Genomic DNA, 120,987 nt, shown 5'->3' on the forward strand with positions numbered 1-120,987 from the left:
AGGCCAGCGATTGACTGCACACGGCACACACTCCAGGGCACCTGGCTCCTCGATGCCTTGGATTCTTTTCTCTACAACACACTGAGGAATTCACCGGCCATCCGTGACTCCAGTTTTCAGTCAAGCAATTGAGAAGATAATTAGCACTGCTCCCAGCTGCTCAAGCTAGCGCACAAAGCCAGAATCTCTCATGCATGCACCTGTACTAGATATTTTTAGCTTCAGCTTCCTATCATGAAAGCCCAACATAGCAGGGACTCTATATGACATTTTTTGTTATTTTCTGACACATAAAAGGGAGAAGGCACCCTTTCTGGAGGTAGACTTCTTCCATTTGTACACCATTATTATATGCCTGCCACCCTCAAGACTACCCTCATGATCTACAATGGCTGCTGAAATTCCAGCCATCACTTCTGCCTTTCAGGCAGCAAGAAGAAGGTAGCAGAAAAGGACAAAACTTTTCCCAGTTTTCTATCCCGAGACTGAGCTCCTCTTTATTTTTATTTTTATTTTTTTGAGACAGTGTCTCACTCTGTCACCCAGGCTGGAGCGCAATGGCGTGATCATAGTTCACTGCCGCCTTGACCTCCTGGGCTCAAGAGATCCTCCCACCTCAGCCCCCTGAGTAGCTGGGACCACAGGTATGTGCCACCATGCCCAGCTAATTTTTGAGTTTTTCTAGAGATGGGGTCTAGCTATTTTGCCCAGGCTGATCTCAAATGCCTCAGCTCAAGCAATCCTCCCTCATGGGCCTCCCAAAGTGCTGGGATTACAGGCGTGAGCCACGGCACCCTGCCTGCCAGTGAGATTTTTAAAAACCATTTTATTGGTATATTACACACACACATGTGGGAAGTGTAGAGCTTGGTTAATTGTTGTGTTACATGTAAACACTGCTGGCACCACCCCTCGGATAGAGATACCAAACCTTTCCCTCACCCCAGAAGGCTCTCTAGGTCAGAACCTCCACCATGGAACCACTAAATCTGATTTCTGTCGACACGGAGTAGTTGTTCCTGCTCTTGAACTTCATGTAAATGGAATCGTACCTGAGTGCCCACTCCCTAGTGTCGTGTCAGGCTTTTTGGCTTCCATACAATGCCTATGAGATTCACGCACGTTGTTCTTTGTAGCTGAAGTGAACCCCGTTACGTGACTGTACCACAGGTTATCAACCCAGTCTACAGGGGATGGGCATTTGGGTTGTTTTCAGAAGGTGGTTTTTGTTGTTGTTGTTGTTGTTATTTTGAGTAAAGCTCCTATGAACTTTTTTTTTTTTGAGACAGAATTTTGCTCTTGTTGCCCAGGCTGGAGGGCGGTAGCACAATCTTGCCTCACAGCAACCTCCGCCTCCTGGGTCCAAGAGATTCTCCTGCCTCAGCCTCCCAAGTAGCTGGGATTACAGGTGTGCACCACCACGCCCAGCTAATTTTTGTATTTTTAGTAGACGGGGTTTTACCATGTTGGCCAGGCTGGTCTCAAACTCCTGACCTCAGGTGATCCACCTGCCTCAGCCTCCCACAGTGCTGGGATTACAGGCGCGAGCCACTGTGCCCGGCCTTGTACTAATTTTTTTTTTTTTTTTTTTTTTTTTTTTGAGATGGAGTCTTGCTCTGTCGCCCAGCCTGGAGTGCAGTGGCGTGATCTCGGCTCACTGCAAGCTCCCAGGTTCACGCCATTCTGCCTCAGCCTCCTGAGTAGCTGGGACTACAGGCACTCGCAACCACGCCCAGCTAATTTTTTTTAATTATTATTTTTAGTAGAGACGGGGTTTCACCATATTAACCAGGGTGCTCTCGATTCCTGACCTCGTGATCCGCCCACCTCGGCCTCCTGAAGTGCTGGGATTACAGGTGTGAGCCACTGCGCCCGGCCAGCCTCATACTAATTTTTATACCAGCCAGTGTTCTTAGTTTCAACCAACAGAAACCACCTCTGGTTAACTTAAACAGAAAAAAGATTTATGGAAAAAATTATGAAGCTCACAGAATTGATAGGAAGGCTAGGAGTTGAGCGGGAATTAAGTAAGGTGGCTGTGCGGTTAACTTTTGCTTAGTAACAAACTGCTCCAAAACTCGGTGGCTAAAAACCATGAGAACAATAACCATTCATCCGCCTTGACCCTGTGGGTTGTCATTTCAGCTGGGCTCACCTGGGAGGGCTCACCTTTGCTCCCCATGGTGTTGGCTGGGCTCACTTATGTCAGAGGCCTCACCTGGGATGGCTGGAAGAGCTGGGAAGATGGGGCCCCCTCTCTCCATAGGGTCTCATTCTGGTGGACGCTAACCCAGGCCTGGTCCCATGGTAGCAGTGTTCCATGATGTGGAATGCAGAACCTTTTTTTGTTTTGTTTTGTTTCTGGTTGGGAGTGGGGCTCACGCCTGTAATTCCAGCACTTTGGGAGGCCAAGGTGCCCAGATCACTTGAGGCCAGGAGTTTGAGACCAGCCTGGCCAACATGGTGAAACCCTGTCAAAAATTAGCCTCACGTGATGGCACGTGCCAGTAATCCCAGCTACTGGGGAGGCTGAGGCAGGAGAATCACTTGAACCTGGGAGGCGGAGGTTCCAATGAGCTGAGATTGTGCCACTGCACTCCAGCCTAGGCAACAGAGCGAGACTCTGTCTCAAAAAAAAAAAAAACAAAAAACCTTTTTTTTTTTTTTAGAGTCTCGCTCTGTTGCCCAGGCTGAAGTGCAAGTGGCATGATCATGGCTGTGGCCCGAACATGACTCACTGCAGCCTCGACCTCCTGGGCTCAAGCAATCCTCCCCCCTCCGTCCCCTAGCCTCCTGAGTAGCTGGGACTACAGGCACACGCCACCACACCTGGCTAATTTTTAAATTTTCTGTGGAGACCCAGTCTCGCTATGTTGCCCAGGCTGGTCTTAAACTCCTGAGCTCAAGCAATATGCCCGCCTTGGCCTACTGGGATTACAAGCGTGACCCGCCACGCCCAGCCTAACATGCGAGGCTTCTTGAGGTCCAGGCTTAGACACACACATCACAAGGCCAGCATCGATCCAAAGGTGGAAAATAAACTCCACCTCCTGATGAGGGTCGCTTTGAAGAATTTATGACCATTTGTAATTGGCCATAACCAGGAAGCTGAGGACCTCTGAACCCGGAGTAATCTGGCTGGAATTGACACAGACTTGCTCACCGCCCTCAGGGGACACTGGGTTCAGGCTGTGGCTGATGTCACCACCCACAGCAAGCATTTGAACCACTCCTGCCTTACTGAGAGCCCTGTTCCAGGCTCAAAGCCCCGCGAGGCCACTTGAGAGCAGCGACCTGGGCCTTGCAGGTCACATGGAGGCAGGCTTCACAAAGGCAGAAGGAGATTCCACGCACTGAGGGACAGCTCAGTTCATTCCGGGCATCCGGAGAGTGGACTATTGTAGAGCTACTCAGAAGGATTGTGTGGCCCCCATATGTACTGACATAAAAGATCTTCATGATACAATATCAAGTGTTTTTTTGTCATTGTTGTTTTTTGTTTTAAGATGGAGTCTCGCTCTGTCGCCCAGGCTGGAGTGCAGTGGCGCGATCTTGACTCACTGCAACCTCCGCCTCCTGGGTTCAAGCAATTCTCCCACCTCAGCCTCTCAAGTAGCTGAGATTACAGGCACCCGCCACCATGCCCGGCTAATTTTTGTATTTTTAGTAGAGAATGGTTTCACCATGTTGGCTAGTAGTCTGGTCTCAAACTCCTGACCTCAAGCCATACGCCCGCCTCAGCCTCCCAAAGTGCTGGATTACAGGCATGAGCCACTGTGCCTGGCCCAAGTTTTTCAAAAGAGCAACGTGCAGAACAATCCTGTATAGAACGTTCACTGGTTGTCTGTCGAGTCCCCATTCCCCACTCTTCCTCCTTCCCCAAATGACCTATATGTTCCTTCAGGGAACCATCCCACTGGGCAGCAGCCTGGGGCGATCTGAGGGAGGGACTAGGGGAAATTCCATCCTCTCTGCTGCGGGAACTGGTTTGGGATGGATTTGGCTAGGAGGGAGAAGAGCATGTGACCTGCGTTAGCACCTTTGTTGGGGAGGGGATTCATGGATGACTCTTTTTTTTTTTTTTTTTTTTTTTGAGGCTGAGTTTCACTCTTGTTGCCCAGGCTGGAGTGAAATGGCATCATGATCTCGGCTCACTGCAACGTCTGTCTCCCGGGTTCAAGCGATTCTCCTGCCTCAGCCTCCCAAGTAGCTGGGATTATAGGCATGCACCACCATGCCTGGCTAATTTTTGCATTTTTAGTAGAGATGGGGTTTCTCCATGTTGATCAGGCTGGTCTCGAACTCCCGACCTCAGGTGGTCCACCCGCCTCGGCCTCCCAAAGTGCTGGGATTACAGGTGTGAGCCACTGCGCCTGGCTGCAGTGAACTATTTCTTAACAGCAGCCTCCTGGCTGTTGAGGCATTCAAACCCCAGGTTCTAGCCACACCCTTGCACAAATACACTCACGAACTCCCTGAAAGGGCTGGGCTTCCTCGTGCCCCACTCGTGTGGCCCATGGAGGTGGCTGGGCCTGAGTGAGAGCTGGACAGAAATGGTTTGATGTGGCAGCAGCTGGTCTTCTGGAAGAATGTCACTGGGGCGAAGCCAGGAGCTCGAAGCCAAGCCTGTGGCAGTTGCAAAACGCAGAGGAAGAATGCAGGCCTGTCTTCCACACCTCCCTCCTGCTTACGCTAGCGCTCCAAGTGTTACATGTGTGTTCTGTCTGCACATATGCACATACCATATGTGTGCATTCACCCATGTGCGCTCAAAAGCCCAGTTCAGGAGATTCTCACAGAGGCTCCTCCAGGCCAAGCTCAGGGGCACCAGGGAGAGGACTGGGGGCTCTGTCTGCAAGAGGCTCAGTCAGGGCTGTGAGAGAATAAGAAATATATATTCTTATTCAAAAATATTCTTATTCAAAAAATATATTGTTTTTTGTGGGTTTTTTTTTTTTTTTGAGACAGAGTCTTACTGTGTCACCCAGGCTGGAGTGCAGTGGCACAATTTTGGGTCACTGGAACCTCCGCCTCCCAGGTTCAAGTGATTCCCCTGCCTCAGCCTCCCGAGTAGCACTCACCACCACACCCAGCTAATTTTTGTATTTTTAGTACAGATGGGGTTTCACCATGTTGGCCAGGCTGGTCTCGAACTCCTGATCTCAGGTGATCCATCCACCTCAGCCTCCCAAAGTGCTGGGATTACAGGCATGAGCCACTGTGCCTGGCAAGAAATATATATTCTATTTGGTCTTCGTTCCCGGTTCCTGGGTTCCCAGCACAGAGCTCCTAAAACCCTTGAAATTTTCTGAGAGAGGTGAGAGAAGCACCTTTTGTTACTTATAAGGAACCCCTTTCCACCATCCTACTTATGCTAATGAGGTGACTCGGTGGTCCCTAGAAATGGAGGCTGCTGCCCCAGGAACCAACCATGCGATTAGTGGGTTGAAATTTTCAGCCCCACCGCCTGACTTCCAGGAAGGCAGAAGGGCCAGGGATTGAGTCAATTACCAATGGTCGATGATTTCATCGATCGTGCTCACATAGTGGAACTTCCATAAAAGCTTGAAGAGAAAGGGTTCAGAGAACTTCAGGGTGATGAACGAACCCATGAGCCAGGAGGCTGGCATAATGCGTACTCCAGGGGGACAGAAGCGCCTGCCCTGGATTCTGGACCTTGGTCTCTATGTGTCTCCTTCTGGCATCCTTTATCATCAACCTGAGGCCCTAAGGAAAGTTCTGTGAGCCCTTCCATAGCAAATCACCAAACCTGAGGAGGAGGCTGTGGGAGCCACCAATAGCGAATCATCGGCCGGGAGTGGTGGCTCACGCCTGTAATCCCAGCACTGTGGGAGGCCAAGGCCGGCGGATCACTTGAGGTCAGGAGTTTGAGACCAGCCTGGCCAACATGGTGAAACCCTGTCTCTACAAAAATACAAAAATTAGCTGGACAACATGACTGTAGTCCCAGCTACTCAGGAGGCTGAGGCAGGAGAATTGCTTGAACCCAGGAGGCGGAGGTTCCAGTGAGCCGAGATCACGCCACTGCACTCCAGCCTGGGTGACAGAGTGAGACTCCATCTCAAAAAAAAAAAAAAAAAAAAAAAAGCAAATCACCAAACCTGAGGAGGGGGTCATGGGAGCCCCCAATAGCAAATCACCAAACCCAAGAAGAGGGTCACGGAAGCCTCCAATTTGTAGCCAAGTTGGACCGAAATGTGGGCAACCTGAGGACCCTCTGCTTATGTTTGGGGTCTGATGTGGGGGGCAGTCTTGAGCTCCTAACCTGTGAGGTCTGTGCTAACTCCGGATAGTTTCAGGATTGAACGAACTCACGCCTGTAATCCTAACACTGTGGGAAACCAAGGCAGGAGAATATCTTGAGCCCAGGAGCTCGAGACCAGCCTGGGCAACATAGTGAGACCCCCATCTGTACAAAAATTAAAAAATAGCTGGGTGTGGTGGCAGGAGGTGGGAGGATGGCTTGAGCCTGGGAGGTGGGAGGATTGCATAGCTGTAGTGAGCTAGGATCGGACCACTGCGCTCCAGCCTGGGCGAAGAGTGAGACACTGTCTCAGGGGGAAAAAAAAAAAAAAAAAAAAACTGGAGAACTACTCGGTATGGGGGAGGAAAGCCCACACATTGGGTGTCAGAAGTAGAGACAGTTTTCATTTAGAGTCTAATGGGAGGAGAGGAGATAAACAGACCACAGCAGAGATGGAGAGAAAGATACAACTGCCAGGAGGGAGGGAAGGTGAGTTGGAGCCTGGCTGGAGGGGTGCACCAGGGTATTGGCCCAAAGACAAAAGGAGGGCGGTGTTCGTAGATGGTCTGGGGAGAATCCAACATTCCAAGCAGTGGGAGTGGGGTCTCAGGAGGGCCAGGTCAGCCCATCCCAAGGGCTGGACTCTGGGCCATCACTGCACTGCCCAGGGCCAGGTGGGGTGAGTGGGGGCCTGAGTCATGCTGCCCGGCCCTGCTTCCTTATCAGAACTAGCTTAAGTCGGGGCAGCCGGGAGCCAGCCTGCAAATCTCTGCTTCACCCAAGCTTGCCAGTGTCTCTGACCCCCTCAATCCCCCTGAAGCAGGACCCAGTCTCCAGCCTTTCCGGCCCACCTCAGATCCTGGGGGCTACATGATGTCCAGACCTGACTCCTGGGAAGGGACAGGAATGTGAGGCTTGGTATTATTTTCCTGGGTTTGCCTAAAGGACAGACATTTCCCGGGTGTCTTAAAACAACAGAAATTTTCTTTTCACAGCTCTGGAGACCAGAAGTCTGAGGTCAAGGGGTCTGCAGGGCTGGTTCCTTCTGGGGGCTCTATGGGAGAATCTGTCCCTGCCGTATCTCCCAGCTTGGGAAACTCCCAGACGGGCTTTCGCCATGTCGGCCAGGCTGGTCTCGAACTCCTGACCTCAAGTGATCTGCCTGCCTCAGCCTCCCAAAGTACTAGGATTACAGGCATCTGCCACCACGCCTGGCTAATTTTTATTTTTATTTTTATTTTATTTTATTTTGTTATTTATTTATTTATTTATTTATTTATTGAGACGGAGTTTTGCTCTTGTTGCCCAGGCTGGAGTGCAATGGCGCGATCTTGGCTCACCGCAACCTCCGCCTCCCAGGTTCAAGCGATTCTCCTGCCTCAGCCTCCCGAGTAGCTGAGATTACAGGCATGCACCACCAGGCCTGGCTAATTTTGTATTTTTAGTAGAGATGGGGTTTCTCCATGTTGAGGCTGGTCTCAGACTCCTGACCTCAGGTGATCCGCCCGCCTCAGCCTCCCAAAGTGCTGGGATTACAGGCGTGAGCCACTGCGCCTGGCCAATTTTTATATGTTTAGTAGAGACAGGGTTTCGCCATGTCAGCCAGGCTGGTCTCGAACTCCTGACCTCAGGTGATCCCCCTGCCTTGGCCTCCCAAAGTACTAGGATTACAGGCGTGGGCCACCACACCTGGCCAAGAGCATTGATTGTATCTGCGAAGACCCTATATCCAAAAAAAGTCACAGCCACAGGTACTGGTGGTCAGGACACAGATGTATCTTTCTGGGGGACAGAATTCAGCCCACAGGAGGCTGCTCAGGGTTCTGGGAGTGCAAGCTGTTTTGCCATCACGTGCATTCTCTAATTCAAATCCTGCTGGCATCCAGGTGGATGCTGGGCATGGGATGGAGTCCTGGCTCCCAGGGGGACCTTCCCACACCCCCATCCTCCCACTGCAAGCCTCCTGGATGTCAGAGCCCATGGGGGCCTCCTGGGCTTCTTCTCTCACATGAACATGCTGAGAGCTCTCAAGCCCCCCTGCCGCATGTGGAGCGGATGTTCAGAATCTGAACGTCTCGAGCTGTTTCCCGGGAGACGGCTCACTTTGAGATCCAGGCTCTTCGACATAACTTTGGCAAACCTCCACGTTTGGTGAGTCCCTTGGCCACAGTCACCTCCTTGCAGGGAGGACCAGCGCCAACCTCCGTGGGAGGCATCAGGAAGTGGCCGCAAATTTGACCTTAGAAACAGACAGCAAATTCAGTCAATTTGAGGATGCTGGTGGTGAGATTGGTGAGAGAGGATTTGAGTGAGTCATTGATCACAGCATCTTAAAAAGATCCAAGAGGCCGAATCAAAGAAACTGTGGAAAAGACAGATTTTAGCTTAATATAAGGAGGTGTTTTCTAACAGAGTGGGACAGAGATGAGACGGCTGGCGTTGGATGGGGCCCATCCTGGAGGGCCCCCTGGCACTTTAATAAGGAGGTAGCGGCTCCTAAGACTGGGGTTTGGGACTCGAGGTCCAGTCCTTAGTTCCAGAGCTGAGTCCCTTCCCCCCTCCCCCCAGGCTCCTCTCTCTAAAACGGGGAGCCCTGATGACTTCTAAGCTCCTCTCCATCTCTCAACTCCCCCACCCTTAACCCAAAGCAGCTGGTCCCCCTAAGGTGGGATTTTGACTTGGGGACAGGCCAAGAGACAGTGTTTTGCTGCCTCGCTCACTTCCAGCATCCAGGCAACATCCCTCAGGCATCATCTGTTTAAGGAGCCCACCTGGGCTGCAGGTTCCAGGCCAGGCTTCTCAAGGAGCCAGTGCTTTCTAAATGCAGACCTGCTCTTGGGATTTTAGCAAATCAACACCCAGTTTTTTCCATCAGGTGAGTCATTCCACCACCCCAGGGCAGAGTCAGAGGTGGGGGAAGTGAAGATGAAGTCCTTGGCGCTTTAGCCTCAGGCCCCCAAACCTTCTCCCGGGCCCCACCTCCAGGCCTCCTTGTAAAATCCAGTTTCTGCCATTCCTGCGAAGTCAGTTTAGCAAGAAGCCCCCATCCTCCACCGTCCCTCAGGCGATGTCTGGTCACCCCGGCCTGCCTTCAGCAAGAATCCTGTTAGGTGGGTTTAGCTGGAATCCCCCTGACCCCCTGCTTCCTCTTAGTAATTCCCCCCGCTCTGACCCCCACCCTGCTCCCTGGCTAGAAATTCACTTGGCCGTGCTGCATCTGAGTTGACCCTGACCTCTGCCCATGGCAGGTCCCCCCTGCATGGTCCCTGCGCCTATCGAGACGGCCCTGAGTCAAGTCAGCCTCACTGACCTCACACAAGTGTCACTGAATCATTTTCTTTAACATGACCGACAGAAAACCCTCCATCCTGGGCAAACTGGGAGGGTTGGCTACCCCACGTAAGGGACCGACAGCAGCCCCTGGTGGTCCCTTCGCAAAGAAAGATGCTTCCCCATCCCTATCACCCAGCCCCAGAAATCCTGGTTCTGGGCGTCGGAAGTTCTTTTCAGCCGGGCACTGTGGGAGGCCATAGATCGCTTGAGCCCAGGAGTTCAAGACCCGCCTGGGCAATGTGGTGAAACCGCACCTCTACAAAAAATACGAAGATTAGCCAGGCATGATGTTGTGCACCTGTAGTCCCAGCTACTCAGGAGGCTGAGGCAGGAGGATCGCCTGAGCCCAGGGAGGTTGAGGCTGCAGTGAGCTGAGAAGGCACCACTGCACCCCAGCCTGGGGACAGAGCAAGACCTTGTCTCCAAAAAAAAAAAAAAATCATTCTTGTAATGCACACATGACTTCTTTTTCTGGAACATTCTTTTGTTTTGTTTTTGAGATGGAGTCTTGCTCTGTTGCCCAGGCTGGAGTGCAATGGCTCGATCTCGCTCGATCTCGGCTCACTGCAACCTCTGCCTCCCAGGTTCAAGTGATTCTCCTGCCTCAGCCTCTTGAGTAGCTGGGATTACAGGTGCCCACCACCATGCCTGGCTAATTTTTGTATTTTTAGTAGAGACGGGGTTTCACCACATTGGCCAGGACGGAACATTCTTTTTCTTCTTTACCAGGTTAATTCCTATGTGTGTTTCTGGGGATCTCTCAACCTTTGAGTACCCTCAGTCACTGGGATCTTGCTAAACAGAGGCCTGCACTTCTGCAGTTCTAATAGGCTCCCGGCAATGCCCACGCTGCTGGTCCTCTGGCACACTCTGGGGACCAGGGGCTTAGCCTTCACGACCTCTGAGAATGCCTCTCGGGCATCGAGTCTCAGCCCCACCCTGTGACCGAAGCACACTCTGTGTCCCTCACGGCCCTTCCACAGGGTGTGGCAGATCCCTGCCGGTGTCTCCGTCACTGCCGGGCTGAATTCGTCTTTCCCACCATCAGCTTCTGGGAAAGCCCAGCACCAGGTGGAAACATGGGTAGCCCTCAAGTCTTTGCTGAATGAATGAATGAACCTCTGCCTTCACACAAAAGGTCAGTATAGACCTATGTCCACCTTCACTACATCTACACCCCAGGAGGAAACCCCCAAAATTCAGAACATGAATCCTAGTTGAGTCACAAGTGGAGGAAATGACGAAGGTGACAGATGCAGGAGCAGCTCTGCTCACCCTCAGAGCAGATGGAACCTGTACTTCTCAAAGTCGGGTTCCAATCAGCAGCATCCCGGTGCCTAGGAAACCCATCAGCAACGCGGATTCTCGGGAACACCCCGGTCCGACTGAACTGGAGACCAGGGAATCGGGGTGAGTTTGCGCCTGTGTCTTCAGAGCCCTCCTGGAATTCTGGCGCCACATGAGTGTAAAATCCACTGGGTCTGGGCCAGTGATTCACCTCTGGGGCTGTGTATTGGAATCTCCTGGGAGCTTGGAACGCTGGGGACGCCTTTACCCCACCGTACCCTTCTGATGGGGTGTGCTCTATTTGGGCTGTCTCCCTGCCCCCGTCCCCTTTTCAACAGAATGGAGGACAAAGTGGGGAGCTGGACATGGAAGTTGGGGAGCCAGCTGGGTGTCTGAGGTCAGGACAGCTCAGCTCCAGGGAGGCTGTCAGAGGTGGAAAGGGTGGGTGGATGGCTTCTCTGGGAGAGGCTGCTCTCTCGCCCCCAGCAGAAGCTGCATGCAGGGAGGGCTGGGCAGGGGAACTCTACCAGCCAGCAGAGCCTTATTCTTCTGCGTGTTTGTAATTTGCTGAGCAGCTGGTCCCCATTAGACAGCCTCAAACCCTTTTTAAGGAGCCTCGTGGAAGCGGCTTTTTGCTTCAGTCACAGCAGACCCCGTGCGGGGATGGGTAGCACAGGAGTAGCGTTGCCGTGGCAACGCAAAGACTTGGGGGCTGGCTAGCGATGGTAACCAGGGCTGCTTTTGACCTTCACCGTCTCCTGGGGCTGCTGGCTTTCTCCTCTCCCGCATTCACTGGGGCCGTTTCCAAGCCTGCAAGGAGACTAGAGCTTAGGGGAGGCCTCAGCGACCCCGTCCCTCCCACCCACTCATCCTAGAGGGCAGCTGCCCTAAGACAGTTTTCTCCAGGAGGCTCAAAGGAGTCCTGTGTCCATTTTAAAGCCCCCAACCCAAAGCTGAGGCCCTGCTTGCCCTGGTCGTACCCCGCAGCCCAAGACCACGCCTGCCTCTCACTCTGCAACTACAGCCCGACGAGCAACGTGACCTCTGGGTTCCAGATGGATCCGTTGCAAAAGGTGGTGAGATGCTGCTCCGAGTCACAAGTCCAGGCTGGCCGCCTGCCTCTTGGCTGTGTGATCTTAGGCAGGAGGCCTCCCCTCTCTGAAGCTCAGCTCTGGTCTCTGTAAGATGGGCTGCTGACCTCTTCAAGGGTGTTGTAAATACTGAATGAAAGGCATCTGGAGTCTTTGACTATTTCTGCGATCAAGATGGTGGGGATGTTTACGTGTCTTTCCTTTTTGTTTTTTGTTGTTGTTGTTGAGGTAGAGGCTCACTCTGTTGCCCAGGCTGGAGTGCAGTGGCATGACCTTGACTCACTGCAGCCTCCGCCTCCCGGGTTGAAGTGATTCTCCTGCTTCTGCCTCCTGAGTAGCTGGGATTACAGGCATGCACCACCACACCCGGCTAATGTTTTGTATTTTTAGTAGAGACAGGGTTTCACCGTGTTGGCCAGGCTGGTCTCGAACTCCTGACCTCAGGTGATCCTCCCGCCTCGGCCTCCCAAAGTGCTGGGATTACAGGCATGAGCCAGCACATCTGGCTGGCATCTTTTCTTGTCATTACCCGATGTTCATGGAGGGCCAGCTCCACGCTAAGGCCTGTGGGAATCTTTCCTCTTTTGGAGCCCTAGGTTAGGAATTTCGGTGCTGTCCCAGGCCTGGTGACAAGCTCTCTCTCACCCCCATCTGATTACGGGCAGTGCTCCATGTTTGGGGTTCAGGCTTTGCCACAATCTGAAGGCTTTGCCTTGGCTGGGGCTCAGGAAGAGGAGAGCAGAGGAGCTGGACCCCGCTGGCACCGAGCCCACCGAGGCCTGGGTGGCTGATCTGCCCTCCTCCATGGTCTCAGCCTGGGGAACCACTTGGAGGGCTCACCACTGACCACATGATGGGCCAAGCCAGCTCCTCCCGCCCTGCTGGACTGGCAGCTCCCTTTGGGCTCAGGGGCGGGGAGTCCACGGGACACGTCCATAGCCTGCCTGGTGTCTTATGAGTTCAGAGAATTTCTTCAAATGCTTAAAACATTCAGCTCCCTTAAAAAGGGTTTTCTGCATTTCAGCACAGTTTGGTACTTCTGGGGCTGTGGGTTCCCCAAACCCTGGGGTTCCTGTGTTTATTCGCCCGATCAGAGAGGAGGCCTGGCCAGGAAGACCTTGGTAGGAGGGGTCCCCAAAAAGTGGGTCTCAGGAACTTGCCCTGAGCTTCCCCACGGTGGGGGTGAATGCCCTCCCAGCCATGGAAGAAAAGGAGGCCAGTTAGGTGGGCCACCCTGGACAGTCAGGGGGACCTGGGCCCCAGGGGCTGGCCACTGAGGGAGTCATCCAGACTGCTGTCCGTGGCTGTCCAAATTCCGCCCCCCTCGCCTACAGAAGGCGGTTTCCCTACAGACACCAGGGCCTGGAGGGGACTCCCAGGAAGCATCCAGAGAGAAGAGGGTCCCCCAGGCCCAGGAGAAGGGGAACCAGCCTGGGCCCTTTAAGAATCTGTGTTGCCAGCAGAGAGCGAAGGCAAGGCAGGCCCTTGGGCAAACATCTGAGGGCCTGCAGTAACAACTCCCAGCTGTGTGGGGTGCTGGGGGCGGGGTCCTGAGCCGGTCCTAGCTCAGCTGAGGTCAGCTGGGTGGGGACCGACCGAGCACAAATGTAGGGGCGGGCAGCGGCTGAAAGGGGCGAGCCACTTGGGTCTGGAAGCTTCTACTTCCTTTAGAGCCTTTTCCAAAATCCTCCTGGGAGATCTCTGGCCAATCCTCACAGTCAGGCAGTGAGGACGAAGGGAGAGAGAGGCTTCCTCTCTAGGAAGGGAGGAGAGGGAGGGGGTTGGTGGAGTTTCCTTTGCTATTCCCCAGTTGCTCAGGGCTTGTTCATCTCTCCGTGGAGCACAGGTGGTGTCTGGTGTGTCCTTCTGTCATGCACAGCCCTGCACTGTCACTCCGCAATGCCAGCCTCCGGCTCCATGAGCTTGACCCCGACCCCCACCTTCTCCTGCCTAGAAGTTTTGCTGCAGGCTCCTGGCTGGTCTTCCTGTCTCCCAGCCCTCTCCAGGACAGCCCTGTGGAGCCACCATAGCTATTGTTCTAAAGCATCTCATTGAGACATTTCCCTCTGCTTAAACCCAGCTGACGATTCCCTGTTAGGGATAGACGGTATATTGGGATGGTTTGGGCTATAAGTAACAAATCTGATTGAGAAATGCTTACCCTTTGGAGGTGGTGTTTTCACTTATATTAACTAGAAAGTATACCAACCGGGTGGACTTCATGGCCGATGGAGCCCAGCAGTTCAACCATGTCCAGATTCAGGTCTTCCTCTCTCTTATGCCTTCTGTAGCAGCAACTCATTCACATACTAGTTTCCACATACTAGTGGCAAAGTGGTTGCAGTGGCTCCAGGCTCTATACCACAACATTTAAAAGGCAGGAGTGGCATGAGCCTGTAGTCCCAACTACTCAAGAGGTGGAGACAGGAGGATTGTGTGAGCCCAGGAGTCTGAGGTTGCGGTGAGCTATGATCACACCACTGCACTCCAGCCAGGGTGATAGAGTGGGACCCTAAAAAGGTAAAAGGCAGGAGTGAGCCTCTTTTCCAGAACTTCCATTTTGGCCATCTATTTGTATATAACAAGTTACCCCAAAACTTAGAGGCTAAGAAGGATCTTTTATTTTGCTCATAATCTGCAATTTGGACAGGGCTCAGCAAGGGTGGCTCATCTCTTCCACGTGGCATCAGCTGGGGCAGCTCACCTGGGAATTGGTGGATCCATTTCAAGATGGCTCACCTACGTGGCTGAAAAATGGTGCTGGCTGTTGTCTAGGAACTCAACAAGGGCTGTGAAATGGGGGCCTTGGCTGCTTTCATAGAGGGCTGCATAGGCTTCCTCACAGCATGGTGGCTGGGTTAGAGAACAAGTCAGATGTACATGGCATTTTATAACCCAGCCTTGGAAGCCACACAGCACCACTTGTGATAGACTGGTGGTCAAGGCAGTCACAAAAGCCTGCCTGGATTCAAGGGGTAGGGCTGCATATCCCACCGCTCTTGGGAAGAGTGTCAAGGTCGCATTGAGTGTGAGTAGCGTGGAAGCTGCTATGTCCATCTCGAAAAATGCCTTCTGCCACAGTCTCCCAGATGTCTTCTCCATTCTCACCAAGCCTCTTTGGGCCGTTTATCCAGCACTAGGCCAATAACCAAGACCAGCAGATAGGACATGTGTCACTGATGGAGCTGGGGTAGATTCAGCTCTCCCCAGAGTGTCTAGGGAAGGTGTGGATTCCAAACAAAACCAGCAGGGTCCCCCAGAGAAAGGAGAGGAACAGCTCTCCTTTCCTCTCCTGTAGAGGACCCTGATGCAATCACGGGCCCTCTACAGCCAACATTCATACAGCGCTCACTACACCATGGGGGCCGTGCTAAGTGCTTAATATTCGTTCACCCAATTCTCACCACAACTCAGTGAGACTGGAGTGATCTTTCTTCCCACTTTATAGAAACTGAGGTTTGTAACTTGCCCAAGGTCACAGGCCAGAAAACAATGGAGTCTAAGTTAAAGGTCAGATCTATATGATTCTGAGCCTATGCTATTAACCACTTCATAGCAAAGTTCAAGACTTCCGGTCTGTGGCTGAAGAAAGCAACTTGAATGTGGAAGTGTGTCGTACTGGCAGCCATTTTGTGACCATGAGGTGATCCACTCTGAGCAAGAAGCAGACACTCAGAAGAGGGGAGAGCTTTGTTCCATGTCCACAGCTCCCTCCCTGGGGACTCTTCAGTTAAGTGAGCAAGCAAATCTACTTCACTGTCTAAGACTGTGAGTTTGGTACATAGTTGCTTATAATTGAGAGTATCTTTTTTTTTTTTTTAGATGGAGTCTCACCCTGTCACCAGGCTGGAGTGCAGTGGTGTGATCTCGGCTCATTGCAACCTCCGCCTCCCAGGTTCAAGTGATTCTCATGCCTCAGCTTCCCAAGTAGCTGGGACTACAGGCACCTGCCATCACGCCCATGTATTTTTGTATTTTTAGTAGAGATGGGGTTTCACCATGTTGGCCAGGATGGTCTCCATCTCTTCACCTCATGATCTGCCCGCCTCAGCCTCCCAAAGTGCTGGGATTACAGGCGTGAGCCACTGTGCCCATCCAATTGAGAGGGTCTTAACCAAGGCCATTGCATCCCTACCTAGTGGACACAGCATGTATTCATATGCAACCAAAACAGGTGCCATCTGTATTCCATGTGATAGACGTTGAGTTTGTGTATGTGTGATGGGGGGTTGTTTGGTTTTTGAGACAGGGTCTCTCTCACCAAGGCAGGAGTATAGTGATGGGATCTTAGCTCACTGTAGCCTTGACTTTCCAGGCTCAAGCAATCCTCCTAACTCAGCCTCCAGAGTACCTGGGACTACAGGTGCATGCCACCATGCCTGGCTAATTTTTTTAATTTTTGTAGAGAAAGAATCTCATTATATTGCCCGGGCAGGTCTCAAACTCCTGGGCTGAAGCGATCCTCCCACCTCAGCCTCTCAAAGTGCTAGGATTAAGGCATGAGATGTATTTTCTCCATCTAATAAGTATTTCTTTTATAACCATTAAGAGTCATGACCCACTGTTTGAAAAACACTGTTCTTTTGTCTTGAGACAGAATTTCTGTTACCCAGGCTGGAGTGAAGTGTCATAATCTTAGCTCACTGCAGCCTCAACCTTTCAGGCTCAAGTGATCCTCCCACCTGTCTCTATAAAAAAGTTTTTTTAAAAAAAAATCATACTTGGAGAGAAAATAAATGAAGACAAGTATAGCTATTCAGCTAGAATTTTTAGGTGCTTATGTTATAAAACATGTTTCTCTGCTTCTGAATATGGCAAGGTTCATTAAGTTGTTTTATTTATTTATTTATTTATTTATTTATTTATTTATTTATTGAGATGGAGTCTTACTCTGTCGCCCAGGCTGGAGTGCAGTGGCGCGACCTCAGCTTACTGCAAGCTCCGCCTCCCAGGTTCATGCCATTCTTCTGCCTCAGGCTCCCGAGTAGCTGGGACTACAGGCGCCCGCCACCACGCCTGGCTAATTTTTTGTATTTTTAGTAGAGATGGGGTTTCACCATGTTAGCCAGGATGGTCTCGATCTCCTGACCTTGTGATCCGCCCGCCTCAGCCTCCAAAAGTGCTGGGATTACAGGCGTGAGCCACTGCGCCCAGCCATTTTTTGTTTTTGTTTGTTTGTTTTTTAAGAGACAGGGTCCTGCTCTGTTGCCCAGGCTGGAGTGTGGTGGCATGATCATAGCTCACTACAGCCTTGTGATCCTCCCACCCCAACTTCCCGAGTAGCTGGGACTACAAGTACCACCATGCCTGGCTATTTATTTTATTTTTTTGTAGAGATAGGGTCTTGTTGTGTTGCCCAAGCTGGTCTCAAACTCCTGGCCTCGAGTGATCCTCTGGCCTCAGCCTCTCAAAGTGCTAGGATTACAGGCATGTGCTACCGTGCCCAGCCATTCACTTGTTTTCTTTTTTCTCTTTTTTTTTTTTTTTTTTTGAGACAGAGTCTACTCTGTCACCCAGGCTGGAGTATGGAGGCACAATCACAGCTCACTGCAGCCTCAACCTCCCAGGCTCAGGTGATCCTCCCACCTCGGCCTCCTGAGTAGCTGTGACTACAGGTGCACACCACCACATCCAGATAATGTTTGTATCCAGATAATGTTTGTATTTTCTGTAGAGATGGGGTTTTGTTATGTTTCCCAGGCTGGTCTTGAACTCCTAGCCTCAGGTGATCTGCCCGCCTCCGCCTCCCAAAGTGTTGGGATTACAGGCATGAGTCACTATGCCCAGTCACTTGTTTTCAAAACCCAGATGCCACCCCCACGTTGTGACTGAGTCCTCTAAGATGTGGACTTGTGAAAGGTGGGAAGAGGGGCCAGGGCCACCCTGCCCCGCCAGCCTGGTGCTTAGAGCCTCTTCAGGCCTCCCGCAGCCCAGAGGAGGCAATTTGGTTGGCACCAGGGAGCCACTTCTTTCCCAGGCCATTGGCAGAAATGGGCAATAGAAAGACTCTCTAGGACCTGTGTGGGACATGGGGGCAGGGCAGGAAGGAGCGGCGCCTCAGTGCTTTTATGTTATCAGCACATTTCACGGCCATGAACTCAGCCTTGTTACAGTAAAACACTGCAGCCCAAGACACAGCCATTCTTGTTTTCTTTGCTCAAGGTTAACTTTTACAAGCCTGATTTCCTCCTACATACCCAGCCCCATCCCGCAGCTTTGGCACATAAAGCTTTGCTGAGTATGGTCAAGAAAGCCTCCAAGAGTAACAGTGTCCTGAGAGCATCTCTAGAAAAGGTGCGGTCTCTGGGAAAGGTGTGCCCAGCAGCGCAGCCTCCTGCCTCCCCTCCTCCCCACTCCGCCCTCGGCCGCAGGCCCTACCCTCCTCAGTGTATGAGTGCTCAGGGCCTGTCCCCTGAGCACTTCCTTCAGAACCAGCTGGTTGGAGCCGAGTCCAAAGCCGGTCCCAGAAGGGTGGCAGGCCATCTTTACCTGTCCACGAGAAATGGGCAAACTAAGGAAAAGGTCATCACAGCCTTTTTGCAGAAAACAAAATTTCTTCAGTGGGTGGAAATGCCTCGTGATCTGACACTGTCTCTCTGTCTGGTTTGCAAATAAAACTCCAACTCAACAGACTTAAGTGAGACAGATTTTTTTTTTTTTTTTGAGATGGAGTCTTGCTCTGTCACCCAGGCTGGAGTGCAGTGGCGCGATCTCAGCTCACTGCATCATCTGCCTCCCAGGTTCAAGCAATTCTCCTGCCTCAGCCTCCCGAGAAGCTGAGATTACAGGCGCCTGCCACCACACCCAACTAATTTTTGTGTTCTTAGTAGAGATGGGGTTTTGCCATGTTGCCCAGGCTGCAAGCCGCTCCTTCTCCTTCTACTTCTCTGCGCTCTGTGGCAAGGAGGGCTCAACCATGCAAGACAAACTTGAACACAAGGAAGGGCCGCCACCCATAGGGGAGGTGACAGGGTCCGCATGCCCCACGCCCAGGGCAGAAGAGGAAGGAGGAAGGCAGACCCTGGGCTGGGAGCTCCCTCCACTGCTTCACTCCTTTTTTTTTGTTTTTGTTTTTGAGCCAGAGTCTTACTCTGTTGCCCAGGCTGCCAGGCTGGAGTGCAGTGGTGCAATCTTGGCTCACTGCAACCTCTGCCTCCCCGGTTCAAGCAATTCTCATAAGGGCATGCACCACCATGCCCAGCTAATATTTTGTACTTTAGTAGAGATGGGTTTCACCATGTTGGCCAGTCTGGTCTGGAACTCCTGAGCTCAGGTGACCCACCTGCCTAGGCTTCCCAAAGTGCTGGGATTACAGGCGTGAGCCACCGTGCCTGGCCAAGACAGATGTTTTTAAAATCTCACCCAACAAGAAACCCAGAGTTAAGTGTGTTCATCTGAGACTCAGTGTGATGGCACGGCCGTTGGAGAGATGACTGCCATTCTCTTGCCCACTGCCTGCTGCTAGAATCCACGTCATCAGACGTCTTCCTGTTATCCCAACTACGGCTGCAGGGAAAACCTTCCCATCTTGTCTGTCCTTTAGTTATATTTGGGGTTGGTTCTTCAGGAGATAGGAATGAGATTGTTGGATCAAATCTAGAAATTGCTCAAGATATTGATGACTTAGACACCTAGTAACTTTTTCCCTAAGACAGTCACCCTGATATAGATAAATACAGACAAACTGTTGGCAAGAAATTAAGTTTGGCCAGGCAGGGTGGTTCATACCTGTAACCTCAGCATTTTGGGAGACTGAGGCAGATGGATTGCTTGAGGTCAGGAGTTTGAGACCAGCCTGGCCAACATGGTGAAACTCTACTAAAAATACAAATAATTGGCTGGGCATGGTGGTTCACACCTATAATCTCAGCACTTTGGGAGGCCGAGGCAGGCGGATCACCTGAGGTCGAGAGTTCAAGACCAGCCTGACAAACATGAAGAAACCCTGTCTCTGCTAAAAAAAAAAAAAAAAAAAAAAAAAAAAAAAAAAAAAAAAAAAAAAAAAATACAAAGTTAGCCAGGCGTGGTGGCACATGCCTGTAATCCTAGCTACTTGGGAGGCTGAGGCAGGTGAATCACTTGAACCCAGGAGGCGGAGGTTGCAGTGAGCTGAGATCACGCTATTGCACTCCAGAGCCTGGGCAATAAAAGCGAAACTCCGTCTCAAAAAAAAAAAAAACAAAAGTTAGCCAGGCATGGTGGCGCATGCCTGTAATTCCAGCTACTTGGGAGGCTGAGGCACAAGAATCGCTTGAACCCGGGAGGTGGAAGTGGCAGTGAGCCAAGATCACACCGCTGCACTCCAGCCTGGGTGACAGAGCGAGACTCCATCTCAAAAAAAAAGAAAAGAAAGTTTAACCAAACTAAGCAGAGACTGTGTTTTCTAGATAAATAGAATTGTTTTTGCCAAAAAATGACCAGACGGGGTTTTGGCAAATTGGGATGTGTGTTTGGGGTGATCTGGCCTAACAGAAGCCTGGTAGAGCGAATGCCCAGCACTCAAAGTCAGGAAAGCAGCTGCTTTAAAGCAGGGGTGGTGACTGGGAGGGACTCGAGGGAGGCGGTGGCGGGGGGGCCGGTGACGTTCCATTTCTCATTCTGCACAGTCGTCACTGGGGCATGACCACGGTGCAGAGATGCACCAAGCTCTAACCTCAACATTTGTGCGCTTGAAGAAAAACATGGCTCTGGATATCTGTGGAGGCCAGGGGGTGCCTGATGCTCACCCCGAGGGGTGGGTGAGAGATTGTCAGTCTTCCCTCAGGCAGCTGAAGCCAGGACAAGGATGGATGCAAAGCCTGTGGGGCCACCTGTCGAGAGGGAGGGGCCATAAAATTATCACATCTGTCAAGATGCCCCCGCAAAAGGAAATCAGCAGAAGGTTTAGGTCTGAGCTCCAAAGTCGCAAGGCCACCACTTTGATTTGAGCGTGAGCCGTTTGTCTCTCGTGAAGTTCCACACACAGGAAGGCAAGGGGCATGGGGTGCCCAGCCTGGTGGGCAGCCCTCCAGAGCAGTGCTGGGAGGCCCAGTGTCTGCCCACACAGATGAGAATGGCTTTGTTGTATGCCCTCTTCTGGGACTTGGGCTGGCCCTGGAATGCTCCCTGAAGTTCACCTGCCCTTTAGAGGTTGTTGCACCTTGCATGGGACTTGCCACCATCACGCCAACCTTCAGTGGGTGCCTTAGTGCGGCAGAGTCCCCCATGATGTCAGGACTGCCCCTTCCTCAGGCCCCACGCCTCCCCATCAAACACTCCACGATCACGGAGAGCAAAGTGATCACAGTATCTCATGATGTCCTTGAGGATGGAGAAGCTGAGGGAGACCTGGGCCATGGGGCTTGCGAACCAGCCGGCCCCAGCCCTTGCTGTGTGGGGCGGCCCTCGGCAGCTCCCAGCCTGGCTGTTTCTCCCAAGCAGAACCAGGTCTCAGGGAAACGTCAGATTTCAGCAGCACAGGGAGGACAATGCAGACCTGGCTTCGTGTCTTCCAGGCCGCCTGCTTTTTTTTTTTTTTTTTTTGAGATAGGGTCTGGCTCTGTTGCCCAGGCTGGAGTGCAGTGGCACGATCTCAGCTCACTGCAGCCTTGACCTCCCACCTCAGCCTCCCAGGTAGCTGGGAATACAGGCAAGCACCACACCCAGCTAATTTTTAAAAGTGATTGTAGAGATAGAGGTCTTGTTATGTTGCCCAGGCTGGTCTTGAACTCCTGGGCCGAAGCAATCCTCCCTCAGTCTCCCAAACCTCAGCCTCCCAAAGTGCTAGGATTACAGGCATCTAATGAAGGCATTTAATGAAGGCATTGTTTTCAAAATACGCAGCAAAACGCCCCTATTTCCTCCTTCCTGGATTTTCCTCGCATCAAGCCCATAGCAGCTGCCTCAAGAGTCCCCCCACTCCTGCTGCCAGTGTCCCCGAAACATCACCCCATCCCAACTAATGTGTTTGACTCCTGTCATTTCTCCCCACCCTCTGGTCTTCAGGTGGCTTCGTTTTTGTTCGCTCTTTTGCCAGCAAAGCTCTGCCTTCTCCAGCTCATGTGTGAGAAGCTCTTCTCACTTCCTCTGGTCCCTCCCTCACCCACAACTCCCACTCAGATGCCCAGCACCAGACCAGCAGACCTCACAGCTCTGAGGGCTGGGGTGGGCACCAAGTGGCAGAAAATACTCCCATGCTGGGGAGTGTCTGTCCAAGAGGAGAGGATGGCGATGGGGGAGCTGGTGGCGCCACCGTTGCCCCTGCTCTGTTCTGCCTTGTTTCTTACTGTCTAGATCACAGCGGATGCGTGTGGTTCGTGTGGGTCCTGGCTCAGAGAGCGGGTGAATGAGAGATTGTTGGTGGAAAGCATGCAGGGCTGTCAAGGAAAGGAGAGGCCGGCTGCAGAGGGTGGCGTGTGAGCAGGTGGCATGGAGACACTCTCATGCTCCATGGGCACGGGGCCTCTAGAGTTCATCTTCCTGGGAGCCAGTGAGCTGAGGCTTTTCACGGTTTCTCCTGTTCACAGCATCCTGACAAGTCCATGGAGCGGTCCCTGTCTGTCCTGGCACTCTGAGCTGGACAGAGGTAGAAGTACGAGGCCCAGCCCCCGGCTCCTCTTCTGAGGGGCTCTGGCGTCCTCCGGGCCTGCCTTACCCTCCCCGCCCACTTTCCAGGACATGCCCTGCTCCATCAGCCTCTTCTTGCCAGCGTCATGCCCTCGAACCACGCTTGGCTCCCCTCAGCCTCAGGCAGGCCCTCCCTGCCACCTAGAAGGTTTCTTTTCTCTGACTTTCTAAACTCAACCCAGCTTTCAAGTCTCAGATTCACATTTCTTTCATCCTTCCTTTAAAAACATAGTTATGCCGGGCATGGTGGCTCACGCCTGTAATCCCAGCACTTTGGGAGGCCGAGGCAGGCAGATCACCTGAGGTCAGGAGCTCAAGACCAGCCTGGCTAACATGATGAAACCCCGTCTCTACTAAAAATACAAGAAATTAGTCAGGCGTGGTGGTGCGCACCTGTAATCCCAGCTACTTGGGAGGCTAAGGCAGGAGAATCACTTGAACCCAGGAGACGGACGTTGCAGTGAGCTGAGATGGCACCATTGCACCCAAGCTTGGGCAACAAGAGGAAAACTCTGCCTCAAATTAAAAAAAAAAAAACAACATAGTATGTGAAGATAGAATTCACTTACTGTACAATTCACCCATTTGAAACAGACAGTTTCATGGTTTTCTTTTTCTTTTTTTTTTTTTTGAGACAGAGTCTCACTCTGTCACCCAGGCTGGAGTGCAGTGGCACAATCTCAACTCACTGCAACCTCTGCTGAGTTTCAAGTGGTTCTCCTGCCTCAGCCTCCCGAGTAGTTGGGATTACAGGCACACGTCACCACACCCGGCTAATTTTTGTATTTTTAGTAAAGATGGGGTTTCACCATGTTGACCAGGCTGGTCTCGAACCCCTGACCTCAGGTGATCTGCCTGCCTCGGCCTCCCAAAGTGCTAGGTTTACAGGTGTGAGCCACTGCACCCAGCCCCTGGATTTTACTATCCTCAGAGATGTGGGTCCATCAGCACAGTCAATTTCAGAACATTTTCATCACTTCAAAGAGAAACCCTGGACCCTGCGAGTATCAAGCCCCTATTTCCCCATCCGCACCTGCACCACTGCCCCAGCTCAGAGTCAACACTAGTCTACTTTCTGTCTCTATGGACTTGCATATAAATGGAATCACACAATATGTGGCCTTTTATGTCTGGCTACTTTTACTTAGCATAATGTTTTCTAGGTTCAGCTATGTGGTTGCATATGGATCAGCACTTTGTTCCTTCTCATGGCCATTGCATGGAGGGACCGCCTTGTGTTTAGTTTTCAGTCGATGGACACTTGGGTTGTTTCCACCTTATGACTGTGATGAGTCCACTATTCGCTTTCCAGCCTTTTCCAAGCACTCACTGGGTCTATGCATCATGCTGTCTCCCTTCCCTGAACACTACTACTACTACTCTTTTTTTTTTTTTTTTGAGATGGAGTCTTACTCTGTCACCCAGGCTGGAGTGCAGTGGCTCAGTCTCAGCTGACTGCAACCTCCACCTTCCAGGTTCAAGCAGTTATCCTGTCTCAGCCTCCCAAGTAGCTGGGATTACAGGTGCCCACCACCACGCCCGGCTAATTTTTGTATTTTTAGTAGAGACGGGGTTTTATCACGTTGGCCAGGCTGGTCTTGAACTCCTGACCTCAAGTGATCCACCCACCTCGGCCTCCCAAATTGCTGGGATTACAGGTGTGAGCCACCACCATGCCTGGCCTGCTATTACAAATTACTACCTATTAAACACCTACTACGTGCCAGGCTCCAAATTGCTTATGGCAGCAGATCAAATTCTCAACCACTGATGAGTGTGGCAGGTGACATTATTCCCACTTTACGTGGAAGGAAGCTCGGCTCCAGAAAAGGAAAGAGACTGGCCAAGGTCATGGTGGAAATGGGACTTAAACCCAAGTCTGTGCTACAGCAAAGTCCTCCTGTAGCATTGATCTCATGTTTGACATTGAACCCTTTTGAAACTGAGTTTTCCATATTTTGGGGTCTCCCCAAAATTATAAGCTTCTTCAGGAGAAGGGGCTGGATCTTTAGCCTTAGGCCCAAGACACCATGGAGCATTTTCCCACTCATATTTATGGAGTTCCTGTCAGCTTGCACCCTGGGGGATCTCTGCTTGTTGTCGCCTCAGCATCCCTTCCACCTGCCTCCTTCTGGCTACAGGGTGGGCACGTGGCTCAGGCCTGGCCAATCCAAGTCCTCAATCCTGCTGGCCACAGGGATTGACTCAAGGATGAGCACAGGATCCAAGCCTGGCCAATCAGAGCCATCCTCAGGTATTTTCCATGGCAACGGCTGAGGACACCTGCTTACTCTTTGGGGCTGGGAGCTACAAGGGCCACCAAGCCTGGAACTGCCATTGCCAACCGCATTCTGCCTCCTGGGGAGGTTGAGAGCTACATCCGAATGCTGTGCAGACATTCCAAGAGGTACCGCAGGAAAACCCTTAATGACGTGGGAAGATGTCCATGGTAAGTTCCTGGGTTAAAAAAAAAAAAGGCTACAAATCAGCACATGAGATCTCACTAGCTATATATGTGTTCATCTATATGAAAAAATATATAGAATCATATGCAAAGAAAAAGAATGGACAATGTGGGCCAGAATCCTAAGAGGAATGCTCTCTGTATGAGTATCGGCTGTATTTTTTCTTTTGGCTTATCTGAACTTTCTAAACTCATTGTGCATTCTGTATTTTTCAGAAGTGGTTGTTATTATCCTGTTTATTTTTAGCTGGAGCTTCTGCAATCCCCCTTGAGAAGTCATTTCTAGCACCTGCCTCTGGTGAGTGTTTAGTCTCAGCCTGTCACCTCCTTTGCCTTTTTAGTGCACGCAGTTTCCCAACCACCCCATTTTTTTCTCATTTTATTATTATTATTATTTTTTGAGACGGAGTCTTGCCCTGTCGCCTAGGCTGGAGTGCAGTGGTGCAATCTCAGCACGCTGAAACCTCCGCCTCCCGGGTTCAAGCAATTCTCCTGCCTCTGCCTCCAGAGTAGCTGGGACTACAGGCACACATCACCACGCCTGGCTAATTCTTGTATTTTTAGTAGAGACGAGGTTTCGTCATGTTGGCCAGGCTGGTCTCAAACCCCTGACCTCAGGTGATCCGACCGCCTCAGCCTCCCAAAGTGCTGGGATTACAGGCGTGAGCCACCATGCCTGGCCCCAACAACCCCATTTCTGCTGGGGTCCCAGGCCAGCCCCACTCTCGGCTGCTCTGCCCACCCAGCCCCTTCTCAGCCGCCAAGACTTTCAGGCCCTGGTGTGGCTGGAGCACCCTGAGCCAAGCCTCCCTCCCCACCCTGCACAACTCATCCTGCTGGGTGTTGAGTTTCATTCTCAGCTCACAGGAAACCTGCAAAAAAATATTTTCTTTGGCAGCCAATACGAGGGTGGCAGCCCCAGACATCTCTCCCGGGCGATGGCCAAGCCTGGAGTGGCCGCTGCCCTCCACAGCTGCCCAGGAGACACAGTGGACAAGGCCGGTATTCTGAACTCATCTGCCTCAAATAGGGTTCTTCCCCCTCCCCCATCAAGGCCAGAGAGATCACTGCCTGAGGGATGGGGCCCCACAGGAGCCTTCTGGCCGACACAACCTCTCCCGAGCTGATGGGCACCTGGCCGTCACAGCGAGCGGTGTGGCAGACCCTCCAGAGGCCCAGCCCCTGACTGCCTTCTTCTGTTGCTGAAAGGTTCTGAGGGTAGAAGGCCCTCACAGGAGGGCAGTCAAGGGCCCAACTGTACCTGCCCTGCCATGAGTCTTTTTGTAGGGGCACTGCCCTCCCTCCAAGAGGTGTCCATCCCTCTCCCATCTAGACCAGCCCTGTCCTTCAGACTCCCAGGCCCTGACCACCCGGTTGGTGTCAGTGGCCACAACTGGCCCCTGCTGGCTCAGTCAGGTCCTTACTTCCAAGAGGGGGACGCTGGGAGAAGAATGAATGAGATGGGAGCATCTGAACTAAAATGGTGCAGAGTGGGTGACAGCCGTCACACTGGGCCATGGAGATGCAGAGAGCCGATGGGGGCCAGGTGCCATGGCTCATGCCTGTAATCCCAGTATCATGGGAGGCTAAGGTAGGCAGATTGCCTGAGGTCAGGAGTTCAAGACCAGCCTGGCCAACACGGTGAAACCCCATCTCTACTAAAAATACAAAAATTAGCCAGGCATGATGAAGCACACCTGTAATCCCAGCTACTTGGGAGGCTGAGGCACGAGAATCACTTGAACCCGGGAGGCAGACATTGCAGTGAGCACAGATCATGCCACTGCACTCCAGCCTGGGTGACAGAGCAAAAGTCTGTCTCAAAAAAAAAAAAAAAAAAAAAGAGAGAGTGAGCCAGTGGGGAGAGTAGAGGCAGAGAGGGCAGCAGTGGAGGTGAGGTGCCAAGAGCACGAGGAGCAAGAAGGGGAGGGTGGCCCCCAGGACACTGCAGTCCCCTGCCCGCCAGCTGTGTTTTCTGCCCGTAGGTCACAGGGCATTCCTTGTATCATTTGAATGAAGCCCCTTCGACTGAGCTGTCTCATCTGGGGGTCTATTCCTTACAATCTAAAGATATCAACTGGGTGTGGTGGCTCTGTGCCTGTAATCCCAGCACTTTGGGAAGCTGAGGTGGGCGGATCACTTAAGGTTAGGAGTTCAAGACCAGCCTGGGTAACATGGGGGACCCCTCTCTCTACAAAATGTACAAAAATTAGCTGGGTGTGGCAGCGCACACCTGTGGTCCCAGCTACTTGGGAGGCTGAGACGGGAGGATCTCTTGAGCCCTGGAGGTTGAGGCTGCAGTGAGCCAAGATCGCACCACTGCACTCCAGTCTGGGTGACAGAGTGAGACCCTGTCTCAAAAACAAAACAAAACTGCCAAAGATCTGGACTGGGTCACACTAAGGCGACCTGTCCGCAGGTGGGAGGAGCGACCTTCACCTGCCTCCGGGGGAAAGGAATGGCTCTCTTCTGGTTCCTCTCCGCTCCCGCATTGGCTGAAAGGCCCCCCTTGCTACTGGTTCCCAAGGCTCTTGATCTCTTAAGGAAAATGCTTCCCTGGACATCTCCCCTAACCCTGGTGCCCATGGGATGGGTCCCAGCAGAGAGACCTTTCAGATCAGGACCAAAAGTCACTGGTCCGGGTCGGTCAGTGGACACTAACAAAGGGAGCTCAGGGGTGCCTGCTGGTGGAAAAAGGGGACAGCGTTCAGGGTCTGACAGCTTTTGGCAGGGGGGTTTGAATCCTGGCTCCAGCAACCTCCCAGCTGTACGATCCTGCTTTTGTTTCTTGGCTCCTTCATAGCCAACATCACAACAACTCGCCATGTGCTAGACGCTGTTCCGTGAGCTCCTTCAGACAGGTACTAGCAGGATCCCATTTTCCAAATAAGGAAGGAGAGGTGGAGCCGATGAAGCACGCATGCTCAGGTCACCCAGCTGGCGGCTGGAGGCGAACTCCGGCTTATCTGATTCTCAAGCCCAGTTGAGCTGCTGCATTAAACTCTCCTTCTGCACTGCACGGTGGGAGGAGAATCAGATCAGATCATGGCTTGGAAGTGTCATGTCATAGGCATTCCAACATGGTAAGTAATAATCATATTTCAAATGTCCCTTCACCCACGCAGAAACCTCCAGGCTCCTGAGAAATCACAAGCCTTGGCCTGGCGCGGTGGCTCAACGCCTGTAATCCCAGCACTTTGGAAGGCCAAGGTGAGTGGATCACTTGAGGTCAGGAGTTCAAGACCAACCTGGCCAACATGGTCTCTACTAAAAATACAAAAATTAGCCGGGCGTGGTAGCGTGTGCCTGTAATCCCAGGTACTCGGGAGGCTGAGGCCAGAGAATTGCTTGAACCTGGGAGGCGGAGGTTGCAGTGAGCCGAGGTCGTGCCATTGCGCTCCAGCCTGGGCAACAAGAGCAGAACTCCGTCTCAAAAAAAATGACAAGCCTTTACCTATAGCCGATGCCTCGGGCAGAGCCTCTCAGCATCCTCAAGAATTAGGAAGGAGAAATAAAGCATATTGCTTGGCCACCTGCCAAATTAAAATGTTCAGGCCTGAAGGCATCCCCAGGGCATATCTGCAAGGATGGGTGAAAAGTTGTGTGTTTTCACAGAGGGTGAGGATTCCAAGGCAAGGATGCTGGGAAGCTGGTTTTGCCCTTAAGAGAAATATCTTGTGCTAAGATAAGCCGCTGCCAAATAAAGTTGACATGCTTCTCTATCCAGAAGAAGAGAAGGTAATCCTTCATTTAAAAAGAAATAAGAAATAAAATTGTAAAAACAACAAAAAAAGTTCTTCCAATATTTGCCTGTGAACTACAATTTCTGGGATCGGCTTCAAAATAATCCACTTGGGTGGATGTTGATGAAACAAACCCGGATGAGTTGATCAGTTTCCAACGTGGGTGTTGGTCCATGGTCAGTCTGGTACTGGCCTCTGTCCTTGCAATTCTGAAATTTTTCATAATATTTTTGTTTGTTTGTTTTTGAGACAGAGTCTCACCCTGTCGCTCAGGCTGGAGTGCAGTGGTGCGATCTTAGCTCACTGCAACCTCTGCCTCCCGGGTTCGAGTGATTCTTCAGCCTCAGCCTCCCAAGTAGCTGGGATTACAGGCCTCCACCACCAGGCCCAGCTAATTTTTTGTATTTTTAGTAGAGATGGGGTTTCACCATGTTGGTCAGGCTGGCCTCGAACTCCTGGCCTCAGGCAATCTGCCCACCTCAGCCTCCCAAAGTGCTGGGATTACAGGCGTGAGCCATGGTGCCTGGCCATAAGTTTTTTTTTTTTTTTTTTTTTTTTAAAGTAGCAAGTAGGAATATGGCCAGAGCATCCTGTCGCAGACTCTAAGGGGCAGAGTCGGTGAGCAGCGACAAGTAAGGGACCCTGGAGCCCCTCCCCACCACCCCACCGCCGACCACTCTCCCTCCCCACCCCTCTCCCTGTTGACGTCCATGTCGTCCAAGAACCCTCGGCTATGAGTAATAAACGCGCCTCTCGGCGGGAACATGTGTTTCCAATCATCGGAGTAGCAGTGAGTCACCACCAACAGCTGCCGCTGTCTCCATCTCCCTGCACTCACCTTCAGCCCCCTGTGCTGACAGCCCAGGCTCTGCCCCCACCCGGCTCTGGCTCAGCCAGCCTGGCCCCCTGAAGTCCTGGGTGTCCTCCGGCCTGTGGGCCTCCCAGCGCCGCTAGCTCCCTGGTCTGAAGCAGTGCCTGCCTCCTCCACCTGGATCACTCTGACTCAACCTCCAGGTCCCACTCGAGACATCCCAGACAGCCCCCCCAGACCACCCCAACCCTGCTGGCACCCGTCCATTGTCCTGGGTCGCACCACAGTCACCGCACCCAGCACACTCTTTGCAATGGTCTCTGTCTCTTTCATATTAAAGGATGGTTTGCGCTGCAGGAAGGAGGGGTCACTCCCCATCCATTTCCCTGACGTCTGCACAGCCCATGGCTGGTGCCCAGTAAATACCAGTTGAATGAATAAATGAACTATAGCCTTAAGAGGTTACAGTCAGTAGGGGAGACAGACATGAGAATGAGAAATCTATGAGATAAAATACAGGGAGTCCGGATGAAGTCAGGGTGATGAGCTACAGAAATGCGGTGTCCACCTCTGCCGGTTGCTAGGACGACTGCATCTCCGCCCCGCCCCAGCTGGGCCCCTCCCCGGGGCTGTAGCGCATCACCTCACTCTCGGCTGGCTGTTGTCTGGTGAGCAGGGGTTGGAGGCCAGGCCGGTCTTAATGAGGAAGGATGGCTGAATGCGGGGCAGGCAGTGTCTGATGGGGCCGGGAGTGACTGTGGGCTCTCTCATCAACGAGGCCGCATCTAGGGCGTTCTGCTACCTCCTCCAAGGGGTCAGAACCACAGTCCCACAGGACAGGGAGCACCGACAGCGACCCAGAGCACCCTCTACCCCAGCAGGGAGCCCAGCCCAGTGCAGGTGCGGTGGGACACCACCTGCCCAGACGTCGGAGCCTTCCTCATGGGCATCCACAGCAACACGGCTCTGTGGCCGGGTGGCACCTTCGAGGGGAGGCAAGCAGGGGCCAGTGAATGCAGGGGACGCTGAGGGGTGACGAGCCATCAGCCTTGTTCCTGGGCCGGAGAGCACCAGGACAGAACCAGGGTAGCCAGTCACGCAAGAGGCAAGGCAGAGTGTGATGGGTGACAGGGCTGTCACAGGTGTCCACAGAGCCCAGGGGCCCTCTGGGGGCTGAGAGGAAGGGTGGCCATGCCAAAAAGTGAGTTAACGAGTCAGACTCAAATATCCAGAAACCAGCTGGGAATGGCGAGAAGGATCTGAATCGCTTTCCAAGAAGCTTGGCTCCTTCTCACCTTTCTCCTGCCTCACTGCCTCTGATCTCGGTGGTAGTGACCACAGCCACCCCCAAGCCTGCTCTTCCTGCTGTCCGGCACTCCAGCTCAAGGTTGAATGAGGACCTTCAGGAACTCTGCCCCTCACCCCAACCCATCCTCCCCAGGAGGAAGTCCAGGGACTCAGACCTGTCCCCGGCTTCAGGAAGCTGGTTCCAGAGGACGCGAGGCTGAGTTTGAAACTGGAGGTAATGAGAGTCTGGCTTGGGCCTGATGCTGCTGCTGGCCACAGGGTCCATATCACAGAGAAATTGAAGCATCCCCAGAGGAGAGAGAGGAAGGACCAGAGGGGAGGGCAAGGAGGAAAAGCAGGCGGGACAGGAACAGAGAGAGAAAAACAGGCTTGGGGAGAGGGGAGGAGAGAGGGGACATTCTTGGGCACAGACCTAATCATAGCCTTGAAATGAAATTTACTGCTGCACTCAGCATGGGACAGCCGCCAGCTCCGCCAAGCCAGTCTCCCTTCTGTTTGTACGAGGTGATGACATCATGGCCATGGGGCGTCACTCACACGGAGGAGGAGGAGGAAGGCCAGCTGGCGGGAAACCTGAGCCTCCCCTGGCCAGGCTTCCAGGCAAGGCGAACCCGAAACCATGCAAGTCAGCCTCCACAAATCCCTGCTGAGCTGGGCAGCCGGTTCCTCCACTGTCCACCCCTCCCTCATGGCCAGCTCCGGTCCCCAGCACGCCAGCTGAGGCTGCTTCCTGGGGAGAGCCAGTGATGGAGAAGCCCTGGGGACCGTCTCTGCTCGCTGGCCCTGGTCCCCAACCCGCCCATGAAAGGAAGCACATGACGGCATGCCCAGGGCCAAAAGGAAATAGCCCGGGCATGAGGAAACACCAGCCCCAGGCCCAGAGCATCCAATCCCAGCATCTCGCATGTTCCTCCTTGTGCTTATAGGAACCAGTCTACAGGAGGATCCAGGAGAGCCATCGTCGCAGGTGTGGGGGCAGACAGGTGGGGAGCAGGTGGGGAGAGGCAGCAGAGCTCAGCGGCATAAACTCTTGGGGGTCCACAGCTGCAGAAGCCTCTTGGAAGGAGGGCCCAGGGGCCCTGCTCAAACTGTCCTTGCAGGATAGGAGATGCTTCCAAGTCAAAGAGGAGGCAAAACCTGGCCACAAAGAGGAGAGACACTGCCATTTCAGCCCACGTGAAGCAAGGTCTGCCAAGGCTGCCCGGCTCAGGGGTGAAACCACTGTTGCATCCGGGCGGCCTCCCTGCAGGAAGGGTTCATATGCTTTCAGCCTGAGTCATCTGGTCTAAGCTGTTTACCCGTGGCAGTCTGTAGAGCCAATGATGTCGTGGGCTTCTTGCTTACCACCAGGACAACCTCTCTGCCTCTCCTCCTTTCTTTCTGGAGTCACTAGAGACTTGACCAGGGCAACAGGGCTGACTTTGGGGCTGCTGCCTGGGGCTGTGAAGGTTGTGCCGGGCACAAGGGGTGTGCAGAGGCTGGAATCCAAGCAGGTTTGCTAAAGGGAGGTGCCCTGGCTCATGGCTGCTTTTGCCCTGAGGGGTGCCTGTCTGCGGAGGGGCGGCAGGTTGGGGTGACAGGAGATGGAAGTGACGGAGAGAGGCCAAAGTCCCACCTTCTCAAAGATGGCCTGTGGGATGGCATGAAATAGATCAACAGACTCTGCAAAACAAAACCCAAAGGGAAGGCCTGGCGTGGTGGTGCATGCTTGTAGTCCCAGCTACTCGGGAGGCTGAAGCCGGAGAATTGCCTGAACCTGGGAGGCAGAGGTTGCAGTGAGCCGAGATCGCGCCACTGCACTCCAGCCTGGGCAACAGAGCGAGACTCCGTCTCAAAAAAAAAACAAAAACAAGCAAACAAAAAAACCAAAGGGAGGCGCGAACCAAGAGTGGCTGGAAGGTGGAGCAGGATCTTTAAAAAGTAAATCCTGATGGTTGTGGCCAAGAAGGCTTTAACAGTGTTATACAGAAAGGGTGGGAAACATATGTGCTCCTTCCCCCAGGCCTGCCCATTTCAGGGCCAGACCCTCATCGGAATATTACGTTACCTGCTCCACACGGAACAGGACAGAAGACACCCACCTACCTGAGTTCCCATTACCCAGGCGCACCCACTAACCTTTCTGTGAACACTTTTGTATGCTTCTTTTTTTTTTATTTTTTATTTTTTTGAGACAGGGTCTCACTCTGTCGCCCAGGCTGGAGTGCACTGGCATGATCTCGGCTCACTGCAACCTCCACCTCCTGGGTTCGAGTGATCCTCCTGCCTCAGCCTGCCAAGTAGCTGGAACTGCAGGCGTGTGCCAGCATGCCTGGCTAATTTTTGTATTTTTTGTAGAGATGGGGCTTCGCCATGTTGTCCTGGCTGGTCTCAAACTCCTGGGCTCAAGCGATCCTCCTGCCGTGGCCTCCAGAAGTGCTAGGATTACAGGCGTGAACCACCGTGCCTGGCCTGTATACTTCTTTCTAGATCCACTCACATATTTGACTTCACATATATGAAGTATTATACACGCTGTTTATTATGGAATTTTTTTTTAAGAGTCAGTCTCTTGTTCTGTTGCCCAGGCTGGAGTGCAGTGACCCAATCAGAGCTCACTAAAGCCTTGAACTCTTGGGTTCAAGTGATCCTCCTGCCTCAGCCTCCCGAAAAGCTGAGACTACAGGCACATGCCACCATGCACAGCTAATTTCTTTCTTTCTTTTTCTTTTCCTTTTCTTTTTTGGCAGAGTCTCGCTCTGTCACCCAGGCTGGAGTGCACAGGCACAATCTCGGCTCACTGCAAACTCAGCCTCCGGGGTTCAAGTAATTCTTGTGCCTCAGCCTCCCGGGTAGCTGGGACTACAGGCATGCTACCATGCCCAGCTAATTTTTTGTATTTTTAGTGAGACAGGATTTCGCTATGTTGGCCAGGCTGCTCTGGAACTCCTGGCCTCAAGTGATCCAGCTTCCTTGGCCTCCCAAAGTGCTGGGATTACAGGCATGAGCCACTGCACCTGGCCTTGACCACCTAATTTCTTTAATTCTTTGTCGAGATGGGGTCTCACTGTGTTGCCCAGGCTGGTCTCAAACTCCTGGTGTCAGGTGATCCTCCTGCCTCAGCCTCCCAAAGTTCTGAGATTACAGGCGCAAGACACTGTGTCCATACCATGGACACTTAATAAAAAATCTTTTTCGGCCAGGTGCGGTGGCTCATGCCTGTAAGCCCAGCATTTAGGGAGGCCGAGGCGGGCAGATCACTTGAGGTAGGAGTTCGAGATCAGCCCAACCACCATGGTAAAACCCCGTCACCACTAAAAACACAAAAATTAGCCGGGCGTGGTGGTGGACACCTCTAATCCCAGCTACTTGGAAGGTGAGGCAGGAGAATTGCTTGAACCCGGGAGGTGGAGGTTGCAGTGAGCTAAGATTGTTCCACTGTACTCCAGCTTAGGTGACAGAGCGAGACTCTGTCTCAAAAAAGAAAAAAATAATTCTATTCTGTGCCTGGCCTCTCTCCCCTGACAATCGGTGTCGGCAGCATGGTGCATGCCTTGGTCTCCAGGCTGTGGGGACCTTTACTCTCCCATCTGCATTCTTGCTCTCTATGAAATAGAACCTTTTTGTTCCTATGTCTCTGCACCTTGCTTTGCTCAGGACCAAAGACTTTTATTGGTTTGTTAGTGGTTTCCAACCAGGACTGTTTTGCAATGTCTTGAGACATTTTTGATGGTTGCAATTGGAGAGGGTGCTGGCATCCAGTGGGTCCAGGCCAGGGATGGTGCTGAACACCCTACAGTGCCCAGGACAGCCCCCCACAAAGAGGGATCTGGCCCAAATATCAACTGTGCCAAGGCGGAGAAGCCCGGCCCCTAAAGAAGATGACTAATGAAATCCATGTTGAAATGCCCTTCAGCATGTCCGCCATAGAACACGATGAGCAGCTCATGCTGCCTGTGTATCTTGTCTCAAGCACAGTGGGTCCCAGTCACTCTATTTTTTTTTTTTTTTTTTGAGATGGAGTCTTGCTCTGTTGACCAGGCTGGAGTGCAGTGGCAGGATCTTGGCTCACTGCAACCTCCGCCTCCCTGGTTCAAGTGAATTCCGGCTAATTTTTATATTTTTAGTAAAGATGGGGTGTCACCATGTTGACCAGGCTGGTCTCAAACTCCTGACCTCAAGTGATCTGCCCACCTCGGCCTCCCAAAGTGTTAGGATTACAGGCGTGAGCCACCACGCCCAGCCATCGCTCTTGACTCACCTTCTTGTCATCTTCAGGATGTCCTGTGGTGAACAGCCCCACCAGTGGATGTTGGGGACGGACACATGGGCTGGGTGCCCATTGTGACCAAGAGTCTGAGGCCCGGCTGGATGGGGAGGCACAGATGGGCTGCCTGCTCCTGACAGCCATGTGTCACCTGACTGAAGTGTCACCTCCCAGACAGCCAGACTCAGACACGGTCCCCACCTTCCCCTACAGCTGCCGGCTCCCTGCCCCTGAGACTGCCCTGGACACTCCCCTGAGGGCCGGAGTTCCAGCCATCAGCAGGGGGTCAATTTCCCGGGTGTGTGGGGCCAACGTCCATGCTGTCTCTGGATGAGAACATCTGGCTCTCTAGGAACCTGCCAGAAAGAATGTGGGGGCTTCGGGTCCGTTCAAGCTGTCTCCACAGAGAGAACGTGACCTGCTCAGGGGAAGATGGCTCTCATCCAGCCTGGGAGGGCGAGGCCACCGAGAAGAGCAGCATCCTCCTGCCAGCCCGGCGCAGCAGGGAGGGCGTCCTGCCTGGTGGCCTGAGACGGGAGCGACAGGGAGGAGGCCTTGGCACTTCCTCCGGCCCCGGACAGGATTCATCAGGTCCAGCCTGGGAGGTGTTTGCCTGGTGTGTTCAGGCGTGGGTGCACACACGCCTGACAGCTCTGCTGTGCTGTCTGCCAGGAAGGTCTCTTTGAGGGGGTGGGAGAGCAAGGCGATGTTCCTCGTGGGAAGCGGTGGCCCCTGGAGCGTGGTCTGAGGGCCCTGAAATCACCCCCATACTTCACAGGGCTCCCTCGTGCTCCTGTCTGTCCTGAGAGGCTGAGAGCCTCTGCTCTTAAGCTGATCCAAGCCAAGCTCCCCCAGGCTGCAGCTGGGCTGGGTGTCCCTTATGGTCCCTATGGTAGTCCACCCACCAATATCAAGATGAGAAGTGAAGGGGGCTGGTTAGGAGTGAAGCCATGGGTTGGGCGCGGTGGCTCACGCCTGTAATCGCAGCACTGTGGGAGGCCGAGGCGGGTGGATCACCTGAGCTCAGGAGTTCCAGACCAGCCTGGGCAACATGGTGAAACCCTGTCTCTACTTAAAATACAAAAATTAGCTGGGTGTGATGGTGGGCACCTGTAATCCCAGCTACTCAGGAGGCTGAGACACGAGAATTGCTTGAGCTTAGGAGGCAGAGGTTGCAGTGAGCCGAGATGGTGCCACTGCACTCCAGCGGGAGACAGAGTAAAACTCTGTCTCAAAAAAAAAGCAGTGAAGCAGTGGAGGCAGCTCCCAGCCCGGGGTCTGCCTTCCTCCTTCCTCTCTTGCCCTGGGCGTGGGGCATGCGGACCCTGTCACTTCCCTTATGGGTGGCAGCCCCTCCCCATGTTCAAGTTTGCTTGCAAGGTCAAGCCCTCTTGGCCACAGAGCACAGAGAAGGACAAGGAGAAGGAGCAGCTTGCAGAAGCTGTGTCTCTACAAAAAATACAAAAAATAGCCAGGTGTGGTGGTGCATACCTGTGATCCCAGCTACGAAGGAGGCTGAGGTGGGAGGATCACTTGAGCCCGGGAGGCAGAGGTTGCAGTGAGCTGAGATCAAGCCACTGCACTCCAGGCTGGGTGACAGAGTGAGACCCTGGCTCTCAAACAAAGAAAAAAAAAAAGAAAAAAGAAAGAAAAAGTGGGTTTGTGCTGCCATGAGCCAGATTCCAGTCTACTCCCTGTCTTCAGTAGGTTCCTGGTCTGAGGCCTCAGTTTCCTTGGTTTTGAAGTGTGAGGACCCTAACTGGAAGAGAAGGTGGAGGGTGGTCAATGAGACAGAAGCTGGCTCAGGAGCCAAGACCCTGAGGGCCCCAAGCAGCAGGGAGACGGCTGGGTCAGCAAGCTGGGGGCTGTGGGCTTCGAGGGAGGCCTGGCTGCTGGGACTGTCCTCTCCCTTCCCTGCTGTGCCCTTGGGAGAGTCATTTGGCCCCTCAGACCTCAGTCCCCTCTTCATCTGACTTTGCAGCCGCAGGTCAGCCATTCACGGCACTGCACCAGAAAGGGGTTTTGTGACTCTGGAGTCTCTGCATCCCCAGCACCTGCCCTTTCACTGGGCTCCCTGCCCCCACCCGGGCCACCCACCAGAGTCCCATCCTTCCAGAGGATGCGTCCGATCCTGCCCCTCTGCTCAGAACCCTCCAAAGGCTCCCACCTCACTCAGAACAAAATGCACATCCTCCCGGTAGCCTGGTCGCCCTCCGCCGTGTCCCCTCCCAGCCCCTGCTCCTGGCCTCCTGCCTCAGCCCTCCTTCCTCTCACTCCTCTGCCACACCATGGGCTCCATCAGGTCCAGCATCGTCCAACCTTGGGGCCTTGCGTGTTTCCACCTGCTGTTCCAGGGATGTTCCTCTGTTCTGTAGACGCTGAATGTCTCACTCTTAGGACGGTGTCCAGGCTACAGTAGATACTCAAATGAGTATTTGTTGATGGATGGAGGAAGGAGGGAGAGAGAGAGAACCAAGAGAAAAGGGAGGAAAAGAAAGCTGGAACCTTCTGGTTTAGAGACCTGTTTGGAGGAGATAATGGTAGAGGGAACAGAAAAGTAGGGTACTCTCTGGTGGGGGAATTGAGCGGAGAGAAGATTTTTGTTTTTTTTTTTTTTGAGACAGGGTCTCACTCTGTCACCAAGGCTGGAGTGCAGTGGTGTGATCTTGGCTCCCTGCAGACTCAACTTCCCTAGGCTCAAGCGATCCTCCCACCGCAGCTTCCCTGTAGCTGGGACTACAAGTGTGCACCATCACGCCCAGCTAATTTTTTTTTTCTAGAGATGGGGTCTCAGTATGTTCCTCAGGCTGGTCTCAAACTCCTGGCCTCAGGTGATCCTCCCACCTTAGTTTCCCAAAGTGTTGGGATTACAAGCGTGAGCCACTGCACCTGGCAAGATTTCTGCTTCACTTTTCCTGGGAGCAATTCCAGCCTGTTTGTGTGCTGGTGGGGATGACTTCGGGGAGGGCAGTCCAGGATACAGGTGCGAGGCCTTGGGTTGGAAGTTCCAGTCTCACGCCCCCCAACCCTGGAGCCCAGGCCCCCCTTTCCTCCCAGGTATATCCCACATTGGCCCCACCCCCTTGGCTGTCAGCACCACAACTGCTCTAAGGTATTTATCACCCTAACATGTACCTGATCACTTATATGTAGAGCTTGTCTAAAAGACCGAGAGCCCCTATGCTACCTGTTTCTATCATGAACTGACAAATTGAAACACAAGTTCAACAGCATTTTGTTCCCCCGTAACCAAAAAGAAGGAAAGAAAACAATGAAATGGCTGAAGGCAGCCAGCACACAACAATTTTCTGAATTAACTGTACTTTTAAACGTTAGCTTCAAACATCATTTTGTGAACGACCCAACTCTGTTTCACGCTAACAAAAACCAAAAAAGTGACTTTGGATTTGTCAGGGTGCTAAAAATAACGGCATTGCTTATTTAACTTTTCTCAGAGCTGTCTGTTACAAAACATACACAAACAGAAAGAAGCTGTTTTTCCATACTTTCACTATTTTCCAAAGTTTCATACCTCAAGTCAGCACCGCACAATTTAGTGGGCAATTCTTCTTCTTCTTTTTTTTTTTTTTTAAAAAAAAAACAGAGTCTTGCTCTGTCGCCCAGGCTGGAGTGCAGTGGCGCAATCTCGGCTCACTGCAACCTCCGCCTCTCGGGTTCAAGCGATTCTCCTGCCTCAGCCTCCTGAGTAGCTGGGACTACAGGCGCGCGCCACCACGCCCGGCTAATTTTTTGTATTTTCAGTAGAGACGGGGTTTCACTGTCTCTACTAAATGCTAGCCAGGCTGGTCTCAAACTCCTGGCCTCAAGTGATCCTCCCGTCTCGGCCTCCCAAATTGCTGGGATTACAGGCGCAAGCCACCGTGCCCGCCCTGATTCTTCCTGTGTCATTTTCCTGGGCTTCCCTCTCCCTAGCTGGACTGCAAACACTCTGGAATGCTGACCTGAGGGCTGGAGTGCTGACCTGAGTGCAGCAGTGTCCATGGAGCCCCGCGGGGCACAGACCAAATGTACAGGGTGGGTGCCCACAGCCGGGCGCAGGCAGGTTCACAGCCAGGAAGCCCGCCTCACCACCCTACACATGTTCATCCCTTCATATGCCTGGGTCTTTCCTGGAACACAAAACTGTTTTGGGAAAAGTCCTTCGGCTCCCACATTTGTGGACTAAGAGAGGAAACTGTGAGCGGAGCCCAGCCAATGTCTCTGCTGCGATCCTACTGGCTCCTGGGCGCCTGGGCCCACCCCCGTCTCTTGTTGGCTGGTCAAAAATATGGCCAGTTTATATAAAATCCTGTTTTGCTCACAGTAACCACACCCCCCACCCCCCAACTAAACTGGCCAGGCGCACTTAAAATTCTAAGGCCTCCATTTGAAAAAGGGATCCTGTCAGTTTCTCAATAGGCCACCCGCCCACAGAAACGGGGAGGTGGCGACAGGGAACGGCCCCTGCTCCAAAGGACACCCCTTGGCTCGCCCCGAGGCTGGGTTCGAAGGGACCCCGGGGTGGCGGGGGACGGAGCAGCGTAGCCCTCCAGAGTCGAGCTGAAGGGGAAAGGGTAGCGGGTGGGTCGCCTGGTGCCCTGGAGGGACGGGGCGCGAGTCCCACGCGCTGAGTCACAGGGACCCCGGGCGCAGAAGGCCACGCAGCGGGGACCGGAGTCGGGGGGCTGGGGGCGTCCGGGGACCCCCGCGCGGGTGCGGGCCGCGGGCGCCAGGTGGTGCGGAAAGCCCCCGACGTGCCAGGCCGGGCACAACAAAAGCGCGGGCTGGGGGGAGGCGCGGGCGGAGGGGGAGGAGGGGGCTGCTGGGAGCGCCCAGAGCCTGCATTGGCCGCCAGCCACCGGGAGGAGGAGCAGAAAATCCTCCGAGCGCAATAAAACTGCGGCCCGGCCCAAGCCCGCAGCAAACACATCCGTAGAAGGCAGCGCGGCCGCTGGGAGCTGCAGCACCGCTCGCCCGCCGCCCCCCACCCCGCCGCCCCGCCCGGCGAATTGCGCCCCGCGCCCCTCCCCTCGCGCCCCCGAGACAAAGAGGAAAGTTTGCGCGGCCGAGCGGGGCAGGTGAGGAGGGTGAGCCGCGCGGGAGGGGCCCGCCTCGGCCCCGGCTCAGCCCCCGCCCGCGCCCCCAGCCCGCCGCCGCGAGCAGCGCCCGGACCCCCCAGCGGCGGCCCCCGCCCGCCCAGCCCCCCGGCCCGCCATGGGCGCCGCGGCCCGCACCCTGCGGCTGGCGCTCGGCCTCCTGCTGCTGGCGACGCTGCTTCGCCCGGCCGACGCCTGCAGCTGCTCCCCGGTGCACCCGCAACAGGCGTTTTGCAATGCAGATGTAGGTAAGGAGCGGCGACCCCAGCCCCCGCGCGGGGCCCCACCTCCCCCGCGACCCCGAGGGTTCGCAGACGCCCCGCCCTCCCGCCGCTGGCCGAGGGACCCCAGCGCCCGCCTCTTGGTCCCTCGGCGCCTTTTCGAATCCTGCAAGTGGACGCCCAGAGCCGACTTTCTTTCCCCCCTCCCTCCTCTCCCTTTCTTTCCCTCTCTTTGCCGAGATGCGTCTCAACCTCAAAATTCCACCGAAATTCCGCCGCAGCTCCAGCCCCAGGAAAGGGAGCCAGTTTGGGTTTTGGCAGGCGGCGCGCCCTGGGATGCCAGCGCTGGGGGCGGGGAGCGTGGGGGACACGGCGTGGGGGCGGGGGGCTGGAGGACTGGGGACCCCAGGAAGAAACTTTCGCAGATAAGGTGGGAGTTGGGCTTCTCTGGGCTTGGGGCTGGGTGGGGAAGGGCTTCTCTGCTGGGGCTTCTCCCACCAGCCCCATTTGGGGGCTCCCCGATCAAGCCAGGGTGGGATGGAAGCCCGCCCTACCCGAGGCAGGTTCCACAGGCCCAGAGGGGCAGGTGAAAAAGCCGGTGGCGTCTCCTGGCGTGGCTCCTTGCTTGTGCCCTGCCCAGGAGGCCCTGCAAACTGGCTGGGCAGGGACCGGGACCCCCGAATGTTCCGCTTTTTCGTGACGTCCACAAAAGCTGGAGACTTTGGTGACCGGACCCGGCACGTGGGACTGTGTTGCTGCTCAGATTCCCCAGCAAATACCCATGACCTCCGGACTCCTAGCCCCCAAAAGACAGGCGCCATGGAGGGAGGGAGGAGGGGCCCAGTTATTTGTTCTGATCCATAGAGGGGGAGGACCAGCAGAAATGGGAGGAACCCGCTGGCCCGAAGTTTCCACCCTGGTCCTGCACCTCAAGCCTCTGCAGCCCTGGTGCTGGTCAGCATGGTTTTCCTGGGGCAAGTCTGGCTACACAGCAGGTGGTCTCGGAGCCCCCTGCCCTCCTTCCTTCTTATGTCTGAGTCTCAGTCGAGTGACCTGTCCAGGGCAGATGGAGCAAGGCGGGGTGCCCCCTCACCTGCCCAAAGTGGAGGTGGGAGTTTCTGTTTCTCCTGCTGTCAGCCACGCCCTTCCCATACCCCGCCCACGGCTTCTTGCCCCACCCCGGTTAGCCCTAGGAGCTGCGTGCCCAGCTGGGGAAGTTTTCAGTTGCACCAATCTATTGAGATCACAGGTCTCAGGTGGCTCAGGCCACCTGGGTGGAAGGCTTGGTGTGTGCCTGTGTCACAGTTTCCACAAAACCCAGTTTGGGGGAAATGAGGTCTTTTCTCCAGTTTAGCCTTGGTGCTCAGCAAGATTTGTGGGTGAAGGAGAGGTTCCTTTGATGAGGGAGCCATAATGGGCCTTTCTCTGGGGGTCCATGAGGAGTGCAGGCCTGTCCAGGCTCCTTGGCTGACCAGCACGTGCTGGGGCAGGATGTAGCCAAGGCCCAGAAGGAGGCTGTGTATAAAAGGACCTGGGAGTTGGATTTGTAGGAGTGGGGCCTTGGGACCCCTTCCCCTCCCGCCCCCGCCACCCCGCCCCACACACACACTCCTCAGCTGTGTGGGAGAATGTCCAGGCAGCCACTCTGTCCTTGCTTGGCATAAGTTAAGGCGGCCACTGAGCTTGGAGCTGTTTCTGCGTGGGGTGTGGATCCAGGATGGCAGAGGGTGGAGGGCTGCAGTGCGTGCCTCCCGCCTCCTTCATGCTCGGCGCAGCACTCTCCTCTTCTGGGTTGCCTGGCATTTGTGTCTAAATCTTTGCATCAAAATCATCCTGTAGCTAAAACTTTTCACCCCATCCCGGCTCAGAGGCCCAGTCAGATGCCAGAGTTGCACTGCAGAGCTCAGGGCATTTGCTTCCTGTGGCCGCTGTGACAAACGACCACAAATGGGGGGGCTTAAAAGAACAGGAATCGATTCTCTGTAGCTCAGGAGGCCAGAAGTCTGAAAAGGTGTCCGCAGAGCCAGTTCCTTCTGGGGGCTGTGAGGGAGAATCTCTTCCAGGCCTCTCTCCTTGATGTTCCTTGGTTCCATTTCCAAGGAACACATCACTTCCATTTCCGCCTGTCTTCACGTGGCCTTCTCTCGTGTGTCTCTGTGTCCAAATTTCCCTGTTCTTTTTTTTCTTTTTTTTTTGGAGAGCAGGCTTGAGTGCAAATGGCGCAATCTCGGCTCACTGCAGCCTCCGCCTCCTGGGTTCGAGCAATTCTCCTGCCTCAGCCTCCCAAGTAGCTGGGGTTACAAGCACCTGCCACCACACCCGGGTAATTGTTTGTATTTTTAGTAGAGACAGGAATTCGCCATGTTGGCCAGGCTGGTCTCGAACTCCTGGCCTCAGGTGATCCGCCTGCCTCAGCCTCCCAAAGTGCTGGGATTACAGGCGTGAGCCACCGCGCCCAGCCATATTGCCCCGTTCTTCTAAGGACAGCAGCCATTGGATTTAGGGCCCACCCTAATCCAGTATGACTTCATCTTGATAGATCAACAAATACCCTATTTCCAAATAAGGTCATATTCATAGGATCTGACTAGATGTGCATTTGAGGGGGGACATAATTCAGCCCATACACCAGGCTGCCTTCTCTTATTCCCAGTCACCCTTTCCGTGCTCAACCAACTTGGGATAAACAACCCAGGACATCCCAGGGTAGGGTCCCGGAACAAATCCCACAGGGATGACAGCGGCCTGTCTATTCTCCAGTGTTCGATTCTCCTCGAAGCGATGCAGGTTTGTGACTTTCTCAGCAATGGTTCCCCATTCTGGCTCAGAGCAGAATTGCCTGGAAGATTCTTAAAGATTGCTCAGGTCTAGGTCCCTTTGCAGATACAGAGGGTCTTGCTCAGACTTCGGCTTTTGCAGTTTTAAAAGGCCCACAGGTGATTTAACCAGGGCTGTGACCCAGGGGTCTCAGAAAGGGGGTACAGTGGAGGTTAATAAAGGCTGGCTTGTTATGTGGCAAGCTGGCTCCTTTTACTCTTGGCTGCATGCAGCCTTGTTAAATGGCTTGGTGTCTACAAGAGGCAATTGGCTTAAGAAACAGTCAGATTTCTGTCTGCCCGGCTGAGGATTTCTGGGAGGTATCTCCCTAGCAGCTCTTGCAGCTGGTAGGACCGGAACTGTGGTCGGCAAAGATAATTCATGATGAGGTGGTGATGTTTAGGATAAGGGATGGTAAGAGGTGACCTGATTTCTTCCTGGAAGGCCCCAGGTCCTTGTCCTTTCTAGCAAGGCCAGCACAAACGGGAAGCATTTTGTGTCTCAGTTACAGCACTGTTCAAACGCGCTGCTGGCCCGGCTCCCTCTCACCCAGTGAAATCCTTCACATCTACTGCCAACCTGCACAGCTACAGGGATCTGGCTGGAAATTAGCTTTGGGCTCACCATTCAGGCAGTCCCATGCCTGGAGCCACTTAGCCAGCTGAGCTACTTGGCAGACTCGGGCTGCTTGGGCCCGTTTCTGGACTCAAGGGTAAAGCCAGGAGCTCTCTGGATGCAGAGAATAAAACCTCTCCTCTGGCTCGGGTGGCAGTACCTAACGCCACACATTATCCTAGAAGACCTCTGCGATGACATCTTCCTCACATGTTCCCATCTCCAGAAACTGTCCTCTGCAAACCCCCCGAGGAGCTCCAGCTCCAGCTAGACAGGGGTCCACAACCAAGAGGGGAACACCTGCTATTTCCTGGGGTGAACAGCCAAGGGTGACCTGGTTCCTGGGGGACACAGTGACAGGGACCAGACAGATAGTAGGGGCCACCCCAGAAAACACACAGCACGCAGTCAAAAATGGCTCTGTCTTCAGGACACGTGCTCAGGAAAAGCAACACAGCATCAGATTCATGTGAGCTGGGTCAGGCCTTCCATGTGAGGGGGCGGCGTGGCGCTTTTTAAAGAAACTGTTGGCGACTCGTTGTGCGAAGTATGTGATCGATCTGTATTGTCAGTTTTGTTCATCTTGATTTTTCATATTGGGCTTGTCTGTGTTTCAACAAGCAATTATGGAGTGGCTGCCTCTGCCCCGGGGGATGTAAGGGAGAAGCAAGACATTGTCCCTGTGGTGGGGGACGCAGGGGGTGGTACATCTTGGCACCAGGCAGTGTGGAAGGGGGTTCCTGCTGCCCGGCGTGGTGAGCAGGCCTCCCCTCCTCAACTGCCCGGGTGTGGTATAAAGTCAGTCCACTCAGTGTGGTTTCGGTAAATAATTAACAACAGATAAACTTTCGAAATAACCAAAATTCAGGAGTAATCATGTGACAATGTGAAATGCATTTGCAAGATGTGAGGATAGAAGGCCCCATGGTAGGTTGAGGAGGGAGCTGTGGGGAGAACTGAGGCTCTTCGGCTTGGTTTTGAACAGCGTCCTTGGAGGGACAGGATCTGTCAGGGGAGTCACTGACCCCTGAATTACTGGCAGCTCCCAAGGCAGGGGGACTGGAAGAGCAGGGAGAGCTGTGCACAGCCTGGAGGTATGGCAGGTGCTGGAAGGAGCTCTCTGGACAACACACGTTTCTCCCTATCTGGGATCTGAGGACAGTGCCAGCCTCGGAGCCTCTCGGGCCTCCGCTATTTGCACCCTTCTGGGAGTGCAGAGCCACTTACGCAGTCCCGGCCTGTCGTTTGTGAGCTGCAGGTGGGCTTGGGTACTGCCTCCCTCCTCCCTGCTGTCGCAGCCAGGTTGCTAGGTAGATGCCACTGGTGTGGGCTGAGAGGTTCAGACTCTGTGGCGACATCTGAGCACATGGAGAACAGGGCATAGATGACTCCTGGGAGACTGAGAGGCGCAGGCAGCCGTCTCCAGTCCTGATGCAGAACCACTGACTCGATGCAGTGGGGGTCGCGTGTAGGGGTGAACCTCTTGGGTTCCGAAACAACAAAGAGGTCTGCCTGAGGCTTCCCAGGCAGCTGCGAGGATGGATGCACCAGCAGGGAGGAGGAGATGAGAAGGAAGCAAAGACAGGCAGACGTGGCAGTGGCAGGGGCAGGAGGGGTGCATGCCCTGGACGCTCCCTCTGTCCCCCGGTGCACGCACAGGCTCACAAACCAGGGACGGAGGGCAAGTGGCTGCATGGCTAGGATGGTCTTTTTTTCTTTTTCTTTTTTTTCGAGATGGAGTCTCACTCTGTCTCCAGGCTGGAGTGCAGTGGCGCTATCTTGGCTCACTGCAAGCTCCGCCTCCCGGGTTCATGCCATTCTCCTGCCTCAGCCTCCCGAGTAGCTGGGACTACAGATGCCCGCCACCATGCCTGGCTAATTTTTTTGAATTTTTATTAGAGACGGGGTTTCACCGTGTTAGCCGGGATGGTCTCGATCTCCTGACCTCGTGATCCGCCCGCCTCGGCCTCCCAAAGTGTTGAGATTCCAGGCTTGAGCCACCGCACCCAGCAGATGGTCTTTTTCAAGAGGGGAGGGCAGAGTGAAGGAATCAAGGTTAGGGAGGGTGAAGAAGCCGCATCTGGAGGACGGCGCTGGGGACCGTAACCCCCGGTCATTTAGCGGCAGCAGGGTGGGGTGTGCACAGGTGTTCTAAGCCAAGGGACCAACTGCCCCAGGAAAGGTGAGAGTTCTGGGTACAGAGTAGGCCAAAGAGGAGCCTGGGGACTCAGGGGGACCCACAAGGAGATTGGGGCCAAATGTCACGGCTCTGGCTTGTCATGTGACATCTGCATTCCATCCCGGGACCCACACAGCCACCAAGGATGTTCTGGCTGTGGAATGACAGCGGGCGTTGCCCAGGGAGCCTGGTAGAAGGCAGCTGCCTGACTCCGCGTGCTGGAGCGGGCCTGGGGGTGGCACTGGAGTTTCAGGACTCTCCAGGTGCTGCTGCCGCCCACCAAAGTTGGCATAGACCAGTCGTCTCCAGAGGGGTGCCCAGTACAGCCTTGGTGCTAAGAATGTTATGAATAGTTGGCATCTGGATTCAGAGTTGTACTCCAAATATAATTTTTTTTTTTTTTTGAGATGGAGTCTTGCTGTGTCACCCAGGCTGGAGTGCAGTGGTGCAATCACAGATCACTGCAGCTTCAACTTCCTGGCCCAAGCGATTCTCCCACCTCAGTCTCCCAAGCAGCCACCACGCCCAGCTAATTTTTTGAATTTTTTGTAGAGATGGGGTTTCACCGTGTTGCCCAGGCTGGTCTCGAACTCCTGAGCTCAAGTGATCTGCCCACCTTGGCCTCCCAAAGTGCTGGGATTACAGGTGTGAGCCACGGTGCCTGGCCTATATATACTTTTTTAATGAATATCTGATATTGTGAGTGCTTGGCCAAGGTTTTGTTTTTGTTGCCCGTGGGTCTGAACAGAAAGTGTGGAGACTCTGACCACCTCAGTGTCGGGGGGTGGAGTAAGCAGGCAGATGAGCTGCCCTGAGATTGCTGGGAGGAGGGAAGGCGGGCAGACCCAGACTTCCCAGTGGAGAGATGGTCAGGAGCATGGATGTCTCAGAGTGGCAGGCAGGATGAAGCTGGTGTCTCCAGGACCTCCCAGGGCCCACCTGCCTGGACCCCTGCAGCCTGTGCCCTGACGCCCTGGTGCCCTCTTGCATTTGCTGGGACGTGGCTGTGCAGCGGCAGAGGGAAGGGCACAGAGACCCCGCCCCGATGATTCCCACCTTACAACTGAGGGCTGAGCTACTCCCCAGTCAGCCAGGTCAGGTTGGAGCCCAGGGAAAGCTTCTGGAGCCCCAGCAAGTCAGGTTGAGAGTGTGTTTACGCTAAGAAGCAAATTGAGGAACAGTCTTTATAAAAGAGGGGTCTTAACTCAGAGTGTGTGAACACCCAGCCAGAGATAGGCCTGGCGGGTTTGGGGGTGGTCACAAGCCCGGAAACTGTAAGTGAAGTTGTGTGTGTGTGTGAGCGCGCGTTGTGTGTGTGTGTGAGCGCGCGTACGTGTTTTTTTTTGTGGACAGTGGCAGCCGCCAACTTCTCAAAGGTGCCTGTGGCCCTCCAAACGTCAAGTCACTGCCATTTAAAAGGAGTCTTTTTATAGGTTGCAAGTCTTCTGTTTGTTGTGAGTATCTGCCTAGTCTCAGAGCTGAGCGATGGTAACGATCTTGCCTTTCTCTCCTCTTCCACCCTCATTCTGCACTCGGCCGCCCTGGGCAGCCAGGGTCCGCTCAGACACTACCACCACGAGGCGAGTCCGAGGCAGACCTGTAACCAGCTCTGGGGAAAGGATGCCATCAGTGTCCTTTGGCCTCCTAGCTGGTCTCAGGGATGGCTCCAAAGACCTGGGAGTTTCTGTGGTTGTCTTCCATGGGGAAGGCGTCCTTGGTAGACGGCAGCTGCTCTTTCATCTCAAACTCTGATCACAGCTGGACCACACATGGCCTGAGGGAACTCCAGACCTCACCAGTTAGGAAGGGCCTGGTGTCTATGTCTTAAATACCTGCTTCTTACAGAATTTATTCACTTAAGTGTTTTTATATTTTGTTTTACAATAGAATTTGGGTGCCTATCGTACACAGAAATACTATGGCAAGTGTGTCAAGGAATTTATTTAGTTTTTTGAGATGGAGTTTTGCTCTGTCGCCCAGGCTGGAATGCAGTGGTGCGATCTCGGCTCACTGCAACCTCCGTCTCCTGGGTTCAAGCAATTCTCCTGCCTCAGCCTCCCGAGTAGCTGGGATTACAGGTGTGTGCTGCCATGCCCAGCTAATTTTTGTATTTTTAGTAGAGACGGGGTTTCACCCTGTCGGCCAGGCTGGTGTCGAACTCCAAAGCCATGGTGCCCGTCTTCAAGGAAGTGAGCGCAGGAATGCGAAGATCATCTTGCAGGCTGCACCTCTTGCTAGAGACTCTTACCGAGGTTAGGACACTGTTGAGATTGTGGGCCCTGAGGGGTGGATCTTATCAGAGCTAAGATAAGCCCCGAGGAAAGGTCCTGGGGTGGGTATGAGGAGCCCAGGGTGGCTGTGGTAGAGAGTGTACCACAGGGGGACAGAGTCATTAGAACAAAGTATGGCCAGGCTTGAGCCCAGGTGGAGCAGCAAAGCCTGGAGGCCCGGCAGTGGGACTCCGGGGAAGGCTTTATGGCCCCTGCACTGGGGGAGAGGGGGCAGACAGGAGCGGGATGACACTGAGGGGGAAGGTGGTGTTGAGAGGCTCGCAGTTACCAGGGGAGCAGAGCTCCCACCTGCACTGGGGAAGACCCAGGAGATGGAAGGCAGGCCCTGAGCGGGGCCATGGGTCGCAGGCAGACACAGAAGGAGATGCCTCTGGAGCTTGACCCAGTGCCTGGGAGCCAGATGCCCTCTAACCTGGTCAGGAGCTCAGGCGGGCAGAGGTCTCTGTTGAGTTCTGCTGGAATCTGGTGACCAGAAAGCCTCGGCGAGAGGGATTTGAGCTAGAACTTCAGCAGACAGTGGAAATTGTGTAACGGGGCCTTGGAGGGAACAGGAAACGGAGCGTTGAGGGGGAAGGGAGCCAGCAGTAGCGAGGGGAACTGACATTCATAGCAAACAGGGTGAGCGGGGGTCAAATGCTGGCCCCAGATTGAGTCCAGCAGAGCGATCCGGGACAGGTGGCCTCTCTCTGCCCCCGCTTCCACACCTCCAAAAAGGAGAGGCGAATTTCCTGCCTCCCAGGGAGCTCTCGGAGCTAGTGGGGGACACCAGCTCTTTCTGCATCAAACCCTGGCTCTCCCTGTCTTTGTGTTCTTGTTCCTCCCCACCCCGCCCTGAGGGAGGCCTGGGAGCAGCCAGGGAGGTGAATCATGACATGGTGATAATGACTATGGCAACAATAACAGCTGGCAGAGGTGCCAAGGGCTTGGAGGTATGTTCTTGCTCTTCACTAGTGTCAACCCATTTCCTTCCCTATCCTCATCCCCATTGTACAGACGATCCAACGGAGGCACAGGCCCACTAAGGAACCTGCTCAGGGTTAGCTGGCTAGGAAATAGCAGAGTAAAAGAAGAGATGGTTTTTAGGCCGGGCACGGTAGAATCACACCTGGAATCCCAGCACTTGGGGAGGCCGAGGGATGTGGATCGCCTGAGGTCGGGAGTTCAAGACCAGCCTTGCCGACATGGTGAAACTCCATGTCTACTAAAAATAAAAAAATTAGCTGGGCGTGGTGGTGCACGCCTGTAATCCCAGCTACTCGGGAGGCTGAGGCATGAGAATCGCTTGAACCTGGGAAGCAGAGGTTGCAGTGAGCCGACATCGCACCACTGCACTCCTGCCTGGGTGACAGAGTGAGACTCTGTCTCAAAAAAAAAGAAGAAAAAAAGAGAGAGAGATGGCTTTTAAAAGGAGGTACAGCAACAGAATGGTGCTGATTCAGACTGACACTGGCTTGGGGAAGAATGGTCTAGGCTGTGGAGCTGGGCTGAAGCTCTACAGGTGACGGATGGAGCCACTGAGGAGGGAGAGGAGCTCCTGAGGCTGGCCTTGTTCATGAGGTTTGCCTGTCTGCTGGAGATAAGCTAAATCAATTAAGCTTTCTCCCTGCCGCAACAGAGTGAGCAGACATTTCAAATGATATTACAGATTTGTGTTTATGACCTAGAAAAATGTTGAGAGCACAGTGCTTTCAAAAGCCCAGACTGGGCCGGGTGCAGTGGCTCACGCCTGTAATCCCAGCACTTTGGGAGGCCGAGGTGGGTGGATCACCTGAGGTCAGGAGTTTGAGACCAGCCTGGCCAACATCATGAAACCCCATCTCTACTAAAAATACAAAAATTAGCTGGGCGTGGTGGCGGGCACCTGTAATCCCAGCTACTCAGTAGGCTGAGGCAGGAGAATCACTTGAACCCGGGAGGCAGAGGTTGCAGTGAGCCGAGATCGTGCCACTGCATGCCAGCCTGGGCAACAGAGCAAGACTCCGTCTCAAAAAAAAAAAAAAAAGCCCAGACTGGCCAGGCGCAGTGGCTTACACCTGTAATCCCAGCACTTTGGGAGGCTGAGGCGGGAGGATCACTTGAGCCCAGGAGTTCCAGATCAGCCTAGGCAACATAGCAAGACCTCATCTCTACATAAAATAAATTAAAAATTTAAAAATTAGCCAGGGGTGGTGGCACATGCCTGTAGTCCCAGCTACTCGGGAGGCTGAAGTGAGAGGATCACTGGAGCCCAAGAGTTTGAGGCTGCAGTGAGCTATGATTGTACCAGCCTGGGGGACAGAGCAAGACTCTGTCTATAAAGAAAAAAAAACAGCTCGGCTGGGTGCGGTAGCTCATTCCTATAATCCCAGTGCTTTGGGAGGCCAAGGTGGGTGGATCACCTGAGGTCAGGAGTTCGAGACCAGCCTGGCCAACATCATGAAACCCCATCTCTACTAAAAATACAAAAATTAGCCGGGCATGGTGGCGGGTGCCTGTAATCCCAGCTATTCAAGAGGCTGAGGCAGGAGAATCACTTGAACCCAGGAGGTGGAGGTTGCAGTGAGCTGAGATCGGGCCACTGTACTCCAGCCTGGGAGACAGAGCGAGACTCCATCTCAAATAAATAAATAAATAAGTAAATAAAAGAATAGCCAAAATTTCGAAGGCAGATGAATGCCAATAATGTTCTCAAGAAGCAATAAAACATTGGGTTATAACCTGTGCCTCTGAAGACTGAAGGGGAAGTCAGGCAGGCCCCAGCCAGCGTTAGTCGCAGCTGCCTGCTCTCCCAGGTCAGCCCTTGCACCCTTGCAGAGGAAGCCGTCCCTTCCGCCTCTCTCCATCATAAAGAAAACTTCTCTGTCTCTCCATTCACGTCCCAAATGCCTTCTAACTTTAAAATAATTACACAACTATATGTGTTAATCATGGAAAAGACACTTAAGCAAAAAGAAAGAAAAATCGCCCTGATTGTATCCATTGCCTAGAATTTTTTTTATTTTCCCCCCCGAGACTGAGTTTCGCTCCGTGGCCCAGGCTGGAGTGCAGTGGTGCAATCTTGGTTCGCTGCAACCTCCACCTCCTGGGTTTAAGCAATTCTCCTGCCTCAGCCTCCAGAGTAGCTGGGATTACAGGTGTGAGCCACCGTGCCCGGCCTATGTTTTTTGTTTTTTGTTGTTGTTGTTTTTCTGAGACAGGTTCTTGCTCTGTCACCCAGGCTGGAGTGCAGTGGCATGATCATGGCTCACTGCAGCCTCAACCTCCTGGGCTTAAGCAGTCCTCCTACCTCAGCTTCTCAAGTAGCTGGAACTATGGGAGCATACCAGCACACCCAGCTAATTTTTACATTTTTTGTCGAGACGAGGTTTTGCCATGTTGCCCAGTCTAGTCTTGAACGCCTGGGCTCAAGCCATCTTCTCACCTCGGCCTCCCAAAGCACTGGGATTACAAGCATGAACCACTGCACCCAGCCTGCTTTTGAGCTGCTTTATTGAGATGTAAATTCACATACCATGAGGTCACTCCTCTAAAGTGCACAGTTCAGCGGTTTGAGTACATTCATAGAGCCGCACAGCCATCATCTCTAATTTTGCAGCTTCCAGAGTAGGGCCTCAACGTGGGTTCACCTGATGTTTCCCCAGATAGACTCAGGTCAAACGCTGTTGTTAGAGCCCTGCAGAGCCGCGGGTCTCAGCCCTTGTTGGTATGGCCAGGTCCTATAGCCGGCAGTCGGCCTCCCAAAATGTTGCTGGCTTTTTCCAGCGGTTGGCAAACTAGACCCACTGCTGGGCTGATGGCCTGTTGTTGTAAATATTTTTTTTTCTTTTTGCCACCACACCCAGCTAATTTTTGTATTTTTAGTAGAGACAGGGTTTCACTATGTTGGCCAGGCTGGTCTGGAACTCCCAACCTCAGGTGATCTGCCCGCCTCGGCCTCCCAAAGTACTGGGATTACAGGCTTGTGCCACGGTGCCTGGCCTAGTGCAAATAAAGTTTTATTGGAACACAGCCACGCCCACTGGTAAGGCCAAACCCACGTGGCTTTTGTGCTATAACAACAGAGTTGAATGGTGGTGATCAAGGACTGTATGGGCCTCAAAGTCTAAATTACTTACCAGCTGGCTCTTCATAGAAACCTTTTCGGATCCCCAGCCTAGGTCATCGCAGGCTGATGGCACAGGTCTGGGCTTCCCAGTCCTTGTGTAGCTGGCTCCTCTCTCCCCGGATTGCCTGTTCCCTGCTTTCCAGAAGCAAGCAGGTGGCCTGGGAAGAAGTGGAAACTGCAGGGTGTCATTCTCCAAGCCGATGCTGAAGATGCAATGCCTTCACCCGCCTCTTCTGTGCTCTTCATCGCACGGGTGGGCTAGAGCAGGGAAGATGGACTTTCAGGCTGGAGCCTGGCTTTCTGTGGTGGGATGTTCTGTGGGTACCGAGACCCCCTTACTGCATCTTCAGGGACAGAATCTGGCTTGGGTTGAGAGTTTATTTGGCCCTTTCTGATCTGTAATCAGGAGAGATTGATTGAGCTTTCCTGACACAGACATGGCAAAGCAAACTGCCAGTGGGGCAGGCTTTGCCAAGGCTCGTCATGGTAGTGGAGGCCTGGTCAGAGCACCCGCCAACAGCTGCTGCTTAACCAAGGACGGAATGAGGAAATGGACATTTCAGAGAAAAGAGGCCACATGAAAAGTATTGGAGAAAAGAGCCTGGGCTTTGGAGTCAAGTGGGACTGGTTCTGAATCCCGACTGTGTGCCTCTCTGAGCCTCGGTTTCCTCTTCTGTAAAAGCAAGATCAGACTCTTCAGTGTGGTGCCATGGGAGATTAATATTTTTTTTTTGAGACAGAGTCTCACTCTGTTGTCCAGGCTGGAGTGCAGTGGCACAATCTTGGCTCACTGCATCCTCTGTCTCCCGGCTTCAAGCAATTCTCCTGCCTCAGCCTCCCCAGTAGGTGGGATTTCAGGCGTGTGCCACCATGCCCAGCTCAATTTTTTTTTTTTTTTTGTATTTTTAGTAGAGATAGGGTTTCACCATGTTGGCCTGGCTGGTCTTGAACTCCTGACCTCAAATGATCCACCCGCCACAGCCTCCCAAAGTATTGGGATTATAGGCGTGAGCCACCACGCCCTGCCAAGATTAAATTTTTGATGAGTGAGTCAAATGGAGGCCAGGTGGGGTGGCTCATGCCTGTAATCTCAGCACTTTTGGAGGCCGAGGTGGGCGGATCACTTGAGGTCAGGAATTTGAAACAAGCCTGGCCAACATGGCGAAACCCCATCTCTACTAAAAATATTTTTTAAATTAGCTGGGCGTGGTGGCGGGTACCTGTAATCCCAGCTACTCGGGAGGCTGAGGCAGGAGAATCACTTGAACCCAGGCGGAGGTTGCAGTGAGCTGAGATCACGCCACTGCACTCCAGCGTGGGTGACAGAGTGAGACTCTGTCTCAAAAAAAAAAAAAAAACCACAAAAAAAAACAACAAAAGCACTGGAGGAGCTCAATAGTTAGTTAGTTTGTCCCAGACCCTCCTAGAATGTTGAGATCCTGGACAGTGCTTCTGAGAAACCTGCAGTCACTGTCCAAGGAGCCCTTAAGGAAGAAAGGCAGGAGTGTGGGGCAGGAAGACCGGCTTCCCCTTTCCATTCCACACGGCTGGCTCGCGATATTCTGTTTCTCCTGCGACAGCCTGGTTCCTCCCTGCTCCCCAGCTCACCTCTGCCACGTTTCTTCCCTCAGTCCAGATCAAGAGTTCAAGGGACGGGGACAGATGATCAGAAAGGCCCAGCTCAGGCAAGGAAGGGGAGAAAAGGGAACTCGTATATGCGGTGGGTGGGAATGGAAAGTAGTACAGTCACTATGGTGGAGGTTCCTCAAAAAACTACAAATAGAACCGCCATATGATCCAGCAGTCCCACGACTGGGCATTTATCCAAAGGAAAGGGAATCAGTGCATCAGAGAGACACCTGCACCCCCATTGTCCTGGCAGCACTGTTCACAATAGCCAAGATATGGAATCAACCTCAGTGTCCAACAACAGATGAATGGCTAAAGAATGAAATAGTATTTCATTGTGGATGTTGGTACATCTACACAATGAAATACTACTCAGCCATAAAACAGAATGAAATCCTGTCATTTGCAGCAACATGAATGGAACTGGAAGACGTTAAGTGAAATAAGCCAGGAACAGAAAGTTAAACATGGCATGTTCTCACTCATATGGGAAAGCTAAAAAAAAGAAAAGTTGATCTCATCGAAGTCAAAAGTAGAACAGAGAATACTAGAGTCTGGGAAGGGTTGGGGGAGGAGAGAGGGAGAGATTTGTTAAAGGATACAAAATTACAGCTAGATAGGAGGAATGAGTTATAGTGTTCCATGTCACTGTTGGATTAATGTAATTAACAATAGGCCAGGCGGTGGCCCACACCTTTAATCCCAACACTTTGGGAGGCCAAGGTGGGCGGATCACCTGAGGCCAGGAGTTCGAGACCAGCCTGGCCAAAATGGTGAAACCTTGTCTCTACTAAAAATATAAAAATTAGCCAGGCCTGGTTGTGTGTACCTGTGATCCCAGTTACTCAGGAGGCCGAGGCAGGAGAATCGCTTGAACCCGGGAGGTGGAGGTTGCAGCGAGCCGAGATCACGCCACCACACTCTAGCCTGGGCTACAGAGCGAGACTCCGTGTCTCAAAAAAAAAGAAAAAGAAAAAGAAATTAACAAAAGTATATTGTATAGTTTCAAATAGCTCGGAGTACATTGAACGTTCCTACCACAAAGAAAGAAATGCTTGAGATGATGGCTGTGCTAATTACCCTGATCTGATCACTATACATTGTATGTATCTAAACATCACTATATACGCCATAAATATTACAATTATTATGTGTCCATTAAAAAGAAAGGCCCAGCCCAGCTCACATAAGGACGGCAGGTGTGTTCCTTAAAGCATCACACTGGGTCCCAGTACTAGACGGACACTCCGCCTCGGGTTGTGTGACTCTGCCTTTTCTGTGCCCTAGTTCCCTGTTTGCTCCAGCTAGTTGAGAATCCACACTGCCTGGGTCACAGTGCCCGGCCTGGGTCCCGTAATGTTGTGGCGGGGGGGTGGTGGGAACAAGGGAGAAAGCCAGGAGTGCCAGCAAGGCCGGCTACTTGGAGTGTCGGTAGCATGACGCTGCACGTCTAGAGCATGTACAGAAACCCGATGAGACCCGAGCCTTACAGTGACCCTAGGTACAGAGGACGTTTGTCACCACTGGGTCTCTCTAACACTGGGAAGGTGACATAATCCGTTTGCCCACGGTCACACGGCAGCTGGGGGTCCAGCTGCACCATGGCCAGGCCTCTGGCACCACGTGATGGGGTACGGGGTGCTTCAGTGACACAGCACTTGACGTGACATGAGGGAGAAAGGACTGGGCGGGGGGTCATTCATGGGCTTCAGGTCCGGGGGGATTATTATGCTCAGAAGGCATGTGCTGACACTGTGGCAGGAGAGCTCTGGGGACACATGGGCTCCTTGATTTATCTTTTTTTTTTTTAAGAGATGAGGGTCTTGCTCTGTCACCCAGGCTGGAGTGCAGTGGCGTGATCCTAGCTCACTGTAGCTTTAACCACCTGGGCTCAAGCAATCCTCCCACTTCAGCCTCCCGAGTAGCTGGGATTGCAGGTGTGTGCCACCACGCTTGGCTAATTTTTAAAATTACTTTTGTGTTTAGAAACCAGATCTCGCTATGTTGCCCAGTCTGGTCTCGAACTCCTGGGTTCAAGTGATCCTCCCACCTCAGCCTCCCAAAGTGCTAAGATTTCAGGCATGGGCCACTGCACCTGACCTACCTACTGTTTTGGGGCAAAGGCTTAGATGGACACGCACACACATGACTCTCCTGGGCTTCTGGTTCAGCACTTTCTCTTCTGGGGGTGCTCCTCTCATTTCATCCTCAATCCTGAGCTGACCCCAGAAGCCAAGGACCAGCCTGCCTGGCCCAGGCAGAAACTGAGTATGCCAAGAGGAATGGGGTCAGGGTGGAGCTGGGATGAGCATTGCTGGCCTGACTCTCCCTTGTGAGGTCTTGTCCACTTGGCCCAGTTGGCTCCAGGGTAGGGAATAAAGGAACAGTCTGTGGTGGTCTTCCCTTCTGTGCACTAGTTCTGGAAAGCAGGGATAAAACAACCAGGCAAATGCATAAAAATACTGTCGAGGGCTTTTCAGCACAAAGGACTTCAAATCTTCCTTATTTACAATGGCTCTGCGGGGGAGGTGAGGCAGGTGTTTGGATGGGGAGCAGCTGATGACTTGCCCAAGGTCACCCACAGAGTGGCAGTGCCAGGAATCCAAGGGGAATGATCCTGGCTCGAGTCTCTGGGAAGAGGATTAGATTTCACAGCTTTGGACTTAACATCACTTTGCTCCTTTTGGCCAAGAGGCATGTTGTCCTCAGAAGGGCTTGGTGACAGGTGTATTTTGCCTTAATTTGAGTAGTTTAGAGGCATGGAAGGGCATTTTGGCAGCAGTGATCAAGGACTTTAAAAACAAGTCTTCCCTTTGATCAGGCAGCCCTATATCTTGGAGTTTTTCTGAGGGAAATAATTTAGGACACATGGAAGTATTTAGCTGAAGGATATTCATCTCCGTCTTGCTTATCTTAGGGAAACGTTAGAAACACCTATATATACAGTAGCAGGGGCGTGGTTAAATAAATCACAGCATCAGATGCTCTGCAGACATCACACGGTATAGCTTTTTCTTCTCTTTTTTGTTTTTGAGACAGTGTCTCGCTTTGTCACCCAGGCTGGAGTGCAGTGGTGCGATCTCCACTCACTGCAACCTCTGCTCCCTGGGCTGAAGCAGTCCTCCCACCTCAGCCTCCCAAGTAGCTGGGACCACAGACACACACCACTATGCCCAGCTAAGTTTTTATATTTTTAGTAGAGATGGGGTTTCGCCATGTTGTTCAGGCCGGTCTCAAACTCCTGAGCTCAAGTGATCCTCCCACCTCGGCCTCCCAGGGTGCCGGGACTACAGACGTGAGCCACCACACCTGGCCAGAACGTTTGGACACATGAGGGGACATTAGACTTTCTTTGGCAAGGGTGTATTTTCCAGTTGCTCTAGAATGAACATGAATTCCATGGGTGCACCTGTTTTACTGGACTTCGCTATATTGTGCTCTGCAGATACTGCGTTTTCATGAATTGAATATCACGGCTGGCTCAACTCTGAGTCTATCGGTGCCATTTTTTTCTCACATCATGTGTTCACTTCATGTGTTTGTGTCCCATTTTAATAATTCTTGCAATATTTCAAACTTTTTCATTATTATCATACCTGTTATGGTGATCTGTGATCAGTGGTCTTTGGCGTTACTGTTGTAATTGTTTTGGGGCACCATGAACTGTGCCCACATGAGATGGCAAAGTTAATTGATCCATGTTGTCTGTGTTTAGACGACTCCACCAACTGGCCGACTGGCGGCTTCTGGTCTCTCTCCCTCTGCCTAGGCTTCCCTCTTTCCTGAGACACAACAATATTGAAATTAGGCCAATTAATTACCCTATAATGGGACTGGGCGTGGGGATTCATACCTGTAACTCCAGCACTTTGGGAGGCTGAGGTGGGAGGATCACCTTGAGGCCAGGAGTTCGAGACCAGCCTGGGCAACACGACAAGACCCCATCTCCACAAAAAATTAAAGAACTTAGCTGGGTGTGGTGGCACATGCCTGTAGTCCTAGCTACTCAGGAGGCTGAGGCAGGAGGATCACTTGAGCCTGAGAGTTCTAGGCTGCAGTGAGCCGAGATCACACCATTGCATTCAAGCTTGACAGACAGAGCGAGACGTCTCTCACTTTAAATCAAAAGCTAGGAATGATTAAGCTTAGTGAGGAAGGTGTGTTGAAAGCCAAGATAGGCTGACAGCTAGGCCTTTTGTGCCAAACAGCCAAGTTGTGAATGTGAAGGAAATTAAAAAATGCTACTCCAAGTGATCACACAAATAATAAGAAAGTGGGCCGGCCGGCCAGACACGGTGGCTCACGCCTGTAATCCCAGCACTTTGGGAGGCTGAGGCGGGGGGATCACCTGAGGTCAGGAGTTCAAGACCAGCCTGGCCAACATGGTAAAACCCCGTCTCTACCAAAAATACAAAAATTAGCCAGGTGTGGTGGTGCACGCCTGCAATCCCAGCTACTTGGGAGGCTGAGGCACAAGAATCACGTCAACCCGGGAGATGGAGGTTGCAGTGAGCCAAGATCCCACCACTACTGTACTCCAGCCTGGGCAACAGAGTGAGACTCTGTCTCAAAAATAAAAATAAAAATAAAAAAGAAAGGGAAAAAAAAGAAATTGCCACAGCCAACCCCAATCTTCAGCAACCACCACCCTGATCAGTCAGCAGCCATCAACATGGAGGCAAGACCCTCCACCAGCAAAAATATTGGACTCACTAGGTCGAGATGATTGTTAGCATTTTCAAGCAATATAGTATTTTTATTTTTATTTCTTCAAGTTTTGGGTTTTTCTTTTTTTTTGAGGCAGGACCTTGCTCTGTCACTCAGGCTGGAGTGCAGTGGCATGATCTTAGCTCACTGCAGCCTCGAACTTCTGGGCTTAAGCCATCCTCCTGCCTCAGCCTCCTGAGTAGCTGGGACTGCAGGTACGCACCACTATGCCTGGCTATTTTTAGTTTTTTATAGAGGTAGGATCTCACTGTGTTGCCTGGCTGGTCTCAAACTCCTGGGGTCAAGCCATCTACCTGCCTTGGCTTCCTAAAGTGCTGGGATGACAGGCGTGAGCCACTGCCCCGGCCAATAAAGTATTTGTAAATTAAGGTATGTGCATTGATAAGACATAATGTTATTGCACACTTACTGGGCTACTGTACAATGTAAACATAACGTTTATATTTGGGAATATATATTGGTTTGGGAAACCAAAAGAGTCATGTGACTCACTTTATTGCAATATTTTTATTGTGATTCTGGGGGAACTGAACCCGCAGTATGTCTGAGGTCTGCCTGTACCTGTAATTTTTAAAAGCTAGCATTTGCTAATATGTGGTTCTAATTGCAGTCAACAATAGTATGGACCCAGACTCTCAAGGCTGAGTTGGCCTTAGGCCAGTAGTGAATCCCATGCCAGAGAGAACATTTAGCAGGGTGGATTAATCCAGAGGATGGGGCTGCCTTCTAGGGCTTGCCAAGGCAGCGTCAGGAGAGCCCAGGCTTGAGAGAGATGTCCTCAGTCCAGAAAAGACCTGACGAGCACTTGGCAGTCGTGCTGGACATTCTGCAAGGGCCATCGAAGGCCTAGTGTGCCATCCTGTTGGGCCCCATGCTATTTCCTCCTCACTAGAACCTCTCCCCTTGCTTTAGGATGGGCGTCAGGGCCACGCTGAGAGGATAAAAGATGTAGGGATCTTCTCCGAGGAAGAAGCATATAGAAGATTTTGTATCTATGGGTCCGTATTAGGGTTTCCCAGAGAAACAGAACCAATAGGCTCCATCCAGCTGTGTAAGATGGGATTTATGTGGGAATTGGCTCATGCAAGTATGAAGGCTGGGAGGTCCTGGAATCTGCTGTCTGTGAGCTGGAGCAGCAGGGTCACTGGTGCAGTAATGCAGCCTGAGTCTCAAAGCCTGAGAAGCGGGGTGGCCACTGGGGTAAGTCCTGGAGCCCAAAGGCCTGAGGCCCAGGAGCTCTGAGGTCCAAAGCAGAAAGAAGGTGGATGTCCCAGCTCTCTCTTTTTTTTTTTGAGATGGAGTCTCACTTTGTTGCTCAGGTTGGAGTTCAGTGGTGCGATCCTGGCTCACTGCAACCTTCACCTCCCTGGTTCAAGCAATTCTCCTGCCTTAGCCTCCTGAGTAGCTGGGACTGTAGGTGTGCGCCACCACGCCCGGGTCATTTTTGTATTTTTAGTAGAGATGGGGTTTCACCATGTTGGCCAGGCTGGTCTCAAACTCTTGAGCTCAGGTGATCCACCCGCCTCGGCCTCCCAAAGTGCTGGGATTACAGGCGTGAGCCACCGCGCCCAGCCTGGATGTCCCAGCTCTTGCAGAGGGAGGGTTTGCCTGCCTCTGCCTCTGTCTCTTTGTTCTGTTGGGGCTTTCAACAGATTGAGTGATGGTGCCCCACCTGGCGAGGAGGGATCTTCTTACTCAGTCCCCCGGTTCAGATGCCAGTCTCTTCCCAGACCCACCCAGAAATCACGTTTTCCCAGCTATCTGAGCATCCCTTAGCCCGTCAAGCTGACATAAAATGAATCATCAAGGGCTGCGAAGATGGACTCCAAAAGTGGGCGGGGGTAGGGGGGGTGGTGGTGGACTGTGATCGAGAACATTCCTGCGGGGAGAATGCCTCCTTTCCCTGAGTCGGGGACCAGATAACCTTTCCAGGATCCTTCCAGCCCAGGACAAAGGGCTTTGTCTCAGGTTCAGCTCTCCTGAGAATTCATCCTCCCCGAGATTTGGACCCCTCAGCCGAATTCCTGCTGTTGACCTTCTTCTCTCAAGAAACAACACCCTGAGCATTGTTGCTTTCACTTCTTTGGACCCAAATCATGATTTCCCAGCCACATTTCTCAGTTGTCAAATTTGTGGAGGATGCTAGAAGCTTCTAGTGAGTTGCTTACAGATGATCCAACTGGCGGCTTACTAAAACATATCTTGGGCTGGGGGCGGTGGCTCACGCCTGTAATCCTAGCACTTTGGGAGGTCGAGGCAGGGGAATCGCTCGAGGTCAGGAGTTCAAGACCCGCCTAGTCAACATGGTAAAACCCTGTCTCTGCTAAAAAAACAAAAAAAACAAAAAACACACACATATATATATATAAATTAGCTGGGCATGGTGGCATGCACCTGTAGTCCCAGCTACTCAGAAAGCTGAGGCATTAGAATCCCTGAACCCGGGAGGCAGAGGTTGCAGTGAGCCGAGATTGCGCCACCGTACTCCAGCCTGGGCAACAGAGCAAGACTGTCTAAAAAACAAACAAAAAACATATCTTGGCAATGCCAGTCATCACTTTACCACAGACCTTAAGATGCCAACCACCCAGACTAGGTCAGGGGCCCCCATTTCCAGCAGCTACTCCTGCTTCCTGGAGACCCCCTGCAACGGCCAGACTCCCCCAGTGCCCCATGTTCATCCCCAGCCTCGCCCTGCCAGCTTCCCTCGCCCATCCTTCTGATCAAACTGTCTGTGGGGAACTAGCCCTCAAACGAGGCCAAGTACGTGTGGCTTCTCCTCCTGTGTGGGCAGGTGGTTGACGGGATTCTTTCTTCCCCCGCCTCCAGTGGGTTTCAGTTTAACGATGGCTTTCTGGAGCTGTTTAGAAGCGTGAACAGATGCTGTCCCTACAGGAGAAGGGATGGCAAGCGTTGTCAGGAACCCTGACCTTGAAGTGTACCTCCTTAATGGCCTGACAGCTCAGAGAGAATGACACCCTGGGAGGTCTCCATGCTGCCGGCTGGGGACAAGAAGATGTCCTCTGCCTGGTATGGCCACGAGCATTTGTACATTGCACTGTCCTTGTTCACCCACACCTCCTTAAACAGCGCCTTCAGGTGCCCCCATGGCTCCCGGCTGCTTGAGCCAAATCTTTATGATTGATCCCCTAACCTACACGCTTGCCCCCTGGCTGGCTCACAGCTGTCCCTGACCTCACCCCTGCCATGATGTCACAGCTCAACAGCTCTGCTGTTCCCATGGCAACAGCCTGCTATGAGTAGCCAGCCAGGGCAGAGGCCGGGCTGCAGGTGGAGGCGGGGAAGCGATTCCGGCCACCTTTGGTCAGTGGGCCCCTGAGACCACTGTGGGGCTGAGGCTCTCTGTGTCTGCTCCCATCTGTGGTGAGGGTGGGGTTCTTTCCATGCCCAGCTGTTTAGCGAGGCTCCCAAGAGGGCCCCGGAGAGTGGGCCAAGGAGGGGCTCCAAGCCGTGTGTTCGCAAGGCCAGCGGCAAAGTCCCTGCACCACGGGGCTCCCCACAGGCAGTGTGATGGGAAGGAGAGTGAGGGAAGCTGGTGGGACTGGGTTGGAGATGAATATGGTTATTGGAGGAGTTGGGCTGGGGGGTCTTCAGGAAGCAGGAACAGCTGCTGGGATTGGGGACCCCTGACCTAGGCTGGGTGCTTAGGATCTTGAGGTTTGCAGGGAAGCGGTAATGGACGCTGTCAAGGTATGTTTAGTGAGCCACCGGTTGCATCAGCTGTAAGCCCCCCACGTGGGGAGCTGGTGTCTCAGCTGAGAGTTTGGAGGTCAGTCTGCCTCAGTGTCTGTCTCTGTGAAGCTGGTCAAGGGGAGGCCTGAGCCCGAGCTTGCCCCCAGAGGCTGCCTGCCTAACCATCTCCACCCTGGAGAGCTGACCCAGCCCAGGATATGGATACACACAGATTCATGAGCTGTGGCCCCAGTATTCGGGTGGAAAAGCCTGCTGTGGGCCCAGCCAGGACTCATTCTAACGCGACCCACCCCTGCCCCAGGTGATGCCAGCACAGCCAGTCCAAAACCCAGTGCAGGCTGGACATGGTGGCTCATGCCTGGAATCCCAGCACTTTGGGAGGCCGAGGCGGGTGGATCACCTGAGGTCAGGAGTTTGTAACCAGTCTGACCAATATGGTGAATCCCCGTCTCTACTAAAAATACAAAAATTAGCTGGGTGTGGTGGCGTGCGCCTGTAGTCCCAGCTACTTGGGAAGGCTGAGACAGGAGAATTGCTTGAACCCGGAAGGTGGAGGTTGCAGTAAGCTGAGATCGCACCACTGCACTCCAGCCTGGGCAACATAGTGAAACCAAAACCCAGTGCAGTGGCTTGGGACCCCTGTCCCCCCGCCACCACTGGGATGTAGCTAAGAGTTGGGGAGAAGAGGGCGAAAACCAAGGCTCTGGCAGCACACAGGGTGTCATGGAGGGTATTTTTAGAGGCTAGAACTCAGAGAAATGGAGTTAAAAATGTTTCTGATGTTTGTTTTATCTGGGCTTGGTTCGGATGCCTCCAGTGATGGGCATCTCACTACCTACAAAGTCAGCCCAGTGATTTCAAGACAGCCCTGGAGACAGTGCTTCCTGCCCCCCTGTCAGCTTCTGCCTCCCTGTAATGTGTCCTGGGTGGTCTAGCTCAGTCATCTGGAGACACACACAGTAAGTACCACCCCTCTTCCCCAAGCATTTCAGGTGCTTCTCGTGGTGACAAGCACTGGCATCTCTGTAGATGGGTGCTGCTGTCGTTATCATCCCCATCCTAAAGAGCAAACTGAGGCACCCAGAGTGAAGTAGCTTGGCCCAGGTCACATAGTACTGTTAAGCACCATACTCTGCCATTCTAGATTTTTCTATCCTTTGCAAACACCCTTGCCCCACCTCACCTCCTTTGGCTTTTCTTCCTAGGACCTTTGGTCAGTGGGCCCCTCCTGACCAAAGGAGTTCATTCTCCTCCTGAACTCCAAGCCTGTGGCCTCTTCTCCCCGTCCTTACCGCCCTCCTCCTCTCCCGAGAACTGTCCAGGAAGACACACCTCTCCCTCGTTCAGATTTGCTCCTTGTTCTTCAGCCCATGCATCTCCTTTAGGCCTGGAACATTTCTGGATAGGTTTATTCCTGATCATTTCATCACGGTTTTATTGATTTTGAAACTTTATCCCGTGACATGATCAAATTGGCCATTTCTAGAGCACAGGCACTTCGTAGCTGTTGACCATCATTTAGCTCCACGTCTGCCCGTCGGTTCCTCGTGCGTGGAATCCAGCACCACGTGGGTGTCTCTGCCGAGCTCTCGGCATTTCCTGAGCCTTCCCGGGAGCCGGACTCTGTTCTCGGCGCTTCACACGGGCCGTCTCGTCTGATGCTGTGGCGTCCTGCAGGGTGGGAACAGGTGGTGCCCGCGGATGTGGCGCTGTGCCTGCCGGCGTCCTGGGCACCACAGCGTGCCGCTTGCCCACTGCCTCCCAGCACGGCCAGGTGAGGTCGGGCCGGCTGGGCTGCACCATTCGCTCGCATGTTAGAGGCATTTCTGTTCACTCGGGACAGTCACGTTGGCCCTTCTGGTGGCCCAGCGTCTTTTGTCCACTGTGCTGCTCCACACACCCACCTCTGTACTTGCATAGTTGGATTTAGGGACCTACATATAAGTTTTAGATGTGTTCCCATTACCTTTTATCTTGTAAGATTTGGCCAGTTGTGCAAGCTGTTAAAAACCTTCTAGGCTAGAGTCTAGCAACAATTTTCCACCTCCCCCAAGGGTTATCTGTATCCGGGGATGCCCACAGCTTTGAATTGATAAGGTCAGGTGTGAAAGCTCAGGCAGTGGTCCTGTGGAAGAGCCTACCACCACCTCGGACTCTACTTACTTTATTAAGAAACACATTTTTTTTTTTTTTTGAAATGGAGTCTTGCTCTGTTGCCTAGGCTAGAGTACAGTGGCGCGATCTCAGCTCACTGCAACCTCCGCCTCCTGGGTTCAAGTGATTCTCCTGCCTTAGCCTCCTGAGTAGCTGGGATTACAGGCATATACCACCACACCTGGCTAATTTTTTGTATTTAGTAGAGACGAGGTTTCACCACGTTGGTCAGGTTGGTCTCGAACTCCTGTCGTCAGGTGATCCAGCCACCTCAGCCTCCCAAGGTGCTGGGATTACAGGCGTGAGCCACCGCGCCCGGCCAAAAAACCACAATTTTAATAAGCTTGTTTGTGTGGCTGCTGTCAGACAGTTACGACCAGGGAGGGGAGGACACAGGAAGCGCTAAAAAGGCGACTTAAAAAACCCAAATTGCATTCTGGGGTCACTTAGTTTATGGGACCTCTGTTCTTTACATTTTAAAAGCCCTCGAGGGATTTCCTATATTATCATCCCAAAGACAATCCAAAATTTCCCCCAAAGAAGGTCAAATTACATATTCTACGTAGGCGCCTTAGACAGAGAAATGTCTAACTTTCCATATGAAAGGGTAAGCTCTAATTATATGGAAATGTTCTCTCTCTGGCCGATGCCAGCTAACGGGAGCCCTTCTGTAGCTATTTTTATGTTTCAAAGACAAAGCGCTCGACTATGTGGCCTGGGTGCTGGGCTTCTGGAGAAAGGGAAGAGCATTCTCTTTGTTCCCTTGGAGGGTTGGGGCATCCTGGGGGAGTGGGAACGAGGCCTGGGCTGGGGACATGTGGGTAGGATGGGGAAGGGGGTGTGTCCATGTCACGAGGAACCCGCGTGAGCACATTCCAGGCGCTGCTGGGTGTGGGGCATTTGGGAATGGCCAGGAGCTCCACCACCCCTGTCTGGTGTGCAGCGCTCCAGGCTGGGGTGGCTCCCAGGGGAGCCAGGGCGAGCTGCTTGACCGTTCTCGAGCCTCTAGGCCCAGAGATTGCCAGGCTTTGGCAGGGCAGCTGGTGAACTGGCCACATTCCTGGGCCCCTCCCGCAGGGGCTGGGATAGGATCTGTCAGGGGTGAGGCCCAGGAATCTACCCCTTCACCAGCAGCTCAGCTGATTATGATGCACGTGGCTGCGGGTTGCACTCAGAGACTTGCTGGTGTGGACAGCAGGGAATCACATGGGGGATGCTGAAATGTAACCCAGGCCGCTCAGTTAGACAGCGCCGGGCTGCAGTGCGAGAGAGGACGGGGTGCAGGCCTGGGGGTCGGGGGCAGAGAGGCTGACTGGGAGGCTTTTAAGGGCCTCAGGTGAGAGATGATCAGGGCTGAGCTGCTGGCAGGGGAGGAAGGCAGAGCAAGATGCAGCTTCCTGAAAGAGATGGTTTGCCAGGGCCGCAGTACTCCAAGTGTGGTCCCCCAGATGGCAGCATCAGCATCCCTGGGAGCGCTTTAGAGATGCAGAGTCTGGCGGGCGTGGGGGCTCACACCCGGAATCCCAGCACTTTAGAGATGCAGAGTCTGGCAGGCGCGGGGGCTCATGCCTGGAATCCCAGCACTTTGGGAGGCCAAGGCGGGCAGATCACTTGAGGTCAGGAGTTTGAGACCAGCCTGGCCGGCATGGTGAAACCCTGTCTCTACTAAAAATACAAAAATTAGCCAGGCATGGTGGCGCGTGCCTATAGTCCCAGCTACTTGGGAGGCTGAGGCAAGAGAATTGCATGAACCCAGGAGGTGGAGGTTGCAGTGAGCTGAGATTGCACCACTGCACTCCAGCCTGGGCAACAGAGCAAGACTCTGTCTCAAAAAAAAAAAGAAAAAAGAAAAGAAAAAGAAATGCAGAGTCTTGGGCCCCACCCAGACTATTGAATCAGAGCCTAACTTTTAACAAGATTCAAGCAGCACCATGGCCAGGTCTCACCCTTCTGTGCATGTTGACAAATCAAGTACTTGAGCAGAAAGAAGACGGGGATGGTCGACATGATGAACTCAGAGGCACCAACCGTGGTGTCCTGGGTCAATGCACACAGAATGCACGCAGGCCCCTTGCAGGCCTTCCCACCCTTCAGAAGCTCAGCACACCTGTCAGGGTCACAGGAGGGCCAGGGAGGTCAGAGGTCACGTGAGGCCAAGCACAGTCCGAGCAGAGTCTCCTTGTGCTGTGGAAGTGGTTTCCAGCTCTGACCTCCCTGGGCAGCAGGCTAGGAGCCTGGATCAGGGGCCTGCCTGCTCGGCCTGGAATCCCTGCTGCCCTGATTACGAGCTGTGTGGCCTTAGGCAAGTTACTTAACCTCTCTGAGTCTCAGTTTCCCTGTCAGATTGTGCGGATAGGAATAGGCCTCTCCTCCTATGGTGAGGCGGTGAGATGGCGAGAGGTGTACATGAAATGCCGGAGGAGTATGAAACCCTGCAGGTCTGCGTGCTGATCAGTGTGATGTCTGGATTCAAACCCAGATCCTCCGTGTAAGCTGGGAAAGTTATTCAGCCTCTCTGAGCTTTTGTTTCTTTTTGTGAGCTCAGGGGGGAAAGCAAGGAGAGCTGGAGGCGGCAGGGACAAGGTTGCATCTGATGGTGTCATGGGGGAAATCAATTCCTGAATGATGGAGCCGGCTGTAATTTTCTGGACTTTATCCCAAAGACCTCTGCCCAGATGTTTTAAGTTTGTACCCATTTCCGTGTCTCCAGGAAAACCGACACAGCAGCCCCGCTGGCTCCTTTCACAGTCACCCCCCGGATCATGTCGCAGTGACTCTAGCCAAGGGTATGGCCTGTGTCGTGTCTGTTACAGGCCGAGGTGGGAAGAAAAGGTTGTCCCTGTATCTGGAGGGGCCAGTTCATGCCTTGAGGAGGAGAGAGGCACTCTGGGTCCTGCCATTGTCCTCAGGGATGGCCATGCTTGCCATTGTCCCCCGTGTCTGTTGGGGGTGGGCCTTCTCCTGGGGATACAACGTCTGCCGCGTTGATTCTTGGGTGTCCAAGTGTACCGGGCTAGTATCACATTGAGAGCCACCCACTGTGGGTGGATTCACCCATTCCCGTCACGGTGCCTGGGGCTCCAGCAGCCTCGTCACAACACAGCCTGGTAGTTGGAGGGTCTGAGCCTTTGTCACAACCGCCCTGACTTAGCCGCAGGACTACGCACCTGGTGGGGACTGGGGTGGGCGGCCACTCTCTCACAGGCCCACCCCAAGGCTCCAGATGGGCACGTGCATTGTTCAAATGCTGTCACACCTTGGGGGTGTGAGGGGGCAGTGTGAGGCAGATGAGAGAGGCGCAGGTCTCACAGTGAACCGCAGGATCTGGTATCCTGCAGCCGGGGCGCAGGCCTGACTGGAGCCCCCATTCTGGGCGCCTCACACTCCCTATGACTGTGATGCTTGCCCCCTGCCCCCCGACGCCACAGGAGTGCACAGCAGGCCTGGAGTCTCCTTCGGAGGGGGTGAGGAGGCCGGCGGGGGGCGGGGGGGTGCTGTCTGTGGGCCCTGGCACTTCCACGCTGCCTCGGCTGAAAAGCTATCTGAGCGGCCGCCCAGGGAAAGGCGAGCTGCTTGGATGTCATTCTCAAGCTGTAGGCCAGAGGTTGCCTGACTTTGGTGAGAATCGCTGGGAATCTGGTGGCCAAGCACATTCCTGGGCCCAGGTGCTGGGATCGGATCGGTCTGGGGTGGAGCTGCCACGGGCTGGCTCCTGCGCTGGGGCCACGGGGCTGTAGAGAGCAAGAGAGGAGAATGGGCCCAGTGTCCACTCCGCTCTGTGGGAGGCCCTGGTGCCGTCCGGAGGCCAGATTGGTGTCCACTCGCCTTCCTTCTGCTGCTCCGAGCGCGGCTTCTGCGGAGGGGGGAGCTGTGGTTTCTCTGAGTGGTTGAAGGCAGCCAGCAGAAGGCAGGCTTGTCAGCTCGGGGGGGGCAGGACCAGAGGGCAGCGGGGGAGTAGAAAACACCAAAGCAGCCCAAGATGCTCAGAACACTCAGAGGATGTGGAGGACAGAGGAGCGCCAGGACCCCTGCCCCTTCTAGAATATTCTAAGCAACCAGAGAGGGCAGGTGCCTCTGGGAGGGGAGCTGTAGCGAGGGCCCTGATTGGAACCATGGCTGTCTTCATTGGAAAGTGTCCTGCCAAGGGCACCCGACGTCCTGTCTGGCAGGGCTGGAGAGACACTGGGCTGCCTGGAGATCAGCCTGGGCATCACAGGCAGAGGCAGGTATCCCAGCAGGCTGTGCAACAGGTGAACGGCTGTTTCTCCTTGGTCATCTTGGGCTCAGCTAAGGCTCTGTTGCTTTCCCTGCCAGTGCCTGCACAAGTCCACGTGAGACCCTGCCCTCTGCCTCAAGTTAGTAAGTGGGGAGGGTCTCAGAGGGGAGAGCAAGGAGAGCTGGGGTAGCAGGAACAAGGTTGCATCTGATGGTGTCAGAGCGGGGATCGATTCCTGAAGGATGGAGCTGGCTGCAATTTTCTAGACTTATCCCAAAGATCTCTGCCCAGATGTGTTAAGTTTTTACCCGTTTGCGTGTCTCCAGGAAAACTGACGCTGCTTCATTGGGATGCCCACGCCAGTGGGGCTGGCACGGGGTGCACTGAGGTCATTGAACGGGCTGGGGGCACTTCCAGAGCAGGGAAGACTTGTCCAGGTTTTACTAATTGTTGGTTGACAAGGGGTGTGAGCCAACGGCTCTTGGCACAGAAATAGACTGTGAACCTTGGGGCCTCCAGGCACCTTCCGAGACACACAGAGGGGCATTCACAGCAGCCCCGACCTCACCACACCTAATTGGACATCCCCATGGCCGTTCCTGGTGGTCTTTGGTGTCTGAGGCCAGCTCCTCCATGTGAGCTGGGAAAGTTATTCAACCTCTCTGAGCTTTGGTTTCTTTTTGTGGACTCAGGCCTTCTCTTGGTTATAGACCTAGGAGTGGAATCTCTGGGTCATAGGGTAAGTCTGTGTTTCCCTTTTTAAGAAACTGCCAGACTGTTTTCCAAAGTGGCTGCACCATTTTCCATTCCCACCAGCAGCATGCACAGGGTTCCAATTCCTCCCCCTCCTTCCTCACCGACAGTTGCTATTGTCTGTCTTTTTGACGACAGCCGTTGGAGTGGATGTGAGGTGGCAGGACACTGCAGGGTCAGTGTGCATTTCTCTAAAGACTGCTGCCGTTGAACATCTTTTTATGTGCTGTATTAGCCATACATCTATGTTCTTTGGTGAAATATCTATTTAAATCTGTTGCTGATTTTTATTTTTATTTATTTATTTTTGAGACAGAATCTCACTCTGTCATCCAGGCTGGAGTGCAATGGTGCGATCTCAGCTCATTGCAACCTCTGCCTCCCAGATACAAGCAATTCTCCTGCCTTAGCTTCCCGAGTAGCTGGGATTATAGGTGCATACCACCACACCCGGCTAATTTTTGTATTTTTAGTAGAGATGGGGTTTCACCATGTTGGTTAGGCTGGTTTCGAACTCCTGACCTCAAGTGATCCGCCTGCCTCAGCCTCCCAGTGTGCTGGGATTACAGGTGTGAGCTGCCACACCTGGCCTTCTTTTGCTGATTTTCAAATGGGATTATTTGCCATCTTACTGGGTAGTAAGAGTTGTTTATATGTTCTGGATTCAAGTCTTCTGTTGGATATATGATTTGCAAATATTTCCTTCCAGTCCGTACCTTGTATTTTCACTTTACTTACGGTATCTTTTGAAGCACAAAGGTTTTTTTTTTCTTTTAATTTTGATGATGTTCAGCTTATCAGTTTCTTCTTTTATTGGTTGTGCTTTTGGTGTTGTATCTAAAAAATCTTTGCCTGACTCAAGGTCATGAATATACACCGACGTTTTCTTCTAAGCGTTTATAGTTGTAGACGAAGGTCTATAATCCATTGTGAGTTAATTTTTGTATATAGGGTGAGATAAGGCTGTGAATTCCCATTTTTTGCCTGTGGATATCCAGCTGTGCCAGCATCATTTGTTGAAAAACAAAAAAACTATTCTTTCCCTACATTAAATTGCCGTGGCACCTTTGTCAAAAATCTCAATCATTGCATTGAAAGGCCCAGCTTTCTCTCTCCCTTTCTCTCTTGATCATCATGGTGGTTGGCAGATCTGGCTAAATATAATATTAACCACTATTCTAAATGTGTGATCTGATTTACCAAGAGGTGCAAGGACCTCCCACTAGAAGACTTAAGTCAAAGCCAGCTGCAGTGTGACCACCTGAGGTTGGTCAAAGGTGCTGGGGTTCGTCCAAGCAGCAGAGGGCCTGTCTCTGCCACTTACCAGCTGTGTGATCTGGGTTAAGCATCTTCATCTCTGCCTGCCTCAGTTTCCCTGTCTGTGAACCGGGGGGGTAGGAGCTTCGTATCTCAAAGGATTACTGTAAAAAAGATGAACGGATACATGCCAGGTGCTCAGAGGGGAGCCTGCACGGTTAATGTTAGCTGTAATGTAGATGCAGTATTTTCTGACTCCTGCAACTACATGTGACTTCAACTGCAACTACGTTTGACTCCGAATGCTTAGCCTGGTTCCACATAGACTAAGATGAAAGAAGGGAAGGAGCAGTGGAGGGGGACTCCATATCGACTGTGGCTGTCCCTTAGCCTTTCCTGCAGCTCACAGATCTGGCTGTTTCTGGCATCAGCTGCCCGTGGCAACAGACACAATCCCGTACTCTTTTGGTGTAAATGCCCCTCCTTTCCTAGGAAGGCCTGACAAAGCATGGGTCCCTTCCTGATGCCAAAGAGACCTGGAAGAGTCCTTCTCTGATCATTATAAAAGGAAAGAGCCGGGAGTCATGAAGAGAGAGCTAACACCAGCTTCTCCTCCTCTCTGGTTTCTACTGGATTCAAGTATCAGACTTGCATGCACACATACATACCTGCATGCCCCACACGGACACATACACATACACACACTGACATGCACACAGAGGCACACACAGACATGCATACATACACACACCTGCACACCCCCCTGTACACACAGATGTGCAGACATGTGCACAGAAACATAAACAGATGTGCACACGCACACACCCCTGCACACACACCGCTACGCACACACACCCCTGCACACACAGCCCCATGCACACACACCCCTGCACACACACCCCTATGCACACACACCCCTGCAAACAGAGCCCCACGCACACACACACACCCCTGCACACACACCCCTAAGCACACACACCTCTACGCGCACACACCCCTGCATACACACCCCTGCACACACACTCCTACACACACATGCACACACACCCCTGCACACACACTTCTATACACCCCTGCACACACATGCACACACATCCTTGCACACACCCCTGCACACACATGTATGCACACACACCCCTGCACACACATATGCATGCACACACACCCACACACACCCCTGCACACGTGTGCACACACACTCCTGCACACACACATGCTTGGCAGGCTCCTCCCTGCCCCGTCTCTTCCTCCTTTCCTTTACGAGCAATTCTCCCTCCAGAGGCCCAGACTTCCTCTTTTACCTCCACCTGTTCTTCTCAATATTTGTTTCCAAGGGCTGCCCTTTGTGCCCCTCCATCCCTACCTGAATCCTAACCCTTGCCCTTTGGGTGGGATTGTCAGTCTTGGCACTACTGACATCTCTGGCCAGGTTATTCGCTGTCTTGGGCAGCCCTCCTGTGCAGTGTGGGGTATTCAGCAGCCTCCCTCGCCTCCACCCAGCTGCAGGCCAGGAGCACCTCCTCCCTGCATTTGTGACAATAGAAAATGTTTCCAGACATTGCCAATGTCCCCTGGGAAACAACACCACACTCTGTCCAAAACAACTGCCCTACAGGCTCTTGTCAAAAGTGTACAGGACAGAAATTGGGAGGCTGAGAGTGCGCCCTGGTGGGCACGGGTCAAGAGAGCTTGGAGGGGCACATTTTGCAGCCTGTCCCCACAGTGAGAATCCCGTGTGCTTGTCTCCAGGGCTTTGCTCACTCTCCTGGGAGCGATCCGGAAAGCTGCACTTGTGCTCCCTTCCTCGTAGGTTTGCTGTGGAACAGTTGTGGCTTCTGTGGCTCCTCAGGCCCGGGGGCGCCCCTTGAACCCTCCACTCTTGGCTCCAAGCACCTTCCCTGGGAAGCTGTATCTGCTGGGTTCGCAGACAGGAACAGAAACATGGATGGAGCCATGTGGCTGAGCCTCTGTCCTGATAACGAAGACCTGCTTTGGAGGAAAAAGCACAAATTGCTACAAGCCCGAGGCAAAGGTGATCTCGCTCTGCAGAGAAGAGCGGATGTCAAGCTGTGGAAAAGCTACCAGCTCCAGCGCTTGGCTGAGGAGTTGAGGAGAGGGTGTCAGGAGGCGCAGCACCTGCATGTCGGTGGCCTGGACAGGCTGCGGTCAGCACGTCTGTTAGGCTGGGGAGGAGGATGGGCCAGGGAAAATGAGCCCGACTCGGAGGGGCCCATCCAGCGAAGATCAGCCAGGCCCCCAAGGGCCAAGGAGAAGCATAGAGCAGCCCTTAGTGAAGAGAGGAGTTGCAGGGAAGAGTTGGGCCAGCAACACCCCAGGCACTCCAGGCCCCGGAAGACAGCAGCGAGTCCAGAGAAACCACAGACTACAAAAGCCACGGGTCGGATGAATTCTCACCTGGCCCCGCCTGAGAAGAGAAAGGGAAGGCCAGAACCTTCGAGCAAGTCTGGGGGTGGCCGCTGTGCCATCCACCCTCGGAGGAGCAAAGGAGCCGACCTAGAAAGGTCAAACCCACTCGTGGCTGCTGTGGGAGAAATCGGGCTTGTGGAGGAAAAAGAGAAAGGAACAGCTCGGGCGGGGAGGAGGCAACTGGGAAAGGGGGCAGTTTGCTTTGTTCCAGCCCTGACCAGTCGCTCTCAGGGACAGAGTCCGGAGGGGAAGCTGAGAGACCTCGGGCAGCTGTGGCCAGCTGATTCCAGCCGCAGAAGGGAAGCCGTGTCCCCAGCATCTCAGTGCACGCTGCGGGAGAAGAACAAGTGGCAGAAAGAGCTGGAGTTGGCCTTTGAAGAGTTGTTCAATATAAACAGAAAGCTGAAAAAACACCTGCGCTTGTACCTGACACTGAAGCCCAGGATGGACCAGAGACCTGGGGAAGAGCATGCCTTCTCAGAGATGCAAGAGTGTGGCGCTGGGACCCCAAGAGGGAAGCAAATGGCAGACCCAGAGATGCTGCCTGCCGGGGAACCCAGGAGCCCAGCAGAGGAGGAGGCGCGGCAGGCAGCGTCCAAGACCGACTTGAAAACGTTAATGGGCAAGGCCCAGAACCAAAAATATCAGGGCACGGTCAAGCCCACGTTTAGAAATGGAAGTCAAACATTGTCTCCCGAGGCAGGTATATTTATCAACAAAGAGGACTCGTTATTGTATAGCACTGAATCTGGACAAGAGACCCCCAAACTGGGCACGCTGGCAGAGGGCTCCCTTCAGCTCCACCTTCAAGACCAGGCAGACAGAGTGGGCTCGACGGCATCCAGGCAAAGGCAGAAAGCAGAGATGGAGCAGAGAAGACAAAAACAACTGGAATCGCTTGAACAAATGGAACACCCAGATATGAGCTTGGAAATCCACTACAAGGCTGAGTTAGAAAAAGAGAGGAGGGAGCAAAGGAGAGCTCGACTGGCCCATCTGAAGTCCTCCTCCACGAGAGCCCAGGAAAGGGAAAGAGGATCTGAACTCAGCACCACTTCCCCATCGGGCACCAGCCTCGCCGACGACGACCGGCACAGTCAGATGATCCGAGACCAGCAGCAGCAGATCTTACAGCAAAACAGGTTGCACAAGCAGTTTCTTGAAGAAGCCAGGAAACGCTTGCGGGAGTTTCAGAACATATGCTAAACGCGAGAGACCCACCCGGGGTAAATACATCACTGATAATGGTGCTGCCAGAACTGGTACCCGGGTCTCTAAGATCTGTGTTTGCGTCATTGCCTCAGAGACTATTAGGCCTCTTTAAAATGGGCAATCTGGGGCCGGGTGCAGTGGCGCACGCCTGTAATCCCAGCACTTTGGGAGGCCGAGGTCGGCCTCAGGATCACCTGAGGTCAGGAGTTTGAGACCAGCCTGGCCAACATGGCGAAACCCCGTTTTTACTAAAAACATAAAAATTAGCTGGGTGTGATGGCATGTGCCTGTAACCTCAGCTACTCAGGAAATTGAGGCAGGAGAATCACTTGAACCTGGGAGGCGGAGGTTGCAGTGAGTCGAGATTGCACCACTGTACTCCAGCCTGGGTGACAGAGTGAGACTCGTCTCAAAAAAAAAAAGCAATCTGTCATTATACCGTCCTCCAGGGCACATTCCCTCACAGGGACTCTTTCCCTAATCTTGCCTTTATTGATTGATTGATTGATTGAGACGGAGTCTTGCTCTGTTGCCCAGGCTAGAGTGCAGTGGTGCAGTCTCAACTCAGTACCTCTGTCTCCTGGGCTCAAGCAATTCTCCTGCCTCAGCCTCCCGAGTAGCTGGGATTATAGGCGCCTGCCACTATGCCTGGCTAATTTTTTGTATTTTTAGTAGACACAGGGTTTCACCATGTTGGCTAGGCTGGTCTTGAACTCCTGATCTCGTGATCCGCCTGCCTTGGCCTCCCAAAGTGCTGGGATTACAGACTTGAGCCACCGCGCCCGGCCTAGTCTTGCCTTTAAAACGAAGTCCCTTTTGGGAAACCACCTATATACAAAAATAGGAACCCGTGTGGGTTTCAGTGGGTGTGTCTAGCCCATGTGCTGTGGATGCATCTCCCAGAGCCGATCATGCCACTACATTCCAGCCTGGGTGACAGTCTGTTTTCAGGGGCCACAGGCACAGATGGAGACTCCAGGTCATTCAAGCCCTTCAGATGTTTTAGCCGAATAAACACTGGCCTTTCAGGGGCACCCAAGGTCAGACGGGCACAATTTCAGGAGATAGATCACTTAGTGCTTAGCCAAGGCTGAGACATTAACGGAGATTGAACCAAAGCTAAAACCTCTAAACTAGTCTTTCAAAGTCACAACAAAACCAACATTGTTTAAATAGCACGTCGCTTAATACATTCTTATAACTTTAAGAGAAAAGAGAGTAGACAGAAAAGAGAAGACAAGCCACCCTCGCCCCGCTGGGTGATTCCCTCTGGGGCTGGCAAGGGTGTCGGCACCTGGGTGTTTGATCAGTTTCCTCCCCGCTAGCTTTGCCACTGACCTGGCATCCACCACAGCCATGGAGACCTCACACTGGGTAGCTTCTCTTCTGCCAGTTGCAGTCTTAGGGACAGGCACAGGGATCAACATACTTTTTCTGCAAAGAGCCAGAGAGTAAATATTTTAGCCTTTGCCAGCTGTGCAGCCCCCGTGGTAATTACCCGGCTCTACTGCACCTGCTCAGAAGCAGCCACAGATGAGATGTAAATGAAAGGGCGTGGCCAGGTTCCAATGAGACTCTACAAAAATAGGTGGTGGGCGGCATCTGCCCTTTGTGCCATAGTTTGCTGATCCCTGTACTAGGATGGTTTCAGAGTCTGTCTCTCTCCCTCCCTTCCAACAACCTCAGATACATTGACTTAGATCAACCAATCTTTGTTCATGACACATTAGTATCATTGGTCCACGAACGGCCTTACTTATGTATATTTTGTAGACAATATAATGAAGTACCATGAGCCCATCACCCAGACCCAAGACCCAGAATATTCACTACCTGTGCGCTACCTCCCTTTTCCATCCCCCTGCTGCCTCCTTGGACATATACCTGCTGATGGCTCACACCTACAATCCCAACATTTTGGGAAGCCAGTGCAGGAGGATCACTTGAGTCCAGGAATTCAAGACCAGCGTGGGCAACATGGGGAGACCCTATCCTACAAAAAATAAAAAATTAGCTGAGCACAGTGGCCTGCACCTACAGTCCCAGCTACTCGTGAGGCTGAGGCAAGAGGTTCATTTGAGCCCCAGAGGCTGAGGCCACACAGGGAGCTGTGATCACGCCACTGCCAGCCTGGGTGACAGAGCCAGACCCTGTCTCAGAAACAAAAAGATGCTGGACGCGGTGGCTCACACCTGTAATCCCAGCAGGTGTTGGGAGGCCGAGGCGGGCGGATCGCTTGAGGTCAGGAGTTTGAGAACAGCCTGGTCAACGTTGTGAAACCCCGTCTCTACTAAAAATACAAAAAATTAGCCGGGCGTGGTGGTGGCACCTGTAATCCCAGCTACTCAGGAGGCTGAGGCAGGAGAATTGCTTGAACCCGGGAGGTGGAAGTTGCAGTGAGCCGAGATTGCGCCACTGCACTCCAGCCTGGGTGTCAGAGCGAGACTCCATCTCAAAAAAGGAAAAAAAAAAAGGAAACAAAAAGATATATACCTGCTGAACTTGGGGTGTAGCCCTCACTATCTTTATCCATATATGTATGCTAAACATAGTGTTTAGTTTTACTTGGTTTTGAACTTTATAAAAAGGATATTATGTGGAGTCTTTTGGAAGCTAGGTTTTTTGGCCTCGGCATGGTTACTGAATTCATCCACATCACACAAACGCCTCTTACTCATTTTCACTGCGGCATATCCTCATCGCGTGTATGAGCTTCTTTCCAGGATCATAGCTTCTCCTGTTTCGTGCTTGTTTCCAAAAAGAGGACTATATCTCTGATGCATTTGAATCAAAGGACCGGGTATCAAAAAGTGCTTTTGGCACAGCTGGGATGTAGGTGTGGGAAAGATCCCGTTTAGTGCTCTTTTTTTTTTTCCCCTATTTTTACCTTTTTTCTCCAGAAAAAGATTGACCTGCTCTTATAAAATATTTAATTTGCAAATATGAGGCTGGGCGCGTTTGCTCATACCTGTAATCCCAGCACTGTGAGAGGCCGAGGCAGGTGGATCACTTGAGGTCATGAGTTCAAGACCAGCCTGGCCAACAGGGTGAAACCCCGTCTCTACTAAAAATACAAAAATTAGCCAGGCGTGGCAGCGTGCACTTGTAGTCCCAGCTATTCGGGAGGCTGAGGCAGGAGAATTGCTTGAACCCAGAAGGCGGAGGTTGCAGTGAGCTGAGATCACGCCACTGCACTCCAGCCTGGGGACAGAGGGAGACTCCATCTCAAAATAAATAAATAGATTTACAGATATGAGTCGTAGACACTGTCCCAGTCACTAGAGATGAGCAGTGAGCCACGCACATGGAACCACAGGACTCCCGTTCTGGCGGAGGACGCAGGTGATGAGTGAGTAAAAGCTGGAACTATGGCTGTGCAGGGCAAGGTGCTCAGTGGGACCCCAAGTGCACGCCTCTGAGAAACTCGAGCCGGACTTCCCTGGCGAATGTGAAGCTCGTGGAACCAACAAGCATTACGCTCATTTGGACGGGGTGGGAATAGCATCCCACAAGACTTTTGTTTTTGCTTTTGGGTGTTTTAATCATTGGTAGCTTAGGTCTCTGTTGTCTGTGGCTTTCTGCTTCAGGCCAAGTAGAGGAAATTCGAGGCTGGGCATGGTGGCTCACACCTGTAATCCCGGCACTCTGGGAGGCCGAAGCAGGTGGATGGCTTGAGCCCAGGAACATGAGACCAGCCTGGGCAACATAGTGAGACTGTGTCTCTATAAAAACAAAAAGCAGCCAGGCATACTGGCCTGCACCTATAGTTCCAGCTACTAGGGAGGCTGAGGTGGGATGATCTCTTGAACCTGGGAGGTCGAGGCTGCAGTGAGCTGTGATTGCGCCACTGCACTCCAGCTTGAGTGACAGAGACCCTGTCTTAGGGGGAAAAAAAGAAGAAGAAAATTTTGATCTTAGCCTGGTTTCTTTCTATCCTCTGCTTCCAGAATGTCATGGGCTAGGGTTGCAAAGCCACTCCACGATTTGCTATAGGCTCAACATGATTAAGAAGGAAACTGGGGGTCAGGAGGGCTGCTGTTTTTCAAAAGCCACATAGATTTCTCGGGGTGGGTTGTCACCGTGCTCCTGCTGTTTCTGCACTTGCCTTGTGCCCAGCTATTTTTTGCACACGGAGACCTGGAGCGTAGCCGCCTGTCAGTGTAGCATCACCTCTGTCTGAGAGGGCAGAGAGGGTGTTATGGCATGACTGAGTTAAAAGCCGTGGCCACAATGGGGCCCAAACATTGAGTAGCCGAGGTCTTCCTGCCTTAGCCTGGAAGCCACAGTCTGATGGGGGAACCAGCCTGCCTTTGAGTGGGTTATTTTTGTTTCCATTTTCAAAGGTAGTACTTGTGACCCATGTGTTCTAGGTGGGGAATCGCCCCTTCTTGGCCACACTTGAGCTAAAACTAGGTGTGGAGACGGCAGCAAGACAGGGTGGAGGGTGACTCATCTCTGCCCGGACGGCCACACCTACACTGTCCCCTGGCAGCAGGACCAGACACCCGGCCCTTTCCCACCTGTCCTGCAGAAGGCTAAGGGGACAGGGTGGTTCTTTAACTGGGGCATTGGTGTGGGCAGTAAAACAGCCCTCCAGGATGCCCACACCCAAAACCATGGCCCTCCAGTGATTCTTATGGAGATGTCAGGAGTAACTTTCCATCCCAGGGCCTGGCAGTGCCTGCGTTCCCCTCCCCCCTTGGTCACCTTGGCACAGCTGGACTGTGGTGGAAAGGGCTGTGGAGCAGCCTCCAGCTTCCCCTGGCTCACCCCGTCCCATGCCTCCACCCAGAGCCTCCACCAGGAGCTGGTGAGAGCCCTACTGCCGGGGTTGGAGCCCTGGCTCTGCCATTTGCCAGCAGCTCGGTGACCTGGGCAGAGTGTTAAGGTTTCTGCACTTCCTCCAAGGCCTGGCCCTCCACCTCCTGCTCCTCACGCCCCTCACACCCAGCTTCCAGCATCTCTCTTCCCACCACCTCTCTTCCGGACACAAGTTCACAGGGCCTGCCCCCTGCCTTGCGAGCCTAAATCCTCCCCGAAGTACCAGGCGCCTCATAGGGCTATGTTGGCGGGCTCAGGGGTGCCCCCTGGACTCACACCCCAGCCCTTGCCCAGCCTTCATTTGACTGTAAAACAAGGGATGGAGCCACCCGGAAGGGTGTGGGGCTCCTGAGGTTTCCAGAGAGCACTGCCATGCCAGCAGCGGTGAGGACCCCGGATGTGGTGGCCGTGTTCACCTTCATCCTAAGGCACTTCCAGGTACTCCGCACGGTTCTCCTGCTCCGAACACTTTGCACCTTCTAGAACTCTGCTCTGGTTTGGTGCTTCTGCTCCCACCCTTGGGGGACAGATTCCGTGTTCCCGCCTCACTCTGCATTTGCTGGAACCTTCGTCCTCCGGCCCCATCTTTGCTCCCTGCCTTGTGGGTCCTTCTCCCCAAACCACAGGGACCCAGGAAGGCCTCCGTGGCTGAGCAGTGGTGCGTGGGTCGCCCTGTTGGTCCGTGAGGCTTGGAGGGGGAGCAGCAGCGTTGCTTGTGCTTTCTCCCGAGGTCAGCTGTCCATGGGCTGGGGGAGGCCAGCAGGGTCTGGCAGGTGCCACCTGTTCACCTCCTGGCCTGCTCCCCCCCAGCCTGCTGGCCAGTTGGGCTTTGGATGTGACCCCACCCTGGGAGCTGCCCTGGGGGGTCCATCTTCTCTCCGCACAAATCTCCCTTCCCCTTCAAGCCCTGTGTGACCAGGATCTCAGACACATAAGACAAAAGGAAATAGGGTTTTTAGAGTGGACGGGTGGGTAGAGCACCCTCCCTGACCTGTGGTCATTCTTCCAGTTCGTGCAAATGGCAAGGGGGTTATATCGAGATCTCCAAGAAGACACAGGGCGGAGGGCTGGGGTGCAGCCTGCACTTGCAGCTGCTGTGACAGCCCAGGCCAAGTCCTCCAGCTGGAGATGGGGCTGCACAGATGCACACCCCCCAGGACAAGCTTAGGGAGTCTGGGGGCGCCGCTCAGCATGGGGCTTGTTTGGGAAGCTGTGCCGAGGAGGAAGGGAAAGGGGAGTGGGGACCTCAGCCCCCCTGCTTTCATTCTTTCCTGGGTGTGTGGCCCCTGGGATTCCAGCCTTCATGTCCTTCATGTCCCTGTTTCTGTCTCCTGAGAAATGCAGCAAGTCAGGCTCAGCCCACAGGCCACATGACCCTGGGTCCCACGAACAGCCAGGGCTCAAAGACAGTCAGTGCCGATGAGCCTGAAGCCTGGGCCGAGACCTCACGTTCGTCCCCAAAAATGGATCGGCCTGGGAGGAACAGTGCCCTGCCCACCTCGTGCCGTTGCAGCCCCCCAGCAACAGCGCGAGGAGAGAATCTGCTGCTGCCCCTGGCTCCGGAGTTGTCACCCTGGCCCCCTGCTCAGCTGTCGTAGGTGGGGGCGGGTTGCAGGGATGTGTAGGGGTTTCCTCGGTGCCTCTCCAGGCTCCCTCTGCCTCCTGCCCTGCACGGTCCTGCTCCTGTCCCTGCTCCGGCTCTGGCTTGGGGTTTGCAGGGCTGAGCTTGGCTGTTCCGTGGGTCTTGGCGGAGAACATGCAGAGCTGCACTTCCCTCCACAAAGCCGCACTGTTCTCAGCAAATCCTCCCGGGTCTGGTGCATTGTTTTCAAGTGATTCAGCAGCACATGAATGGGAAGGGCCGAGCCCGAGGCTCTGGCATGAGACCTGCTGGCCCACCAGGGAAAGGGAGGGCAGCAGGACGTGGGCCCCCGAGGTCCTCCCAGAGCTGCAGAGGGAGGGGGCAGGGCCCTGGGGTTGGGGAGGGCAGCAGGAAGGCTGGGCAGAGAGTGCGGCTTTGCTCTGCATGGCTGAGGTGCTCTGATGGATGCTGTTTCCCAAGAGGAGCCAAAACGAATGGGCAGGAAGTGAGATGGGAGAGCTGGTCTCCATGGAGACGGGCACCCAGTGGCCAGCAGCTCACGTGCACTAGAATCTCAGGCAGCCGGGGAGGGAGCATTCCCTGGGGCGGCAGGGCCTGGAGCACCCCCAGGTGCCCGCTGGCAGGCGGTGTGGCCCCGGCTGAGGCTGCGCTTCTGTTCCCTGATCTCTGTTGTGCGCCCTGTTACCTTCTCTGCCCCACCCTCCTCCGCACCCTCCCCAACAAAATATCTTTTCTGAGTAGTTGTCATTCCAGGCGTTTTTCACCCTGGCCTGAGTCATGCTGGCCAAGTCCTCTGTCCTCACCCTGGATGTCACGGTCCCGCCTTGCACCAGGGCTGCAAGTCACCACTGAGGGTGGACCTGGGGCCTCTCTGTCCCAGCCACCCACAAACTCTCAAGGTCAGAGTCTGGAAAGGGAGGTGGTGCCCCATGTCTTCAATTCCGGTGTCTACACCCTCAACTGGGGACAGATGTCCAGTGTGCTCCTACAGTGCCCCCTCTGCTGAGGTCTTTCCTGCTTCCCAGAAGGCCCCATTGCTGGCTTCTGGGGGCCGAGGAGGTTGGAGGACCTGAGGGTGGGTCTGGCCTCCACAGCAGCTGCAGGACGGGAAGAGCCTGGTTCCTGCCCAGCACCACAGGGCTGTTTTTAATTACCAAGTCACAGCCCCCTTTTCTGCTCATTTCCCTAAAAGGACTGAACTTGGAGGAGGTCTGCCGCACCCGCTGACCAAAAGGGGCTGGCATGAAGGGGCCGAGGAAGGGCAGAGCCCAGTGCCTGGGGGATACCCTCTGACTGCCCACCAAGGGCACCCGGCTGTGTCACTTGAGGCCAGAGGCCGAAGGTGAGCTGGACCAGCTAACCCTCACTGTCACCTCGCAACCCTTGTGACACTTTCTGGCTGCTCAGCCTTGCCCCGTGCGCCTGGGCAGTTCCGTTGGGAGAGGCGTGGCCTCCAAACCTAGAGGACTAGAGCAGGTCTGGGGTCCTTGTGAGCACAGCCCCTTCCTGGATCACCGTCTGCCATCCCTGGTGGCGTTTGTGGCCACTTCTGCTGCTCCAGCTGGCGAGGTCAGCCCCATCCTGCTAAAAGAAGGAGGTGCTGCCTGAATGGAGAGCTTCCATGTTTCTAAGCTGTCTTTACTATGATCCTGAAGCCCAACGAGATTAGTTACATACAAACATTTGGGGATCCCACAGCGATCTGAGAGCAGGGCTATGAAAAATAGTCATTTATTACAGCAGTCGCAGGGCAGGGCCACAGCTGTGTTACTGGACATCTGTCCCGAGCTGAGGGTGTAGACACCAGAAGTGGGGAAAGTGGGCTTCACCTCCCTTTTCAGACTCTGATCTTGTGGGTGGCTGGGGCAGAGGGGCCCCTGGTACACCCTCAGCTGGCGCTTTAGACATATTAATCAAAATGGTCAGGCCGGGCCAGGTGGCTCACGCCTGTAATCCCAGCACTCTGGGAGGCCAAGATGGGTGGATCACGTGAGGTCAGGAGTTCAAGACCAGCCTGGCCAACATGGTGAAACCCCATCTCTACTAAAAATACACACACAAAATAAAAATCAGCCGGGCATGGTGGCGGGCACCTGTAATCCCAGCTACTCCAGAGGCTGAGGCAGGAGAATCGCTTGAACCCAGGAGGCCGAGGTTGCAGTGAGCCAACGTCGTGCCACTGCATTCCAGCCTGGGCGACAAGAGCGAAACTCTATCTCAAAAAAAAAAAAAAAAAAAAAAAAGGATATGGAGCCCCTGCCAGGTTGACCAGCCATATGGTGTCATTACATCCACCCAAAAGGGACGAGAGACTCTCATCCCCAATGGCAACGCCAAGTTATAGTTACAGACGTTAGCAAGGGCTTTACTAACTGTGTGATTTGAGGGTGTGGATGTTGGCACTCATGGCACCCCACTTTTCTGGAGAGTTTAGACAAGGCATGGAACGTCACAGTCCTTTCCCAGTGAATGAACAAAGCTGAGTCCACCTGCAACTGTCATTGGATCCTCCCCAGGAGTAAGTGGAGGTTGGGTTTCCTCCGGGAGAGAAAATGGTTTCTTTGATAATTCCTCTGAGATGATTGGCATGTAATTCCACCCAGAGCCAAATGAACCAAATGACGCTCAGAAGACGTCTGCGGCTCCGGCCTGCAGTTACTGCGTTTGCGTCTACGCAGTGTGGAGTCCTCCAGGGCTGGCCCCTGGGATGCATGCAGTGGCCACTGGTCTTCATTGCCACTGTGGGTGCTCTGGGCTGACTCTGACCCAGCTGCAGCATCAGAATGCCCCCCACCCACTGGTGATGTGGGCCAGTAGGGTCTTTGGCACATGTGTGAAGCCCCCACCCGACTCCCAGGAATGACCCATGTTGAGAACATGGGGACCCCTTGGCGTTCTCCGCTGGGCCATAAGCAGGACAGGACAGAGGGGAGGGAGGCGCTTTCCCTGCCAGTGCTGGTCCTATGGGCGCCCCTCCCCAGGTGAAAGCTGGAACCTGCAGAAGAGGGTGGACGGCTGGGAGGGGCCAGTGCTCTCCAGTGATACTGAGCACACCCTCCCAGTCCGGGTCAGTGTGCACACAAGGTGCAGATGATCGGGCCGGGTTTTGACTTTGTATTTAGCAGCCAAATGTGTTTCTGAGTCCCGGGGATCCCTGCACCTCGTCTGGGCAGACAGGTGACTTTGAGGGACAGTGGGCCACCTTCTCCCGCTGCCTGAGCGCGTCCCGTAGCCGAGACAGGCGCTATGCTGTTACAGTGTGTGGAGCGCCCTGGGGAGAGGCTGTGAGTGGTCTGGACGTTGGGTGTTGATATCCACCGGTTTGCCTGTCCCAAACTTGGGCCTGGGAGCCCGGCAGAGTGGCTCAAGTGGAAAATGTTCTATATGGTATATTTATACATATAGCATGTGGGATTCCTCCAGCGAGCAGTTGGGCCCCTGGCAAGATAATAAAGAGAATTCAATGAGTGTGGAATAAGTACATTTCTTACAGGCAATTTTCTTTTTCTTTCAAAGGCAGGGTCTCGTTCTGTCACCCAGGACCGAGGTGCAGTGGTGCGTTCGTAGCTCACTGCGGCCTTGAACATCTAGGTTCATACAATTCTCCTGAGTAGCTGGGACTATAGGCAGATGCCACCACGCCCAGCTAATTTTTGTTGTTTTTTTTTTTGTTTTTTGTATTTTGTTTTTTATAGATGAGGTATTGCTATGTTGCTCAGGCTGGTCTTGAACTCCTAGCTTCAAGCAACCCACCCGCCTTGGCCTCCCAAGTGCTGGTATTACAAGTGTGAGCCACTGCACCCGGCCTTTCGAGGCAATTTTCTTTTGGGGTCTGACTCCCTCCCGCAATTGTGGGCATGGCTTGTTCTTATTTTCCGCAGGAACTTCCATAGTACTTCTGTGGACACAGTAGGATTGGAAAGATGTTGGTGGGTGTATGAAGGGGACGTGAGGACGCAGGACCCACATGTTGATGGCAGCAAAGGGGACACCGAGGAGAGAGAACAAGGGAGGACCGTGCCACAGAAGCCGTGGCGTCTCTGCCTGGGGCTGGCGTGGTTGGAGTCTGTGGAGAGTGCCGCCCCTCCGGCCAGCCCTTGGCCCTGGCACATGCTGGTGACACCAGGTTCTCCAGCAAGCCCCCTTCACTGTCTGCTCCCCTCCGAGAGCAGCAGCAGCCGGTCCGGCCCCTGATGGTTTTCCAGGGGTGGTTGTGACTGTCGAAGTCTGACCGTAGCCCATCCTCTTTGGATCGTCTCCCGCGACCTTGGTTTTCCGCCCACCCAGTTCTTTTCCGTCCCCACTCTGGCGGGTGCGCTCGGGATTGTTTTTGCAGGGGGGGAAGTGACATCATGTGGTGTCCTGGGCTGGAGGGGTGGGGGTGGGGACCCTGCGGTTGCATGTGCTTTGAATTCAGCCGACGGTTGTACATTCCAGTAGCCGGCATCTGGCGGTGAATTCATCAGCCAGTGTATCACCCTTGATCTCAAACCCAGATGTTGTGTTCACAGCAGAAGGGAAAGAAGGAAAAACGAAATCTGAGACGCCCAGGGAGAGGCCGTGGTTTTTGGGCTCAGGGCAGTTAGAACGAGAGTCTTTATAAAGACTCCGCCTCTCGCAGCTGCCTCTGGCTCCTTGGGGAAGGGGCAGAGGAGCAGAGCAGCCCCTCTCGGGGGCGTGGACAGGAGATGGGGTGACACCCACCCCAGTGCCTACCACCAGGCCCAGCACACAGTAGGTGTTCAATAAGCGTGTTTGTGCCACAATTTTCATTTCTTCCCAGATTCCTTATGTCTCTTCGCTTTCCCCAGCCCTGTTCTTCACATGGCCTGGGACTCGGAGAGGCCCTCCCTCTTTTGAAGTGGCCTGCTTTCCCCTACAGTCCTGGTGGTCCATCCTGGAGCTCAGAGTGCGGACCATTGCCATTGGCATGGAAATGTATTCCGGAGAGCTCTCTCTCCCTCCTCCTCTGTCCACCACTGGCCATTGGAAACTCTCCTTCTCTGTGTTCCTGTCCGTCGTCTGTCATCTCGCCTGGATTGGATGCTCCTCCCAGGCAAGGCCTGCTGTATGCAGGATTCACCCTGTACCCTCTCTTCACCTGCTGTCGCCTCTGGGCAACAACCCCCGACAGGTACCCGCTGCTCTGAGCAGGTCAGCGGTGCGGATCCCGCTATGCCAACTGGTGTGCACTAATCAAAGCTGTCAGCTGGCCCCTCTCCTTCATGTCTGCAGCGTGCTGGTGCTTTGGGGAAGGTTGCCGTGGAACTGGTCCTTCTTTGCCTCTCTTGATTCCCATTTTCCTTCTTTCATGTAATTTCTCATTTTGCAAAGTGGGGGAGGAGGTGCCCACCCCCAATTTAAAGAGACCCTGAAGAATCTGAATTCTGTTCCCCAGGGGCAGACTAAAGCAGCCCAGGGGAGATGGAGATGCCCTCAGGCTCTGCTCCTCCAGGCCCCTCACCCCCACTTCCCTGCCCCTCACCCCCACTTCCCTGCCCCTCACCCCCACTTCCCTGCAGGCATCTGGCGGCCTCCTTGCCAGTTCACTTTCTAGTCCTAACCCCACGTGGCTACCCTGGAGCCTTGATTTAACCAGCCTCCTCTTTTCTGACACTTTAAAGAAGGAAAATGTGTAATCTGCAGCCCCCAGGCAAAGCTAGCACGCTGGGAAGCTGCATCAAATCGAGAGTCTGTGGCCTGCTGAGCAGGACCGGGTCTGTGTACCTGAGTGGCATGATGCCACCATCCCAATCCCTCACCCACGGGAGTGGGAGAATTCGCCCTGCTTGTCTATGCGATGCTTGTGGTCCTGAACTGTACACGCATTAGTTCCCGGGCACCGCAGCCTCCACACCAGCCCCTCTAACAGTCACCACGACCTTGTGAAGTGTCAGGACTGTTGTCATCGTCTCTGTCTTAGGTGTGAACAACTGTGGCTCAGTGAAGTCAAGGAGCTTCTCAAAGATCACGCAGCCATCCGGGGGTGAATGCAGGATCTCTGTCTCTTGCTGCCTCCTTCAAATAAGTGCCCAGCTGCCACCTGGGAGCCTTAGGCGTTTTTGTAAGAGAACAACGTGTGAACCTCAATGCCCATGGTAGGATGCAACATTTTGGCCGTTTTGAAGTAATCTTTGCTTATTTTCTGAACTCCAGTGACGTGCTTGTTGAGTGCCTATTGTGCGTTAAGCATTGTGCGGCTTAGTGGACCATTGAAAGGCAGCTCCAAGGCCGGGCATGGTAGCTCATGCCTGTAATCCCAGCACATTGGGAGGCCGAGGCAGGTGGATCACGAGGTCAGGAGTTCAAGACCATCCTGGCCAGCATGGTGAAACCCCGTCTCTACTGAAATAAATACAAAAAATTAGCCGGGCATGGTGGTGCATGCCTGTAATCCCAGCTACTTGGGAGGCTGAGGCAGGCGAATTGCTTGAACCCAGGAGGCGGAGGTTGCATTGGGCCAAGATTGCACCATTGCACTCCAGCCTGGATGACAGAGCTAGACTCCATCTCAAAAAAAAAAAAAAAAAAAGAAAAGAAAAGAAAAGAAAAGCAGCTCCAGAAATTTCCAAAATAACATACAGAATTCAGCAGACTGTAATAAAGGCCGACTTGCTGCTCCTACTGGAACTGTTGATTCCTTTGGATTCTGCTGGTTTGCTTTTTTTTTCCTTTTCTTTCTTTTCTTTTTTTTTAAAGACGGAGTCTCACTCTGTTGCCCAGGCTGGAGTGCAGTAGTATGATCTCTGCTTGATGTAACCTCTGTCTCCTGGGTTCCAGCGATTATCCTGCCTTAGCCTCCTGATTAGCTAGGATTGCAGGCACATGCCACCATACCCAACTATTTTTGTATTTTTAGTAGAGACAGGGTTATACCATGTTGGCCAGCCAGGCTGGTCTCGAACTCCTGACCTCAAGTGATCCACCCACCTCAGCCTCCCAAAGTGCTGGAATTACAGGTGTGAGCCACCATACCCAGCCTGAGGATAACTGTCTTTTAATGCTGAATGCTATTCCATCTTATGGAGAAACCACATTTTGTTTATCCATTCTTTTTTTTTTGAGATGGAGTCTCACTCTGTCGCCAGGCTGGAGTGCAGTGGCACGATCTCAGCTCACTGCAACCTCTGCCTCCCAGGTTCAAGCGATTCTCCTGCCTCAGCCTCCCAAGTGGCTGGGATTTTTGTATTTTTTGTAGAGATGGGGTTTCACCATGTTGGCTAGGCTGGTCTCAAACTCCTGACCTCAAGTGATCCGCCCACCTCGGCCTCCCGAAGTGCTGGGATTATAGGAGTGAGCCACCGTGCCTGGCCCTGGTTTGCTTGTGAGCTGGTGACTCTGCTACATGAAGAGCAAACTTTGACCAAGTTAATCTGGCACATTGACTAATTTGCATAAACATTTTTGGTGCAGCATTGTCGTAAGGTATATAGATTAGGCAGGGAGCAAGAGAGCCAAGGACAAACTGCACCTGGGCCACCAGCCCAAAGTTGTCAGCGTCATCTCAGCTCCATCTGGCAAAGAGTTAGTGAGCACCAGCTGTTCTGCAGTCAGAATCTAGCCTCAACCTGTTAGGACCTCCCAGGGCCCTGAGCAGACAGGTGTGCAGGAATTGACAGCAGGATGGAAAAGAGATGGGGAATATACCAAGTGCTGCAGAAGGACAGGATTTCCCAGAGGAAGACAGAAAAGGGCTATTTTAGCTGGGTCTTGAAGAATGAAGAGAAGTTCTCCAGGCAGAGAGGGGAGATGGCATTTGGGGCGGAAGTAACTTGCCTGTTCAGGCTGGGTGTGGTGGCTCACACCTGTAATCCCAGCACTTTGGGAGGCCAAAGTGGGTGGATCACTTGAGGTCAGGAGTTCGAGACCAGCCTGGCCAACATGCTAAAACCCTGTCTCTACTAAAAATACCAAAAAAAAAAAAAAATTAGCCTGGCAAAGTGGCAGTTACCTGTAACCCCAGCTACTCAGGAGGCTGAGGCAGGAGAATTGCTTGAACCTGGAAGGTGGAGGTTGCAGTGAGCTGAGATCAAGCCATTGCAATCCAGCCTGGGTGACAAAAGTGAAACTCCGTCTCAAAAAAATATATATGATAATTAGCCAGGCATGGTGGTGCCCGCCTGTAATCCCAGCTACCTGGGAAGCTAAGGCAGGAGAGTCACTTGAACCTGGGAGATGGCTGAGATTGCGCCACTGCACTCCAGCCTAGGAGGGGTGGGGGTGACAGAGCAAGACTCTGTCTTAAAAAAAAAAAAAAAAGAAAGAAACTTGTCTGTTCAGAGGTGTGGATGCACCTGGGCGTGTTCAGGGCAGACGAGTATTATGAAGTGATAGAATAGTGGGAGCATGGGTAGGGGGTGTTGGGCACAGCAGCTGAGGCCCCTGGCTGACTTCAGGTTGCAAAGGCGCTCATATTTTAGGGGAGGGCAGGGGAGCAGCCAAGGATGATGTTTGAGCAGAAAGGAACGTGAATAAAAAAAGACAGCTGGTTGCGGTGGATGAGAGGATGGTTAGGAGGGCACTGGAAATAGGGGGCCGTCAGGGCAAAGCCGTCTGTTCTGGAGTGGCCTGCCGGGAGACATTTCCTAGATGTGGCTTTTCAGGATGAGGCCTGGATTAGCCTGGGAAACAGGAACCTGTGGCCTCGGCCAGTCATGACTCAGCTCCAACAGAAGAAGAAAGAAGAAAGGGGTTTGTGCCCAGGCGAGGCAGTGGGGCTGTGGTGTGGGACTCTGGTGCCAGCCTGGGATCCAGAGAGCATTGCTGGGGCCCAGGGGGATGGACACAGATGGAGCACCCACACGCCTGAGCCTCCCTGCCCCTGTGGGAAGAGACAGCCCTGCCTAAGGGGTTCCAAGAGATTTGAGCCGACCACGTGGGGTGGGGCTGGGGCTGGGGCTGGGGCTAGGAGGCTGCCTGGAGCCTGGCGTGGTCTGCTCCTTACCTCTCTGTTTTGCTCATATCCACTGTAACATAACACTTACCCAGAGTGACCCTGAAGAGCTGAGTTTGGGAGGGCAAAGCTTTTAAAGCCATTAAAACAGACCATGTCACCAACTAATGGCCTTGAAATTAAAAAAGGGAGGGCTTTACCCAAGCCTGCCCAAGTGACAGCATGAACTACTGATCTGCTTGTCCTCAGGTTACCAGGAGTGGAACAGAATCCTGGCTTAATTGCTAGGAGAAAGTCCTGTGTTGCATGGCCTGTCAGCAACCTCAGGCTCCAGAATATTCTGGAATTGCCCCAGCCCAGCCTCTTCCCCAACTCCTTTCTCTTTGGTTGTGGCTTAGTTGGGATCCTCTTTCCTTCTGTTTGTCCTTCCTCAGCATCTGTCCCTTGGGTCTGCCAGCTGTGCCTGCCGATGTCTCCTTTGGGTGAAACTTCCTGCCCCTGCCCCTGTTGTGCCCCTGATAGACTCTGTGTTACTGTAAAGAATCACCCAGGCTGGGCGCAGTGGCTCACGCCTGTAATCTCAGCACTTTGGGAGGCCAAAGCAGGTGGATCATTTGAAGTCAGGAGTTCGAGAACAGCCTGGCCAACATGATGAAACCCTGTCTCTACTAAAAATACAAAAATTAAGGTTGGGCACTGTAGCTCACGCCTATAATCCCAGCACTTTGGGAGGCTGAGGCAGGTGGATCACCTGAGGTCAGGAGCTCAAGACCAGCCTGGCCAACATGGCGAAACGCTTTCTCTACTAAAAATACAAAAATTAGCTGGGTGTGGTGGCAGCTGCCTATAACCAGAGCTACTTGAGAAGCTGAGGCAGGAGAATTTCTTGAACCCAGGAGGCAGAGGTTGCAGTGAGCCGAGATCATGCCACTGCACTCTAGCCTGGACGCCAGAATGAGACTCCGTCTGAAAAAAAAAAAAAATTAACTGGGCGTGGTGACAGGCGCCTGTAATCCCAGCTACTCGAGAGGCTGAGGCAGGAGAATCACTTGAACCTGGGAGATAGAGGTTGCAGTGAGCCAAAACGGTGCCACTGCACTCCAGCCTGGTCAACAGAGCGAGACTCCATCTCAACAACAACAACAACAAAAATTACTCATAGAACATTTTCCAGGTCAGGAAAGATGAGAAGAGCTGGATAGACCTTTCCAGATGTAAGACCCCCAAACCTAAATATGCCGGGTACGTTTAAGGCCCCTTTAAGGTGGATAACTCCCCCTCTGCCCTCAGCCCAGAAAAGCTTGTTTCCAATAGGCCGTGGCTGGAGGGTGGGGAAATGTCCCATCCTTCGCGGAATGTGTGGGATTGTGGGTCAGTTCCATGGGGTACCTGCTTGCCCCAGCCACCAGTGAGTACCCACTGGAGAGAAGGAAAACAAAGCCAAAAGCACTCAAGCATGATATCAACAGATGAGCTTCAGTCAAATCAATGACTGCCTCCCACTGTTACAGAAACCGCCCTGGTCACAAGGGACTCCGGGCTTCTAGCTTGGGCCCCTGTCAACAAAGAAGGGATTCTTGTTGAAGAATCGTGGAAGGAGGAGGAGGAGGTTGGGCATCATCTCTCAGCTTGGAGGAGGAGACGCCATGCCGGGGGCTGGGATCACCATGCCCCTTGCCTGTCTCGCACCTTGCTGCTGTCTGTAACCCCCCAGCACCTCCTGCAGGCCTGGACGTCTTATCCCTCTCCTTAGCCCCAGGAGTGTGTTTCAGGAACTCTCCTCACCTCTGTGTCTTGTGTTTTGCAGTGATCAGGGCCAAAGCGGTCAGTGAGAAGGAGGTGGACTCTGGAAACGACATTTATGGCAACCCTATCAAGAGGATCCAGTATGAGATCAAGCAGATAAAGGTAATAGTGGCCGCCGGCATCCCGGGCTGCAGTGTGGGCACAGCTGTGGGGTGTTGGGGTTGGCAGAGAGCCTGGGTCCCTGGAACACGATCCGGCCACCTGTGGAGTAGAGCAGAGGATGAGGTCCTCAAGCTGCAAATAGATCCGATTTCCCTTAATCCTCGAATGCCTGAAAAGTTGTGTGGAGATGACATGCTCCCCACAAGTTCAATTCCTTCAGAAACCTGTCCGGGCGTTGCGGCTCACACCTGTAATCCCAGCACTTTGGGAGGCCAAGGTGGGTGGATCACTTGAGCTCAGGAGTTCAAGACCAGTCTGGGCAACATGGTGAAAATCCATCTCTACAAAAAACCAGCCAGGCATGGTAGCACCCACCTGTGGTCCCAGCTATTCGGGAGGCTGAGGTGGGAGAATCGCTTAAGCCCAGGAGGCAGAGGTTGCAGTGAGACATCTCACCACTGTATTCCAGCCTGGGTGACAGAGTGAGAGCTTGTATTTAAAAAAAAAAAAAAAAAAAAAAAAAGTGGCAGGGAGGGCAGGGCCTGGCCTGGGGCAGGAGAGGTGATGCTATTGTCATTGACAGTAACTAACATGGTCTGTAAGAGAGACGAAAATTCATGTCGCAGGTGGAGGGACAGCCGTGTGATATGGTGGTAGTTGTAGTCATCGATATTTAATTTTGTCATTAAAAATAAAAAGTAGACCAGGCACAGTGTCTCATGAGTATAGTCCCAGCACTTTGGGAGGCCGAGGTGAGTGGATCACCTGAAGTCAGGAGTTCAAGACCAGCCTGGCCAACATGGAGAAACCCCATGTATCTACTAAAAATACAAAAATTAGCTGGGCGTGGTGGCGAGTGCCTGTGATCCCAGCTACTTGGGAGGCTGAGGCAGGAGAACACTTAAACCTGGGAGGCAGAGGTTGCCGTGAGCTGAGATTGCACCACTGCATTCCAGCCTGTGCGACAAGAGCGAAACTCCATCTCAAAAAAAAAAAAAAAGCTGAAAATCAATGTTATCAGAAGGTCAGTGGAATGCTTCATCATCACATGTATGTCAGTTTAAGGGGATGACCTAGTCTCTCAGTGCCTGAGTCTCTTTCTTTACGAAGCAGGAAAGAGGATCTGCTCTTACGACCTCATAAAGGGGTCGTGAAAAGGCCAGTGCCAGTGCCCAGGAAATGCTTTTAGCCTTTTGGCAAATGATGTCATTTAGTACAGCATCAACATAACCTTTCCTGGTACAAGCTTGAGAGTGTCACTCTCAAGCCATTTGTCATGACATCAGGCATGCTCCCATTCCATTTGGGTTTGCTTATTGAAACTCTTCGGGGGGAAAAAAAACAGCCTCCCTGAGTGCTGAGAAAATGCCATTCTTCACCTGGGCAGCAGGTGCGTTCCTGAAAGGCTGTGAGTAAATCACATGTTGAGAAAGCAAACTCCTCTGGCCCATGGAGTTACGTCCTAATTCCTGAGGTGCCTCTCTGCTCTCATTGCCATCAAGTAGACAATATTTGATCAAAATTCCTGGAAATATGGGTTGGGTGGAGTGACTTATGCCTGTAATCCCAGAACTTTGGGAGGCCGAGGCAGGAGGATTGCTTGAGCTCAGGAGTTTGAGACCAGCCTGGGTAATAGAGCGAGACCTCGTCTCTACTAATTAAAAAAAAAAAAGCCAAGCATGGTGGCATGCGCCTATAGTCCCAGCTACTCGGGAGGCTGAGGTGGGAGGATCACTTGAGCCTGGGAAGTTGAGGTTGCAGCCCCAGCCTGGGCAACAGAGTGAGACCCTATCTCAAAAAAATAAAAAATTCCTGGAAATATGCAAAAGTCATGGTCCTTCATGGTGGTCCAGAGTCACGTGGAGGTACAAAAGCCCCTCCCCATAGATTCAGAAATGACCTCTTTGGGGCGAGGGGTGAGGGAACAGAGGTGTTGTCTGAGGATGTCATGCTCCAGATGACAGTCTTTTTTTCTTTTTTGAGATGGAGTCTTGCTGTCTCCCAGGCTGGAGCGCAGTGGCGCAATCATGGCTCACTGCAAGCTCCGCCTCCTGGGTTCACGCCATTCTCCTGCCTCAGCCTCCCGAGTAGCTGGGACTACAGGCGCCCGCCACCACGCCCAGCTAAATTTCTGTATTTTTAGTAGAGACAGGGTTTCACCATGTTAGCCAGGATGGTCTTGATCTCCTGACCTCGTGATCTGCCTGCCTCGGCCTCCCAAAGTGCTGGGATTACTGGTGTGAGCCACTTCACCCGGCACAGATGAGTCTTGTGCCCACCTGCTGTGATCTGCCACACTAAAAGTTGAGTGACTCCAAAGAATCACTTTGCTATAAGAAGTCTTTTTCTTTTCCTTTTTTTTTTTTTTTTTTTTTGACGGAGTCTTACTCTGTCATACAGGTAGGAGTGCAGTGGCACCATCTCAGCAGCTCACTGCAACCTCCACCTCGCAGGTTCAAGCGATTCTCCTGCCTCAGCCTCCCACATAGCTGGGATTACAGGCGCTTGCCACCATGCTCAGCTAATTTTTGTATTTTTAGTAGAAACAGGGTTTTGCTACGTTGGCCAGGCTGGTCTCAAACTCCTGACCTCAAACGATCTGCCCACCTCAGCCTCCCAAAGTGCTGGGACTACAGCCATGAGCCCTGAGCCCAGCTGGAATGGTCTTTTTCTAACCCATGTATTTGCACTTCCCGGTCCTCTTGGGTGCTGGCTGTACCCCAGATACAGGTTGTGCCGCCCAGGGTGTTCTGGATGGGAATGGAATTCACCAACTGTGTGGCCTCCCTCTGCTTACATGTCCTCCTCCTTGTCTTTCCAGATGTTCAAAGGGCCTGAGAAGGATATAGAGTTTATCTACACGGCCCCCTCCTCGGCAGTGTGTGGGGTCTCGCTGGACGTTGGAGGAAAGAAGGAATATCTCATTGCAGGTGTGTATGAGTGGGGCCATCAGCCAGAGGCTCGCACAGAAGTGGGGCTGTTCCTAGATGCGGTCCAGGGCTCGTTTCCCAGGCTCAGAGGGTGGGGAGGCGGAGTAGCTGAGGAACAGTGAGGCAGGGTACGGAGCCCTCTTGGCCGCTTCCCGTCAGAGAATGCTAGTGAATGTTCACTACCTGCCAATTTCCTGGGAAATTTGAGATTGGTGGACAAAAAAAAAGGGAGCATTTTTGCCTTTTGTTCCTAAAAGGGAGGCGAGTGCAGGATGCTGGAGACATGCAAGGCAGAGAAACCCTTTCTGCTGTCGGGAGGGCCAAAAGCTTGCCTAACATCTGTGGATACTACGCACAAGACCTGCTTGACTTATTCATTCATCTGTCTCCTTTTTTTATTGTGGTAAAATAATACGTAACAAAATGTAGCCATGTTAATTAACCATTTTCTTTCTTTCTTTTTTTTTTTTGAGACAGAGTGTCGCTCTGTCGCCCAGGCTGGAGTGCAGTGGTGCGATCTTGGCTTACTGCAACCTCCGCCTCCTGGGTTCAAGTGATTATCCTGCCTCAGCCTCCCGAGTAGTTGGGATTATAGGCACGCACCACCACGCCCAGCTAATTTTTGTATTTTTAGTAGAGACGGGGTTTTACCGTGTTGGTCAGGCTGGTCTCAAACTCCTGACCTCAGGTGATCCACCCACCTTGGCCTCCCAAAGTGGCAGGATTACAGGCGCGAGCCACCGCGCCCGGCCAACCATTTTCAAGTGTACACTTCAGTGGCATTAGATACATTCGCTGTTGTGCAACCATCACCACCATCTATCTCCACATCTTCCCAAACCAAAACTCCGTCCCCGTCAAACACTAACTCCCCCTTCTCTCTTCCCTCAGCCCTTGGCCACCTCCATTTTACTTTCTGTCTCTGTGGATTTGACTGCTCCAGGGGCCTCACATGGGTGGAACCCTGCAGTGTTTGTCCTCTCTGTCTGGCTTATTTCAGTAGCATCATGTTTTCAAGGTTCGTTCACGTTACAGCATACATCAGAATTTCCTTACTCTTTTTTCTGTTTTTGAGACAGAGTCTCGCTCTATTTCCCAGGCTGGAGTGCAATGGCACTATCTCGGCTCACTGCAACCTCCGCTTCCCAGGTTCAAGCGATTCTCCTGCCTCAGCCTCTTAAGTAACTGGGATTATAGACACACGCCACCACACCTGGCTAATTTTTTTTTGTATTTTTAGAACAGACAGGGTTTCACCATGTTGGCCAGGCTGGTCTCCAACTCCTGACCTCAGTTGATCCGCCCACCTCAGCCTCCCAAAGTGCTGGGATTACAGGCGTGAGCCACCACACCCGGCCCAAAATGTCCTTACTTTTTAAGGATGAATAATATTTCATTGTATGAATGTAGCACATTTTGTTTATTGTTGCATCTCTTTGTTTATAGTTTTTTTTTTTTTTTTTTGAGACAAAGTCTTGCTCTGTTTCCCAGGCTGGAGTGCGATCGTGACTCACTGCAACCTCGATCTCCTGGGGTCAAGTGATCCTCTCGCTTCAGCCTCCCAAAGTGCTGAGATCAACTACAGGTGTGTGCCACCACACCCAGCTAATTTTTTTATTTTTTGGTAAAGAAGAAGTCTCACCATGTTGCCCAGGCTGGTCTTGAACTCCGAGGCTCAAGCAATCCTCCTGCCTCAGCCTCCCAAAGTACTGGGATTATAGGCGTGAGCCACTGTGCCCAGCCTATATTTTTATTCCTAAATAAAATTATTTTCCCTTACTTCCTTCTACGGCCTCCTCTGCTTGCCCAGCTAGGCTGAACCACAGGAGGCCAGGACAGGATTCTCAATCTCAGCACTATTAACATTTGGGGATGGACCATTCTTTGTTGTGGGGGCCTACCTTGTACATTATAGGATATTCAGCTGCATCCCTGGCCCCCACCCTCTACATGCCACAGCACCCGCTCCAGTCGCGGGGTCTCTGGACATTGCCACATGTGCCCAGGGGAGGTGGGGTAGATTGCCCCTGCTTGAGAACCACTGGGCTCAAAGAGCTTTCTGCAGTGATGGAAGCGGTCTCTGCACCATCCAGTCCAGCAGCCCCCAGCCTTGTGGCTCGTGAGCACCCAAGATATGGCTAGTGCAGCCGAGGAGCTGAATTTTAAATTTTATTTCATTTCAAGTAATTTTAGTGTAAATGTAAACAGCCACATGTGGCTGGCAGCCGCAGTCTAGCATGGCACTGACTCAGCCAGTTAAGGAACATTATTCCCCTCCTCCCTGGGGAAGTAGGAATCTGATCACAAACTTAAGAAAAAAAGAATAGACAAGGCCTGGTGCAGTGGCTCATGCCTGTAATCCCAGCAATTTAGGAGGCTGAGGCGGGCGGATTGCTTGAGGTCAGGAGTTCAAGACCAGCCTTGCCAACATGGTAAAACCCTGTCTGTACTAAAAATACAAAAATTAGCTGGGCGTGGTGGCAAGTGCCTGTAGTCCCAGCTACTCAGGAGGCTGAGGCACGAGAATCATTTGAACCCAGGAGGCGGAGATTGCAGCAAGCTGAGATCACGCCACTGTACTCCAGCCTGGGTGACTGAGCAAGACCCCATCTCACAAAAAAAAAAAGAGAAAAGAAAAAAGAGAAGAGACAAGACAACTCCCCTAGCCTGGTACTATATTTTGTTCCAAAAGGCAACTGTAATCATAAACATATACTCCAAATCCAAATATCCATGATTGGGAGATTTTCTTCTGGTTTGGGTGACATGTACTTTTTTCCCTTCTAAAAATCAACGTGTGCTTAGTGGGCACCTGTTAGGTGCCCAGCCCCGTGTTAGGGACAATGGGAGATTCCCATGGTGAGATCCTTGGCTCTGGTCATCATGGAGCACACAGATGTTCCAACTGGGGAGACTGGAAAAGAAAGAGAAAATAGACAGATTTTGCTTGTGGAGAATTGTGAATAGTAAGTGAATGCTTAGAAGGTGCAAAAGGGGCCGGGCGAGGTGGCTCACGCCTGTAATCCCAGCACTTTGGGAGGCCGAGACGGGCAGATCATGAGGTCAGGAGATTGAGACCATCCTGGCTAACACGGTGAAACCCCGTTTCCACTAAAAATACAAAAAAAAAAATTAGCCGGCTGTGGTGCCAGGCGCCTGTAGTCCCAGCTACTCAGGAGGCTGAGGCAGGAGAATGGCGTGAACCCGGGAGGCGGAACTTGTAGTGAGCCGAGATCGTGCCACTGCACTCCAGCCTGGGCGACAGAGCGAGACTCCATCTCAAAAAAAAAAAAAAAAAGAAGGTGCAAAAGGAAGAGAGACTCTCACAGGTCCAAGGGTCTAGACAGACTTGCTGCTGGAAGAAGGTGGTGTCCTTGCCTATGGATGGGGAGGAGGTCATTGCAGGGAGGAAGATGCAGGGGTGTGAGCTGGGCAGGGAAGACTCCTGTTATCTCCCCTTGGGTAAGATCTTCCCTCCCTTCCTTAACATGCTCACAGCTCCTGCTTTGCTGGGTATCTCGGTCATCAAGACTTCTGTCCCTCTCCTTGGGGATAATAGGAGACTTCCCCCCCTTTTAAGATGCATTTCTGGACTTCCTAAAATGTTTTATTATGAGCACTTTTCTTATTCTTATTCCAAGACAGAGGCTCCCTCTGTTGCCCAGGCTGGAATGCAGTGGTGTGATCTTGGCTCACAGCAACCTCTGCCTCCTGGGCAATTCTCGTGCCTCAGCCACCCAAGTAGCTGGGATTACAGGCATGTGCCACCATGCCTGGTAATTTTTGTGTTTTTAGTAGAGATGGGGTTTCGCCATGTTGGCCAGGCTGGTCTCAAACTCCTGGCCTCAAATAATCTACCCGCCTCAGCCTCCCAAAGTGCTGGGATTATAGGCATGAGCCACCATGCCTAGCCATGAGCACTTTTTTTTTTTTTTAACAGCTTTATTGAGATATAAGTCACACTCTATTCAATTTATCCATTAAAAATGTACAATTCGGGCCAGGTATGGTGGCCCATGCCTGTGATCCCAGCACTTTGAAAGGCCAAGGTGGGAGAATTGGTTGAGGCCAGGAGTTTGAGACCAGCCTGGGCAACATGGTGAGACCCTGTCTCAGCAAAAACAAAAATAATTATCCAGGTATGGTAGCATGTGCCTGTAGTCCCAGCTTCTCAGGAGGCTGAGATGGGAGGATCGCTTAAGCCCAGGAGTTTGAGGCCGCAGTGTCATACCACTGCACTCCAGACTAGGTGAGAGCAAGACCTTGTTTAAAAAAAAAAAAATTCTACTATTCAGTGGTTGTTTTTCTTTTTCTTTCTTTTTTTTTTTTTTTGGAGACAGTCTTGTCTATCCGTCCGACTGGAGTACAGTGGCACGATCTTGACTCACTACAATCTCTGCCTCCCGGGTTCAAGTGATTCTCATGCCTCAGCCTCCCAAGTAGCTGGGATTACAGGTGTGTGCCCCCACACCTGGCTAATTTTTTTATTTTTAGTAGATACGGGGTTTCACCATGTTGGCCAGGTTGGTCTTGAACTCCTGACTTCAGGTGATCTGCTCGCCTGGGCCTCCCAAAGTGCTGGGATTACAGGCGTGAGCCACCGCGCCCAGCCTACAATTCAGTGGTTTTAGTTTAGTCACAGAGTTGTGCAACCATCACTACAGTCAAAAAGAAATCCTGTATTGAGCTATTACCCTCCTGACTCCCCTCCCCCTCCCCCAGCCCTAAGCAGCCACTGGTATACTTCCCGTCTCTATAGATTTCTCTATGCTGGGCTTTCCTGGGAACGGAATCATACATGTGACCCTGTGTAACTGGCTTCTTTCGTGTTTCCAAGGGTCATCCATGTTACAGTGTGTATCAGAATTTCATTCCTTTCTATGACTGAGTATTCCACTGTATGGATAGACCACGTTTTGTTTATCCGGTCATCATTTGATGTGCATTTGGGTTGTTGCCACCGTTTGGCCGTTGTGACAAATACTGCAATGAACGTTGGTGTGTGAGATTTTGCAGGGACCTGTTCTCATTTTTCCTGGGTGTATCCCTGGCAGTGGAATTCGTGGGGTGGGGGGTGGTGAGGGGTTGGGTGACTTTAGGTTTAACCATTTGAGGAGCTGGCAGACCGTTTTCCAAAGCAGCTGCACCATTTTACATGCCCAGTATTATCTATGATTTTTACAATAAGAAAAGAAAAATCAAATGGAGAAGGGTAAGGGGACAAAAACCACCTGTGGTGCAAAGATCTTACCAGCTAACTAATGCCCTCAAAAAAGACACAGAGGAGGCAGAAGAGCTGGGGTGGCCGCACAGCAAGCACGGTGGCGCGTGGCAGAGGCATGGTCTGCAGTGTGGCATTCGGGGGCTGCTGCAGCTGTGCACAGAACAGAGCACGGGAGGAAATTTCCCAGCGTGTTAGCATCTGCTGTGTCTCCTTTTCAGTTCTTTCCTGTATTAAACCTTTAAAATTATGGCATTTATTACGTTTGTCATCAGAAAAATAAAATCTGGAGAGACAAGAAAGGAGACAGAATCCCCCGTGGTGCAGGGAACTTACTTCCAGTTTTCTGCATCCTCTGTTTGTTCCTATCCACAGGGAACAGCCTTTAAAGTAAGTCCCAGCCGTCCCAGCTCAGTTTCGTCACACTGCCCTCTAGGGGCTTTCTGGCCAAACTGCAGCGCTGCAGAAGGACTCTTGGGTGCAAAAGTGACCTTGGTCTGAGCCAGCACTGGTGTCCAAACATACCCAGCTGAATCCTCGCCCATGCTGAAGCTCTCTGTTTGTTTTTGTTTTTGTTTGAGATGGAGTCTCTCTCTGTCACCCAGGCTGGAGTGCAGTGGCACAATCTCGGGTCACTGCAATCTCTGCCTCCCGGGTTCAAGCAGTTCTCCTGCCTCAGCCTCCCAAGTAGCTGGGATTACAGGTGCCCAACACCACGCCCAGCTAATTTTTTTTTTTTTTTGAGACAGAGTTTCTCTCTTGTTGCCCAGGCTGGAGTGCAATGGCATGGTCTCGACTCACCACAACCTCTGCCTCCTGGGTTCAAGCGATTCTCCTGCCTCAGCCTTCCAAGTAGCAGGGATTACAGGCATGTGCCACCACGCCTGGCTAATTTTGTATTTTTAGTAGAGACAGGATTTCTCTGTGTTGGCCAGGCTGGTCTCGAACTCCTGACCTCAGGTGATCCGCCCACCTCGGCCTCCCAAAGTGCTGGGATTACAGCCATGAGCCACCATGCCTGGCCTAATTTTTTGTATTTTTAGTAGAGATGGGGTTTCGCCACGTTAGCGAGGCTGGTCTTGAACTCCTGACCTCAGATGATCTGCCCACCTCAGCCTCCCAAAGTGCTGGGATTACAGGTGTGAGCCACCGCACCTGGGTGGCATTAAGTACATTCACAATGTTGTGTAACTATCACTATCTATTTCTAGAAGTTTTTCATCATCCCAAACTGAAACTCTGTCCCCATTAACCAATAATTCCCTGTTCCTCTGTTTGCCCAGCCCCTGACAACCACCTTTCTACTTCGTCTCCGTGAATTTGCCCATTCTAGGCACCTCGTACAGGTAGAGTCATACCTCCTTCCATAGCTGAAGCGTTGCACTTAGCATAATGTCCTGAAGTTCATCCATGTTGTAGCATGGGTCAGATTTTATTTTATTTTATTTATTTATGAGACGGAGGCAACAAAGCCCAGGCTGGAGTAGAGTGGCACGATCTTGGCTCACTGCAACTTCCACCCCCCAGGTTCAAGCGATTTTCCTGCCTCAGCCTCCTGAGTAGCTGAGGTTACAGGCGTGCACCACCACGCCCAGCTAATTTTTGTATTTTTTTAGTAGAGACAGGGTTTCATCATGTTGGTCAGGCTGGTCTTGAACTCTTGACCTCAGGTGATCCGCCTGCCTTGGCTTCCCAAAGTGCTGAAATTACAGGCTTGAGCCACTGCACCCAGCTGGTAGATTTTATTTCTTTTTATGTGCATACATTTTAAAGTTTCCAAAATATGTAATACTCTTCTAAGTTGAATTTTATATATGTTTTCAAATTGTTAACATTTCCATTAACTTTTTAACTCAGATACTACTTAGTATCTCAAGGAGGAGGCACGAGGTTTTGATGAGGACACAGAACTAAAGGTGCCAAGTGCGAACAGTTTCTTGCATAAAGAAAATAAGGAAATGGGCTGACCATAGTGGCTCACACCTGTCATCCTAGCATTTTGGGAGGCTGAGGCAGGAGGATGGCTTGAGGTTAGGAGTTCAAGATCAGCCTGGACGATATAGCAAGACCCTATCTCTACAAAACAGGAAGGGAGGAAGGAAGGAAGGGAGGGAGGGAGGAAGGGGGAGGGAGGCAGGGAAGAAGGGAGGAAGGGAAGGAGGGAGGGAGTGAAGGGAGTCAGGGAGAGAGGGAGAGAGGCAGGGAAGAAAGGAGGGAGGGAAGAAAGGAAGGAAGGAAGGAAGGAAGAGATGAGCTGGGTGTGGTCATGTGCACCTGTAGTCCTAGCTACTTGGGAGGCTGAGGCAGGAAGATCTCTTGAGCTCAGGCATTTGAGGCTGCAGTGAGCTAGGACTGCATCACTGCACTCTAGCCCAGGTGGCAGGGCGGGACCCTATCTCTGTTTTAGAAGAGAAAAAGATAATGAGTAAGTGTCATGAAAAGATGTGAAGAAATACAATGAGATGCCCGAGTGAAGGCTCTGAAAACACCTGCTCGAGTTCGAGTGTGTGCTCTGACACCTGACTAGTTAATGTCCTTGGCCAAGTAACTTTACCTGTCTGTGCCTCCCATGCCGATCTGCACGTGGGGGATGATGACAGTAGTATCTGCCCCACGAGGGGTTGTTGAGAGGATGAAAGTGGGAGTAGGAGACCAGAAATGATGATCACAGAGATGCTGGTTATCTTGGTCAGGCCTCACTCAAGGGTAGCTGATAATTTTATGTCTTACACTGGGGATGACAGTGACCCATACACGCAGCACAGCACTGCATGAAAAGCTGGTGAGTCAATACAGAGTCATACTGAAGGTCTAAGGAGGGCTAGGGTAGCCTGTAGCAGAATGAGCGTGAAGGCTCTGCTGAAAGGGCATTGCTCCCTGGACCTGTGGCGGGATCCTCGGTAGAAAGCTGACATTGAAAGATTTTGAAGAGCTTTAGTTAAAAAGTTAAAAACAGCCCAGCACAGTGGCTGACGCCTGTGATCCTAGCACTTTGAGAGGCTGAGGCGAGTGGATCATGAGGTCAGGAGACTGAGACCATCCTGGCTAACACAGTGAAACCCCGTCTCTACTAAAAATACAAAAAATTAGCCAGGCATGGTGGTGGGCGCCTGCAGTCCCAGCTACTTGGGAGGCTGGGGCAGGAGAATCACTTGAACCCGGGAGGCGGAAGTTGCAAGATTGTGCCACTGCACTCTAGCCTGGGCGACAGAGCAAGACTGTCCCCCCACCCAAAAAAAATAAATAAAAAATAAAAATAAACCAATGTTGGCAAGGCTATGGAGTAAAGGGAATGCTTAGGAACGCTTATACGCTGTTGGTGGGAATGTAAATGAGTTCACCCACTGTGGGGCACACTTTGTAGATTTCTCAAAGAACTGAGAAAGCAACTAGCATTTGACCCAGCAATCTCACTGCTGGGTGTATACCCAAAGGAAAATAAATCGTTCAACGGCACTGCACCCGTGTGTTCATTACCGCACTATCTGCAATAGCAAAGACACGGAATCAACCCAAGTGCTCATCAGTGGTGACTTGGATAAAGAAATGTGGTGTATATATACTACGGAATACTACGCAGCCGTGAAAAGGAAGGAACTCATGTCCTTTGCAGCCACACGAGTGCAGCTGGAAACCATTATCCTAAGGGAACTAATGCAAAAACAGAAAACCAAATACCACATGTTCTCACTTAAAAGTGGGAGCTAAACATTGGGTACACATGGTCATAAAAATGTGAACGAGAGACACTAGGGAATGCAAGGAGGTAGGAGGGAGGAAGCCGGGTAAGGGCTGAAAAAATACTACCTATTGGGCGCTATGCCCACTACCTGGGTGATGGATCCGTTCATATTCCAAACCTCAGGGACACACAATGTACCCATGTAACAAATCTGCACATGGACTTCGTGTTTCTAAAAATCAACAAAGATTGTGAGACCTGCCCAGTGGCCAGCTGGCTGTGTATCTTCTCCACCAATGAGGCTGCATTACTTCATCCTCCTCTCCCTGGGAGGGGGAGCAGGGGTGGGGCTGTTAATGGCCACAGGGGCTGACTCACCTCATGGCGAGAGGAACCTCTCTCATCTGACTTCTTTCCCAGCCTTGGTCAGATGACTCCACATTGAATCTGGCATTTATTTCCCGAGGCAGGAACCTAGATCCAGTTTGCCTCGAGTCAGGATAGACCCTTTATCCAGGGGCTAACCAGAAATCACAGGACACAGTGAACCACTCAGCTCTGGCTGGCTGTGGCCAGTGAGTGACCGCATGGCCTGAGCAGGCCACCTCCTCCTGGGCTGATGACTCAGCCTCACGTGTCGAGTCGGGCACCAGGAGACTCATACAGAATTGGCCCTGTAATTTTCTTCTACATTCCTCTTCTCCAAAAGGAAAAATAAACATACAACCCTTTGTTACAAATTTTAATTCCTGGTTTTCTGTAACCAAGACTCCTGCCTCGCTTTTCTCGGAGACAGACATAAGTAGAACATTGCTGCAGATGCTCATGGTGTGTACACCCAACCAAGTCTTAATCAGACCAGAGGGGGTCCTCTCTTCACATTTATACATGACAGCCACGTTCATGTTAGCCCAATAACTAGGACCATTGAAAAGATACAATTTTTTGGCTGGGCACAGTGGATCACTTGAAGTCAGGAGTTCAAGACCAGCCCAGCCAACATGGTGAAACCGTGTCTCTACTAAAAAATACAAAGATTAGCCATGGGTGGTGGCGCATACCTGTAATCCCAATTTTTTAAAGGGAGGCTAAGGCAGGAGAATGCTTGAACCTGGGAGGCGGAGGTTCCAGTGAGTCAAGATGGCACCGCTGCACTCCAGCCTGGGTGACAGAGCAAGACTCCGTCTCCAAAAAAAAAAAAAAGAAAAAATACAATTTTCACTTCATCTCTTCTTCCTGCCATTGCTTATCTCCTGAGGAAGCCAGAATTGGTGGTAAAAGGCCAAAAGAGAAGATGGTAGGAAACGGCAGAATGTGAAGCATATCATTAGAACAAGCACGGGTGTGTCTCATCAGTAAACTTATTGAGCAATTACTATGTGCAGGGAACTGTGGAAACAAAAGGGTTAAGACACAGCCCTTACCCTCTATACTTACTCTCTGATTAAGGAGCGAGATGCAGAAGAAAGGCAAATCTAATAGAAAGTGGGAGTTAATGCTGGTCAAGTGATACATACAGTGGAAATCACCATAGAAGCTGGGAAGCCAGGATAGAGCTTCAGCCTGTCTGTGGTGGCAGGTGCCCAGGCTGGACAGGGAAGGGGCTGCGGTATACCTGTACGGGCGCCAAATGCCAGAATCAACCAGGATACAGGAATGGGTTCCTTTCCATCTGTCTGTTTTGCTCCTTCCTAATCTATTCTGAACTCACAGAAAATAGCTATAGGTCTAGCGGGGAAAGTTATATATCTAATTTTGATTTTTTTTTTTTTTTGAGACGGAGTCTTGCTCTGTTGCCCAGGCTGGAGTGCAATGGCGCGATCTTGGCTCATTGTAACTTCCACCTCCCGGGTTCAAGCGATTCTCCTGCCTCAGCCTCCTGAGTAGCTGGGATTACAGGCATGCACCACCACCCCCAGCTAATTTTTATATTTTTAGTAGAGACGGGGTTTCACCATGTTGGCCAGGTTGGTCTCGAACTCCTGACCTCAAGTGATCCGCCCACCCTGGCCTCCCAAAGTGCTGGGATTACAGGTGTGAGCCACCATGCCCAGCTAGTTTTGAATTGTTTAAGGCCACCCAAACATTTACCTTATGAAGTTATAGGATTTGGAATAAATGTTACAGGAGTAATTCTGCTTTCTCATCCTGTTCCTCACCTGGAATGTCACATAAGTCTAAACGGAGAAAAGGACCCGAAGGTAAAGGAACAGCTAGAACAGGAAGTGCGAGCATAAGAATTCAAACCCAGGGAGCTGGCATAATGAGTGCCCCGTGCCCAGGACAATGGAGGCCACTTGTGTCTGCTTGGAGCCCCAGGCAAGCCATCCGCATTTCCATGGCACAGGGGCGCAGTCGGTGAGCTTGCATTAGTCCTTCGCTGGGCTGTGTTTCTATTAGTGGATCCTCTGAGGCTGGTGCTGTGCCTGAGATCATTAAGTCAGATGCGCTGAAACTTTGTCAAACAAAAGTGCTTAGGGCACAGCCTGAGGCTCTGTCTGCTTCTCAAGGAATTGCCCATCAGTCTCTGCCAGGCGTGGGTGCTCATCACTGACACCTGTGTCTCTTCACAAGGGGCTGTTGTAGCAGGAGGGATGAGGTTTTTTTTGTTTTTGTTTTTGTTTTTTGTTTTGTTTTGTTTTGTTTTGGAGACAGAGTCTTACTCTGTCACCCAGGCTGGAGTGCAGTGGCTTGATCTTGACTCACTGCAACCTCCGCCTCCTGGGTTCAAGTGATTCTCCTGCCTCAGCCTCCTGAGTAGCTGGGATTACAGGCACCCGCCACCACACCCGGCTAATTTTTTGTATTTTTTAATTTTATGTATTTATTTGAGATAGAGTTTTGCTCTTGTCACTGAGGCTGGAATGTAGTGGCATGACTTCTTCTCGCTGTAACCTCTGCCCACTGGGTTCAAGCGATTCTCCTGCCTCAGCCTCCCGAGTAGCTGGGATTACAGGTACCCACGACCATGCCCAGCTAATTTTTGTATGTGTAGTAGAGACGGGGTTTCACCATGTTGGCCAGACTGGTCGCAAATGCCTGACCTCGAGTGATGTCCCTACCTCAGCCTCCCAAAGTGCTGGGATTACAGCCGTGAGCCACCATGCCCTGCCTGAAAGATTAGTTTTTATTTTATTTATTTTTTATTTATTTTCTTTTTTGAGATGGAGTCTGTCTCTATCGCCCAGGCTGGAGTGCAGTTTGCAATCTCGGCTCACTGCAACCTCCACCTCCCGGGTTCAAGCGATCCTCCTGCCTCAGTCTCCTGAGTAGCTGGGATTACAGGCATGCATCACCACGCCTGGCTATTTCTTTTTGTATTTTTAGTAGAGACGGGGTTTCGCCATGTTGGCCAGGCTGGTCTCGAACTCCTGACCTCAAGTGATCCGCCCACCTCAGCCTCCCAAAGTGCTAGGATTACAGGCATGAGCCATCGCACCTGGCCTGAGGGATGAGTTTTTAAATGACGTCCATAGCTGTCATTAGGTTCTGTCAGCCACTGGAACACACTCCTTTGTTCTTTTCCTCCTGCTTGGAAAACGCCAAGCCTATTGCCAATGTAGTGTCTTCAGCAAAGGAAGGAGGCAGCTGAGTCAGGAGCCGGAAGTACAGAAAGAAGCCACAGCTCATCACGCCTGATGAAGGGAATTCAGAGCAGATTCCTAATTTTCAAAAATTCCATGCTTTGGCTCTTCATAATGGAAAAATGCAGAATTATAAGTTTAAACTCAAATGGGAGAAGCACCTGTGAATTAATATTTTGTGAAAAACAAAACAGGAAACAATATAATCTACATACTGCATGACGTTTTATGTGTGAAGATGCACATAGAAGAGAATATTGGCCGGGCGCAGTGGCTCACACCTGTAATCCCAGCACTTTGGGAAGTCAAGGTGGGAGGATCACTTGAGCTCAGTTCAAGACCAGCCTGGGCAACATGGTGAAACATCGTCTCTATCCTTTTTTTAGAATAAAATTTAATTTAAAAGAATATTGGGGCCAGGCGTGGTGGCTCATGCCTATAATCCTAACACTTTGGGAGGTCAAAGTGGGGGTATTGCTTGAGCACAGAAGTTTAAGACCAGCCTGAGTAACATAGCAAGACCCTGTTTCTACAAAAAAAATATAAAAAATTAGCAGGGTGTAGTGGTTCACACCTATAGTCCCAGCTATTCAGGAGACTGAGACGGGAGGATCGCTTGAGCTTGGGAGGTCAAGGCTGCAGTGAGCTATGATCATACCATTGCACTCTGGCCTGAGCGACAGAGCAAGACTGTCTCAAAATCAATAGTGGAATATTGGAAGGAAATACATCAAAATATTAGCCGTGGGTAATGAAAGTAGGGAATTTTTTTCTTTTCTTTTTTTTTTTTTTAGACGGAGTCTCGCTCTGTCGCCCAGGCCCAGGCTGGAGTGCAGTGGCACCATCTCGGCTCACTGCAACCTCCGCCTCCTGGGTTCACGCCATTCTCCTGCCTCAGCCTCCCAAGTAGCTGGGACTACAGGTGCCCGCCAGCATGCCTGGCTAATTTTTTGTATTTTTAGTAGAGACGGGGGTTTCACCGTGTTAGCCAGGATGGTCTCGATCTCCTGACCTTGTGATCCACCTGCCATGGCCTCCCAAAGTGCTGGGATTATAGGCATGAGCCACCGCCCCTGGCCAGGAAGTTTTTTCTTTGTTTCCTACGTTTAAGTTTCTATCAGTGAACATGCATTATGGCTTTCTTTTTTTTTTCCACTTTTTATTTTTTTGAGACGGAGTCTCGCTGTGTCACCCAAGCTGGAGTTCAGTGGCATGATCTTGGCTCACTGCAACTTCCGCCTCTGGGGTTCAAGAGCAATTCTCCTGCCTCAGCCTCCCAAGTAGCTGGGATTACAGGCGTGTGCCACCACACCTGGCTAATTTTTTGTATTTTAGTAGAGAGGGGGTTTCATCACGTTGGCCAGGCTGGTCTTGAACTCCTGGCCTCAAGAGATCCACCCACCTCAGCCTCCCAAAGTGCTGGGATTACAGGAGTGAGCCACCGTGCCTGGCCACCCATTATGTTTTAACTCAGAATAGACAGTGCACAGGATTGTTGCAACGAAATCCCAGCGCCCCTGCGCCGGGTGGAGGAGCTGGGCAGGAGGAGGACTTGTCCCTCTCCCTGAGCTCGGTGATCCCCGTCTCTCCGCAGGAAAGGCCGAGGGGGACGGCAAGATGCACATCACCCTCTGTGACTTCATCGTGCCCTGGGACACCCTGAGCACCACCCAGAAGAAGAGCCTGAACCACAGGTACCAGATGGGCTGCGAGTGCAAGGTAAGCAGGTCCTGCCTCTGCTGGAGCATCGCCTCCTCCCACTGTCTCCAGATGGACAGCAGGGGTTTTGATCCCTGGCTTTCCAGGGCCTGTTAATCCCCGGCTCCTGATCTAAGACCAGGCTCTGGGAAGGTAGAGTCATCCCAAGAGTAAGGCTGTCTGGCTGGGGACAGAGCCTTTGACCCCTGGTCCCTGGAGAGCCCTGAGGCACATCTCTGACAAGGGATGTCTGGAGGCCGGGCACTGCGGCTCACGCCTGTAATCCCAGCACTTTGGGAGGCCGAGATAGGCGGGTCACTTGAGGTCGGGAGATGGAAATCAGCCTCACCAACATGGCGAAACCCTGTCTCTACAAAAATACAAAAATTAGCCGGGTGAGGTGGCGCACGCCTGTGATCCCAGCAACTTGGGAGGATGAGGCTTAAGAATTGCTTGAATGTGGGAGGTGGAGGTTGCAGTGAGTTGAGATCACACCACTGCACGCCAGCCTGGGTTGACAGAGTGAGACTCTGTCCCAAAAAAAAAAGAGGGGGAAGTCTGGAAGGCTAGGAGATTTGAGAGTAAGAGCATGAATTCAGCTCTGTTACCTGTAGCTTCCAGAAAAAGGAGCTGTATGGGGAGAGAGAATATGGTCCCATGGAGAATTTTCTACAAATGTGCATGTGCAAATGCTTGTGTGGCTTCTGAGAAGGCACTGCAGGCCTTACGCTTTTTCCAACATTCCCGACATTTTCACACCTGGGTTGGTGTCTATGTGGGGTCTGTGTGTTGAGAACACCTGAACACCTGCTCCTCTTAAAATGAGCCCGGAGGTTGTGCCAGGCACAGCTGGAGCAGTGCAGCGCCTAGATGTGGCTGTGGAAGGTGAGATGACCGCCTCCAGGGCTCCCAGGCTGGCTCCTACCCTGTGGGCTCCTAGCACCCTATCCCCACCCTCCCTGCAGGAAGCATTGCTGAGTGCTGGGCACCTCCCACCCTGGGTCACTCCCAATGAGTCTGGGACCAGGAGACTCTGGTGAGGCTGTGGGGATTGGCCTTCCCTGGGGAGCTGCCTGGGGCTGCCCTCCCTCCTGACGGCCGCCAGCCCCTTCTCAGCATGTTCAAAACAGGAATTCTGAACTCATAGTCTCCAGCCACACGTATGTTAAGCGAAACTCCTCTGTGCCCAGCATGAAATCAAAAGCAAGTTTTTCCTTTTTCTTTCCACGGTGGTGAAGGCGGTCATCCTCTTGTAGCCTAGGGTTCCTTGGCCAAATTGCTAGTTGCCGATGACCTCAGGGCTCGGCTTGAGAGCAACACTGGGCTGGAATCTGTCTCCAGGAAACCCAGGCCCTTTTATTGTTGCTGTGTCCCCCAGAGGGCAGGGTCAAGCTGAGGCCATTCTGTCATGCTCAGGAAGGTAGAAGATGGCCCAAAGGGAAGCACACCTGCAGTAGGAGGGGGGGCAGCGGTGGGCGGGGCACAGCTTCCCTGCAGGTTAGACCCCCTCGCAGGCCAGCTGCCTGCCCCTGCAGGAACCGTGGGTCTCGGGAGAGGCTGCCTTCCCTGCACACGACAGGTAGGCACATTGCCGGGTTCTGGACATGCCCCCAGAGCAGCCTCTGCCCACCCCTTCCTGGGTCCCTGACTCCGTCCCCCTCCGTGTGCCCCTCCCCAGATCACGCGCTGCCCCATGATTCCGTGCTACATCTCCTCCCCGGACGAGTGCCTCTGGATGGACTGGGTCACAGAGAAGAACATCAATGGGCACCAGGCCAAGTTCTTCGCCTGCATCAAGAGAAGTGACGGCTCCTGTGCGTGGTACCGCGGCGCGGCGCCCCCCAAGCAGGAGTTTCTCGACATCGAGGACCCATAAGCAGGCCTCCAACAGCCCTGTGGCCAACTGCAAAAAAAGCCTCCAAGGGTTTTGACTGGTCCAGCTCTGACATCCCTTCCTGGAAACAGCATGAATAAAACACTCATCCCATGGGTCCAAATTAATATGATTCTGCTCCCCCCTTCTCCTTTTAGACATGGTTGTGGGTCTGGAGGGAGACGTGGGTCCAAGGTCCTCATCCCATCCTCCCTTTGTCAGGCACTATGTGTCTGGGGCGTCGATCCTTGGGTGCAGGCAGGGCTGGGACACGCAGCTTCCCTCCCAGTCCCTGCCTTGGCACCGTCACAGATGCCGAGCAGGCAGCACTTAGGGATCTCCCAGCTGGGTTAGGGCAGGGCCTGGAAATGTGCATTTTGCAGAAACTTTTGAGGGTCGTTGCAAGACTGTGTAGCAGGCCTACCAGGTCCCTTTCATCTTGAGAGGGACATGGCCCTTGTTTTCTGCAGCTTCCACGCCTCTGGCCCTAGTGTAGCACTCCCTGCCCCTGGCAAGTGCCCCCATCGCCCCGGTGCCCACCATGAGCTCCCAGCACCTGACTCCCCCCACATCCAAGGGCAGCCTGGAACCAGTGGCTAGTTCTTGAAGGAGCCCCATCAATCCTATTAATCCTCAGAATTCCAGTGGGAGCCTCCCTCTGAGCCTTGTAGAAATGGGAGCGAGAAACCCCAGCTGAGCTGCGTTCCAGCCTCAGCTGAGTCTTTTTGGTCTGCGCCCCCCCCGCCCACATGCTCCCCAGCTTGCAGGGGGAATCGGTGAGGTCCTGTCCTGAGGCTGCTGTCTGGGGCCGGTGGCTGCCCTCAAGGTCCCTTCCCGAGCTGCTGCGGTTGCCATTGCTTCTTGCCCGTTCTGGCATCAGGCACCTGGATTGAGTTGTACAGCTTTGCTTTATCCAGGCTTGTGTGCAGGGCCCGGCTGGGCTCCCCATCTGCACATCCTGAGGACAGAAAAAGCTGGGTCTTGCTGTGCCCTCCCAGGCTTAGTGTTGCCTCCCTCAAAGACTGACAGCCGTCGTTCTGCATGGGGCTTTCTGCATGTGACGCCAGCTAAGCATAGTAAGAAGTCCAGCCTAGGAAGGGAAGGATTTTGGAGGTAGGTGGCTTTGGTGACACACTCACTTCTTTCTCAGCCTCCAGGACACTATGGCCTGTTTTAAGAGACATCTTATTTTTCTAAAGGTGAACTCTCAGATGATAGGTGAATCTGAGTTGCAGATATACCAACTTCTGCTTGTATTTCTTAAATGACAAAGATTACCTAGCTAAGAAACTTCCTAGGGAACTAGGGAACCTATGTGTTCACTCAGTGTGGTTTCCTGAAGCCAGTGATATGGGGGTTAGGATAGGAAGAACTTTCTCGGTAATGATAAGGAGAATCTCTTGTTTCCTCCCACCTGTGTTGTAAAGATAAACTGACGATATACAGGCACATTATGTAAACATACACACGCAATGAAACCGAAGCTTGGCGGCCTGGGAGTGGTCTTGTAAAATGCTTCCAAAGCCACCTTAGCCTGTTCTATTCAGCGGCAACCCCAAAGCAGCTGTTAAGACTCCTGACCCCCAAGTGGCATGCAGCCCCCATGCCCACCGGGACCTGGTCAGCACAGATCTTGATGACTTCCCTTTCTAGGGCAGACTGGGAGGGTATCCAGGAATCGGCCCCTGCCCCACGGGCGTTTTCATGCTGTACAGTGACCTAAAGTTGGTAAGATGTCATAATGGACCAGTCCATGTGATTTCAGTATATACAACTCCACCAGACCCCTCCAACCCATATAACACCCCACCCCTGTTCGCTTCCTGTATGGTGATATCATATGTAACATTTACTCCTGTTTCTGCTGATTGTTTTTTTAATGTTTTGGTTTGTTTTTGACATCAGCTGTAATCATTCCTGTGCTGTGTTTTTTATTACCCTTGGTAGGTGTTAGACTTGCACTTTTTTAAAAAAAGGTTTCTGCATCGTGGAAGCATTTGACCCAGAGTGGAACGCGTGGCCTATGCAGGTGGATTCCTTCAGGTCTTTCCTTTGGTTCTTTGAGCATCTTTGCTTTCATTCGTCTCCCGTCTTTGGTTCTCCAGTTCAAATTATTGCAAAGTAAAGGATCTTTGAGTAGGTTCGGTCTGAAAGGTGTGGCCTTTATATTTGATCCACACACGTTGGTCTTTTAACCATGCTGAGCAGAAAACAAAACAGGTTAAGAAGAGCCGGGTGGCAGCTGACAGAGGAAGCCGCTCAAATACCTTTACAGTAAATAGTGGCAATATATATATAGTTTAAGAAGGCTCTCCATTTGGCATCGTTTAATTTATATGTTATGTTCTAAGCACAGCTCTCTTCTCCTATTTTCATCCTGCAAGCAACTCAAAATATTTAAAATAAAGTTTACATTGTAGTTATTTTCAAATCTTTGCTTGATAAGTATTAAGAAATATTGGACTTGCTGCCGTAATTTAAAGCTCTGTTGATTTTGTTTCCGTTTGGATTTTTGGGGGAGGGGAGCACTGTGTTTATGCTGGAATATGAAGTCTGAGACCTTCCGGTGCTGGGAACACACAAGAGTTGTTGAAAGTTGACAAGCAGACTGCGCATGTCTCTGATGCTTTGTATCATTCTTGAGCAATCGCTCGGTCCGTGGACAATAAACAGTATTATCAAAGAGAACGTGGGCTCTCTCCGTGTGGCTGTATCCGATGTTCAGAACGGCCACTTCCTAGCTCAAGAATGGGAATCAGCCTCTGCAAGGAGCCTCTCCTGTCCGGCGGGAGGGGGCGCCCTGTGTCCTCCAGCGAAACAAGGCCAGTGAGCTCTGAGTCAAATATGGGATGCAGACCAGGTGTGGTGGCTCACGCCTGTCATCCCAGCACTTTGGGAGGCCAAGGCGGGTGGATTGTTTGTGCCCAGGAGTTCGAGACTAGCCTGGCCAACTTCGCAAAACCCTGTCTCTGCAAAAAATAGGCGTGGTGGCATGTGCCTGTGGTCCCAGCTACTCAAAAGGCTGAGATAGGAGGATTACTTGAACCTCGGAGGCAGAGGTTGCAGTAAGCTATAATTGCACCACTGCATTCCAGCCTGGGCAAGAGAGTGAGACCCTGTCTCAAAAAAAAAAAAAAAAAGAAAAAAGAAAAGTGCGATGTGGTGGCAGAGATGGGACAGGTAAAAGCAAATGTGGTTTTCTTAGGTGGATGGAGAGGCAGAAGTGTAGGAGAGGGTCCCCTTCATTCAGCACATGCCTCTGGCTTTTTATTATAGAGACACGCAGAGCCATGCACCCGTCTCACAGCTTCGACACTGAGGGCTTCATGGCCAGCTTTAGACCTACACTCAGTCTTCACCCACCCTTCACGAAATTATTTGGAAGAAAAAATTCCAGGCATAAAGCAGTCTCATTTATAAATATTCCAGTACACATATGTTTAAAAAATAAAAACTACTTTTTTTTTTTTTGAGACGGAGTCTCGCTCTGTTACCCAGGCTGGAGTTCAATGGCATGATCTTGGCTCACTGCAACCTCTGCCTCCTGGGTTCAAGTGATTCTCTTGTCTCAACCTCCTGAGTAGCCGGGATTACAGGTGTCCGCCACAACGCCCAGCTAATTTTTGTATTTTTACAAAAATACAAAAAGAGACACGGTTTCACCATGTTGGTCAGGCTGGTCTCGAACTCCTGACCTTGTGATCCGCCCGCCTCGGCCTCCCAAAGTGCTGGGATGACAGGCGTGAGCCACCGTGCCCAGCCAAAAAATAAAAACTACTTTTAAAACCTTTTTCCAGGCCAGGTACGGTGGCTCACCTGTAGTTCCAGCACTTTGGGAGGCCAAGGTGGGTGGATTGCTTGAGCCCAGGAGTTCAAGACCAGCCTCGACAACATGGAGAAACCCCAACTCTACAAAAAATACAAAGATTAGCTGGGTGTGGTGGTGCATGCCTGTAGTCCCAGCTACTCGGGGAGCTGAGGTGGGAGGATCACTTGAGCCCAGGAGGTGGAGGTTGCAGTGAGCTGAGATTGTACCACTGCACTCCAATCTGGGTGACAGAGTGAGATCCTGTGTCAAACAACAACAAAATCCAAAATAGCTATATCACATGTCAGAAACTTACTTAGAATTCATCAATGTCATCAAATATCCAGTCAGTGTTCTAACATCTCTGACTGTCTCATAGATGCTTTTGTGTGGTTTATGGGTTTGAATCAAGACCCAAATAAGATCCATCCATTGCAGTTGGTTGATCTAACTCCTAGGTCTCTCTCTCTCTCTTTTTTTAAATAACTATTTTTTTCCTCCAAGGTCACTTTGAACAGTCAGTTTGAAGCTCCCCCTTCTTTCTTTTTTTTTTTTTTTTTGTTTGTTTTCTTTTTTTGAGACAGAGTCTTGCCCCATTGCCCAGTCTGGAGTGCAGCGGTGTGATCTCAGCTCAGTGCAACCTCTGCCTCGAGAGTAGCTGAGATTACAGGTGTGCACCACCATGCCCGGCAAATTCTTGCATTTTTAATAGAGACGGGGTTTCACTGTGTTGGCTAGGCTGGTCTCACACCCCTGGCCTCAAGTGATCTGCCCACGTTGGCCTCCGGTAAGCCACAGTGCTTGGCCTCCCGGGTCTCTCTTATTCTCCGGGTTGTTTCTCCCTGCCCCCACCCTATCCTCTTGCTGAGAAAGATGTTCCCATCATAATTCAAACTTCAATCAAAAGTCTCATAATGCTTCGCCATATGAACTTTTTTTTAATTTAATTTAATTTTTTTTGAGACGGAGTCTTGATCTGTCACCCAGGCTGGAGTGCAGTGGCGCGATCTCGGCTCACTGCAACCTCCACCTCCCGGGTTCACACCATTCTCCTGCCTCAGCCTCCCAAGTAGCTGGGACTACAGGCACCTGCCACCACGCCCGGCTAATTTTTTCGATGTTTAGTACAGACGAGGTTTCACCATGTTAGCCAGGATGGTCTCGATCTCCTGACCTTGTGATCCGCCCGCCTCGGCCTCCCAAAAGTGCTGGGATTACAGGCATGAGCCACCGCGCCCGGCCATGGACATTCTTCAATGGTGTATTTGAACAGTTAGCTGCCCCCTGGCCCATGTGCATACTTTGTTGTGCAGAATCTGTTATTCCAGGGGCAGCCAGAAGAATCGTGTTTCCTACTGTGTGCAGTTACTGCCCAAAAAGCAAGAACAAACTTACGACATCTGAAGTTTGCTCCAATGTCACATTAAATGTGATCCACTTAATATCTACTGCAGAAATATTTGGATTGTTTCTTCTGTATGTCCAAATATGTAGGGAAAATGGTTGAGTGGTATACTATAATAATAATATCAAAACTTTCCATTTCATACAAATGAACTTACTTGGCATGTGCAGCCCACATTTGGAGTTTTAGTAAGCAGCACGCCAGGTGATTTATACCCTTTTCATATATTTATGCATTTAAGTCAAACTTGACTTAAACTCATTATGGAAAATTTAAAACATATACAAAAATGCAGAGAATGGTATGACCAACTCCATGTGTCTGTGATCTGTTTTCAACAATTATCCATGTTTTGCTGATCTTTGAAAACGATTTAAGATTAGTTTGTAGGCCGGGCGCCATGGCTTACACCTGTAATCCCAGCACTTTGGGAGGGCAAAGCGGGAGGATCACCTGAGTTCAGGAGTTCGAGACCAGCCTGGCCAACATGGCGAAATCTCATGTCTACTAAAAATACAAAAATTAGGCCAGGCACGGTGGCTCACACCTGTAATCCCAGCACTTTGGGAGGCCGAGGCAGGCAGATCACCTGAGGTCAGGCGTTCAAAACCACCCTGGCCAACGTGGTGAAAACCCGTCTCTACTAAAAATACAAAAATTAGCCAGGTGCAGTGGTGGGCGCCTGTAATCCCAGGTACTCGGGAGGCTGATGCAGAATCGCTTGAACCCAGGAGGCGGAGGTTGCAGTGAGCCGAGATCATGCCATTGCGCTCCAGCCTGGGCGACAGAGCGAGACTCCATCTCAAAAACAAAACAAAACAAAAAAATTAGCTGGGCATGCTGGTGCATGCCTGTAGTCCCAGCTACTCAGGAGGCTGAGTCAGGAGAATTGCTTGAACCCAGGCAGCAGAGATTGCGGTGAGCTGAGATCGCACCACTGCACTCCAGCCTGGGCAACAGAGCAAGACTCTGTCTCAAAAAAAAAAAAAAGAAAAGAAAAAAAATCAGTTTGTAGACTCACATATGGGGTAACGACATTGTTAGGGACACAACTAGACACCATTATTTCCTCTCAGTCTTGTTTACCCTGTGGAAGAAAAATGCATGGGGACAGGTGAGGTCAGCCTCAACCCATCAACAGAGGTGTGTGCACCCATGATGGAAAAGCAGCAAGACACCCTGCAAGATCCAATCTGAAGGGACATGGAGCCCGGTGGTGGAGCTGGGGAGCCACCAGGACTGGTTAAAGAACTTTGGAGCTGGCCGGGTGCGGTGACTCCTGCCTGTAATCCCAGCCACTCGGGAGGCCGAGCCAGGAGAATCACTTGAACCCCAGAGGTGGAGGTTGCAATGAGCCAAGATGGAGCCACTGTATTCCAGCCTGGGCGGCAGAGCGAGACTCGATCTCAAAAAAATAAATAAAAATAAATAAAATACTTTGGAGCTGATGGAAGGATTTGAGCCTAGTTATAGGACACATAGTAGCAGTATCTTTTCCCTCCTAATTTTTAATGGATATTTTTACCTGATCTAACTTTAAAAAATAATTAAATCCAAACAGTGGAATTACAATATTTTACTAGCATCAATTTTATGATAGGCAATTTGCTGTGACTATAGATTTTTTTTCTTTTTTTTTTTGAGACAGTCTCGCTCTGTCACCCAGGCTGGAGTGCAGGGGCACAACCTTGGCTTACTGCAATCTCCACCTCCTGGGTTCAAGCGATTCTCATGCCTCAGCCTCCCGAGTAGCTGGGACTACAGGCACCTGCCACCATACCCAGCTAAGTTTTGTATTTTTAGTAGACACGAGGTTTCACCATGTTGGCCAGGATGATCTCGATCTCTTGACCTCATGATCTGCCCTCTCAGCCTCCCAAAGTGCTGGGATTACAGGCATGAGCCACCGCTCCTGGCCACCTTCTAACCATTTTTAAGTGTACAATTCAGTTAATTACACTTACAATGTTTTTATGGCCATCACCACTATTTCCAAAACTTTTTCACCACCCCCCGGAAACTCTGTAACCATTACGCAATAACCCCCCTGTCCTCCTCCTCCTAGCCCCTGGTAACCTCCAGTCTACTTTCTGTCTCTATGGATTTTCCTATTCTAAATATTCTATCATCCTGCATGATTCCACCTATGTTATGTCCAGCTCACTTTGCACGTCTTCAAGGTCCATTGGTATTATAGCATGGATCCATGCTTCCTTCTTTTTCGTGGCTAATACTCCATTGTGTGCATCTATTACATTTTGTTTATCCATTCATCCGTCAGTAGACACTTGAATTGCTTCCGCCTTTTGGCTATCGTGAAGGATGTGGCCATGGACGTGGGTGCGCAAAGATCTGTGTCCCTGCTTTTAATTGGTGTATATACACACACACACTTAGTGTATGTATATAGATATCTATACACTATAGATATATGTAGATATATATCTACTATAGATATATAGAGCCATATATGTATATTCAACATTAACCTACATTAATTCAACATTAATCTTTGAAGGAAAGGACATTAAGCTTGTTTCAAATTCAGCTTCTCTGATTCAGCATATATATATCTAAACTACTATATATTTATATATCTATATATACAGTATATATGTATATACACAATATTATGTATCTTTGTATATATGTAGTATTATGTATAATTATTGCAATACAGGCCGGGCGCGGTGGCTCACGCCTGGAATCCCAGCACTTTGGGGGGCCAAGGAGGGTGGATCACCTAAAGTCAGGGGTTCGAGACCAGCCTGGCCAACATGGTGAAATCTCATCTCTACTAAAAATACAAAAAACTAGCCGGGCATGGTGACGCGACACCTGTAATCTCAGCTACTCGGGAGGCTGAGGCAGAAGAATCCCTTGAATCCGGGAGACGGAGGTTGCAGTGAGCTGAGATGGCGCCACTGCACTCCAGACTGGGTGACAGAGCAAGACTCCGTCTCAAAAATAAATAAATAATAAAATTACAATATAATTATACATAATAGTACACAAAAAAATTGTACTGCAATAATTAAGTCTGGAAGCATAATATATAGATAGTATCTATATCTACATACATAGTATATATGTATATCTATATGTATATACTATGTATATATACTGTGTATATACTATGTATATATACTGTGTATATACTGTGTATATATACTGTGTGTATATACTGTGTGTATATACTGTGTGTATATACTGTGTGTATATACTGTGTGTATATACTGTGTATATACTATGTGTGTATACTATGTATATAGTGTAGACATATATACTATGTCTATACTGTATACATAGTGTATATATACAGTTTATATAGTATGTATAGATAGTATGTATAGCAGTCCTATGTTTTGCTTTTGGAGGAAGCACTGTCCTGTTTTCTGCAGTGACTGCACCATTTTACATGCCTACCAGCAGTGTCTGAGGGTTGGTCCGCTCTAAAGTTATTCTTCCTACACCTCCCAAAGTGGAATTCCAAAACCGCCTTGTTAGACCAGCCTGACAATTTACAATATTCATGGAAAGACACGTCCCAGTATGTTCAAAATTCCAAGGTTAAGATGCCTGGAAGTTATATTAAAAAAATAAAACTGCTGTCTTTGCCGCATCTACTGTGAGAATGAAGACCGTTCCCAGCAACCAACCCGTGGATATTCCAGAAAAGGTCAACATTACTCTAAAGGAACACACAGTTATTGGGAAGGGCCTGAGAGGAACCCTGAGGAAGGACTATATTTATTTATTTATTTATTTATTTATTTATTTATTTATTTTATTTTTTTGAGACAGGGTCTTGCCCTGTCACCCAGGCTGGAGTGCAGTGGTGCGATCTTGGCTCACTGCAACCTCCGCCTCCTGGGTTCAAGCAATTTTCCTGCCTCAGCCTCCCTAGTAGCTGAGACTACAGGCATGCGCCACCACGCCTGGCTAATTTTTGGATTTTTAGTAGAGACATGGTTTCACCATGTTGGCCAGGCTGCTCTCAAACTCCTGGCCTCAAGTGATCCGCCTGCCTCTGCCTCCCAAAGTGTTGGGATTCCAGATGTGAGCCACCGCGCACAGCCTTGAGGAGAGACTTTAATCACATCAATGTAGAACTCAGTCTCCTTGGAAAGGAAAAGAGGCTCCGGGTTGACAAATGGTGGGGAAACTGAAGGGAGCCGGCTGCCGTTGGGACGGTTCATAGTCGTGTACGGAGCATGGTCAAAGGGGTTGCCCTGGGTTCCATTACAAGATGACCTCCGTGGGTGCTCACTTCCCCAGAAACGTCGTTATCCAGGAGAATGGGACTCTTGCTGAAATCTGAAACATCTTGGGTGGAAAATCCATCTGCAGGGTTCGGATGAGGCCAGGTGTTGCTTATTCAGTATCTCAAGCCCAGAATGTCGAATTAATCTTTGAAGGAAACGACATTGAGCTTGTTTCAGTCTTGTTCAAATTCAGCTGCTCTGATTCAGCAAGCAGCAACAGTTAAAAACAAGGATATCAGAAAATGTTGGGGTGCTGTCTACGTCTCCTAAAAAGGAACAGTTCCGCAGGCTGCTGAGGAAGTTCTAAGAGTTGTCCAGCTACAGAAACACGATGTTGGATGACTCCTCAGACCTAAGTATCTGTGATATTTAGATGATGCAATAAAAGACCTATAGATTTGGAAAAAAAATAAAAACAAATCACATTGAAAATCACAAAGCATAAGCCAGCTACACCTTTTTTTTTTTTTTTTTTTTTTTTGAGACAGAGTCTCGCTCTGTCACCCAGGCTGGAGTGCGGTGGCGCGATCTTGGCTCACTGCAACCTCCACCTCCCGGGTTCAAGCAATTCTCCTGCCTCAGCCTCCTGAGTAGATGGGACTACAGGCAAATGCCACCATGCCCAGCTAATTTTTGTATTCTAGTTGAGACAGGGTTTCACTACGTTAGTCAGGCTGGTCTTGAACTTCTGACCTCAAGGTGATCTGCCCGCCTCGACCTCCCAAAGTGCTGGGATTAGAGGCATGAGCT

The 120,987-nt window shown here is 52.1% G+C and overlaps 2 protein-coding genes and 1 pseudogene across 3 annotated transcripts; all 3 read left to right on the forward strand.

The window, feature by feature from the left end:
- Nucleotides 1–40,071: 40,071 nt before the first annotated feature.
- On the forward strand, nt 40,072–113,447 carry TIMP2 (TIMP metallopeptidase inhibitor 2). Of its 2 annotated transcripts, none has more exons than XM_019027393.4 (5): nt 40,072–40,497; nt 91,671–91,771; nt 94,593–94,701; nt 108,783–108,907; nt 110,565–113,447. In XM_019027393.4, the coding sequence occupies exons 1-5, from the start codon at nt 40,368–40,370 to the stop codon at nt 110,760–110,762; spliced, it is 663 nt and encodes a 220-aa protein (XP_018882938.4). In that variant the 5' UTR covers nt 40,072–40,367; the 3' UTR covers nt 110,763–113,447. The 2 variants fall into 2 exon arrangements, with proteins under 2 accessions (XP_018882938.4, XP_018882937.1); XM_019027392.4 differs by lacking the exon at nt 40,072–40,497 and adding an exon at nt 63,465–63,486.
- On the forward strand, nt 63,443–74,599 carry CEP295NL (CEP295 N-terminal like). The gene is given in 3 exon segments (XM_055388765.2): nt 63,443–63,486; nt 72,718–72,733; nt 72,735–74,599. Coding segments are annotated over 3 exon segments (1,866 nt in total). The 3' UTR covers nt 74,541–74,599.
- Nucleotides 113,448–118,302: 4,855 nt separating the features above from the next.
- LOC101151790 (large ribosomal subunit protein uL6-like) lies at nt 118,303–120,579 on the forward strand (annotated as a pseudogene).
- The last annotated feature ends 408 nt before the right edge of the window (nt 120,580–120,987 follow it).

Source organism: Gorilla gorilla, chromosome 4 (genome assembly GCF_029281585.2).
Source record: "Gorilla gorilla gorilla isolate KB3781 chromosome 4, NHGRI_mGorGor1-v2.1_pri, whole genome shotgun sequence".
NCBI classification, from domain to species: domain Eukaryota; kingdom Metazoa; phylum Chordata; class Mammalia; order Primates; family Hominidae; genus Gorilla; species Gorilla gorilla.

Excerpts from the sequence above, each read along its gene's own strand:
- TIMP2 (XM_019027393.4), top strand. The coding sequence starts at position 40,368 with ATGGGCGCCGCGGCCCGCACCCTGCGGCTGGCGCTCGGCCTCCTGCTG. Across the intron at positions 91,772-94,592 it reads ATGAGATCAAGCAGATAAAG|ATGTTCAAAGGGCCTGAGAA; the intron begins GTAATAGTGGCC and ends TTGTCTTTCCAG. Across the intron at positions 94,702-108,782 it reads GAAGGAATATCTCATTGCAG|GAAAGGCCGAGGGGGACGGC; the intron begins GTGTGTATGAGT and ends GTCTCTCCGCAG.